This window comes from Xyrauchen texanus, chromosome 28, assembly GCF_025860055.1.
Source record: "Xyrauchen texanus isolate HMW12.3.18 chromosome 28, RBS_HiC_50CHRs, whole genome shotgun sequence".
In the NCBI taxonomy this organism is placed as follows: Eukaryota; Metazoa; Chordata; class Actinopteri; order Cypriniformes; family Catostomidae; genus Xyrauchen; species Xyrauchen texanus.
Genome location: NC_068303.1, coordinates 592487 through 736665, shown reverse-complemented (window position 1 = coordinate 736665; position 144179 = coordinate 592487). Strand labels below are relative to the sequence as shown.

The 144179-nt window shown below is 38.9% G+C and overlaps 6 protein-coding genes and 1 long non-coding RNA gene across 10 annotated transcripts; 4 read left to right on the top strand and 3 right to left on the bottom strand.

The window, feature by feature from the left end:
• Positions 1-42764: 42764 nt before the first annotated feature.
• Positions 42765-46427, bottom strand: LOC127621896 (FAU ubiquitin-like and ribosomal protein S30). Its single transcript, XM_052095688.1, has 5 exons — positions 46345-46427; positions 45538-45620; positions 45309-45453; positions 43146-43201; positions 42765-43044 (listed from the first exon to the last, which is right to left on the bottom strand). Exons 1-5 carry the CDS (start codon positions 46394-46396, stop codon positions 42919-42921), a joined length of 462 nt encoding a protein of 153 aa, XP_051951648.1. The 5' UTR covers positions 46397-46427; the 3' UTR covers positions 42765-42918.
• A 2051-nt stretch (positions 46428-48478) lies between these two features.
• LOC127621899 (uncharacterized) lies at positions 48479-58084 on the top strand. Its single transcript, XR_007967915.1, has 3 exons — positions 48479-48591; positions 48715-48898; positions 54891-58084. It is a non-coding gene; the product is annotated as an uncharacterized LOC127621899 (long non-coding RNA).
• On the bottom strand, positions 49511-67480 carry LOC127621865 (pre-mRNA-processing factor 39-like). The gene is made up of 14 exons (XM_052095640.1): positions 67349-67480; positions 63580-64112; positions 63363-63488; positions 62280-62398; positions 61989-62156; positions 61738-61900; positions 61267-61374; positions 59635-59799; positions 59089-59215; positions 53145-53413; positions 52821-53005; positions 51328-51402; positions 50150-50267; positions 49511-50067 (listed from the first exon to the last, which is right to left on the bottom strand). The coding sequence occupies exons 1-14, from the start codon at positions 67359-67361 to the stop codon at positions 49978-49980; spliced, it is 2259 nt and encodes a 752-aa protein (XP_051951600.1). The 5' UTR covers positions 67362-67480; the 3' UTR covers positions 49511-49977.
• Positions 67481-70770: 3290 nt separating this feature from the next.
• LOC127621895 (ADP-ribosylation factor 6) lies at positions 70771-75002 on the top strand. 2 transcript variants are annotated; one of them, XM_052095686.1, is made up of 2 exons: positions 70771-70891; positions 71046-75002. In XM_052095686.1, exon 2 carries the CDS (start codon positions 71531-71533, stop codon positions 72056-72058), a length of 528 nt encoding a protein of 175 aa, XP_051951646.1. In that variant the 5' UTR covers positions 70771-70891; positions 71046-71530; the 3' UTR covers positions 72059-75002. The 2 variants fall into 2 exon arrangements, with proteins under 2 accessions (XP_051951646.1, XP_051951647.1); XM_052095687.1 differs by having other exon boundaries at positions 70788-70862.
• An 8725-nt stretch (positions 75003-83727) lies between these two features.
• LOC127621879 (E3 ubiquitin-protein ligase pellino homolog 2-like) lies at positions 83728-108605 on the top strand. The gene is made up of 6 exons (XM_052095666.1): positions 83728-84033; positions 93632-93761; positions 93887-93988; positions 96601-96798; positions 98622-98807; positions 100239-108605. Exons 1-6 carry the CDS (start codon positions 83960-83962, stop codon positions 100836-100838), a joined length of 1290 nt encoding a protein of 429 aa, XP_051951626.1. The 5' UTR covers positions 83728-83959; the 3' UTR covers positions 100839-108605.
• Positions 108606-113006: 4401 nt separating this feature from the next.
• LOC127621871 (serine-rich adhesin for platelets-like) lies at positions 113007-128045 on the bottom strand. Of its 3 annotated transcripts, none has more exons than XM_052095651.1 (9): positions 127900-128045; positions 125769-125822; positions 124504-125666; positions 119272-119553; positions 116184-116288; positions 115952-116113; positions 114482-114513; positions 114257-114391; positions 113007-114105 (listed from the first exon to the last, which is right to left on the bottom strand). In XM_052095651.1, the coding sequence occupies exons 3-9, from the start codon at positions 125573-125575 to the stop codon at positions 114034-114036; spliced, it is 1860 nt and encodes a 619-aa protein (XP_051951611.1). In that variant the 5' UTR covers positions 125576-125666; positions 125769-125822; positions 127900-128045; the 3' UTR covers positions 113007-114033. The 3 variants fall into 3 exon arrangements, with proteins under 3 accessions (XP_051951611.1, XP_051951613.1, XP_051951612.1); XM_052095653.1 differs by having other exon boundaries at positions 116196-116288; XM_052095652.1 differs by having other exon boundaries at positions 124504-125641.
• A 482-nt stretch (positions 128046-128527) lies between these two features.
• Positions 128528-143446, top strand: actr10 (actin related protein 10). The gene is made up of 13 exons (XM_052095668.1): positions 128528-128716; positions 130227-130299; positions 130572-130654; positions 131578-131686; positions 132275-132382; positions 132588-132655; positions 132743-132822; positions 135536-135571; positions 135667-135746; positions 138680-138753; positions 138902-138983; positions 139202-139403; positions 142871-143446. Exons 1-13 carry the CDS (start codon positions 128640-128642, stop codon positions 143050-143052), a joined length of 1254 nt encoding a protein of 417 aa, XP_051951628.1. The 5' UTR covers positions 128528-128639; the 3' UTR covers positions 143053-143446.
• The last annotated feature ends 733 nt before the right edge of the window (positions 143447-144179 follow it).

The window sequence follows — 144179 nt, the reverse complement described above, 5'->3', positions numbered from 1 at the left end:
GGATATCAATGTTGAACCCTTTGACCTTTGACAAGATGTATCATCTGTTAACGTTAATTACATTTATTGACAGTAAATTATATATTAAATGTAAGCAGTGATGTCATTACCGCGTACGAGGGGAATGCGTATCAACAGGTTAATCTTCCACAACTTCAGTCCCGCTGGCCACATATGAGCACATTAATATTTTAGGAAAACCATTTGCTATTCGTATTGGCAAAATCCACTATCGGCCGATGTCTAATATAGACTCTATTAGGGTAATGGTTAGCCTAATTGTTTTATATGTCTACCATAATGTGCCTTAGTATCTGTGTTTAGTAGTGAAATTGTTTACCTACTAACTAATATAAATCGAAATAGTAAGGCAGAAAAATATTACATTTGAAATAATATTGATATAAGACACCTTGATATTGATATACTCAGTTAACTTCAAATCTGCAAAGACTAGGGATGTCCCAATACCATTTTTTTTGCCAACAATACGAGTACCAACACTTCCTTTTCAGGACTTGCCGATACCGCTACCGGTTTCTTTACATTGTTTCATTAAAATTGTGTCTAAATGTGGGGTCTGGGTATATCAGCGAGTATTGGCGCTGACTATCACACCTGGAATTGTGAGTTTGAATCCAGGGCGTGCTGAGTGACTCCAGTCAGGTCTCCTTAGCAACCAAATTGGCCCGGTTGCTAGGGAGGGTAGAGTCACATGGGGTAACCTCCTCGTGGTCGCTATAATGTGGTTCTTGCTCTTAGTGGGGCGTGTGGCGAGTTGTGCGTGGATGCTGCGGAGAATAGCGTGAAGCCTCCACATGTGCTACGTCTCCATGGCAACGCACTCAAGTCACATGATAACATGCGCGGATTGACGGTCTCAGACGCGGAGGCAACTGAGATTCGTCCTCCGTCACACGGATTGATTCACTACGCCACCATGAGGACTTGGAGCGCATTGGAAAGTTAAATGAATAAATAAGTTCACATTTAGCAGCGAAGTAAATAAACAAATTATGTTAAATCACAATTTCACTGTAAATGCTAGAATTGGGATTGTGTAACAAATATCCCATCTCGGCTGACACTATTGTTCTGGAGTGCATTTCCTGAACAAGGATGTAACTCACTGATTAACCACCATAGCACGAAGCATCATTAGAGAAATTAACTATGTAGTCAAGACCGTTTCCCGAAACCGTAGCAACTATTTCACACATCCATCGTTCGAACCATGTTGGTGCAACAACATAGAACTGTTGTTCTTGATAATAGGTAATTTGCATGTATACCAGAAAGCTGCTGAACACACGAAACCGGCGTGCACTGTGACTTTCTGGTGCCCTCCTAGGGAGTGGCGGTACTGACTAACAGGGTAACCTCCACCACCCCACCACCACCAGTTGAGTAACACCCTGCACGGGGGTAGGCTCCACACCCCTGCCTCCTATCTCCGGCAGGATATGACGGCCCGAGTACAACTTCTCCGGAACGCCAGACGGGGATAATGCCAAAGAGAGATATTACATATCTGTTTTATATTCATCAAATAAATGTCATCTTAAATTTCTCTCAAACCTGCGAGTCTTCCCGCTAGAACTTACGACCATAGTTTGCAAACGATATTTTTGGGAAACGCACCCCTGATTGGTTGCTCCGCTCAGTCGGACTGTCTGTCATGCCCGTGCCTTCAGTTCAGCGCTCCTGCCTCCCGCTGCACCATTCCCTTTCAAAGACGATCTCTGTACACTTTGTAAGAGGAAGTAAAAATTATGTTATAGATCAAATGCCGCCTTGTTGTTCTGGCGGCCTTTGAAATGCATCATTACTCATTTTAGGTGACAACACTACTGGGCCATGTGAAGCATAGTGTTAGCAACACCAAGGTCATGGGTTCGATTCCCATGATGTTTCTCACCCAGTTACAATAGTTGCAATAGTCCCCCTGTAAAAAATGTATGCATCTGCCAATTGCATAAATGTAAATGCATGGTAAAGAATAATTCAATCATTCTGCAGTATTGTACCATGGTACATCAACAGTATTTGTTTGCATGGTTGGTCTATAATGACTATTCACTAGTCCACAATAATCTACAACATTTGACCTGGATGAAACGTAATTGGAGACTCTTGACCGTTGACATGTTAACTCCCTCATCAAAGAGACAGGAGAACACTTGCACATTTAACATGTTCCTGCTAATTAGTTCTGCTGGTTTCCTAACTAGATGAGAATGAAGTGTTCTGGGCAAGGTTAAGACATTTGACTCTGTAGTGGCAAAAAACCCGATAGCGTTGACGAGTAGTCCTGCCACATGCCGGTTAATTAGCTGGAATCTGTGCCACTCTGCCCCCTTCTGCCAATGACTAATTCAATTCTGTTATCACTGCGGCTTTCTCCAAGATTAAATTGCTCTGATCTTATTTAGAAAGTGAAGGAGAAGTCTGAGGGGCGACAATTTAGCCTCAATGCAAAGCTCATCACAGTTCTCACCAGCTAACATTATCCGAGATGCTCACAGGTTTGTGCTATGGTTATCTCCTACACTTAAAAGTACACGCAAAGTCAGTGGCATGGCCGTGAAGTGGTTCAGGTGGTAGAGCGGGTCGGTTGCTAATCACAGGGTTGGCGGTTCGATTCCCGGCCCACACGACTCCACATGCCGAAGTGTCCTTGGGCGAGACACTGAACCTCAAGTTGCTCCCAATGGCAGACTAGTGCCTTACATGCAGCTCCGCCGCCATTGGTGTGTGAGATATGAAGACAGACCATTCATAAAAATGTATTCGTGTATACAATGCATCTCCTGCTCTGTCTGTCGCCTGCAATGCTCCGGACCGCAATCTGATATATGTTCACTTTCAGCCTCTCTGGGACTATTTGCTCTCGTCCTGCACACCTGCGTCTCAGCTGGTTGAAATATGCATTGCTTCTCTGCCTTGGTTCATTGATTTGTAATGTATATTTGTTATATATTTCTCTGTTTAATGTTGTTTGTTTAATTTCTGATCAGCGTGCTTGAGCTTTGGAAAGCCGCTATACAAAATAAACATTATTATTATTATTAATCATATTGATCTACTGACACACTGTAAGGGGTTAATGGGAAAGGAGGCAGCGAGAACCGGCTTGACAGTATAAATAATAGTTTAATGAAGAAATAAACTAAAAACACACAAACATAAACACACAGAGCAGCTGCCTGTCATGCTCTCTCTCTCGAACTGTCGTCACCAGCCGCCTTTATCCCTCGCGCGCCCCCCCATCAGGCTGATTGTGGTCCGGCGTACGTTCCACCCCGGCCCCGCCCTCCTCCGCTCTACATTCCTCCTGGTGTTGCCTCAGGTTGAGGAGCCCCATGTATGACATACACCAGGGTGGGGCGTACCTTGCATAAACAACAACAAAAAAAGTTTTCAAATATGCTAGGGAAAAGGCCAACACGGTGCGACAGAGAGAGAGAGAGAAAAAAACTCACTCACCGGTTCTCTGATGCGCCGTCGCGTGATCCTCGATCACTCCTCCACCCTCTCAGGCAGACTGCAGCCGCTCCTCCCCGGGCAGACCGGAGTCAGACTGACCCCCAGCGGACAGAACACCCCTCCGTGTTCTCGGCAACCAGTGGGGACACTCCTCCGCCCCTGGCAGCAGCCCTACCGCTCCAGGTGGTTGGAAAGTCGCTTCCCTCCTCCCCTTGGTGACGGTCTTCTCGACCCCTACGCGTTTCGGTGAGACGGCAGGGCACTTCTCCGCCCCTGGCAGCGGCTCTTTCACTCCAGGCGGTCGGGGAGTCCAGTCCCCACTCGACTCACGGACAGTAACCGTTCTCTGCGTCCGGGCGGTCGAGCTACTCAGTCCTTCGAGCGGATGGCAGCGGCACTCCCCTGGTTGGCGGCAGTGTTGAGGACTCCGACGCGCATCCCTCCTCCTCCTCCCGGGTTTCGGCACCAATGTAAAGGGGTATAAGGGAAAGGAGGCGGCGAGAACCGGCTTGACAGTATAAATAATAGTTTAATGAAGAAATAAACGAAAAACAATTGAACATAAACACACAGAGCTGCTGCCTGTCATGCTCTCTCTCTTGAACTGTCGTCACCGGCCACCTTTATCCCTCGTGCACCCCCATCAGGCTGATTGGGGTCCGGGTGTGCATTGTTCCAGCCCGGCCCGCCCTCCTCCACTCTACACACACTAAAAGTGCTCGATAGCTCTTTGATGTCATCTGCTGGTGCAATCCCCAAACTGGAACTAAGTTTAGACTTTGCTTCAAGATTAGACGTGCTTCTCAAACATCTTATCATGACCTATTTCTCAGGAAAATGGTATATTGCATTTTGCGCCACTTCATTAACATACAATACACCCACAGTTTGCGCTCATACACCCACAGATACCGCAAACACTCCCACCCACGCCCACTTGTGCTTTGTGCTGGCACACAAATTTCATAAAACGTAGCATGCTTTGAGCCATCACAAAAATAGAGCCCAAAGCCACCTACAATTTTTGTATATTGAAAATGGATCAAGGATTTCCCTTTTTTATTTTCTTATTAACAGGGACTAAAAACGGTTCAAGGAATGACATTTTTTTAATGAATGTAACAGAAAACAGGAACAAAGTTTATTAAAAAGACGTTATTCTGTTTGCTATGTTCATTGCTATGCTAATCAGTCCCACCAGTCCCCTTATTTTTGCTTATTTGGGCGAGATAAGTCTCTTATTTTAAGCTTGTTTTTAGTTTTTTTAGACCAGGTCTGACAACACTACAACAGGTATCTCGCCCACCCATTATAGCAACCCTTCTGGATGCTTTCTACATAGACTTCTATTGTAAGGGTATCACTGTAAATGCAAAACTTATAAAAGAGTCTACAGGCCCTGAAAACCCACAACAACACATATTTAAAATTGGCTTTAAGATTGCATGTTGTTATCTACGTAGAAATGGCTTGAAAAATGAAAAGAGGTCCCTGAAGTTCCACTGTGTTTATAGTTTTTTCGGTGAATAGTTGCTGTCCGTCTCCACTGAGGAAATGAACTTGAAATTGTGAGGAAAAGAAGGCCGTTTTTGACAGCCGACGTGCAAATATGAGGCACTGGAATCTCAATGAGGCTTAAAAACTGAATGCATAAATAGATTATAGTGACTGTGCCCCGGCCGCATGGAAAGCAAATCTAATTATGAAGCCGACGTGCCTCCTGATTTAGAGAGAGAGAGCGCTCATCTTCAACCAACACAAGCGGACAATTCCAGACTCATGAGCAATCACTGATGATAGATGGATATTTGAATGTTGAGGGAACCACCACGGCCAATCTCTGGCACGTATGACTTGTGATTGTGACGTGCGGATCATGGAGCTCATGCATGGAAGAATGCATCGCTCCGGAAGGAGAGACTCTAGAGTCTTTGATTTCCACGTAAATTTGACGACCTTCTGATGTGGAGGTTTAGAGGACGAACGATTAATTTATCCTTCAGCATGTAATGTTTGCTAAATGATGAAGATTAACAAAGATGCAGAATGTTTTTAATCAGTTTGTTGTTATATTGCATGATATTATTACTTCAGTGAAACAAGTTTTAATGAAAACCAAAGGTGATTTGACTTCAGACTTTAAGAATTTCTAAATTATCAAAATTTTTCACACTCAAATTTAAAAGCTCACCATTTACACTAATTGCCAAAAATGTGTAAAAAAAAAAAAAAAATCACATTTTTGTGACACACACACACAAAAACATTTGTATTTATTTTTCTTTTCAATTATTAATACAAATATTGTATACACTATTTAGTTGTTGTCCTAATTTGTAAGCATGTTATTCTGGTTCTGTTCTCTCCATTTCCCTCCAAAAAGTCTCATTATATTCCATTAGGTGGCATTCCACATTTTACCCCTCACAGATGTGAACTGTAGGGGGCGCTCTAACACATTATACCCCTCACAGATGTGAACTGTAGGGGGCGCTCTAACACATTTTACCCCTCACAGATGTGAACTGTAGGGGGCGCTCTAACACATTTTACCCCTCACAGATGTGAACTGTAGGGGGCGCTCTAATACATTTTACCCTTCACAGATGTGAACTGTAGGGGGCGCTCTAACACATTATACCCCTCACAGATGTGCTCGTCCATAGACATTCAATCTAATGTTCAGTTCAAGCAACACCCTCATTATTTCATTGAATATCTCGGCCTCTGAGTGGACTACAAGCTCAATCTAGGGGTCATTAGAAAGCTGAGATTCTCCCCTTCCTGATGCTATACAATTCTCATTTTACCATCAATATTGAAAACATATTGTCTGATTTTTAGAGAACTTCCTGAGGTAAAATCAGATGTAAAATTTATAGTTATTTGGGGCATACAGCAGCAGTTATTGGTGCATAAATAGACGTTTTTATTTGATGACCATATTTCACTTTGTGATTCTTTTGAAAATCTTTTAAACTGTGGTATTAGTGCAACAGAATAGAGTCACATTCCTGAGAGTGAGAGCTTTCATTTGATATATGACATGCCCATTTATGTGCTATAAGGACTTTTATTTTTATATAAATATTTCTACTCCATTACCTCTAGGGGGCGCTAATTTGCGACGTGAATGATTTCAGGCCTTTATTTTGTTATTTTAAGTAACATAAATACAGAAGGGATGTTATCTATGAAAAGTTCAGATTCTAAGCTTTTCAACGTAACCCCTTATGCCTGATTTATGTATGTTAGATATAAATATTTTAAGTGCAAATTTTTACGTAACAGAGCACCCCCTTTTGGACCGCCGACGGGTCCGCAGGGTTGAAGAGGTTGAAGCAATATTTTAGTTGTTCTGTTATTATTTACTCACCCTCATGTCATTGCAAACCTTTATGGTGTTATAGTTTTTCATGTAACGCATACAACAACAGTTCAAAGTGATCAAAGTCTTGTTATCAGTTTTACATTGCAGTGTGGATTTTTGACAGTATATGATATAATGGGGCTAACGGCACACCTTAAGGAAAATGTGCTAATTTGTTAAATCTTCTGAAAATCTCATATAGCCTATTTCACACTTGTGTGGTAGAAATATGATCTAATGAAGGCAGTGTAACAATTACAATTAATTTTACTGTAATTAAATGGTATTAGTTCCTCTCTGGCTTTATGAACGACTCTTCTGGTCATACATTTTTCAATCAGCGCAGAATATTAATAGGTCATGCAATTAACATTGTTCAACATGTGCTGTCACAATTACTTAAGCACATTACATATGACAAGGTGATTTATTAATACACATACTGACAGATATATCAGCGATATTTCATGTTACATTTATTCTTCACTTCTGTAAAAGCTGAAAAAGTTGTCCGCTTGTGAATGAGAAGTCCAGGAAGACTACAGAGATTAGAAGAGACTGTTATATCAGCACAAAGAGAACGATACATCAGACAACTTCTGCAGCTACAGTCAAGTCAAGCTGTCATAAAGCAGATTTACAGAAAGTACTGCCTTAAATGTAGTTAATAGCACAGTATAATCCCTGATTGTGGGTCACTACAGTAGTCAAACAGTACAAAGAGATAGAGATGGGTATATTAGACCTGCACGATTGTGAGGAAAATCATATTTTAATTGCATTTGTTCATTTCGATTAATACAATTTACATTAAAATACTTCTGTTGTGTGGGGCAATGCCTTATTCTTTATGTAGACTATGCATCAAAACAATTGACAGCCATTGCTTTAATCATTTCATTGCATGTAAACACAGTATCATTTAGATAGTGACCGTTACTGACTAATTTAAACATGTTAGATTTGCCTCGGCATTCATGCACACAACGACCCAGAAAATATGTTGTAAATGGAACATATTGGCACTATGAGAGTACATATATAATGAAATGATGTAATACTTTTAACATTTAGATAATGGCAACAGCTGTAAATGTAATCTAGATTATTTTTTAGATTGCATGTAATTGTGCATCTCTAATAGAAAGACAGACAGATAGATAGATAGACAGATAGACAGACAGACAGATAGATCATACAGATAGACAGATAGATCATACAGACAGACAGATAGATAGATAGATAGATAGATAGACAGACAGACAGACAGACAGATAGATAGATAGATAGACAGACAGACAGAGAGATAGACAGATAGACAGACAGACAGACAGATAGATAGACAGACAGATAGATAGATAGATAGATAGATAGATCATACAGAGAGATAGATAGATAGATCAAACAGACAGACAGACAGATAGATAGATAGATAGATAGATAGATAGATCAGATAGATAGATCAGATAGATAGATAGATCATACAGACAGACAGACAGACAGATAGATAGCTAGATAGATAGACAGACAGATAGATAGATAGACAGACAGAGAGATAGATAGATAGACAGACAGATATAGACAGATAGACAGACAGACAGATAGATAGACAGACAGACTGACAGACAGATAGATAGATAGATAGATAGATAGATAGATAGATAGATAGATAGACAGACAGAGAGATAGATAGACTGACAGACAGACAGACAGACAGATAGATAGATAGCTAGTTAGATAGATAGATCATACAGATAGACAGACAGACAGATAGATAGACAGACAGACAGACAGATAGATAGATCTTACAGATAGACAGCCAGACAGACAGACAGACAGACAGATAGATAGACAGATAGATAGATCATACAGACAGACAGATAGACAGATAGATAGATATATAGACAGACAGACAGGCAGACAGACAGAAAGACAGACAGATAGATAGACAGACAGATATAGACAGATAGACAGACAGACAGATAGATAGACAGACAGACTGACAGACAGATAGATAGATAGATAGATAGACAGACAGACAGAGAGATAGATAGACTGACAGACAGACAGACAGATAGATAGATAGACAGACAGATAGATAGATAGCTAGTTAGATAGATAGATAGATCATACAGAGAGACAGATAGATAGCTAGACAGACAGACAGACAGATAGATAGATAGATAGATAGATAGATAGATAGATAGATAGACAGATAGATAGATCATACAGATAGACAGACAGACAGATAGATCATACAGATAGACAGATAGATCATACAGACAGACAGATAGATAGACAGACAGACAGACAGACAGATAGATAGATCTTACAGATAGACAGACAGATAGATAGATCTTACAGACAGACAGACAGATAGATAGATAGATAGATCATACAGACAGATAGACAGACAGATAGATAGATAGATCATACAGACAGACAGATAGATAGATAGATAGATAGATAGATAGATAGATAGATAGATAGATAGATAGATCGTATAGATAGATAGATAGATAGACAGACAGACAGACAGATAGATAGATAGATAGATAGATAGATAGATAGATAGATAGATAGATAGATAGATAGATAGATAGATAGATAGATCAGATAGATAGATAGATCATACAGAGAGACAGACAGACAGGTAGATAGCTAGATAGATAGACAGACAGACAGATAGATAGATAGATAGATAGATAGATAGATAGATAGATAGATAGACAGACAGATATAGACAGACAGACAGATAGATAGACAGACAGACTGACAGACAGACAGATAGATAGATAGATAGACAGACAGACAGAGAGATAGATAGACTGACAGACAGACAGACAGACAGACAGACAGATAGATAGATAGACAGATAGACAGACAGATAGATAGATAGCTAGTTAGATAGATAGATAGATCATACAGAGAGACAGATAGATAGATAGACAGACAGACAGACAGACAGATAGATAGATAGATAGACAGATAGATAGATCATACAGATAGACAGACAGACAGATAGATCATACAGATAGACAGATAGATCATACAGACAGACAGATAGATAGACAGACAGACAGACAGATAGATAGATCTTACAGATAGACAGACAGATAGATAGATCTTACAGACAGACAGACAGATAGATCTTACAGATAGACAGACAGATAGATAGATCTTACAGATAGACAGACAGACAGACAGACAGACAGACAGATAGATAGATCATACAGACAGATAGATAGATAGATAGATAGACAGACAGACAGACAGACAGACAGATAGATAGATGCTAATGTGTTTGTTGCTAGCATCAAGCTGTAAGGATTAATAGAATTATCTGGACAGATCAAATTTAAGTTAGGTCAACTCTATTCATTTGGGTTTTGGCTACAAAATATTTGAGTAGATCCTCTTTTTCAAAGTAACTCATTTTCATTGTATGAAACCAATGTCCACAGTTAAATTAACATACAAATGGAGAAAATAAAATAGATATATTTATATATGAATATAATGTTTTATGCCTCTGGATCAACATAATTCAAATGCATAAGGTTGAATGTACATTCAGCTGGTTATTATAGCGAAATAATCCCTCATAGTATGAACCGCACCATAACGGCGTTTTTGACACTTTTGAGGTGTTTTTGACTGGACTCCTGGTTAACCTCTGACCCTGAGTGACAGTGTACTAGAAAAAGGAGTGGTGGTGGCATAGTGGGCTAAAGCACATAACTGGTAATCAGAAGGTTGCTGGTTCAAGCCCCACAGCCACCACCATTGTGTCCTTGAGTAAGGCACTTAACTGGTCATCAGAAGGTTGCTGGTTTGATCCCCACAGTCACCACCATTGTGTCCTTGAGTAAGGCACTTAACTGGTCATCAGAAGGTTGCTGGTTTGAGCCCCACAGCCACCACCATTGTGTCCTTGAGTAAGGCACTTAACTGGTCATCAGAAGGTTGCTGGTTTGAGCCCCACAGCCACCACCATTGTGTCCTTGAGTAAGGCACTTAACTGGTCATCAGAAGGTTGCTGGTTTGAGCCCCACAGTCACCACCATTGTGTCCTTGAGTAAGGCACTTAACTGGTCATCAGAAGGTTGCTGGTTTGATCCCCACAGTCACCACCATTGTGTCCTTGAGTAAGGCACTTAACTGGTCATCAGAAGGTTGCTGGTTTGATCCCCACAGTCACCACCATTGTGTCCTTGAGTAAGGCACATAACTGGTCATCAGAAGGTTGCTGGTTTGATCCCCACAGTCACCACCATTGTGTCCTTGAGTAAGGCACTTAACTGGTCATCAGAAGGTTGCTGGTTTGATCCCCACAGTCACCACCATTGTGTCCTTGAGTAAGGCACATAACTGGTCATCAGAAGGTTGCTGGTTTGAGCCCCACAGCCACCATCATTGTGTCCTTGAGTAAGGCACTTAACTGGTCATCAGAAGGTTGCTGGTTTGAGCCCCACAGCCACCACCATTGTGTCCTTGAGTAAGGCACTTAACTGGTCATCAGAAGGTTGCTGGTTTGAGCCCCACAGTCACCACCATTGTGTCCTTGAGTAAGGCACTTAACTGGTCATCAGAAGGTTGCTGGTTTGAGCCCCACAGCCACCACCATTGTGTCCTTGAGTAAGGCACTTAACTGGTCATCAGAAGGTTGCTGGTTTGATTCCCACAGTCACCACCATTGTGTCCTTGAGTAAGACACTTAACTCCAGGTTGCTCTGGGGGGATTGTCGCTGTAATAAGTGCACTGTAAGTCACTTTGGATAAAAGCATAAATGTAAATGTAAAAAGCACCAAAATAGTGAGAAAAATTGCTTTAATTCGTTTTTTATGTATTTTGGACTGTATATATAGTTTCTTTTAAAATATACAAAACAACACAAAAATGGCTCAAGAAAATAACAAAACATTATTCGAAAATGCATTCATATAAAATGTATTTTAAAACATATTACCCATAATAAATATCAATGTCGCACGTCTGTGCTGTGTGTGGAAGATAACACTAAATGAATGAAGATGTTTTGCATCAGGACAGTCGTCATTAGTTTAGTGTCGGATGATAACGGCGTATGGATTGAGGGTGTGTCCTCGTCGCATGACGACTTGAGTGATGTGCGTGCCGAGAGTGGGAACGTTACGGAATTTTAAGGAGGAAAATAATTATTCCTGTGTGATCTCGTTTGCAGAAAATGGGAGGTTGATATTTACTGTCGGTTATTGTTAATTTGCAATGATGGCTTCTAATGTTTATATTGTGATTTGTGATGCTGTGTAATACAAATGTTGATTATGTCATTATTTACTCTCCCTCATGTTGTTCCTCCACCTTCGCTATCGTCCAAATGTTCTGAAGTCATATGATAGTTTTGTGTTAGAAACAGTGACACTATTCTCCTCCACTGCTGTCAAATCTCATTCACGTTGCCATCATTAACACTAAACACTATTTGTTCTCTTGTGTCACGTGACCGATTGTGACATGGAAGTTTAAGAACTAGACAAAGTTTGTGGACATACTTTGAGGTCGGCTTAGTCTGAAAGTTTAATTGAGTTTAAGTTTCCAGATCTAGTCAAATCTAATACATTGTTACGTTTTAGTTGCCAGATGTTGCTAGCATGCTTTAGCACTTATTTAGGCTTTGTCAGCATGTTTTGACATGTTGTTAGCATTTTGCTAGCATGTTTTAGCACTTAGCTAGGCATTTTGAAAAAAAAATAAGCATGTTGTTAGCATATTGCGAGCATGTTTTAGCACTTAGCTGAGTGTTGTTAGCATGTGTTAGCATGTTGTTAGCATGTTTTATCACTTAGGCTTTGATAGCATGTTTTATCACTTAATTAGGTGTTGCTATCTTGTTTTAACACTTAGCTAGTTGTTGTTAGCTTGTTTGAACATGATGTTAACATGTTGTTTGCATGTATTAACACTTATCTACATGTTGATGTCATGTGTTAGTACATTTACATTACATTTACATTTATACATTTGGCAGACGCTTTTATCCAAAGCGACTTAAAGTGCAATTATTACAGGGACAATCCCCCCGGAGCAACCTGGAGTTAAGTGTCTTACTCAAGGACACAATGGTGGTGGCCGCCGTGGGGTTAGAACCTGTGACCTTCTGATTAACAGCCCTGTGCATTAGCCACTACGCCATCACCACTAATAGTATAATCCTAACATGTTTTAGCACTTAGCTAGGTGTTGTTAGCATGTTATATCATGTTGTTAGCATGTTGCTAGGATGTTTTAACATGCTATTAGTATGTTTCTTGCATGTTTTAGCACTTACCTAGATGATGATAGCATGTTTTATAATGTTGTTACCATGTTGTTAGAATGTATTAGCACTTTGCTAGTTGTTGTTAGCATGTTTGAACATGATGTTAACATGTTGATAGCATGTTTTATAATATTGTTAGCATGTTTCTAGGATGTTTTAAAATGTTGTTAGCATGTTGCTAGCATGTTGCTAGCATGTTTTAACACTTATCTAGTTGTTGCTAGGAAGTTGCTAGGTATTGCTAGCATGTAGCTAGGTGTTTTTTTGCAAAGGGTTGAGAGGGTTACTTTTACATGTAATCCATTACAGATACTGATTACATAAAATGTACTGGAAAATGTAATCAGTAACTTAATCCAGTTACCTCAATAAGAAATAATGTAATCAGATTACTAAATTACTTTTTGATATGCGGAGTGGTGGTGGTGTAGTGGTCTAAAGCACATAACTGGTAATCTGGTAATCAGAAGGTTGCTGGTTTGATCCCCACAGTCACCACCATTGTGTCCTTGAGTAAGACACTTAACTCCAGGTTGCTCCGGGGGGATTGTCCCTGTAATAAGTGCACTGTATAATACATTGGTAATCAGAAGGTTGCTGGTTCGATCCCCACAGTCACCACCATTGTGTCCTTGAGTAAGACACTTAACTCCAGGTTGCTCCGGGGGGATTGTCCCTGTAATAAGTGCACTGTATAATACATTGGTACTCAGAAGGTTGCTGGTTCGATCCCCACAGTCACCACCATTGTGTCCTTGAGTAAGACACTTAACTCCAGGTTGCTCCGGGGGGATTGTCCCTGTAATAAGTGCTCTGTAAGGATAAAAGGTATACTTTGGATAAAAGCATCTGCCAAATGCATAAATGTAAATGTAAATAAATCGCATCCTTATTTGGGAAACAGAAAATGTTCAATCACTGCATCTTCACAACTGCACAGTAAATTGCACTGAACTGTAATGTTGTTTCCCTTTTCTGTAATGGATTACAGTTACTCAATTTTTTATCCTGATTATGTAACACTGTTACAAGTATTCCATTACTCCCCAAGCCTGATTTTGCAAGTATGTCCATCACGGTTTTGGTACATAAAGCTTTAGCAGGAAGTATAATCAAAAAATCTTGAATGCGAGTCAATGGTAAATCAGGCCTGTTCGGAAGTCCGCTACGGGAATACTGTAAGTCCGATGAGTTGGTAAAACCATAAATATACCATAAAACTTCAGAGCAACCAAGAGTAATCTTGGTAATTTAGCACTAAGAAGAAGAAGAAGAAATAGTAGATCAGTAGGTTGTTTTTCAAGCCAAAATAATAATAATAATGATAAGAAGAAGATTTTCAGTAAATAACAACTTAAATCTGGGCCTTCTTGACTTGGAATATTTGCCCACAAGTCGTATGAACACATTTTATGACACTTTGATGGTGTTTTTATGGTTCATTTTTGGATCTCGACATTCACTTTTATTGTATGGAAAAGAGCAGCATGAACATTCTTCTTAACATCTCATTTTGTGTCCCACAGAAAAAAAGGCATATGTGTTTGGAACGACATGAGGAATGATGTAAATGATGACAGAATTGTAATTTTTTGGGTTATCTGTTTCTTTAAGGTCTTTGCAAAGGTAAAGTTTAGGATACTGATGTTGTTTTAGAGTTGCTAATGACTGCACGGGTTTGAGTTCTCTAAAGGTTGTAATAAAACAAAGTTTTCCAGAAAAGACTTTTTAGAGAGAAATGAGCTCAATCCCTTTGGGAAACACGGCGTGTACAGCAGCGGAGCGCTCGGCGAGGACTAATGTTGTGTTTTGCTTCTATTATTACACAGAAATGAAAGTGATATTTCACAGTCACAGTCGCTTTCCTTCTTTTCTGCCATGCAACTATTTCATCCTAAAAACACGCAGATGTGAAAGTGTATCACAAAAGTGTTCGTTGTTTTGCACAATTGGGTTGCGCCTCAACTCAACGGCAGATGTCATTCTTTTCTTTATTGTGATAATATTTATAGAATACAATTGAACACTTTAAAAATGCTCTGAATGTCGGTGATTTAGATAACAAGATATGAAAGAAAGTGTCATTTTATTGGAAGAAAGATATCACAAACACACTATTTTATTATTATTATTATTATTATTATATATTTTTCCCCCTTTTCTCCCAGTTTGGAATGCCCAATTCCCGCTACTTAGTAGGTCCTCGTGGTGGTGCGGTTACTCACCTCAATCCGGGTGGCGGAGGATGAATCTCAGTGTCCTCCGCTTCTGAGATCGTCAATCCGGCGCATCTGATCACGTGACTCGTTGTGCATGACACCGCGGAGACTCACAGCATGTGGAGGCTCATGCTACTCTCCACGATCCACACACAACTCACCACACGCCCCATTGAGAGAACCACCAATCACCACCACGAGGAGGTTACCCCATGTGACTCTACCCTACCTAGCAACCGGGACAATTTGGTTGCTTAGGAGACCTGACTGGAGTCACTCAGCACGCCCTGAATTCAAACTCACGACTCCAGGTGTGATAGTCAGCGTCAATACTCGCTGAGATACCCAGGCCCCAAAAATAGACATTTTTGATATCTCCTGACCAGAGGTGTAGTGGTAAAAAAGAGGTGGGTAAACTATAAATTCTGGTGGACCACGATGTAGTCACCCAGTAAGGTGTGCCACTGATGACATCGCTATAGGCTATCATTTGATGGTACTACCAAGGGTATCACTGGTTGTTCCCTCATCATAGGTCACACAATCACTATTCAATTCATACATTAATCTAAGTTCTTGTTAAAGAGACCCAAGAAGGAATAATATGGTTGAAATCTATAAAGTTTACTAAATGACAAAACAGGAGAACAAAAATATTTAAGAGAGATAGAGGGGAGGCTTATATCCAGGGCTTCCAATGCAATGCACTTGTACATAATGATTAGGGATTTGGGATTATTTTCATAGTCGATTAATCTGTTGAATATTTTCTCGATTAATCAATTAGTTGTTTGGTCTATAATATGTCAGAACAATGTGGATCAGTGTTTCCCAAAAGCCCAGGAGGATGACGTCCTCAAATGTCTCGTTTTGTCCACAACTCAAAGATATTCAGTTTACTGTCACAGAGGAGAGAAGACACTAGAACATATTCACATTTAACAAGCTGGAATCAAAGAAGTTTTGCCCGCCACAATATCAACGCTGACCGCCACACATTGATTTTCGATTTATTTTTTATTTTTTACTAAGCCTATTTAAAATCATATTTGATTGCAGAGAGCAGTAGCGCATTCAAGCAGCACTAGGCTACCTCTAGCTCGTCTCTCTCTCTCTCTCTCTCACCCGTACCTCTCAGCTCTCTCTCCGTCATGGAACACCGCTGCATAAATCTGTCCAACACAGCACTGTCAGTTATTACTTATTAGCCAGCATGCAAGGAGCCTAGCTAATAAGGAGAGCTAAGTTATTGTTAGAATACAGCTGGATTGTTGAGGTCAGCACGCTGTATATAGCTGGTAGGAGTCAATATCGGTGCACGCGCATGGGAAACACTGGCAGCAGCGCATTATGAAAGACTTTGTCTTAGGTTTAACAACCTGTGAAACTAATAATGAACAATATGAAACTAAAACGACATAAGCTTAATTTAAAATGGCTTAGGAACTATCTATTTAGAGGTGGATAAACGCAATTTAGAGGTGGATAAACCCACTTTGGAGGTGGGTAAACGCTATTTCCGAATTTTGGGAGGTGCGTAAACGGCGTTTACGTGCGTTTAGCCTCCACTACATCCCTGCTCCTGACCACTAGCTGGCGCTGTACCGAAACTATGAAAGTACCCTCAAGTCATGATGGCTATGACTCATACCAAGTTTCGTGTCAATATGCTAAAGCGTTGCAAAGATACAGCCTCACGTCCATTTTGGCGTGCACAAAGTCGAATTCTTTGGTCTATCAAAAAGATTTTTATAACTAAGTACGGTGGCAATAAAGTATGTGAACCCTTCAGAATTTCCTGAATTTATGTAGAAATGTGTCTTAAAATCTGGTTTGATGTTCATTTAAGTTACAATAATGAAAAAAACACAATCTGTTTTAACTAATAACGCACAAATTATTGTATTGTTATATTAAATACATCATTCAAACAAAGTGTAGGTTGGAAAAAGTAAGTGAGCCCTTAGGCTAATCACATCGACAAATGCTAATCAGAGTCAGGAGTTGGCAAACCTGGCATCCGATAAATTAACGAGATTGGAGGTGTGGGTTAGAGATACTAAACATTTTGAGTTCACAAGAAGCATCTGCTGACGTGGACCATAAGATCTCTGAAGAGCTACAATCAAGAATTGTTGTTTTGCATAAAGCTGGAAAGGGTTATAAAGTTATCTGGTGGAGTTTAGATATTCATCAGTCCACCGTTATACAAACTGTCTATAAATGGAGATGATTTAGTACTATAGGTACTCTCACTAAAAGTGGCCGTTAGATATTCATCTGTCCACAGTTAGACAAACTGTCTATAAATGGAGGTGATTTAGTACTATAGGTACTCTCACTAGAAGTGGCCGTTAGAGATTCATCTGTCCACAGTTAGACAAACTGTCTATAAATGGAGATGATTTAGTACTATAGGTACTCTCACTAGAAGTGGCCGTTAGATATTCATCAGTCCACCGTTATACAAACTGTCTATAAATGGAGATGATTTAGTACTATAGGTACTCTCTCTAGAAGTGGCCGTTAGATATTCATCAGTCCACCGTTATACAAACTGTCTATAAATGGAGTTGATTTAGTACTATAGGTACTCTCTCTAGAAGTGGCCGTTAGATATTCATCAGTCCACCGTTATACAAACTGTCTATAAATGGAGATGATTTAGTACTATAGGTACTCTCTCTAGAAGTGGCCGTTAGATATTCATCTGTCCACAGTTAGACAAACTGTCTATAAATGGAGATGGTTTAGTACTATAGGTACTCTCACTAGAAGTGGCCGTTAGATATTCATCTGTCCACAGTTAGACAAACTGTCTATAAATGGAGATGATTTAGTACTATAGGTACTCTCACTAGAAGTGGCCGTTAGATATTCATCCGTCCACAGTTAGACAAACTGTCTATAAATGGAGATGATTTAGTACTATAGGTACTCTCTCTAGAAGTGGCCGTTAGATATTCATCCGTCCACAGTTAGACAAACTGTCTATAAATGGAGATGATTTAGTACTATAGGTACTCTCACTAGAAGTGGCCGTTAGATATTCATCTGTCCACAGTTAGACAAACTGTCTATAAATGGAGATGATTTAGTACTATAGGTACTCTCTCTAGAAGTGGCCGTTAGATATTCATCCGTCCACAGTTAGACAAACTGTCTATAAATGGAGATGACTTAGTACTATAGGTACTCTCTCTAGAAGTGGCCGTTAGATATTCATCTGTCCACAGTTAGACAAACTGTCTATAAATGGAGATGGTTTAGTACTATAGGTACTCTCACTAGAAGTGGCCGTTAGATATTCATCTGTCCACAGTTAGACAAACTGTCTATAAATGGAGATGATTTAGTACTATAGGTACTCTCTCTAGAAGTGGCCGTTAGATATTCATCCGTCCACAGTTAGACAAACTGTCTATAAATGGAGATGACTTAGTACTATAGGTACTCTCACTAGAAGTGGCCGTTAGATATTCATCTGTCCACAGTTAGACAAACTGTCTATAAATGGAGATGGTTTAGTACTATAGGTACTCTCACTAGAAGTGGCCGTTAGATATTCATCCGTCCACAGTTAGACAAACTGTCTATAAATGGAGATGATTTAGTACTATAGGTACTCTCTCTAGAAGTGGCCGTTAGATATTCATCCGTCCACAGTTAGACAAACTGTCTATAAATGGAGATGACTTAGTACTATAGGTACACTCACTAGAAGTGGCCGTTAGATATTCATCCGTCCACAGTTAGACAAACTGTCTATAAATGGAGATGACTTAGTACTATAGGTACTCTCACTAGAAGTGGCCGTTAGATAGTCAACCGTCCACAGTTAGACAAACTGTCTATAAATGGAGGTGATTTAGTACTATAGGTACTCTCACTAGAAGTGGCCGTTAGATATTCATCCGTCCACAGTTAGACAAACTGTCTATAAATGGAGATGACTTAGTACTATAGGTACTCTCACTAGAAGTGGCCGTTAGATAGTCATCCGTCCACAGTTAGACAAACTGTCTATAAATGGAGGTGATTTAGTACTATAGGTACTCTCACTAGAAGTGGCCGTTAGATATTCATCCGTCCACAGTTAGACAAACTGTCTATAAATGGAGATGATTTAGTACTATAGGTACTCTCACTAGAAGTGGCCGTTAGATATTCATCCGTCCACAGTTAGACAAACTGTCTATAACTGGAGATGACTTAGTACTATAGGTACTCTCACTAGAAGTGGCCATTAGATATTCATCTGTCCACAGTTAGACAAACTGTCTATAAATGGAGATGATTTAGTACTATAGGTACTCTTACTAGAAGTGGCCGTTAGATATTCATCCGTCCACAGTTAGACAAACTGTCTATAAATGGAGATGATTTAGTACTATAGGTACTCTCACTAGAAGTGGCCGTTAGATATTCATCTGTCCACAGTTAGACAAACTGTCTATAAATGGAGATGATTTAGTACTATAGGTACTCTCACTAGAAGTGGCCGTTAGATATTCATCTGTCCACAGTTAGACAAACTGTCTATAAATGGAGATGACTTAGTACTATAGGTACTCTCTCTAGAAGTGGCCGTTAGATATTCATCTGTCCACAGTGAGACAAACTGTCTATAAATGGAGATGATTTAGTACTATAGGTACTCTCACTAGAAGTGGTCGTCCAGTCAAGATGACTCAATGGGAACACCGCAGAATGCTCAATGAGGTAATAAAGAACCCTAAAGTGACAGATAAAGACTTGAAGGAATCATTGGAAATGGTTAACATCTCTGTTCATGAGTCTACTGTACAGAAAACATTAAACAACCTAACAGGCTTTTGCTAATGCAATGACATATAGAAGTGTGACTTAAGTGTCCAAATACTTTGCATATTACAACATATTAAAAATAGATTTTAACTGTCAATTTTTCAGTATATTCAGAACAGTTTAAATAGGAGCAAGTAATCTAGAGTCATGTGTCACTCTTCACCCCCCCTGCACAGGCCTGATTATATATTGTATTCCTGCATGATCCTCATCAGCCCTTCTGCATGCTCATTAAATCTTCCAGTTGATTCCGTGATAACCTTGTGTGTGATCCAGAGGCTTCCAAGAGGATAATGATGATTCCCACTCAAGTGCTTTTCTGCCCTGTTCTGCACGTTTGACACAAGGTCACGCGGTCGACCAGATCCGTTCAGAATGGAGAAGGACAATTGGTCAGATGGTGAAACTTTAATAAGGGCCATGAATTAATCAATAAACGGCAGATAGTTAAATAGTGAGTGTTGGTAAAGGGACACAGTGTGTCGGATGTGCTGAATAAATCATTACCCATGATGCTGCTGTGTCAGACCGCTGCAACTACGCCAAGGGAATCCGATCATGTGTTCTTGAGTGATGATTTTGTGGAGTGGATTTTAACGGTAGGGGAGACCGGCTGATACTGCACAGTATATACTGTTTAATGCATAGTCATTTTATAAGATAGCATGTTAAATAGTATACATAGTAATTGTAAACCTACCATAGTATGGTTGTAGGACTGGGCGATATGACAATATCGTGGTGGCGATATAATGGGTCAGTCGATAGAGATTTTGCTATATCATGTATGTAAATATCCAGTGGCGTGTGCGTGTCTATAAGTGGGGAGGGTTTCACGTGAGACATGGACGGGGACGGGGTAAATTCAGTAACATTCATCTTGCGTTCGGCGCTTCATAAGCACTACATATGCTTCTCATGTCGCACGTGCTATCTCCAGAGTCCAGCAGACTTCCCAATATTTGTGCTCCAGAGATCATTCGCACAACTCGAAATCGTAGTGAAGACCTCTCAATGTGCCTCAAAACATACAGAAATGTGTTTTACACCGGACTGCTTTGTGAATGAGTGTCAATATAAAGCAGAATGTGATTCTCAAGTATGGATCAGAACTGTTTATGTTCCGGCTTTATATTCTGAAGATGTAAGTATCGCACTTTATATTGTGTGAATGTTTGCAAATCATCTTTCTGAATGTGCTAACGCTGATTCCACGGCTAATGCAGCTAAAGTTAGCATTGTCTCTGATTGTATTCAGGGAGACCAGATATACAGATATATATTAGATATACAGATATATATTCATACATATATGGCTGAACTCAGGGCTGGACTGGTAATCTGGCATACCAGGCATTTTCCCGGTGGGCTGACGCACTTTGAGGCCGATCAGGGGTGGACTAGCCATCGGGAGATCCGAGCGGGCCGGTGGTTCGGCTGTGAAATGGGCCAAATGAGCTGCGATAAGCTAAAACGAGCCGCCGCGTTATGTAGAACAGACCACAAAATGGCGCTACGATATAGAGAAAAGGACAGTGAACACCCCCCGCTCACTTTTGGGACAGTTGCTCTGTAAAATCCCGGACCGATTTCTCTTCCCAGTCCAGCCTGAACTCCGGTATTTCTGCTGTCAGTCATATCGGTTCTGATTTGTTGTTGCTGTAGTAACTGAAGCATGAGCTGTAAAGGCACAGCCCACTTCCTGAAAGGGGGCAGGGAGCAGCAGCTCATTTGCATTTAAAGAGACACTTTAATTCTACCCAAAAAGAGATATTTATAACATGATATAATAAATGATCCGTGGGGTATTTTGAGCTGAAACTTCACAGACACATTCTGGGGACACCTGAGACTTATATGACATCTTGTAAAAAGGGGCAAAATAGGTCTCCTTTAAAACGCAATGAAGGAGGTCAAACATCTCAAATGGCTAGACAGACCGACGTTCTAACAACACTGACGAGGAAAACAGCTAAAACAGTGTTATGTACTAAAATAATGGGTTTTTAAACTAATCATCATCACCCTTATATTAGTAAACAAACCTTCAGATATTTATATTTTCTCGATATATATGATTTAAATCATTAAAGGGGTCATAACATCAGGAATCAAATCTTCCTAAATCTTTTGACATATTGAGCTCATTGTATATAAAAACATACTGTAAGTTTCAGAACTCAAAACTTCCTCCTTGATAGAAAAAGAGCATTTATTTTAACCAAGCTGCAAAAACGTCTCTGTAAAGCGAATATAAGGGAAAGGAGGCGGCGAGAACCGGCTTGACAATATAAATAATATTTTAATGACAAACATAAACACACGACGGTCAGCTGCCCGTAAATGATCTCTCTCTGTTGCACCACCATCCACAGTCCGCCTTTATCCCTCTCGGAGGCTTAATTAGCCTGATAAGGGACCGGGTGTGTATAATCACGGATCCGCCCTCCGCCCTGTCACAGTCTCGTTTGGAATTTGTGGAACTTGTGACGTCACAAGGACCAGATACGTCTGCATACGACTGCCTCTTCAGCAAGACATCAATGCTTATTTTTCGTCATTGCACCTTTGGCCCCGCCCACTGGCGCTCAGTCAGTCACACAGGTGAAGAGGAGAGAGATGGGCCTGTCATGGGAGATTCATCCAAAGTGGACTTACACAGAACACCCTCATGTGCCTGTCTGGATTGAAATGTTTTGCTACATAAACGTGCACAGCTTTGACCGTTATCATATACTCTAAAAAGGAGAACCCCCATTCTTTTTCATCTTGCCAAAATATTCACTGCCTCTCAGCAGGGGGGTTGATGATGTAATCGGATATCAAGAAATTTTTTAGGCAATTATCTTTCAAATATTTTTGACATATCGGCCAGCCCAAAAGGGAAGCGAACTTTTTCATGAACAATTGTTGAATGAAGAACTTTTATGGAGACAAACACGTGTACTTAATTCCATATTGCATCATGTTACTTATTAGTTGTGGCATATTTGTTTGTTTTTGTGTTTTTGAGTAGTCTATGGGCATAATAAACATTTTATTTAAAAACTTTGTTATTGAAAATAGTAAATTATTTGTTTGTGCTATGGCTCTTTCGAAAAAATGCATCAACCAAAATTTTAAAAATTGGCTACTTAGTGAAAAAAGGTTCCCGACCCCTGACTAATGGTGCGTTCAATTACAATACGAAGAGAGCGTTAAGCGTGGCGTGATTTACATACAAAGTCAATGCAAAGATGCGAATAGATGCAATAGACCCGGGCGGCACAAAATAAACGAATGGCGCTTCATTCGCATATTCTCATGAGTTGAAATGTTTCAATTCGAGCAAAAAATTTGTATGACATGTTGTCGCGAACCCCTATCAGCATTGTGATTGTCTGGGTGTCACTGATATACTGACGTACTAGCAGAAGAAATCTGGAAAAATGGATGAAAAAATTATTGTAGTGGCGTACGGGCACTCGGAATGGTACGACACAACATAATACATGTACAGAGACCGTACGGAAAAAGACGTCGCTTGGAGGAAAGTGAGCGAGGAAGTTGGACTACCTCGTAAGTTCTGAAAATATGCGCGTCTACTTGATTCCAGCTATTGGTTGTACTTTACTATGAACCAAGTCGTAGAAGCCCCGCCTCCTGTCCTTTTCTGGAAGAGAATGGGAATACTTGCGAATTTGCGCCATTAAACACATTTATAATCCAACGGTCAAACTCGCACGAGCAATGCGAGACGAACATTTTCTTTGCGTTGTATGTGAACGCACCATTAAAGACTGTACGCTTTGGCCACTGGGGGCAGTATTTGGAATTTCAGTATGCACAGACCAATTTTAGCTAAAGAAATGTCAGCCTACTCTTTACGATTGCACTGATGACATCTCTTCCCAACTTTATAGGCCAAAATGCCATTGGGTCTCCAGTCTGCACAGTGTCAGAGGGACTGCAGATGTGACCTGAGATCGGTCTCGTGAGTCTGTCACTTTCAAAGTGAGTTAGATTGAGGAGGAAGGGGAAATAGAAGCAGCTCAGAGCGCTGCATAATCTCCATTTTCACCTTAACAGGGATCACGCTGCAGTTCTGTGTTAAAGGATTTCTGCAGTGAAACAACGTGCTGTGAGTATCAATGTACGGCAGCTTCCCTTATCAAACACAGTCAGCTAATCGCTCTGTGTGGAATATAATGCAGATAGATGTTCTCTCTGGCTCTGATCTAAAACATAGTGAGTCTACTACCTACATAGACAACTGCCTTCTAAGGGAGCATTCTAACAGGGATGGAGCCTTATAAGTAATTGATTTAGACACACCTGACATTATAATGATTTTATTATGCTGTTATTTGTCATTTATATAGTTTGACAATTCCGGATCACTGTATGTTTTGATTGTTTGGAAAACACCCACATGAAAGTTCTGCTTTTGTATTCCACAGAAGAAAAAAGTCATAGAGTTTGAAACAACATGAAGGTGAGTAAATGATGACAGAGTTCACACTTTTGTCTGAACTATTCCTTTAAACAGTTATAACTACAGTATAACTGATCCCTTAAATGGTTATAACTACAGTATAACTGATCCTTTAAACAGTTATAACTACAGTATAACTGATCCTTTAAACAGTTATAACTACAGTATAACTGATCCCTTAAACGGTTATAGCTACAGTATAACTGGTCCTTTAAACGGTTATAACTATAGTATAACTGATCCTTTAAACGGTTATAACTATAGTATAACTGATCCTTTAAACAGTTATAACTACAGTATAACTGATCCTTTAAACCGTTATAACTATAGTATAACTGATCCTTTAAACGGTTATAACTATAGTATAACTGATCCTTTAAACAGTTATAACTATTGTATAACTGATCCTTTAAACAGTTATAACTACAGTATAACTGATCCTTTAAACCGTTAAACTATAGTATAACTGATCCTTTAAACCATTATAACTATAGTATAACTGATCCTTTAAACAGTTATAACTATAGTATAACTGATCCTTTAAACAGTTATAACTACAGTATAACTGATCCTTTAAACAGTTAAACTATAGTATAACTGATCCTTTAAACCATTATAACTATAGTATAACTGATCCTTTAAACCATTATAACTATAGTATAACTGATCCTTTAAACATTTATAGCTATAGTATAACTGATCCTTTAAACTGTTATAACTATAGTATAACTGATCCTTTAAACAGTTATAGCTACAGTATAACTGATCCTTTAAACAGTTATAACTATAGTATAACTGATCCTTTAAACAGTTATAGGTACAGTATAATTGATCCTTTAAACAGTTATAACTACAGTATAACTGATCCTTTAAACAGTTATAACTATAGTATAACTGATCCTTTAAACAGTTATAACTATAGTATAACTGATCCTTTAAACGGTTATAACTATAGTATAACTGATCCTTTAAACGGTTATAACTATAGTATAATTGATCCTTTAAACGGTTATAACTATAGTATAACTGATACTTTAAACAGTTATAACTATAGTATAACTGATCCTTTAAACAGTTATAATTATAGTATAAGTGATCCTTTAAACGGTTATAACTATAGTATAGCTGATCCTGTAAACCGTTATAACTATAGTATAACTGATCCTTTAAACAGTTATAACTACAGTATAACTGATTCTTTAAACAGTTATAACTATAGTATAACTGATCCTTTAAACAGTTATAATTATAGTATAAGTGATCCTTTAAACGGTTATAACTATAGTATAGCTGATCCTGTAAACCGTTATAACTATAGTATAACTGATCCTTTAAACAGTTATAACTACAGTATAACTGATTCTTTAAACAGTTATAACTATAGTATAACTGATCCTTTAAACAGTTATAACTATAGTATAACTGACCCTTTAAACAGTGTGAGAGACAGAGAGAGATGGAGAGTATGTGTGTGTGTGTGTGTGTGTGTGTGTGTGTGTGTGTATGATCACCTGTTGTCACACTCCGAGATGCTGTCGGCTTTCTGAAGATCAGTTTTCTCAGTGGTAAAATAGCGTTGGGGTATTTCTCTCTATTTCGCTGTAGCCGGTGTGCAAGAGTCGATCACTATAGAAACCGCAATGTCCTCCACCATTTTAAACCCACTGTGTAATTAATCAGTCTGTTGTGTCTCTCAGCTGTGATGAGTCGTAATGCTGAAGTTGTTCATTTAAAGCAGTTTAAAGTTATTTCCCAGCTTTAGTTGTAAAACAAGCGATCATGGAGATCTGTTGTATGTAAACGGCTGAAGCGGATTCACTTCACGTCACCTCACTGGCTCATATTACACACAAAAATGATCTTGTGCCGCCACCTGCTGGCTAACATATGTAATGTAATAAAGACAAACAGTAGCTCTTAACACATCTGCACTGCTCTTACACTTTAGTTTAGAACGAACACAAGTGGAGTGACACACACACAGTGAAGTGTCCGAGTGATGATGCTGTCAGACCATCAGTGCTCATGGAACATCTCTCGGCCAATCACAATCGAGGACCGGAACTAACTGTTTTATGTGTGTGTGTGTATATATATATATATATATATATATATTCTCTATGAAATGTGGCCGTAATAAACATTCACTGTATTTTTCATGGGAATCGTTGTCAATCACAGTGTACAAAAGTGTCAGATTGTTGTTTTGACTGACATTTATGGTCCATATCAAACACAGAACAAACAAATCTTGGTTATTATATTTTATTTCAACTTTGCCTGACAAAACCTTCTAAACTGAGAGACAGTGCCGTGAGGCAGGTCAAAGGTCAAGGTTATGTTATCACTCTACAGAGTTTCAGTGATTCACAGGAAGTCAACACACAGACACTTCCTACAGTCCTGTTCACTTACTGACTTCTGTTTAATTCATCTCTCTCTTTCTGTCTCGTTTGATGGATTACAGTATCAGAGTGAAATAATTAACAGCGCTCCAGAGGCCTGTCTCACTGAATACTGCATCCGTGTGGGGTCAAAGGTCAATGCACTTAGCAACACTGTTCTTCTGCAGTTTTTCACATCTAATAGAACGAGTGAACACGTCCTGGACTCCATTCACACCTCAACAAAAGACAAGATCAAAAACGAATTTCAACAACTTGCATTTCAATTTAGAATCACATTGTAGAGAATAGCATGCAAGATGTGACTAGTTCTTGACTCTGAAGTGTGCTAGAACCAGGGGTCAGAGGTCATCGCTTCATACTAACTGCTTGAGAGTGAAGAGAATGTAAGGGTGACTGGTTGCTTTCAATGAAAGTTGTTTTGTGAAACTTTAAAAGCCGTCTGGTCAGCTCTTGTAACCGCTGTACTGTCTGAACAGAAGCCCATTTCAGGTGACACAAAGTTGTGTGAGATATTAATATAAAGCATAGCAGTACAAAATTCCTCCGTATCAGAAATGGTGTCTTATTATTTTTGACACATTGTGTCAGATTCAAGAGACAGATTCAATTTAGACTCAACAAGACGGATTCTGAAGATTCTGGAGAGATATGGAGTTATTCTTTACACTGATGGCTGCTTTTGTAGATGGTGTGACTAATTATAATACATTTATAGATTTTCCTGTGTGTCATGATCGATCGGACCCTTCCATGATGTATTTCTGCATATATCACGAAATCTGATCAGAGTCCCATTAAACTGGACGGCACCTGCTGTACCATTTGTGCTCTCATTTGGTTGAGCCTTCGGAAGCAGAAACTTCAGGAAAAACACATGCTCAAAGGTTAGTCACATTAATTAACACACAAAGCTAGCTAATACTGTGCGGTCACAAACATTGGGTTGTGTAAATACATTAGGATCGCCAGCGCCGACCAGAGGTTGCGTCAATTTAAACCTAGCGCTGTTTTCGTAGTATATATGCCGCCTCTCCCTCCCCCCTGTGTGTGGGTGTGAGTGTATGTGTGTGTATGTGTGTGTGTGTGTGTTTGAGAGACAGAGACACTCACACACACACACTCACATACAAACACACACACGCACACACATACTCACACAAACACACACACACTCACACACACACACTCACTCTCTCACACACTCACATACAAACACTCACACACGCACACATATACTCACACAAACACACACACACTCACACACACACACTCACTCTCACATACCCTCACACACAAACACACACACACACACACACACTCACATACACTCACACACAAACACACACACACACACACTCACATACACTCACACACAAACACTCACACACACACACACGCAATCTCACACTCACACACTCACACACACACTCACACACACACATACTCACTCACACACACACACTCACACACACACATACTCACTTACACACACACACTCACACACACACACACACACACAAATCAATCAAAAGTTCCAACATTACAAATATAATTGATCATAGTGTCCAAAAACATCTCCAAACAAATAAAAGATAATAATTGTACATAAGAACTAATTACACATGCAAACACAACAATGACTAAAGGTTTGCATAGCATGCACACATGATTTTAGTCATGAGATTTCACAGAATGAGTTTCATTCTGTGTCATTTGAGTCATCATTGAGTCTGTGTCGTGTATTTGGCGCCATCTCCTGGTGGTCATATGTAACATTGTGCTTCATGTGGATTATCTAATGATCTATACATCTGATTATCTTGTGTGTGGACTCCATTGAAAGATAATCACAGACTCTAAATAATCAGATGTTACATTTTGTATTATTAATATGATCAGTTACTTGTGTCATTTTAACATCTGCTAAATAAATAAATGTGAATATAATGTAAATATAAATGGATCAGATACACAGTAGAACATTTACTACAAACCTGCAATTTCATTTATAGGCTTTTACATGCGTTTTATTGAACATATGGGCCACATGAGAAGATCAGCCACTCTTAAAGCGGTCAGATGTCTTGCATGAGTCCCTCCTCACTGATAAACTGATTTAAAGATGGAGGAAACACACGGATGGATGTGCGTTGACAGAACACCGTCTGCTCTTCCTGAAATGTGTTTGTAGCATCTCAGATGATTTCTTTGTGAGATCCAGTTAAACTGAAAATCCCGACTCAACGTTCGGCTTCCAATTAGTTCCTGATGCAGATAAAAGATTGTTGTGCAGGTCTGATGGGCGTCTGTGAAACTCTTATCAGCACGTTTGAAAGCGGACGGCTTTGGATCAGCCTCGATGCCACAGACATGTTTTGACACACAGTCTCAGAAATGTCTCTAATAGTTAAAGGAAGGTTTCTATGGAGAAAATGAAGGTTTCTTCTTTGCCAAGAGTTGTGCAGAACAGCAGACCCTTCTAGTCAAAACCCAAATATAACTCGTATTATTCAGTGTAAATGAGGCCTAACGCATGTCAAGGACACAATTATGAAGGTTTTAAGGCCAAAGAATCCAGTGATCCAGAACTTATCTCGAATGTTTTATTCTTTCAGGGGCATAACGTTTATCGAGCACTTTTTTAAATGTTCCTCAATTTTAAAATGTCTAATTAGTCGTTGTTTGCGAATGTGTTACTGGTTGGTTTGGGGAAGTTGACAGAGTTAATATGCCGACAGTTTACACAAAGCAGAGTTTCCTGAGAGAATATAAAAGAGGAAAATGACATTGAACTTGTCTAATTACTGCACTTAATCTGCACACCAGAGGAAAAAGGGGGAAAAAACACTCTCACCGTTTAACAAGCGTTGAAACTTTGTTAAAAACAGCCTGGAATCAGGGGCGGATCTACCGGGGTGGCACGGGGTGGCAAATGCCACCCTAAGAAAAAGCATCATTGCATTTAATTTTTAAAGAGTAACACTGTAACGTAGTTCAGCGGCGAGAACCGGCTTGACAATCGAAATAATATTTTAATGATAAACAAAAGACACACACACATATGACGGACATGTCCGTAACCGATCTCTCTCTCTCTGTCGCACCACCGCCCGCAGTCGGCCTTTATCCCTCTTGGAGGTTTGATTAGCCTGATACGGGACCGGGTGTGTAGAATCACGACCCGCCTCCGCCCTGCCACATTCCTCCCTCGTTCTCTCAGGCAGGGGAGCCCCCAGCATGACGTACCCCCTTTCACTGGGGAGGGGCGTGCCTTTGTCCCGTCTGCCGGCAGGTCATCCCCGTCTACCTGGATGAGGGAGGGGACAAGGGGGTACTTATAATAATTAAATAGGGGGGGTACTTCTTGTAACAGTGTAGTTCCCCCAAAAAACACTGTTAAATTTAAAAGAGAGGGAAAAGGCCAAAGCAGAGCAGCAGAGAGAGAGATGAAAAAAAAAAACCTACTCGCCGGTTTTCTGATACACCGTCGCATGGTCCTCAATCACTTTCCACCCTCTCAGGCGGACGACAGCCACTCCTTCCCGGGCGGACCGGAGTCAGACCCTTGACCCCTGGTAGACAGAACGCCCCTCCGCGATCACGGCTCGTGGGGGCACTCCTCCGCCCCTGGCAGCGGCCCTACCGCTCTAGGCGGTCGTGGAGTCACTTCCCTCCCCTCGTGGATGGCGGTCTTCTGTCGACCCCTCCGCGCTTCTGGGGGACGGCAGGGCTCTCCTCCGCCCCTGGCAGCGGCTCCATCGCTCCAGGCAGTTGGGGAGTCCAGTCCCCACTCGCCTCGCGGACGGCGGCCGTTCACCGCGTCCGGACAGCCGGTCTACTCCATCCCCGGGTGGACGGCAGTGTCGAGGACTCCGCGACGGGCATCCCTCCTCCTCCCTGTGTTTCGGCACCAGTGTAACGCAGTTCAATGGAAAGGAGGAGGCGAGAACCAGCTTGACAAGATAAATAATATTTTAATTGTAAACTGAAACAAAAGATACAAACACACATGACGGACATGTCCGTAAACTATCTCTCTCTTGTCGCACCACCGTCCCACCACAGCATCCCGCCACTTTATCCCTCTCGGAGGCTTAATTTGCCTGATAAGGGGCCGGGTGTGTATAATCACGACCCGCCCTCCGCCCTGCCACACACACCCATCCACTGACGTACAATCTTGTTTTCTTCAAATAATACGTTTTATATCCCACTAGATCAATCAGTCTTTATCAAAGTGCTGATCTGTGTGTTCATCTACTGATTAACAACTTCTCAAGACTGATAAAATGATTTGTGTGTCGGTCATTAAGTATAAATGTTGATCAAAACAGGTCATTTAAAAGAATCTTTTACTGTGCAAAAACATAATTCATATTTGTTTAGAACATGTTGATGTGTTTATTAGAGAATGTCTTTGTGCTCTGGAGATTGAAATGTTGTTGTTATTTTTTTTAATAATTCCTGTGGAAATCGCAAATTCTTGGACATTTTAATTGTTAGTGAGTAACTGATGTGTTTCAAGATGCATTTATGAATATGTAAGTTATCATTATCTTTACTAGATTTTTATTGCCACGTTAAATAAAAAATAATAATAATTCATATTTCGATAATAAAGTCTTTTAAAATATTTAGCGAATAAAGTAAAAATGAAGAGAATAAAGTTGAAGCATTATGAGATTAATGTCGTTATAGTTTCAGAATAATGTCGTGATGATATCAAATTTCATATGAGACAAAAAATACAAATTATTAGAATAAAGATGTAGCATTTTGAGATTATAGTCAGAATATTTTAAGAATAAAATAAAAATTATTAAAATAGTCGTATAAAAATTATTAAAATAGTCGTATAAAAATTATTAAAATGGAGATTATTAGTATAAAAATTATTAAAATGGAATTAGTATAAAAATTATTAAAATGGAGTCATATAAAAATTATTAAAATGAGTCAGTATAAAAATTATTAAAATGGAGTCAGTATAAAAATTATTAAAATAGTCAGTATAAAAATTATTAAAATAGTCAGTATAAAAATTATTAAAATGGAGTCAGTATAAAAATTATTAAAATGGAGTCGTATAAAAATTATTAGAATAAAGATGTAGCATTTTGAGATTATAGTCAGAATATTTTAAGAATAAAATAAAAATTATTAAAATGGAGTCGTATAAAAATTATTAAAATGGAGTCGTATAAAAATTATTAAAATGGAGTCGTATAAAAATTATTAAAATAGTCGTATAAAAATTATGAAAATGGAGTCGTATAAAAATTATTAAAATAGTCGTATAAAAATTATTAAAATAGTCGTATAAAAATTATTAAAATGGAGTCGTATAAAAATTATTAAAATAGTCGTATAAAAATTATTAAAATGGAGTCGTATAAAAATTATTAAAATAATAGATATAAAATTATTAAAATGGAGTAGTATAAAAATTATTAAAATAGTCAGTATAAAAATTATTAAAATGGAGTCGTATAAAAATTATTAAAATAGTCAGTATAAAAATTATTAAAATAGTCAGTATAAAAATTATTAAAATGGAGTCGTATAAAAATTATTAAAATAGTCGTATAAAAATTATTAAAATAGTCGTATAAAAATTATTAAAATGGAGTCGAATAAAAATTATTAAAATGGAGTCGTATAAAAATTATTAGAATAAAGATGTAGCATTTTGAGATTATAGTCAGAATATTTTAAGAATAAAATAAAAATTATTAAAATGGAGTCGTATAAAAATTATTAAAATAGTCGTATAAAAATTATTAAAATGGAGTCGTATAAAAATTATTAGAATAAAGATGTAGCATTTTGAGATTATAGTCAGAATATTTTAAGAATAAAATAAAAATTATTAAAATGGAGTCGTATAAAAATTATTAAAATGGAGTCATATAAAAATTATTAAAATAGTCGTATAAAAATTATTAAAATGGAGTCGTATAAAAATTATTAAAATAGTTGTATAAAAATTATTAAAATAGTCGTATAAAAATTATTAAAATAGTCGTATAAAAATTATTAAAATGGAGTCGTATAAAAATTATTAAAATGGAGTCGTATAAAAATTATTAGAATAAAGATGTAGCATTTTGAGATTATAGTCAGAATATTTTAAGAATAAAATAAAAATTATTAAAATAGAGTCATATAAAAATTATTAAAATAGTCGTATAAAAATTATTAAAATAGTCGTATAAAAATTATTAAAATAGTCGTATAAAAATTATTAAAATGGAGTAGTATAAAATTATTAAAATAGTCGATAAAAATTATTAAAATGAAGTAGATAAAATTATTAAAATGGAGTCGTATAAAAATTATTAAAATAGTCGATAAAAATTATTAAAATAGTCGTATAAAAATTATTAAAATGGAGTCATATAAAAATTATTAGAATAAAGATGTAGCATTTTGAGATTATAGTCAGAATATTTTAAGAATAAAATAAAAATTATTAAAATGGAGTCGTATAAAAATTATTAAAATAGTCGTATAAAAATTATTAAAATGAGTCGTATAAAAATTATTAGAATAAAGATGTAGCATTTTGAGATTATAGTCAGAATATTTAAGAATAAAATAAAAATTATTAAAATGGAGTCAGTATAAAAATTATTAAAATGGAGTCAGTATAAAAATTATTAAAATGGAGTCGATATAAAAATTATTAAAATAGTTAGTATAAAAATTATTAAAATGGAGTCGTATAAAAATTATTAAAATGGAGTCAGTATAAAAATTATTAAAATAGTCGTATAAAAATTATTAAAATGGAGTCAGTATAAAAATTATTAAAATGGAGTCATATAAAAATTATTAGAATAAAGATGTAGCATTTTGAGATTATAGTCAGAATATTTTAAGAATAAAATAAAAATTATTAAAATAGAGTCATATAAAAATTATTAAAATAGTCGTATAAAAATTATTAAAATAGTCGTATAAAAATTATTAAAATAGTCGTATAAAAATTATTAAAATAGTCGTATAAAAATTATTAAAATAGTCGTATAAAAATTATTAAAATGGAGTCGTATAAAAATTATTAAAATGGAGTCGTATAAAAATTATTAGAATAAAGATGTAGCATTTTGAGATTATAGTCAGAATATTTTAAGAATAAAATAAAAATTATTAAAATAGAGTCATATAAAAATTATTAAAATAGTCGTATAAAAATTATTAAAATAGAGGCGTATAAAAATTATTAAAATGGAGTCGTATAAAAATTATTAAAATAGAGTCATATAAAAATTATTAAAATAGAGTCGTATAAAAATTATTAAAATAGAGTCGTATAAAAATTATTAAAATAGAGTCGTATAAAAATTATTAAAATAGAGGCGTATAAAAATTATTAAAATGGAGTCGTATAAAAATTATTAAAATGGAGTCGTATAAAAATTATTAAAATGGAGTCGTATAAAAATTATTAAAATAGTCGTATAAAAATTATTAAAATAGAGGCGTATAAAAATTATTAAAATGGAGTCAGTATAAAAATTATTAAAATGGAGTCAGTATAAAAATTATTAAAATGGAGTCGTATAAAAATTATTAAAATAGTCGTATAAAAATTATTAAAATAGAGGCGTATAAAAATTATTAAAATAGAGGCGTATAAAAATTATTAAAATAGAGGCGTATAAAAATTATTAAAATAGAGTCGTATAAAAATTATTAAAATGGAGTCGTATAAAAATTATTAAAATGGAGTCGTATAAAAATTATTAAAATGGAGTCGTATAAAAATTATTAAAATGGAGTCGTATAAAAATTATTAAAATAGAGTCAGTATAAAAATTATTAAAATAGAGTCGTATAAAAATTATTAAAATGGAGTCAGTATAAAAATTATTAAAATGGAGTCAGTATAAAAATTATTAAAATAGTCGTATAAAAATTATTAAAATGGAGTCGTATAAAAATTATTAAAATGGAGTCGTATAAAAATTATTAAAAGAGTCGTATAAAAATTATTAGAATAGAGTCGTATAAAAATGATTAAAATAGTCGTATAAAAATTATTAAAAGAGTCGTATAAAAATTATTAGAATAGAGTCGTATAAAAATTATTAGAATAGAGTCGTATAAAAATTATTAGAATAGTCGTATAAAAATTATTAAAATAGTCGTATAAAAATTATTAAAATAGTCGTATAAAAATTATTAAAAGAGTCGTATAAAAATTATTAAAAGAGTCGTATAAAAATTATTAGAATAAAGATGTAGCATTTTGAGATTATAGTCAGAATATTTTGAGAATAAAATAAAAATGATTAGAATAAAGTCATATAAAAATGCACACCTCATTCATGAACCGAGAGCTCGTGAAATCTTCTATCGCCGTTTTCCCCCCCATTAGTGATGTATGTCGTGACCCAGAGGCTCCACTTTCAATTTATTCTCACAGTATTACGACTTTAATCTCATAATGCTTCGACCTTCTTGTTATTTGAACTTTATTCTCAAAATATTCTGATAATTGCACATTGTAATTGTTACATTACTTTGTTGCAATAAGTTGTAATTCTCACTTTTTTTATTTAAATGTAATTTAAATTAAAACATGTTCGATTCGTTTATTGTGTGTCTGAAGTTTGCTCATATAAAGATCTGAACCGGTGGTTTTTTAAAAAAAAAATATTTGTAGAATTTTATTTACCCAGTGATTTATTATTTTTCACAGTGCGGTTCAGGGCTTCCATAAAATGAGGCACATTTTATTATTATTAGAGGTGATATTAGACTTAATAACTTTTACTAAAAGCCGTGTAAAATAAAGGTCAAAGGTGTTTTCTGGGCATCCATAATTATCATTTAGTTCTGAACTAAACCCAACAGAACAGGAACGTGTCCTCAGACTTTAATATAACATTTATACATTTGAGTGAGATGAAATGAAACTATTGTTGGTCAGATAAAGAGATAATAACAGTTATTTTCTCATCTCTGGACTGAAGCGTGAATAGATTTCAGTGTAATTGCAGGACACTTTCAGTCAGACTTCGACAACACGTGAAATACACCACAGGACTTCAAATAAACCTGTTATTGTAGACGTGCAGTTAAATGAGAAGTTCATGTGTTATTGACCTACAGAAGCCCAGAAACACTTTGAGAAAAAAACTATTTCTCTCCATTATTTTTGTCTCTTGTCAGCATCTGATGTTGTGCTTACTGATGGTGACACCTGCTGGCCGAGGTTGGTACCGCATGATAATTGTTAGCAATGGAAAATAAAATAAAACAAATTGCATGTTGCCTCTTGAGAAAAAATTTTTTGAGAGAGAGAGAGAGAAATAAAATTAAGAATAAAATTTTTAGAAAATATTTTTTGAGATTTTTTTTTTTTAATAGAATGAGAGAAAAAAATTAAAAGAGAGAAAAAGTTTTTTAGAGAAAAAAGCATTTAGATAGATTGTTTTTTTTAATTACAGAAATTTTATTATTATTTATTTTTATTTTTTGTAGGACATAGGCTCAGGAAGTCACTAAGACATCTAAATATATATATATATATATATATATATATATATATATATATATATATATATATATATATATATATATATATATATATATATCACAGGTTTGGGGCTTCTGCACTAAATGCTTTTTTCTCTAAAAAAACTTTTCTCTCTTTTAATTTTTTCTCTCATTCTATTAAAAAAAAATCTCAAAAAATATTTTCTAAAAATTGTATTCTTAATTTTATTTCTCTCTCTCTCTCTCAAAAAAATTTTTCTCAAGAGGCAACATGCAATTTGTTTTATTTTATTTTCCATTGCTAACAATTATCATGCGGTACCAACCTCGGCCAGCAGGTGTCACCATCAGTAAGCACAACATCAGATGCTGACAAGAGACAAAAATAATGGAGAGAAATAGTTTTTTTCTCAAAGTGTTTCTGGGCTTCTGTAGGTCAATAACACATGAACTTCTCATTTAACTGCACGTCTACAATAACAGGTTTATTTGAAGTCCTGTGGTGTATTTCACGTGTTGTCGAGTCTGACTGAAAGTGTCCTGGAAACTAACATGTTAAATAAAGTTTGACAAAACACATGAATGTTTAAATGTTTTTAAGATTATTGTAAAACATATGATAATAAGTACTTACACTTATGAATATTTTATTCTCAGGAAATCTAATATTTGGGATATATTGCAAGTTAAGACTTCAACAAATGCATGAAACACCAAATTAATTTAAGTCCCCCAAAAAATTATTAATTATTTCCCTCGTAGCTGTCAAATGTGGAGTTATGGGTTCCACCTGAGTGTGATTTATGAGATCACCACTGAGGCTGTAATTACATTTACTATTGGACTAAAAGAGGAATATTCAAGTTTACATTTTAAAGGCGTGTGTATGGTGTCAAATTGGCATCAAATGTATAAAAACAATAATTAAATCTCAAGCAAATATCAGATATTGTTTCACTTAACCATCTTCATCCCAGAATTCCACTAAAGCTGATCTTTGAAGTTGAACTGGTGTCTTATTGATTAATAGTTTCAGCATTTCGCCAGTTAATCTGATCAATCGAACTGCTAAATGACGACTGTTGATGGCAGTTTCGAGTGGTTATGATGAGCATGAACATCTTTTTCATTATAAATTCTCCCCCCGGTCAGTAGGTGGCGATATGCAGGAAGAATGTGAAGATTTATAGTTAAAAAAGGTCTTAAATATTGATCTGTTTCTCACCCACACCTATCATATCACTTCTGAAGACATGGATTAAACCACTGGAGTCATATGTGAAAGTGAAAGTGTAGATTTATAGTAGATGATGACTTAAATATTGATCTGTTTCTCACTCACACCTATCATATCACTTCTGAAGACATGGATTAAACCACTGGAGTCATATGTGAAAGTGAAAGTGTAGATTTATAGTAGAAAATGACTTAAATATTGATCTGTTTCTCACCCACACCTATCATATCACTTCTGAAGACATGGATTAAACCACTGGAGTCATATGTGAAAGTGAAAGTGTAGATTTATAGTAGAAAAGGTCTTAAATATTGATCTGTTTCTCACCCATCATATCACTTCTGAAGACATGGATTAAACCACTGGAGTCTTATGTGAAAGTGAAAGTGTAGATTTATAGTAGATGATGACTTAAATATTGATCTGTTTCTCACCCACATCTATCATATCACTTCTGAAGACACGGATTAAACCACTGGAGTCATATGTGAAAGTGAAAGTGTAGATTTATAGTAGAAAACGGCTTAAATATTGATCTGTTTCTCACTCACACCTATCATATCACTTCTGAAGACATGGATTAAACCACTGGAGTCATATGTGAAAGTGAAAGTGTAGATTTATAGTAGAAAACGGCTTAAATATTGATCTGTTTCTCACCCACACCTATCATATCACTTCTGAAGACATGGATTAAACCACTGGAGTCATATGTGAAAGTTAAAGTGTAGATTTATAGTAGAAAACGGCTTAAATATTGATCTGTTTCTCACCCACACCTATCATATCACTTCTGAAGACATGGATTAAACCACTGGAGTCATATGTGAAAGTGAAAGTGTAGATTTATAGTAGAAAACGGCTTAAATATTGATCTGTTTCTCACCCACACCTATCATATCACTTCTGAAGACATGGATTAAACCACTGGAGTCATATGTGAAAGTGAAAGTGTAGATTTATAGTAGAAAACGGCTTAAATATTGATCTGTTTCTCACTCACACCTATCATATCACTTCTGAAGACATGGATTAAACCACTGGAGTCATATGTGAAAGTGAAAGTGTAGATTTATAGTAGATGATGACTTAAATATTGATCTGTTTCTCACCCACACCTATCATATCACTTCTGAAGACATGGATTAAACCACTGGAGTCATATGTGAAAGTGAAAGTGTAGATTTATAGTAGAAAACGGCTTAAATATTGATCTGTTTCTCACCCACACCTATCATATCACTTCTGAAGACATGGATTAAACCACTGGAGTCATATGTGAAAGTGAAAGTGTAGATTTATAGTAGAAAACGGCTTAAATATTGATCTGTTTCTCACTCACACCTATCATATCACTTCTGAAGACATGGATTAAACCACTGGAGTCATATGTGAAAGTGAAAGTGTAGATTTATAGTAGAAAATGGCTTAAATATTGATCTGCTTCTCACCCACACCTATCATATCACTTCTGAAGACATGGATTAAACCACTGGAGTCTTATGTGAAAGTGAAAGTGTAGATTTATAGTAGATGATGACTTAAATATTGATCTGTTTCTCACCCACACCTATCATATCACTTCTGAAGACATGGATTAAACCACTGGAGTCATATGTGAAAGTGAAAGTGGAGATTTATAGTAGATGATGACTTAAATATTGATCTGTTTCTCACCCACACCAATCATATCACTTCTGAAGACATGGATTAAACCACTGGAGTCTTATGTGAAAGTGAAAGTGTAGATTTATAGTAGAAAATGACTTAAATATTGATCTGTTTCTCACCCACACCTATCATATCACTTCTGAAGACATGGATTAAACCACTGGAGTCATATGTGAAAGTGAAAGTGTAGATTTATAGTAGAAAATGACTTAAATATTGATCTGTTTCTCACCCACACCTATCATATCACTTCTGAAGACATGGATTAAACCACTGGAGTCTTATGTGAAAGTGAAAGTGTAGATTTATAGTAGAAAATGACTTAAATATTGATCTGTTTCTCACCCACACCTATCATATCACTTCTGAAGACATGGATTAAACCACTGGAGTCTTATGTGAAAGTGAAAGTGTAGATTTATAGTAGAAAATGGCTTAAATATTGATCTGTTTCTCACCCATCATATCACTTCTGAAGACATGGATTAAACCACTGGAGTCATATGTGAAAGTGAAAGTGTAGATTTATAGTAGATGATGACTTAAATATTGATCTGTTTGTCACCCACACCTATCATATCACTTCTGAAGACATGGATTAAACCACTGGAGTCATATGTGAAAGTGAAAGTGTAGATTTATAGTAGAAAATGGCTTAAATATTGATCTGTTTCTCACCCATCATATCACTTCTGAAGACATGGATTAAACCACTGGAGTCTTATGTGAAAGTGAAAGTGTAGATTTATAGTAGAAAATGACTTAAATATTGATCTGTTTCTCACCCATCATATCACTTCTGAAGACATGGATTAAACCACTGGAGTCATATGTGAAAGTGAAAGTGTAGATTTATAGTAGAAAATGGCTTAAATATTGATCTGTTTCTCACCCACACCTATCATATCACTTCTGAAGACATGGATTAAACCACTGGAGTCTTATGTGAAAGTGAAAGTGTAGATTTATAGTAGAAAATGGCTTAAATATTGATCTGTTTCTCACCCACACCTATCATATCACTTCTGAAGACATGGATTAAATCACTGGAGTCTTATGTGAAAGTGAAAGTGTAGATTTATAGTAGAAAATGGCTTAAATATTGATTGTTTCTCACCCACACCTATCATATCACTTCTGAAGACATGGATTAAACCACTGGAGTCATATGTGAAAGTGAAAGTGTAGATTTATAGTAGAAAATGACTTAAATATTGATCTGTTTCTCACCCACACCTATCATATCACTTCTGAAGACACGGATTAAACCACTGGAGTCTTATGTGAAAGTGAAAGTGTAGATTTATAGTAGAAAATGACTTAAACATTGATCTGTTTCTCACCCACACCTATCATATCACTTCTGAAGACATGGATTAAACCACTGGAGTCATATGTGAAAGTGAAAGTGTAGATTTATAGTAGAAAATGACTTAAATATTGATCTGTTTCTCACCCACACCTATCATATCACTTCTGAAGACACGGATTAAACCACTGGAGTCATATGTGAAAGTGAAAGTGTAGATTTATAGTAGAAAATGACTTAAATATTGATCTGTTTCTCACCCACACCTATCATATCACTTCTGAAGACACGGATTAAACCACTGGAGTCTTATGTGAAAGTGAAAGTGTAGATTTATAGTAGAAAATGGCTTAAATATTGATCTGTTTCTCACCCATCATATCACTTCTGAAGACATGGATTAAACCACTGGAGTCATATGTGAAAGTGAAAGTGTAGATTTATAGTAGAAAATGGCTTAAATATTGATCTGTTTCTCACCCATCATATCACTTCTGAAGACATGGATTAAACCACTGGAGTCATATGTGAAAGTGAAAGTGTAGATTTATAGTAGAAAATGGCTTAAATATTGATCTGTTTCTCACCCATCATATCACTTCTGAAGACATGGATTAAACCACTGGAGTCATATGTGAAAGTGAAAGTGTAGATTTATAGTAGATGATGACTTAAATATTGATCTGTTTCTCACCCACACCTATCATATCACTTCTGAAGACATGGATTAAACCACTGGAGTCTTATGTGAAAGTGAAAGTGTAGATTTATAGTAGAAAATGACTTAAATATTGATTGTTTCTCACCCACACCTATCATATCACTTCTGAAGACATGGATTAAACCACTGGAGTCATATGTGAAAGTGAAAGTGTAGATTTATAGTAGAAAATGACTTAAATATTGATCTGTTTCTCACCCACACCTATCATATCACTTCTGAAGACATGGATTAAACCACTGGAGTCTTATGTGAAAGTGAAAGTGTAGATTTATAGTAGAAAATGACTTAAATATTGATCTGTTTCTCACCCACACCTATCATATCACTTCTGAAGACATGGATTAAACCACTGGAGTCATATGTGAAAGTGAAAGTGTAGATTTATAGTAGAAAATGACTTAAATATTGATCTGTTTCTCACCCACACCTATCATATCACTTCTGAAGACACGGATTAAACCACTGGAGTCTTATGTGAAAGTGAAAGTGTAGATTTATAGTAGAAAATGACTTAAATATTGATCTGTTTCTCACCCATCATATCACTTCTGAAGACATGGATTAAACCACTGGAGTCTTATGTGAAAGTGAAAGTTCAGATTTATAGTAGAAAATTACTTAAATATTGATCTGTTTCTCACCCATCATATCACTTCTGAAGACATGGATTAAACCACTGGAGTCTTATGTGAAAGTGTAGATTTATAGTAGAAAATGACTTAAATATTGATCTGTTTCTCACCCACACCTATCATATCACTTCTGAAGACATGGATTAAACCACTGGAGTCTTATGTGAAAGTGAAAGTGTAGATTTATAGTAGATGATGACTTAAATATTGATCTGTTTCTCACCCACACCAATCATATCACTTCTGAAGACATGGATTAAACCACTGGAGACTTATGTGAAAGTGAAAGTGTAGATTTATAGTAGATGATGACTTAAATATTGATCTGTTTCTCACCCACACCAATCATATCACTTCTGAAGACATGGATTATCCACTGGAGTCATATGTGAAAGTGAAAGTGTAGATTTATAGTAGATGATGACTTAAATATTGATCTGTTTCTCACCCACACTTATATCACTTCTGAAGACATGAGGGTTTGTGCATTGGTAAAGAAAATTACACATTTAAGGGATGTGAAAGTTTTATAGTTAGTTTTCTCATTTTAATTGACACTGCATATATTTTAGATGGTATATTTCACTGGCGAATCATGTTTGAGGTTTAATCAGCTTTTATTTTCATAAATTGGTTCAGACAATCCATGAAATCCATAAAACATCACTGATTTGACATGAGAAATCAAAATAAGCATTAAACTCCGAACGTTTATTATGAATGTGATTTCTCCAGATAAATCAAAGAAACTTCTAAGAGTTGGCGTTGGGACCCTTCTTCTTGCCGAAGGTGGGCACCACATTGACGAAGCGTCTGTTGTACTGGATGCGACGCTTGGCACGGCCGGTCTTTTTCTTCTTTTTCTCCTGTTTATCAACCTACAGTCGGCAGACACGTGAAATAATGGTGGATTCGTTGGAAAAATTCACATTTTAATGAACCAAACAAAATCAGAATAATAGTTCAATAATTGACTCACTTTGGGCGTCTGTCCTCTCACTTTACCGGCACGAGCCAGAGACCCGTGGACTTTACCTGAAGAATACAGACAGAAGCTGTGACTTACATGTAAAACAACTCACACGTGACAGGAGTGTCTGTTACACACTTTATTAATCAAGATAAACATTACTGTAGTTTCAGGTGCGGTAACATGAGACGGGCGATACCAATTATTTTCATTTCAACCCGATAAGTTCCATCAAGGCTAATATTCCCGATATCAATACAGACACTAAAAGACATTTTTATAATTTAAAATATAACCATTTAAAATATAATGTATAAATAAGTATACTAATTAAATATTTTACAAAATATAATAAATTATAATTAAATATCACTAAAAATAGAAATAATTATTACATTTGTAAAAGTATAAATAAATATAATGATTAAATATTTGTAAAAGTATAAATAATGTATTAATAAATATAATTAAATATTTGTAAAAGTATAATGCATTAATAAATATAATTAAATATTTGTAAAAGTATAACGTATTAATAAATATAATAATTACATATTTGTAAAAGTATAAATAATGTATTAATAAATATATTAATTAAATATTTGTAAAAGTATAATGTATTAATAAATATATTAATTAAATATTTGTAAAAGTATAATGTATTAATAAATATATTAATTAAATATTTGTAAAAGTATAAATAATGTATTAATATAATAATTAAATATTTGTAAAAGTATAAATAATGTATTAATAAATATAATAATTAAATATTTGTAATAGTATAAATAATGCATTAATAAATATAATAATTAAATATTTGTAAAAGTATAAATAATGCATTAATAAATATAATAATTAAATATTTGTAAAAGTATAAATAATGCATTAATAAATATAATAATTAAATATTTGTAAAAGTATAAATAATGTATTAATAAATATAATAATTAAATATTTGTAAAAGTATAAATAATGCATTAAATATAATTAAATATTTGTAAAAGTATAAATAATGCATTAATAAATATAATTAAATATTTGTAAAAGTATAATGCATTAATAAATATAATTAAATATTTGTAAAAGTATAATGCATTAATAAATATAATTAAATATTTGTAAAAGTATAACGCATTAATAAATATAATAATTAAATATTTGTAAAAGTATAAATAATGTATTAATAAATATAATAATTAAATATTTGTAAAAGTATAAATAATGCATTAATAAATATAATAATTAAATATTTGTAAAAGTATAAATAATGTATTAATAAATATAATAATTAAATATTTGTAAAAGTATAAATAATGCATTAATAAATATAATAATTAAATATTTGTAAAAGTATAAATAATGTATTAATAAATATAATAATTAAATATTTGTAAAAAAGTATAAATAATGCATTAATAAATATAATAATTAAATATTTGTAAAAGTATAAATAATGTATTAATAAATATAATAATTAAATATTTGTAAAAGTATAAATGTATTAATAAGTATAAATAATTGAATGTATAATAGTAAATTGAAAACTACATTTAGAAAGTTTTGTTTATCATTAACAACAATTACAGAATATTATCAATGTTTAACTATCCATTTAAAATAAACAAATCAAACATCACACAAATCCATTAAAATAAATGTGACATTTAGACTTTAAAACGAGTTAAAATGTCAAGTTAATATGAATCACTAACATCAAACCCCTCCCCCCTCAATTTCGAAACTTATAATATTAATTTTTTTCATGGTAACTAAATAATAAAATCACTAAGTTTTAGAATGAAAATTGTTATGCGGGGATCGATATTCTCAATACAACAAAGATGCTAATTGGTTTTGTGGATAAGTTTTCATATTCCACGTAGTCTTAATTAATATTGTCATAAAACCTTCATGTATAAATTGTACAAGCAAAATGCTGTTTACAATAGTTAATAATAAATTGAATTTGTATAGCGCTTTTCTCGAACTCAAAGTCGCTTATAAATTGTTTTACATGTAGTATATGTATTTTACACCACAGGACACGTCAACTAGTATTAAATATCAATTTGATAAGTATTACTAAAACTATATTTCCCCAATTAAAATGTCTTGCATATGTTTGAATAAAATACTCATGTGATAATGATGTAAAATATTGAGTTTTACCTCCCAACAGTCTGCCGGCGACCTCCAGTGTGCAGTGTTCAGAGATGCCACAGTTCAACAGAGTGACATCATCCTCCAGCGGCGCTCCAGACAGCAGAAGAACCTGATCCTCCACCGACAGACCCTCCAGAGTCTGAACATGAGTCTACAACAGCCCGACATATATTAAAGTATCTGAAAATAACCACATTAAACGGGTGCGAGCAGCCGAATACTTATAAAGTCTCACCTTGATGTCCTGGACAGTCTCGTGTCCGGACACCTCAAGGGTGTGCAGATTCTGAGCGCGCACAAACAGCTGCATATTGATCACTGAAACACAAATAAAACATATTTATGACACTAAATCAACATCATTGTCAGTAGACTGATTTGGGCTTTCAATGGACGACATCAGCACTGATATCTATAGTTTAAGGTTGATAATACAAATAAATACAATGCAGATGTAGGCTACACAATTACTGATTATTACACTTATTTACATAAAACTTTAAAAAGTGACATTAGACAGAAATAAGCGCTTGTTAATGGACCAGAGAGAGTTATCGGCCCATAACAGCAAAACAGACGATAACTAATCCTTAATACTTGTTTAATCAGACATGTTGTTTATAAACTCTTTCAAATATGGCAAAACTACCAAACTGAACACAAATCAACATCATGCTTTAACATAATCATAATATAACCTCTACAATAACTGCTAATGTTCGTGTTAGACCGCATATATCCACTTATAGACATAAAACTTTACCAATGCATCCATATGCATATATAATATTAGCGATATAAACGGTCTTAAACGATATTTAAGGTTTCAAAATCGCATCCGTGTCGCGTGCGCGAAACCCATATGAGCCACACGAGCGCACGCGGAGCAAATAAACACTAGTAAAGTGATTATATTAAAAGTTCGGTGAGCTGGATATCAATCAACGACATGTTAAAAGCTTACAACAGATGTTCGACTGTTAGCTGTGTTTATTGAAAGCGTTTAAACATGATAAATTAGTGATTTGTTAACAGGCCTTACGTCTTTCGATGCTAGTCGATCCGCAACGGGACGAGAAAAGGACAGTGCGCATGTGCGAAGCGAAGAACTATGGGAGGACAGTGTCGTCAGAGGCCGAGCCACGCCCATATTGAATTTCTATCAGGTCAGTGGTCGTGTCTAGAAGATAACCCCACAGTTACCTAAAGTATCGCGAGAGCCGCATTGAATAACACACCGTTTTTTTTTGTGTGCTTATATCGATTCCTTCAGAAACCCTAATCCTATACCTAACTTTAAACTTTAACCCTAAACCTAACCTTAGTAACAGCGAATGATACTCTTGCGAGCCGGGGGTTATCTTCTAGACACAGCCCAACCAGAGGCTGTTTAGCAGAGAAGGGCCACTTCTATTAAAATGAATGGGAGAAATGAGAACGCTCAACGGCGGCCAACGGTCAACGGATGTCCCGCCTTACAGATTAAAGAGCCAATCACCTTTTAGATGCAGACATCGACTGTCAATCAACTGTAGAACGCGCATTAGCGCATATACTATACTATATTTTATAGTATATCTGAGGTAAAGTAGCACTATTTATGATATCAGTATTGTCAGATTTTATTGCAGATTTAAAATATGTTCTTGGATTGTAATCTTGACAAACCGTTTTTGAGATTTCTGTCTTTCCCCATTCAAGTAGACAGGGTCTGCACTTGCAGACTGGAAATAGTGGTTTTGAATAAAGCATTTGCCAAACGAATACATTTAAATGTAATGGAAATAGTCTCTTGAGAGCATTCAAAGCATGTCAGACAGTGGACTGACTTGCTAGAAAGACTTTGAGATTGCTCATTAAATATTTTTGATTAACAACCTTTTTATATTTGCAAAACACTTTATACATAAATGCAGATTTTCAAACCTCCTATTATATATTGTATTTAAGAATTAATTAAAATTATATTAAGAATCCCTGAATAAAAAAAAAAAAAAAGCAAAACAAACTAAACAAAACATATTAAAATCAGCAGTAAAATCAGACAACACTGGAGTCATGAATGGTGCTTCTTTACCTCAGATTACGCTGAAAAACGCATTTTTTCCAGTATAGCTAATGAGTTAAATAGCTTTTTGAGTTGATTGACACGCGATGTCTATATCTAAAAGGTGATTGGCTCTTTCACCAGTAAGGCGGGACTTCCTGTCTACATCCGTTGACCGTTGGGTGTTACAATTTCTTCCAATCATTTTTATAGAAGTGGCCCGTCTCTGCTAAACAATCTCTGGTTATGAGTCGTATTTAGAAATGACTGCTTCAAAACCAAAGTTTTGGCTTTTTTGTATAGATTTAAAACTATTTTATGACTTCTTGTTCTCTACTTCGAAGAATTAGAATCAGAATCCTTGTAAAGACAAGTTATCTGTAATTTCTTTACATTATTATTTTCTGTTTTTCATCACATAAAATTGATTTTTTTAGGCCCAAAAACAGAACAATAGGGTCTCTGTAACTTCAAAGAATTATTATAATTTTTTTTCAAGGTTTTCGATACTTTTGGGGTACTTAACATGCATGAAAACTCTTGAAATTGGGTGGGTGCAAGCCAGACAACTTTCATACTCACCGTCATTAGCTCCGCCCAACAGGAAGTCATCCATTTAGGATTTTCTGAAAATTACAAGCTCTGAACTTTTAAATACTCCTCCTTAGGGAGTTCATTAAACGGTTCAGCACATCTAGACAACATTATGCCATGACATCGAAGATGCTAAATTGTAAACAGATTTTTGATAGATCAAGCGGTGTTGTTATGACAAGGCATTAATGGTGAAAAATGGGAAACAGGAAGTGTCTCAAATCTTCTACGTGCAACGTGTGATTTAGATAAAAATGTTGATGTATGTTTAGTCTTCGAGGCTAATAACATGGATGGGACTATTTTGGGTCATGGTCAAATCGCCACCAACCGGCTGCAGAAAGTGTGGCTCTTACAACAGACCTCTTATAATGATTTTATATTGTCACTATTTAAATGCATAATTATTTTTCATTTAGTCACGAATCGTCTTTGCTGTAAATCCATTGTATGGTTTTTAATTTCAAAATAAAAGCAAAAAACAAACAAAAGAGTTAAGAGGATCTCTATTCAAATTGACATTTTATTTTCTTTTATAATGCTAATGGAGTGGTGGTGGTCTAAGCACATAACTGGTACTCAGAAGGTTGCTGGTTCGATCCCCACAGTCACCACCATTGTGTCCTTGAGTAAGACACTTAACTCCAGGTTGCTCCGGGGGGATTGTCCCTGTAATAAGTGCTCTGTATAATACACTGGTACTCAGAAGGTTGCTGGTTCGATCCCCACAGTCACCACCATTGTGTCCTTGAGTAAGGCACTTAACTCCAGGTTGCTCCGGGGGGATTGTCCCTGTAATAAGTGCACTGTATAATACATTGGTACTCAGAAGGTTGCTGGTTCGATCCCCACAGTCACCACCATTGTGTCCTTGAGTAAGACACTTAACTCCAGGTTGCTCCGGGGGGATTGTCCCTGTAATAAGTGCACTGTATAATACATTGGTACTCAGAAGGTTGCTGGTTCGATCCCCACAGTCACCACCATTGTGTCCTTGAGTAAGACATTTAACTCCAGGTTGCTCCGGGGGGATTGTCCCTGCAATAAGTGCACTGTAAGTCACTTTGGATAAAAGCATGTGCCAAATGCATACATGTAAATTTAATACAATTAAATGAGTGCATTAATTTATTATCTGCATATTAATGTAAAGTTTAATTTAAATATTAACTTGAATATGTTCCAAAGAGCATCTTGTGTACAAAGAGCTCAAATGCTTAATATCACTAAATTACTTTGACCAGAAATTGTCATCATAAACTTTAACATTTTAAAACAATGTTATTTCCAGGTTTAAATGTGAAAAAAAATAAAATAAAAAAAATAAAAATTTTAATGAGGCCTCAGACTTTGTCCAAATCAGGGGTTTTTTGGACAACGGCATTCGTGTAAATAACAATGGAGTCATTCCTCATTTTAGACAAACGTTCTATTGTTGCATATATGCATTATGAGCTCTAGTTGCTTTACAATGCGCTATATAATGTATTATAGGGAGCAAAGTTCACATAGCAACACGGAAATAAAACTTGTAATTTTATAAAAAAATTAAAATAATTATTACTTAAATTTTTGGGTGATTCCTGGTTAATCTTTCAAGCAAACCGGGTTATTTCTTCAGCTTGAAGGAAACCGAAGATAAAGTAACAATTAAGTAATTTGTTACAAAAGAGCTGCGGTTTCATTTTATACCGAACCGTCGCAAAAATTCTCAATTCAAAAGAAATACCTGAAATTGTGTAGTTGAGGATGTCAATCTCTTTATTATGAAACCAAATTAAAATAAAAAAATGTTTCTCTCTGAACACAAGATCACATTGAGAGCAGAGCTGAACTCCTTCCATACCAAATCTTTCAACTAACGAATTCAACTTCCAAAACACAAATTAAACTCACTTGCACTTTTACAGAAGGGGAAAATATGCTCAAGGTATCTTTCAACATGCCAGAAAACACACAACAAAGTCTGAGTCAGTGTGAGAATGATGAAGCTGAATGAACGGGTAAAAAGATCAAACGGGTCGCTGTAGTCCGTTATGTGGGGGGTGGTGGGTAGTACTGGTTATACTGGCCGTACTGGCTGTATGGACCCCACGAGTTCTGACTTCCCCATGAATTATATTGCTGGAAAAGAAAAACACATTAACAATGACACACGCATACTAAGATCATGTCTTGTGTGTAACTCACATGTGCAGCAGCTCACCTGATACCAGTTGTTATAGTTGTATCCTGCTTGGTTGGCCTGCATGTCCTGCATCATTTCACCGGAGGCTGCTGATTGGTCATCTGTCCGTTGTCTCTTTGCATCCGGCTCCTGTGAGCTGCGTGGGGAATAGACAAGATCATATTAAATGCTTGTGTATTTGCTAATAAAATGTATTAAGACTTGGAGAATCAATCAGCAAAAACAGATTAAAATTAATGTGCCAAGTCTTTGACAGGGCAAACACACCGGGGACTCTTATTTTGAAATGCTGTGCATCACTGCTTCCAACAGCTGATTTAAACCGATAAGAGAATTAAAATATGCACTTTTACGATAATCCACAATGTATCACAATATAGACACTTCTAACACACTGTCATAATCTACAGTGTACCATCAGCGATCGCTAGTCAGAATTGTCCAGTACTCGCTAACGGCGGACCGCTCTGCAACAGGAGCATTGCCGCATCTTTGAAGGATACAGCACACACATTTATTTCATTCCTATCGTTCTCAAGTTTAACGCTCACATTAGGACATGGCGCGATTCCCGTCTTTCGGCCCGCACACTTATGACATCTTTAAATAACAATTACATTTTTTCAAATATAATGCTGCATAAGAGCATCACAAGTGTGAGATATTGCTTAAATAACATCATAAAAATCACTATTTATTATCATTAATGGTAGTATTAAAGTGAATATCGCTTCACTATACAGTAGTGTTATATTTCTGTCGTACTATTTTCCATTTAAATTGAGCTTTTATTTTGGAGCCAGTTTCGTTTCTGTTTTTTAAACAGACGTTTTCGCCTCCTGAAAAGCTGTCCGCTACGTGACAGTGATTATTAAACTGCAAACAGCTGCTATTTAATTAAATAAAGATGTAGTCAGAAATTGGCCATCTGCTCTGCCCAGTGCGCACGTGTGAGCCAAAGGGGCTCGTCAATACTGATAGAAAGAAAAATGCACCAACCAGAATGGCATGACACCGCAAAACTCACCAGCCAAACAGGAAATGTGCCCGCTTTTGGCGCTTGGTGGGTGTTACTTTTAGACCCCGACTATAATAATGCATCCAAACATCCTTTGAGTTTTTATACTATTAAATGTTGGTCTTTAGATTCTCAAATGCAGGTCAGCAGCATAACTGCATGTGTGATTGTAGCTCACCCGTTCTCTGCTTTCCTCTTTGTTGAGTCTAGCTCCTTTACCAGCTTGTGATGTTGATCGTATGCGGCCACAAGCCTGTGAACATAAAACCAATTATCTCTCAATAGTTAAACAGAAGTACCCGACTCTGCATGTCACTATAAGTCAGGGGTGCACACACTTTGTGTGATGATCTACTTTTAAATGAGCAACTCAATCAGATCTACCAACTAAAAAAACACAGTTTCATTTAAAATAAGAAAATGCTTGTTGGGACTACTGCATGTATCCCTACATGGAATTCATGTTCTAATTAATAAACAAATATATAATAATGTTCAATGTTGATATCATTCAGTTTTAACACTAAACCCAAAACACCTACAGCACAATAGATTCAGTGTTGCCAACTATTTTCAATGGAAAGTAGCTAAAGCCTGCTCGAAAAGTAGCTAAATGTTGCCAGATGACGTCATGCGTCATTAGCATATTAATGACGTCATCGCGTCGTATTTGCATTCTGCCTAATTTGTCGGTACTGTAGCCTACTTCAGTTTATAATAACGGTTGTCTCCCCTAAACCGTGCTCATACTGTTTTTATGTAAGTATATAGCCGAATGTCCAGTAAAACGGTTCTCAATTACATATTTTCTGTTAGACAACGGAACGGAACTTAGCTAACGTTACATGTTTATGAGTTTGAAGAAGGTTTATTGTTGTGTTTGGATAAGTAAAATGTATAGAGTCTGTAAATATACGATCTGAAGTCGGAGAGTTCAGAAACCGAACCGAATGAACTAAAACTCTGATTAGTAGTGAATATAAGCGCATGCCAAGAAAAAGCGGTCAAATTAAATGTTTTGAATTAAAACAAAGGAGAAGGCAGCTGCTATGTGATCACTGATTGGTCCCTGCTAACACAGCCTGCACATGCGCAGCTCATTCATGTCTATGTCCGCTGGCGTGCAGTCAACGGAATGTGCTGCTCCTCTCAGCCGCTCACTGAACAGAGCAGACGCAGCGGGGAAGTAAGACCTCACGCTTGCAGTACTGGCGATATTTGGAATTTGGAAAGTTGCTAAGGTTTGTCCAAAAAGTCACTAGATTTGTCACTAGTCGCTTTTTTGAAAAAAATGTCGCTAAAGGGGTCTGAAAAGTCGCTAAAAATAGCGACAAAGTCGCTAAGTTGGCAACAATGAATAGATTACAATAGCAGGGCATTTACCAGTAAATATTGAGCAGGCCATGTTTTGTTTATTCAGTTGCCATGACAACTAGGGTTTAGGCTTGGTAAAAAACCCTAGTTGTCATGGCAACTGAATAAACAAAACCTCGCCTGGTCAATATTTACTCGTCAAGTTAAAGTCAGACAGAAACCAAAAGAAGGAAAGACATTTATTTTTAGTAAAATTTAACGAAAGTACATTTAAATTTTGTGCGATCGACTGGTAGATCGCGATCGATGTATTGGGCACCCCCGCTATAAAGCATGCGAAGGATGTGCTGCACTCACACATTAATGTCACTGCAGAAGTCCTCGAGAAACTCGACTTTGCGTTGTGAGAAAGTGACGCGTGACTCCAGTGCCATCAGGCTGCCGAGCGCTTGGTCAAAGCACGCAATGATGTCCGCTTCATTCTGCTGAACGTCTCCACTGTATTCCAGCTCCAGCAGGTTCAGGTACAGCTTTGGGTTCGTCTGCAGTGTGAAAACAAGAAGCGTTTCGAGGGGTGGGTGAGATGATGCACAGCCGGATGTTATAGCAATATTAACGTATCTTTAGAACAACACGCAGAATAAGACCAGGAGACATTTAAAGGGATTTCAATATCTGTACCTCATCTTTCTCGATGGCATCCATCAGAACTTTCTTGGCCTTTGCGATGCTCTTCTGCGCCTTCAGCAGCTGTCTGGCCAGTTTCACGGCGTAAAATGACGACTCGCTGCCGCTCTTCCCGTTCGTGATGGCATCGCGCAACAGGGCCTCCGCTTCATCCAGGTTGCCATGACGACGCTCGAGACTCACCCTGCGTAACCGCACCATGGCCAATCCAGAGACCGCCGCCTCTAACGCTTTCAAAATCCTGCGGGCCTCGTCAATGTTCCCTGTACATACAGAAGTTAAAAGGCTCATTACATAAACTGAACATTCATAAGTGCACCTCAAAGACTTTTGCTGCTGTAACTTTAATACATTCAATGGTTAATTATCCATCAATAACAGCCTCATCGTAGAGAGACGGCGGTTCTGACACCTGTCCCGGGCAACATCGCTCCTATGAGGAGAAGAACCAGGTGTGCTTGAGGTCAGTATTAGGCAAATGACTTCCTGTTTTTGGTCCGTTTAGACGTCTTTGGTCCATGCTGCATTCATATATCAGTCGAACCGCACCAGAGTTCGTTTGGAAGTGAACAGAGACCCACTATTCATCTCGGTCCGCTTGTTTGGTGCGCACCAAGGTTCGGATGGCAGCGTTCACACTTGTTCAAATGACCCGCACTAACAGAGCGATCGCACCAGAGTTCGTTTTTTTAATCGAACCAAACCAAGAGTGAACACCCCCCAAGTTTTAATCATTAAATTTTGACTTCTGAAACTTGCAGTTTCCATAGTACATTTTCCCGATATCACAAGATTGAGGAAATTTGGATTCGACATGATAGGAGCCCATTAGTGCAAGGCGATACGCAAAAAATATCTTCAATAATCGCCTTAAATATCCCGATGTCTGATTATATCGTCAACCCCTCTGCCGAGGGTCACTTAATCGTTTTGCTTTAAAAATAAATGCATTTATTGAAACACAAACTTAATTCAAATTGCATTATTAACTAAACGAAAAACAGCTATTAAAATAGTGATCAAAAAACATTTCCCAAATCCAAACATTTCCCATCTCCAACCGCCCCATTTACCATCACGCAAGCATTCGTCTATGACAGGGGTGGGCAACTATTTTAAGAGGCCACATCGGGCTGTAAGTAGTGCATGGGGGGGGGGCACATTGCATTACTTTTGAGAAACAATGTTCTACATTGATTTGGTTTTTGTATCTTTTAAGCCCAGAAATTATTTTCTGAAGTGTATCTGACTAGTGAGACTATTCTGCAATTGCCTGAAGTATTGTATAGCTCTACATATGTAGATACTTTTCTATCAGGCATTAAAAAAAAGTGAGAAAAAAAACCCCTGAGCATGTTAAATGCTTATGGAGACGCACGCATTAGGTCTCAATGCATGTTACCTGAAATATTCAACGAAAAATAAAAACACTTACAATTAATGAGCCGCGGGGCACATTAAACCACGTGGAGGGCCTGATCTGAGTTACCCATGTCTGGTCTATGACAACAGGTGACAGATTCCTAAAAAATAAGCCAAAATAGCCTAATAATGACTAAAGACAAGAGGTGGACTGTTAATATCGGTTTTACAGATCAATCGTGTCAAGGGTTACTTTTTGGAACTTTTGGTTATCTGAAAAAATCTATGTCAACAGTTGCCGATGGATTCTTCATTTTGTAATTTCAAAATAAGAGTCCCTGTTGTGGTGGGCGAAAGCACACAACTGGTACTCAGAAGGTTGCTGGTTCGATCCCCACAGTCACCACCATTGTGTCCTTGAGTAAGACACTTAACTCCAGGTTGCTCCGGGGGGATTGTCCCTGTAATAAGTGCTCTGTAAGTCGCTTTGGATAAAAGCATCTGCCAAATGCATCAATGTAAATGTGTTTCGGCCTTGTTTATACTTAAAAGTCCTGCGTTATGCACCAAAAAAAAAAATTCTAGTTATTATTGGGATTTTGGATGAATAAAAATTTGCATCTGGGATTTTATTCATTTTGGAATCCCTCTTTGCCCGCCATAGTAGAGAATAATTTTTTTTTATAGAAATCGATCGGAGATTAAGCAGTTATCAGCATGTCCCACCACCTCAGCAGCCCTCTTCATTGTGGGTAAATCACTCGCATATGCAACAATATTTCACGCCATGCGACTTAAATATATATTAGCCACTGGCGAGTAAATATCCCAACTTGACTCGCCAGAGATTGAGTTGTGTAGTGGTGAAGAACATGAAATTGAGCACCGCGATCCTTTTATTGAAAAAGAAACTGGATTCAGTCTCGTCTTTTACAGCGTGTTGTGCATCGCGAGTGACCTGAAGGAAATTGACCTTATTTGGATGGAGGGTCCGGATCTGTCGTGATCGCCCCATCACTGTAAGTTCAGCCGTGAAATACCCGATATTGCATTTAACGACGTCAACTCATTTTGAAAACAGGTTTTGAAAGGAATGGTTTAACTAAAATCAAAGCATGCTACAAACCAGTACCGCTGTCAGATAGAAGGTAAAAGTGTTGCAAAACTTGAGGTTGTAGATTTGAATGAGAATAAATATTTATCGATACACAACGCAAGTAAAAGTATCCTTTTGCTTTGTTACATGTATTTTGTATCCAAAGTTGAGACCCAGGCACCCCATTTTCATTTCATGTGTCTTTTAAAATCCTTTGTTATTTCAGTTGATCAAAAACATAAAAACATTATTTCTAATCATTAATTGCACAGAGTAAAAACCACCGTGCAACATCTCTCTCATTAATGTGTGCTGCGCTTATTCAACTGTAAACACTTCCTTGCAGGGTAGCCATTCTCTTAAAGAGACAGTACCAATTTAGTGCTTGCTATACTTATCAATGTAAGTATTTACTATGCAAAAGCCTGCTTGGTTACATAGAGGAAAGCTGACGACAACAAATATCATGTCTCTTATCATTCTCAAGATATAAGTTCATGATTAAATATGCACTATTTTTGAGCGGGAGTTTCTGTAAGAATCAGAAACTAAGGACCATAAAATCAACTGTCTAAAAAGACAGCCCAGTTGACCATGTGACTGAAAATCACTTCTGATTGGTGCAGGACACCTTTGGGGATGCGGCCAATTTCAGTTTCAGAAGAACACACTTCTCTGCCTCGTTGCTGCTTAGAACAGGACTCTCTGCTCTCTGACTCTCCTCTCTGGAACCGCACGTTGCCATGTAGGGTCCAAGGAAAACTCGGGATGCGAAGTCCCGATAAGGAAGCGTCGCTCTCTATGGTTCACAAACACCCTATGAGTCGCGGATACGATCTCTGTTTCATGACAGCTATCCTCCAGAAACAGTAATTGAGTTATTTGTGCAGGAGTACAAATGAAAACATGCAATATCAAAACGGGACTTTTATTATGAAAACATGCGATATCAAAACGGGACTTTTATTATGAAAACATGCGATATCAAAGCTGGACTTTTATTATGAAAATATGCGATATCAAAACGGGACTTTTATTATGAAAACATGATCGCCAGATGAATCTAGTTGAACACACTTGGGTCAATCGTCGTAGTTTTATTCATAATAGTCGAGCAGTGCCGTCAGATTTAGTGTCGTCTTGAGAGGCGGAGCTTAATTTTACTCTGAACACTTCCAGAGATTTTACAGAGATTAAAGCTGCAGGAACTCATTTATTATTATATCATCTTCAGATTAGAAACGAAACTTCTTTAGACTCGTGACTTTGAGCACATTGTGTTTCTGGGGTGTCTTGACACTTTTATTATTGTTTATAAACATGTTCAGCACAAAATATTCACATTACTATAAACTTCAGCTTCTCTAACTTTAATAAATAACAACAAATATTAATTCTGAAACATGTGAAATAAAGTCCAAAGTGTCTCTTTCAAAAGACACCACAACTGTGTCCAAACTCCAAACGGTCCCAAAAATACAACCATTTCAGTTCAGGTCATTGTCATGCTTTGTGCTCAGAAAGGGGGCGTTCAACAACAGGTTAAAGCTTTATCGAGTTTTAAATCAACAAAAAGGACCTTCCCAATCTAAACCTAACCGATAGAAAAAGCAAATGTGAGATGAAAAACACATCCACGTCATTTTGCGGTGCTTCTATGACACTTTGGGTTCACGTGATGGACTCGTGTGCTCTTCAGGACTCGTACCCGCTCCGTTACATCACAAACGCAACGCTACCCTCAGTCGAGCTACCTCGAAATATGATCATATGAAAATGAGTCATGCGCTATAAGTGTTTAAATGTCATAAGATAGCGTTGTGTGAGGAACAGGGAGAAAAGTAAGTGTTTATGCACTGATAATCTGTGTATGTAAGCAGCTGCCATAACAACACATCTAGAGTTCTGGCAAACAAATGTGCCACTCGTTATTTTCATGCAAATGTTTGCCAGAAGTTTTCAACTCTTCACCGGTAGTGATGAACCCAAAACACTCCATTGATGGACAATATGTTGCAAGTTGGCCTCAACGCTCATTTGCATTTGAAAATGATCAGTGGCGAATCTGCGGCGAGTTTGTACGGGTCACTAGGTTTCGGAACAGAACCGAATTCTCCTCTCAGAAGGACTTTTGGATAAAACTACAACAGCAGACGGTGTAAAGCGCTGTTCACGTACCTAAGAAAAGTACTCAGGTGAAATGAATAATGTGCTAAAGTCTACTTTTGCAAATCATGTTGACGGCGGTGACCTTTTGACTTTTTACCTATGGTGAGAATAGTAATTATGCTGCTGTGACCCTTATACACGACCCCTGAGATTCTGCTCCATCAGTCTGTTCCTCATTAGTGTCTCTGCGAGGAACTCTATTAGCTCGCTCTCTCTCTCTCTCTCTCTCTCTAAATTGCATCACAGTCAAATGGTTTCATATTATTATATATAGAAATGGCTGGCGAGATAAAATAACTTTCTCTTTAGCAATAATAAATATATTAATTTCTCCAGTACTGACAGCAGAACCGATAACGTCCGAGCTTACCAAAGCCAGTCCTTCACTAGCCTATAGTGCGCTGGCATCTTTTTTTTATTACTTATTTCTCTGCATTGAGTGACAACCCTCTCAAATATAAGACACACAAACAGAACAAATAAAAGTCTCAGACTCACTTGCTTACTTATTGTGACATGATAGCAACCCTTCTGCTGTGATAATGCAACTTCAACTACGCTATCAATATCCAAAGTAGCCGAACGTCAAGTCGCCCATCACGTTTTTTTCTCGAAGTTGGCAGTAACATATCAAAGGTTTTAATTAAATGTAAAGAAGTTATACAAATTTAATCCTTACCGTTTTCTCCAAGGAACTTAGCTCCTTCCTTAGGCACTGGATGAGGTCTGCTCACTCTGCTGGAAAATGACTCTAGGGGCAGCGTGCGTCGAACACATGTTCCACAACAACACTAGGCTGCCCACAGATGCGCCTGCCTAATAATCGGCTTGATATACTTGGATAGTGGCCGATGCCGATTATGTTAAAAAATGCTAAAAATCGGCCAATTAATCGGTCGACCTCTATCCACAACATTAAAAACACCTGCCTCATATTGTGTAGGTCACCCTCATGCCACCAAAATGGCACCAACCCACATCTCAGAACTGCACGCCTCTGAACAAACAGTGCACCAGGCACGGACATTGACAGATTTTTTTTTTGTCTGTTCTTAAAAATATAATAAATTGTGTTTCTTCAATCATATGTCTTTGTGTTCATCAGCATTTCTTGTCCTGTGTTACTCTGAGATGTCTTAAAGGTCGCCAACCTCGGTTGCGGGTAGATGAGCAAATATTTCCCGCTCATGAAATACCCATATATACAGGACCTGGACTCGGCCTGGTTGCATTTAATCATCTGTCATTGAGTGTCAAGTCATCATCGTCCTATCGGCTAGAGCACTTTAAAATCACAGTTAAAGTCTTCACCTTGCTGCTCCTCAAACGCCGCCCAGAGGAGGTGAACGGCAGGTTTCTTGGGCAGGTGGATGCTGCAGGCCTTCTTGTAGATGTGCCTCACTCCTTCAGTGCTGTAGCTCTCCAGATACTTGGCGTACTTCAGAGAAAAAGCAGGACAGGAAAGAGGAAGTGACAGAGAGGACATAACAGAAGAACAGGGAAAAGAAGACATAAACATTAAGCTTTCATTTCAAATCCCCGCACCGCTGAATTTCCATTGACAAGATCGTTTTGAGAATTTCTGTTTTAAACCCATCAGCACCTTCATGGAACCAATAAGATAAGTTTCTTTAAGGTAGAAGTAGACGGAGAGATGCAACGTAGTTGGCAAATGCTGCGGGTCAAATCTTGTGTGGCAAGCAGGGCCATCCCCTAATATAACAGATACAGTCAAATATCAACGTTACACGCAAAGAGTGCAGGAAGTGTTACTGTGGAAGTGAAGATATCGTTGATGGGGAAGCAAAGGGGTGCACAGAGGAAATGATGCGGACTACGAAAGGGCAGTCTAACTACCTTGATCCAGAACTCCTCGTAGAGGGCGCAGGCGATCAGGCAGCGCTCAAACAGAATCACGACGCGCTCCGGTGTGCCGTTCTCCAGCTCAAAGTCAAGGTACTCTCTCCAGTTGCTCAGTTGGGTCTTCTCCAGCGCTTTCACGTGGAAGTATGGACGCTTGATCTAGAGGAGCACAATGAGAGTTTAGAATATCTGAAATATAAACGGTCACCCATGACACCATTCTCCAACATCTGTCAATAAATGAATGCAAATTAAAGAGTTCTGGGTGTTGGCCAGGGTGTACTATGCAGTTGCTAGGGTGTTCAGGGTGTTGGACAGGGCATATGCCATGCAGTTGTTAGGGTGTTGGCCAGGACATATGCTATGCAGTTGTTGTACTGTTCAGGGTGGTTGCTAAGGTGTTCTGGGTATTTGCAAGGGTGATACTATGTGGTTGCTAGGTTGTTTTGGGTGATTCCTAAGGCATTCTGTGTGCTTGACGGGGTGTTGCTATGCAGTTGCTAAGATGTTCTGTTAGGTTGCTAGGGCATTGCTATGCAGTTGCCAGTGTGTTCTGGGTGTTTGCCAGGGCGTTGCTATGTGGTTGCTAATGTGTTCTAAAAGTTTGCCATGGTGTTGCTATAAAGTTGCTAAGGTGTACTGCATGGTTACTAAGGTGTGCTGGATATTTTCAAGGTTATTACTATGCAGAGGCTAAGGTGTTTTGGGTGGTTGCTAAGGTGTTCTGGGTGTTTGCCAGGGCAAATGCTAGGGTGCTCTGGGTGGTTAACCGGGTGAGGCTATGCAGTTGCTACAATGTTCTTTTAGGTTACCAGGGTGTTTCTATGTGGTTGCTAAGGTGTTCTGGGTTCTTGCCAGGTCATTGCTATGCAGTTGCTTGGGTGTTTACCAGGGTATATGATATGTAGTTGCTAGAATGTTCTATTAGGTTGCCAGGGCATTGTAATTGCCAGGGTGTTCTGGGTGTTTGCAAGGGCATTGCTATGCAGTTGTTAGGGTATTTAGGGTGGTTGCTAGGGCATTTTAAGTGGTTACCTGAGCATTGCTATGCAGCTGCTAGAATGTTCTGTAAGGTTACCAGGGTGTAACTATGTGGTTGCTAAGGTGTTCTGGGTGGTTGCCAGGGCATTGCTATGCAGTTGCTAGAATGTTCTGGGTGGTTGCCAGGGCATTGCTATGCAGTTGCTAGAATGTTCTGGGTGGTTGCCAGGGCATTGCTCTGCAGTTGCTAGGGTGTTCTGTGTTTGCCAGGGCTCTTGCCAAGATGTTCTGGGTGGTTGCCAAAGCAGTCTAAAGCATATTCAAAATGTGTAGTGTTGGGGGGCCCTCCAGGACAGGTTCGGGAAGCACTGTGCTAGAATGTTCTGAGTGGTTGCCAGGACGTTGCTAGGATCTTATGGGTGAATGTTATATTGTTTCTAGGGTGTTCTGGGTGGTTGACAGGGCCTTGTTATGCAGATGTTAAGGTGTTATTGTTGGTTGCAAGGGTGTCATGCAGTAAATATGGCGTTGCTATGTGGTTGGTTAGGCGTTTTGATATTTGATTAGTAGATACAAATCGGTTGCTAGGTTGTTTTGGGTGGTTGTAACTATAAGTGGTTGAAAACTCCTTTTTGAAGTACTCACCCCCTCTTCAAAGGCCCAGCGCTTGCTGACTTCATGCTCATTTTGGTTGAACATCTCCTGCCGTGTCTCGATCACTTTATGTCTCATGTTCTCGATCTCCGTCACTCTCTAAAGAGCAAAACAAACCATCTTGAGTCATGACATCATGAAGGCACATACAACTTATCTCGTCTGATGTCCAGCTACACAAAGTGTTTACATCACCCTGAGTTTGACAGAAACAGTACGCAGTATGCACACCCAGTGAATCAGCTGTGGCCCAAGCCCTGGTGCTGGGAGGGGTTGGGGGACGGTGTCATTTCGTCCCAAGTCCCTGATTGGATGTCAACCTGGACCCTCAGGTTTTCACTGGCTGCTAACGGAAAGACACCTCTTCAAACCTGTACAAGTTTTACTTGTCTCCAGGATCAGGTAGGGCCCTCCCGACCTCTGGCATGTTTAGAAACCCCACAGACAACAGGTGGCACTCACCTTAGCAGGATCGGGCAGGTCCTCTGTGCCCGGTGGCAGTTCTTCACCAGGAGCCTCGTCTCCATTGGGTTTATTAGCATTGGCCAGTTCCACTCTGAGCTGCACAAACTCTTCTTCAGACAGGAAGTGCTTGGGGTTGTTGTTCTGAACGTGCTCTTTGAACCTAGAAAGTGACCGCAGTTAAACCATAACGTAAGCAGATCTGCCGTGCAATCACTGTAATAACAATAAAGCGTGTAGGGAGTACGTACTTCTGGAAGTGTTGCGAGTACAGCTGTGTAGGAATGCAGAGGACACGGTCATAGATAGCGGTGACATTGGCCAGCTTCTCCAGCTCCAGCTCCCAGCCGACATACGCTTCCCACAAACGGTCAGAACGGAAATCTGTACCACAGGCGAGGACTGCATGCTCATAGGACCTGAAAGAAAGCATCCAGGTCATTTGAGTGCTACAATATTTCCACTGCATATATTAAAAATAATACCTTTTATTAATTCAGGGTGTTAATTTTCTACAAAGCAAGACAGAGGGGTGTACATACGCTCTGATGCGATTTTCCGCCTCTCCATCGCTGGTGTCTTGGTTCTCTCTCAGGAACGTGATGTAATGAAGCCAAAGGTCAACACTGAGCGGAATGGCCTGAAGACCTCGTCGATACACCTGAGGAAAATGACATTCAAATTCAATACATTTGTGCAATGCTTTTTACAACATGACATTCTCCAACAGCTTTAAAAAGAATAGAGATGAAATCACAATTAAATATTTATTTTAACCCTTTACTGTCTGAAGGTGTTTTTAAAGATTCTGTTTCAGTTGCATACCCAAAATTAGAGGCTTATCGCTCGACAAGAAGAAAAAAAACAGCGAGGGTATTATTGGTATCATTGTAAAGAAAATGTTTCACATTTTTTAACGACATAGATTGAGCCATTCTGAGACACTCAGCTTAAGAATCTGTTTAAAAAAAAAAAAAGAAACCAAAAATGTACTTTTTATATATATATTATATATCTCTGGGTGTAAATAAGGTTTTGTTTTTTTTTTTTTCTGGTCACGTCAACTGTATCTGAGAAAAATGGTGCGTTTATACAACAAAGCAAAAGTTATCATTACAAAAATAATTGATCATAGTGTCCAAAAACATCTCCAAACAAATAAAAGATAATAATTGTACATAAGAACTAATTACACATGCAAACACAACAATGACTAAAGGTTTGCATAGCATGCACACATGATTTTAGTCATGAGATTTCACAGAATGAGTTTCATTCTGTGTCATTTGAGTCATCATTGAGTCTGTGTCGTGTATTTGGCGCCATCTCCTGGTGGTCATATGTAACATTGTGCTTCATGTGGATTATCTAATGATCTATACATCTGATTATCTTGTGTGTGGACTCCATTGAAAGATAATCACAGACTCTAAATAATCATATGTGACATTTTATGTTTCGTTTATGTTTCGTGAAGTTAGAAGCAAAAAAGCAGCATATAAATCAACACCAACATAACTGTCAAACACATATACTTCGCTATTACTCGCTAATAGTAATATGTTGACGCAAGTAAAAAAAAAACAATTGAATAAACAGACATTTTTAAGTGAAACCTTACGTACCTCATCTGCAACCTGAATGAAGCCATTTTTCTTCTCGATATCTGCGTATTTCTTCCAATATCCATAACAGTATGGATAGTGTAGGAAAAACGCGTCAAACGCCTTCCTTGAAGCCACCAAGTGATTCTGAAAGTTAAAAACATCTCATTATAAACCAACATATACCAATACCATTTTTTATTTAATAGCATTTTCACAACAAGGCATCTACTGGTACCTCTTGTTCAACATATTGCAGAAGGTAAACCCAGCCGTTGAAGTCTTCAGGATCATCTTCCACAACCTTATAGAGCCTCTCATACTCTAAGGGATGTTCAGGCTCTTGTGCCTCAGTCGAATCTGTGGCTGGTTCTGCTCCCTCTTTGGGCACGTCCTCAAGCTCCATGTTCGAAGGGCTCTCTGAGTCGCCGGCCGCCTGCTCTGCTGATTGGTCCGTATGCTCTCCATTTGATTCTGACAGTTGTGCGACTGCCTGCACAGAGTTATCTAGACTGGGGTCTGACTCACTGGACTTCTGGTTGACGTCATCTGCTGCAGTTTTAATATGGTCTATCGAGTTGAGCTGGTGCTGTTCAGTGGCGATCGCCTGTGGCACCTGATCGCATTCTTGACCTTCTGGGTTTGCGACAGGAACCTGCACTGTAGTCCAGTCAGGAGCGGTGAGATCTGTGCCATAATCGGCCCCCGTAGCTTCCATAGTGTCGCCACTGTAAGGAGGATTTGTGTCTAAAATTCCCATCATGGGATCACCTGAAACAGACAGATCGAAATAATTAATCCTTTAGTTCATATTTGTTTGTATGCATAATAAAGAAAAATGGGAAAATGCTAATTTCAAATGGCATTTACTTTAAAATCCTGAGATCCCAGAAATGGACCTGGCTTTGGTTTAGTTTCAGATATTGAAACGGCCTAAAGTTGATTGTTTTCTAAGGTCCATGGAACAACTGATGACAAGCATACACAAATGGTTGGCAAACGGGTCAATGCTGTGGCGCTAACATTTTTGTCCAGATCTAACAAATTACCAAAAAATACATAAATGCAATTCTCTTCAAAAAAATTACTAATGATTAACTTGTTCTGGATTACTGAGTTCAAAGTCATTTAGAGATTTATTCTGGGGCTTAGTCAAAAACATAATGTGGTGTAACCAGTCCAGCATGAAGGCAGCCGTTTTGTCGTCATGGGACCAAAAAAACAAAACAAATCAAAAACCGTTAGGCCCTGAAGACTGTGTAAAGTAAAAAATAAAAACAAATATATATTTATGAAAAGGCACATTTTGTGAATTTTATCAAAAAATTAACACTTTGAAAAAATATGTCTGAAAACTTGTTTTGTTTTTTAAATAATGATCAAGTACGCTCGCATATTTTCAAGATCCAAGGAACGTATTTAAAGGAATATTCCGGGTTCAATACAAGTTAAGCTCAATCGACAGCATTTGTGGAATAACGTTGATAACCACAAAAAGTAATTTCGACTCGTCCCTTATTTTCTTTAAAAAAAAAAAAGCACAAATCTGTAAATCTGTGTTCCAGTGAGATACTTACAATGGAAGTCAATGGGAACAATTATATCAGGGTTTATATATGATACATTCCTGATATTCAATAGGCTATTTTGAACAATCATCTAATCTAAAGCATCACCATCACAACTGCATTATGTCCTGCTTAATTGTCCAGCAACTTTTAATGACAAAGAGAACTTGAATGTCATCTAAAATTAATTTTAGTATCAAAATGCAATTTACATTTTATGAAGAAGCTCAGCAAATGCAATCTATGGTAGATGGTTAGATTTAAAATATTTAAATGTTTTTAAAATATCCAAAAGCTTGTTTTCTGAAAGTGAACTCCGCATTGGACAAATTGTTCTGATAGTTTATAGTCTTGAGAAAAGTCTGGAACATTCTGAGAACGTCATTCATCCGACTTCATTAATCTACAGGACAGGGTAAAGCTCATTTAAGTTTGTGTCAAGAAAAGGCAATTATATTGGCCAAAAAAAAAAAATCGTTTGGCAATTTATTTTTTTAATTTAATGCTTTAATCATTTGGTAATTTAATACAGGGAATTCTGCATGGCATGTTTTCAAAAGTAAGCTAAACAATAATTTAATAGAATTGGGCTATATGTAAAAGTACACTGAAGTTTTTCTCCTATTATTGTGTATTTATTTTACATTTAAAACATTATTATGCACAAAAATTATTTATTTTATATTGTGGGCTAATTCCATGACTGCTGTATATTATTTGGAATAGTGTGGAAAAGAAACTTTAATAAATAAACTGATGCATGATCAAATCAAAAACAGTGGCCATTCATTTGTTCTCCTTGCACTTATCGATGACCGGTGGATGATACGAGTGTCATGATGCAGATGTGTTTGCACATCTTAAGACAAATCCATAACAGTGTAATGTAATGAACTTCATGTACAATTAATTGACTTTCAAGGATGTATACCTTGTCATCATCATTAACACAGGCTAACAATTGGGGTAATTTATGATGTGACACTATATTTTTGCATGATTGCTTCTTTTCTAGACTAAATGTTTTTTGTAGCATTTGAAGTGTCGACAGAGTTTGTGCGATATTTCATTAGCGATAAATTGTGATTCCATCAGGTATTTCGGAAACGTTTTGTTGCAAAAATACTTGGATGGAAATGTAGTTAGGGGGTATTTTATAGATTGTCCCCATTCACTTCCATTGTAATAACTTTCAGTTGGTTGTTTACAGCCAGTGTTGGTTAATTTACGCCAAAAAAGTAATTACTAACTACTAATTACATCTTCTACAGTGTAATTAGATTACTGTACTAATTACTCTGTCTGAAATGTAAATGCATTACTAATTTGTAATTACTTTCTAAAAACCTGATCTCTATAATACAGTAAACAGAGAATAGGGGAAAAGCTTGTATTTGCTCCATAGGCTAAACATGAGAATATTGGCGCCATCTGGTGGAAAAAATTAAAATGAAAAATTTGAAGCCAGGGCTCTGGAATGAAAGCATAATATCACAGAATTCATGATTTTATGCTTTAATGGCTCTGGGATCAAATAAAGCAGTTTTAATGAGTTTCAATGGGGTCATTATTATTACACTCCTGAGTGTAACTATTTTGTCTGTTACAGATGTATTATAGGAACTGAGGTTGAAATATGAAAATTCCTCCCAAAATACACACCTTTGGCAACATGTATGCCACTGGCAAAAAAAAACACCAAAGATGAAAAAGATAAAAATGTCCTGAAGGTCGAACAAGGGTTAAAATCACTATTGTTTTATATAGAATTGTTCTATACCCTATACCTTATTTAACACAATTAAATCAACAGTATACAGTAACTAGTTAAATTACTGAAATTAAGAAAAAAATAAAAGTAAAAACTTTTCAAGTGTTTATGAAACTAATATGTACTCAAAGCTTAAATTCCTAATAACTTGTTACTGGAGTTATCGCTTATATTAATGACCCGTACAGTATTTTACAGATTATATTATTATTAAGAGCATCTGCATCCAGATTAATAATTGTGTTTCGATTAATAAGTGTATACAATCAAATCAGACCTGTATAGACTTGTACTCAAACTCACAAACATGCATTAACACTAAACACGTAAACATGTCGTTCGTGTGTATTAATGGCTTCCGGGTCAAACGACACGATGACGCGTCGAACTTAGTTTAAAAACATTGCGGGCCGATATCTTCGTTTATTTTCCTCAAAGCTGGGTTCAAACGCGACGGAACCCATTCAAATATGTTTAAGAGCGTAAATTGGAAGCAAAATCAACAAAAAATTATTTAAAATAGCCTGTAAACCCGCCTTCGAGTCCAACTGTCTGTTTTCGGCCTGCTAGCTGATGTCGACTCGACGCCGTTCATTTAGTTTCTTCAGGACAAAACCACAGGGAGCGAACATGCAGTGCTGGAAATCCGTGATGGGGTGGATACTCACCAGAGTCTTCCATGAAACTGGGTTGAAATAGCAGGTAATTTGGTAACTTCTTCGAAGTTGTATGTGTTTGATAAACATGTGGTCTTCAACAACCGCTGCGTCGCGCGATCAGAGAAGGACAAGAATATTTTGCGCCTGCGCACTGCGGTATTAAAGATAATTCATGGCTGTGTCTAGAAGGTAACCACGTCTCGCGAGAGTCTCATTTGCTGCTACTAATGTTAGGTTTAGGGTTATATTTAATGGTAATGGTGAGGTTAGAGTTAGGTTTAGTGGTAGGTTTAGGGCTTTAAATAAACATAAAAAACAATGTGTGTGTGTGTGTGTGTGTGTGTGTGATGTGTGTGAGAGAGAGAGAGAGAGAGAGAGAGAGAGAGAGAGAGAGAGAGAGAGAGAGAGAGAGAGAAACGTTCAATGTGGCTCTCGCGAGACTTTTGGCAACTGGGAGGTTACCTTCTAGACACGACCAAAATACATAGAAAAGACGAGTTTCGTTAAATAATAAGTATTTCGTAAACAGTTTTGGGTAAGTTACTCTAAAAAACTACTACTATTACTACTAATTACATCTTATACAGTGTAATTAGATTACTGTGTTAATTCATGTCTGAAAATGATTGCTAATTACTTTCTAAAAACCTGATCAAACTCAACCAGATGAAAACTGTTCTTTTAATTCTTTCAAGTAAATCATATAAAATCAAATAAATTATTCATGAACTGGCCAAAGAATTTAAGGGGGCAGCGTTAAATTAGAAAACAAATATTGAACATTAGACTTTGCATTTCGATTTTAAATTCACCATTGTTTCATATATAATTGTTCTGTGGTCTATACAGTATTTAAAACGATTACATTAGAAGTAACTGTAATTAAATTACTGAGTAATCCCTTACTTTACTTTTTTCTTTTTTTACTTTTTTTCAATGAAAAAGTAATTTAATTACAGTAATTGATTACTTGGTAATGCGTTACACCCAACACTGTTCGTAAAGTATCCGATAGATGGTATTTCATGGCCCAGGCTATAAAATTTACATTTAATACATTATAATATTTATTTCAACCTACTGATGTACAACGTATGACTTGTTTACCTTGAAAACATTATACATGTATCAGCAGCATATGTTATATAAATGTAAACTCTAAAATGCCTAAATCTTTTAAATCTGTTAAATCTTTAAAATGTCCATCATTGACTTATAAGTGGTCAATTTCAAAACACAGAAATGAATAATACAAATAAAAGCTTTCTTCATTTCTAGAGTTTTCTTTTATTTCTACAGGAGTGATTGTGTTGGCGCTTTTGATTGGTTGCTGGACAGCTGCGCGAGTGAAGATGTTCAGAATTGCTTTTGTGTTAAATATTATCTAAAACGTATGATTTTCTTTCTTTAATTATTAAAAAAATACTTCCTAATTTGGATGGAATATAATTAACACATCAAGCATGTACAGAGAATGCCATGTTTTATGTAAACAATTTATAAATTGATATTTACAAAATATTTAAATTGATATCTAAAATTAATAATTAACTTGATGCTTGATATAAAATAGTTTTATATTATTTGAAGTAGTCTATTTATATTAATAAAATTAAATGTACATTTTCTATGTAAAATTATCATTTTTGGATTGTTGTGATAAAGGACCAAGATTAAGATTAATTGTAATGCCACCAGTGTTGGGTAATTTACTCAAAAAAGTAATTAAATTCAAATTACTAATTACTAATCTAAAATTGTAATCAGATTACTGACTTTACTGAATTTCTTATGTCCAAAAACTAATCACATTACTTTTACATTATTTTCCACAACACTTTAAAAAAAAAAAAGCTTTGGGGTTTCAACTTAACGAATTTGAAATACTGTCTATTTTCCTCTGTTTATTGACTCATTAGGCGGCACACACCCTTCAGTTGTCACAGAAATGCAAACAGACTTACATATTAATGTAATTCATGTTTTAAATGTATTCTATATATATTACGTTATTTTAGAAATATGTGCCACTGGGGTCTGTGTGTCTCAGCGAGTATTGACGTTGACTATCACACCTGTGCTGAGTGATTCCAGTCAGGTCTCCTTAGCAACCAAATTGTCCCAGTTGCTAGGGAGGGTAGAGTCACATGGGGTAACCAAATTGTCCCGGTTACTAGGGAGGGTAGAGTCACATGGGGTAACCAAATTGTCCCGGTTGCTAGGGAGGGTAGAGTCACATGGGGTAACCTCCTCGTGGTGGTGATTAGTGGTTCTCTCAATGGGGTGTGTGGTGAGTTGTGTGTGGATCGTGGAGAGTAGCATGAGCCTCCACATGCTGTGAGTCTCCACGGTGTCATGCATTTGACGCGGATTGACGGTCTCAGAAGCGGACACAACTGAGACTCGTCCTCCGCCACCCGGATTGAGCGTGTAACCGTGCCACCATGAGGACCTGCTAAGTAGCGGGAATTGGACATTCCAAAATTGGGGGAGAAATTGGGGATAAAATAAAAAATATATATAAAACATATGTGTGTCACCATAGTATAGAACAGTAAGTACCTTAATTGAAAGACAGTAACTGTAATCTGATTACAGTAATCTGAAATGTAATGCACTACAGTAATTTTAATACTAAAAATAAATTATATAACAGTAATTAATTACTTTGTAATGATGTAAACATGTATATTCTTTCAAAAATAAATAAAACCTAGAGGCCTGCTTATTTGATACGTAGAAAAAATATATCTGGAAAAACAAAAACAAAAATCAATTTTACATGTTTATTTAAAAAAAAAAAAGGAGGCATTTTTTGAACTCAATGGCACGTCATGAGTTCCGCCCCTTCGACGTGAAAATGATGCCACGGGCAGGGTGTCTGGATCGGAAGGAAACGCGTGGTAAAAACCCTCAAATGATCCTCTCTCACATTAGACACGTTTCATTAAACTGAAAAAGCCATTTATTTTAACAGTCAAGCCGCAAAAAGCACATTTATATTCTTCCGATTCCGGTTAGCGTCCATTTCATTCAGTTCGCGCTTGATTCGCCTTTCGAATTCTACTACAGCGAAGGTTCATCTCATGAATAATAATTACGTCATGCGGAAGTTGCTTACATACAAAATGATTAAACTGTACTTGTGTTATTCCTCATTTATCCAATCGGTTTTGGATAAAAGTATCTGCTAAATTACTAAATGTGAATGTAAAATATATGTGTATGCCTGAGAGCGGTTATACTGCTAATTCTTTGCTCATGCATATTAACGAGCACAGTGCTGACGCAGATGCCGCTCTTCCAATGGCAGAGGCAAACGTCATGAATACGTCATGAATATTAATAGCCTCGCCTTTACCGTAGTAGGATTGGATTACACGAGTGCGTGTGAGCGAGAGAGAGCGGAAGTGGCGGCGGTTGCAGATCCACACCTTTTCCGGTAATACCGACAGCAGCAGCAGCATTCAACCGGGACTGAAAGAGCAGCCGGAGAGGAAAGAGGGGCGAGAACCGACCCGGGGTGAGAGAGAGGGGGGATGTTATTTGAAGGTAAACTAGCGTTCGTTGTCGCTCTCATACAGTCACGTTTAGAGTTTTTTAGTGCGAGTAGGACTCCTAGGTAAAGTAGACGAATAAGAGTGGCCGATTAAAGTTGTCTTCGACACCCCTCCCTTTTCTTCATCCGCTTTTTCTTGTGTTTCAGGGACAGAAGAGGGAAACTCGTGATGAATCAGTGACCTTTGGACTTTTTTACTGGCCCAATTCCCATTTGGACTCATTGAAGACCAAAACTGCTGATCAGAAGTCTTAAAAAAGGAATTAAACCGAATGAACACAAGGAAGTCTGAATTGAGCAGAAAGGCCTGTTCTAGATCTATACAGCTTCAGTTTTAAAGATCTTATCAAAGCGTATTTTGCTGGATTTTCACAGTTGCTTTTGATTGTGCACCCTCAGTAGTACGCAGCTCAACTTGCCTACATAGTGGTTTCTGTTTCCCCTTATGCATACTGAACTAGATTCATCCCATGTGAGTCACTGTTGCATTTTTAAACCAATGGCTCTTAAGTTCCATATCGAAGTCTGAAACGCAACAAAGCAATATTTTGTGACTTCTCACATGCTGCAAGACCAAATATCCTTCGAATTGTTCTCCTGGCGACAAATATAATATATGCACAGCCAACAAGATGGGGAAGATGCTTTCAAAGATCTTCGGCAACAAAGAGATGAGAATATTGATGCTTGGACTTGACGCGGCGGGAAAGACCACGATCCTTTACAAACTGAAACTGGGACAGTCTGTCACGACCATCCCGACCGTGGGATTCAACGTGGAGACTGTCACCTATAAGAACGTCAAGTTCAATGTCTGGGACGTCGGCGGTCAGGACAAGATCCGACCGCTGTGGCGGCATTACTACACCGGCACCCAGGGACTGATCTTCGTAGTGGACTGTGCGGATCGGGACCGGATCGACGAGGCCAGACAGGAGCTGCATCGCATCATCAACGATCGCGAAATGAGGGACGCCATCATCCTGATCTTCGCCAACAAGCAAGACCTTCCCGACGCCATGAAACCACACGAGATCCAAGAGAAGCTCGGGCTGACCCGGATCCGAGATAGGAATTGGTACGTCCAGCCGTCCTGCGCCACGACGGGCGATGGACTCTACGAAGGGCTCACCTGGCTTACATCTAATTACAAATCGTAACTCATCGATACGGAAAAGAGTGGCAACTAGAAGCAATTAAAGAATAACTTTGGTTTCTCAGATCTGTCTGTAAAGTTAGATTTTTTTCTATTCTTTGATTTCATCGAAATTTAACGCGACTTTTCTTTCTGACGGCCATTCTTTTTTCGGCTCGCTCGTAATTCACTTCGAATGTTTAAGCGTCTTCGAATATTCCTTATACTGCTAAATTCATGTTCTTCTTCTTCAGTATTTTTGTCTGTTTCTCAGTAAAATTGTTTGAAACATACGATAGTAAGACTTGAATTCAAGCTATTTTATTACACCATTGGCAAACTGACTAAACATAATTATATTTATGTTTATAAAGAAAAATAAACCATATATGACCATATATATTCTCTGAAATCAAGCCTTGTTATCTATTCAATGCGCCTGCATCTTATTTTAAAGGAATATTTTGCGGTTCAATATAAATTGAGCTCAATCGACAGCATTTGTGGCATAATGTAGATTACCAAAAACATTAATAATTTCGACTCGTCTCTTGTTTTCTCAGTAATAGCGAAAAATCTCAGTAATAGCGAGACACTTGCAATGGAAGTCAACGTTAAAATACTCACGTTTCAAAAGTATAGATGCAAGATGTAAACAATATGTATGTTAACATGATTTTAGCGTGATTAAATCTCTTACTATCCGCAGCCGTGTGACGTTACAGACAATTTTACTACTTCATTGCGACGTAACGCCTTGAACTTTTAAACCCTAAAACGGCGATTTAAGCAACTTAACAGTTCAAATAATCTGCACGAATAACAATTATAAGATTCACATTTCTGTCTTTTAAAACCTACAATGATTGACTTCCATTGTAAGTGTCTCACGGTAACCTCAGTTGTTTAAAGAAAGTTACGGTTACATTTACAAATTAAAAATGTGTAATATTGTGTCGCATATGCTGTCGATTGAGCTGAACTTGTATTGAACTTTTTAGACATTGTTACTGGAAAACAATACATTAATACTGAAAGATAATGATTATATGCGGTTTAATTGTTATTTCAGTTAGGTGAAGATTTGACCCTTGATTGACATGGAAACGGTTTTTGTTTATTATGATTATTTGTCTGAAGATCCAGTTATTAGTCCATTAAATGGCAGCTTATTTGTGTACCTCCGTGCCATCACGTATAATGAATGTAAAGAGAATATCCACAGTACAGAGCGTTCAGATGAACACAAACATGCAGAATTTCATCAACAACAACAGAAATATTTTTCCATGAAGATAATTCACGTTTTGTTTTTGTCAGTAAGATTCCATTTCAACTTCGCATTCACACTGTTTTGGGCTTTGTTTGATGAGACAAACCAGAGGTGCTGCACAAAAACGACATTATGTACCCCTAAACAAGGAGATTGACTCAAAACGGTCCTTTGAATTAGTATGCACTTGAGTGCATCCGACCACATTAACCCGTCTCCATTATGGTTCTGGTACCAGCTCTCCAACTGTATCCATACACCGCACAAATCACAGCGAGCCTCCTGTTCTCGGACTAAATTAAGGCTAAATGCTTTTGTTTTATTTTGACTTGTTATGCTGAGAAATAATAAAATCTATATATATATCCAGTGCAATGTGATTGAATCTTCTTGACGAGGTATAGTGAACCAGAACGGCACATGTACGTTGTATATTTTGAATGTGACGGTGTGTCTGGGTTTAGGAGCCGGAGGTCAGGACAGAGCTGGTCAGTTTGTGATTATATATCTGACCCTTTGAAGTGAATAAGTGATGACGTCTTTGGTTTCAGGGTCAAATGATCACGTGCTTCCATTTTCACTCGCTCTGCGCACACACGCTGAGCACGTGTGAGAAATAGTTTTATATAAATGTGAGTTCGGCACTTCCTGTGTCAGTATTGTTTGATGTTTTACTGTAACTTCAGGTTTTCCAGTACAACAGGAGAACACGAGTAAAGATGCACAAGTGTTTTCCAATCGCCAATGATTTTGTAGCTTTTACTTGAATGTTTAATGCATACTTTGCTGAATCTCACAAAAACATCCAGATCATTTTTCACCCAAAAATCAAAAGAAAGCAGCTTGAAAATAGATTTTGGATAGCAGAAATATATTTTTGATTTGTGACTAGAGGTCGACCGATAGTGGATTTTGCCGATACCGATTAATCGGTCGGTAGTTTTTAAAATCAATTTATAAAACGTCAACAAAAAAAGTTTTTTTTCTCTACTATGGTGGCTAAAGACAAAGAGTCCAAAATGCATGAAATTCCAGATGCGTTTTTTTTTTTATTCAAGCAAAATCTCATTAATAAACAAAATAAATGAAGATTTGGTGCAGAACTTTTAAGGATGAACGAGCCCGAAACACAACAGAGACTTTTATTTTGAAATTTCGCCGTTTTTGCCAATAACCGATAGTTACAAATAGCAATTATCGGCCCAATTAATTGATAAATCGAGCAAAAATCTCAGTAATAGCGAGACACTTGCAATGGAAGTCGTTAAAATACTCACGTTTCAAAAGTATAGACGCAAGCAATATTTGTTAACATGATTTTAGCATGATTAAATCTCTTACTAACCGCAGCCGTGTGACGTTACAGACAATTTTACAACTTCATTGTCATAGCTACGTAACGCCTTTAAATTTTAAACCCTAAAACGGCGATTTAAGCAACTTTACAGCTCAAATAATCTGCACGAATAACAAGTGCTTTTATACAATTATAAGATTTGCATTTCTGTCTTTTACAATGGAAGTCAATCTTTGGAGGTTTTAAGTGTGTCACGGTAATCTCAATTGTTTAAAGAAAGTCCGAAACACACCAGAGATTTTTATTTTGAAATTTCGAAAAATCGTATGGCAACTTTCACCATTTTTGCCAATAACCGATTCTAAAAAGCAACTATCGGCACTGATTAATTGATATACCAATATATCGATCTACCTCTAATTGTGACATTATTTTCATGACTATTAAATAATTGATTAATAATGTTGTACTTTTGAGTTTTATCATTCTCATTATTCTCAATAATTGTACTAGTTACATATTTCTTAATATATTTTCTTAAAAATGTATTATTGAAAATAGTTTTATATATACTTTATTTAAACTAGAGGTAGACTGTTATATCAGTTTAACCGATTAATCGGTGCCGATAGTTGCTTTTTAGAACTATCGGTTATCGGCAAAAATCTGTCGATAGTTGCCGATATATTTTTTTTTTATCATTTTGTCATTTCAAAATGAGAGTCCTTGGTTTGTTTTGGGCTTGTTTATACATAAAAGTCCCGCGTTATGCACCAAATCTCTTTGTCTTTGCCCGCCATAGTAAAGAAAGAATTTATTTATATTTTGTTAACATTTTATAAATCGATTTTAAACTACCGACCGAATAAACGGTTATCGGCCTTTCCCACCACCTTAGTTATCGGTATCTCAAAATCCCCTATAGGTTGACCTTTAAACTATTATTTAAAATATTACTTTTATTAAATATTTAATGAGGGCAATACAACCGATACCACCATGATGTGTATATAATTGTCTATTTTATAATTATATATATATATATATATATATATATATATATATATATATATATATATATATATATAATTATTTTTTTCACAATACAGTAATAATACAATTCAATAATGTAAATTGTTCCAAAAAAATAGGCTTAATTTTCATTATGCAAAATAAAATGTATTGATTTTGATTTGTGATAAATATGACAGGTTTATGATTCACGCTCGTGGCATGAGCAGCTTTCATTGACATTGTCATGGAATTAAATGTATATATAATGAGAAATCTTCTGATGAATGTGTCATTGTTGCTGTTAAAGGTGCGGTCAAAACTGACACAATTTACACCCACAAACAACAGCAACATGATGCAGTTTACAGGATTATTTTTAGCTCAATCTCATGATTTTACACAAACCGTCTCTTCCGTGTTTTCCAGTGGAACATGATGTTGTTTGGGTAGTGAGTTTCAGTGGAGTTTGACCTGCCGTTGAGAAGATTGTGCTCAGAATGAATGACACATGAAAACTTTTGAGTTAAAAATATATTCAGTAGCTCTTACTACAAACATTTACTTGGTATTTGAAATGTGGCATTACAGTGTGTGTTTTAAAGAGGAAACAAGCTGCTGTACACTTTGTAGAGCTTTTCAGGTTGTAGTCCAAAAACCTGGAAGAGAATGAGCATTTTGGGGATTTTTCTATGGGTTTTTATAATGACAGTTTTGGATTTAAAAGTAAAATGAAGTCTGTGTTAAACATTATTTTCTGAGCACGAATAACTTTGCGGTCTGTAGGACAAACTCTATAGCGCCACCATCAGTTCAAAAACATTACTTTTCTTTTGTGCGCATCTTTTGAACCATTAGTCCTCTACATTCTTGCATGTAATTACTCTCCTCCTGATGATACTCATGGACCGCTTCAATTTAAACTCCGCCCATTACAGTGGCCGCCATCTTGGATTATGGCGTTTATCGTTTATTTGCTACTATTCCTGCAAACATTTGCCGATGCACTGGCAAATGCCTGCCGCCCCAAAAGTTGGGCCAGTTGCCATGTAAAAGACTGATTTCTCTTCCCAGTCCACCCCTGGGCACAGTGTGTACATTTCTGTAAATGTATATATTATTGGCTAATCTAGGACATTAGGGATTAAGATTGCAGTATCATAAGGAGGATCTTAAAACAAAAGATAAAAAATTCATAAATGCTTCTTTTGTTGAGCTTCTAGATTTATGACCAAATGTATTTGAATAAATTCTTGCTTTTACATGTTTGGTGGTGATCACTTAAATTCATTCCAGAGCTTTGAAGTAATTTACACTATGATCATATTTGTTTGGCTACTTTGGCTTTATTGGGCCTGAATGCTAACAGACATTAGCATTAGCAGGTATTCTCTATATAACTCAATTTCAATCCACATGCCATTCTTTTATATATAAACATACTCAATGTGTTTATCTCTTGATATACCACATAGTAATATATGAAGGATGATGTCATTTGGAGTTGTTATGGTAACAGGTAAGAGTTTCCAGGTGTTGCTGGGGGGTTCAGACTCCTGCGATCGTGTTTCATGCAGATTTTTAGACTGTCACATTTACAGTTAATGACTCACGAGGTCTCAGATTACACTGACACAATGATGTTTATTTTCTAAAGGTGCGTCACTCAATGTGTTCTCACTCAAATCAGACAAAATCTGAGAAACTATGAACAAACACTGACCAAATTTAGTTTTTTATATGACAAAAGTAAAATTAAGTTTATTCAACAAGGTTTGATCAAATGTATTATTTTTGGTTGAAATAATGTTAATTGCATGGTAATATTTTACTCAATTTTATTAGAGAACGTTACTTCAACATTTATTGTAGTATTTTTCGCATTTTTGGGTGGCCGCCAGAAATTTTGCACCCTTGAATTTAAAAGCTCTCTATTTACACATACTGTGGACTAAATGCCTAAAATTGCTCTAATTTCTTTCAGAACTCATGCACCATCCTTGTTGTTTAATTGAATATATCGGCATCTGAGTGGACTAGAAGCTCAATCTAGGTGTCAAACTTTAACAAACACAGACACACACATACATGCGACCGTGTTTCTCCGGCTCCCCTTTATCTCGCTGTGTCTGTGTTTGTTTATGTTTGTTTTTATGTTGAGTTTCTTATTAAACTTTATGTTTACTGTTCAGCTGTTTCCTGCCTCCTCCTTGCCCGTCCTTTAACTGTTTCAAAGACATTAAAACATCTGCAACGCAAATAAGCGCCACCTAGTGGTTATGTGGTAGAAATATTAACATGAATATAAAAGTATATAAAATAGCACTTAAATAGATATCAAATCATATATCAAATGAAAGCTCTCATTCTCAGGAATGTGACTGTACAGTTTATTTTGTTGTGCTAATACCACAGTTTAAAAGATTTTCAAAAGAATTACAAAGCACCAGCCATGTATCGTCACAACCCGGGCAGGCCCTCCTCCTCCTCACAGCCTTATTTTGTATTTTTAAGCAACATAAATGCAAAGGTGATGTTATATCTGAAAAGTTCAGATTGTAAGCTTTCAAACGACATATCATATGCCTAACTTTTGTATACGGGGAACTGAGCATTTTAAGCACACGTTGTTTTTCGCAATATAGCGCCCCCTTTTGGACCCGCCGGCACAGAGTTGAAAAGGTGGAGTTGCTCTTTCAGTGTAAGTCAATGGGGTTTTCGAGGTGAAAATAGTAAGTGTGATCTGTAAAAATAGTGACTCTTGTTTTAGCAAACACCAATAAGAAGCACTAACAGTATGATGAACTCAGTATCTGTTGCAGCATCTCTGTGTAATTCCAGCTGGAACCTCAACATGAAACTGCATTGTTAGTGGTTTCTAAGGGATCACTCAGAAGTGAACAAGCAGGCCTGATGACTTTACAGCACTGGAAAATGTCTTTTGTTTCCGTGGTGACTGACTTGTATTCTGTTCTATAAGCAGCTCGCATGAAGTCACCTTTTTACAACAAACAAATCCAGGAAAAACAGGAAATCTTGAACTGCATTTCCTTCCTTTCTATTGAAAGAAAGACACAGTTATGTTGCAAACATACTGCAAAAGCAACCGTAATTCTTAAATGAAGACATTTACTGGGTACTCATTTAATATCACCATTTATCATATTTAGTGGTGTTTGTTTAGTCCAGCATCTCTATTAATATTGAGCAGTTATTGATCTGATCAAAGCTCAAACAGCGAGTATTAGACGTTCAGTGTGTTTGTGCTCAAATCATGTGTGTTGTTGATAAGATGTGTGCTGTTACATTACTAACAGATCACCTGAATTAAACCCCATAGACTTACACTGATCTAGAGCGCAGAATGTCACATATTCTGAAAGTTGATCTAGTTGACATACATTTGCTCCATCTTGCACATAAAGATTAGAAAGGATTTCATGTTTTATTTTTTATTTTTACAAAATATTAGGACTATTGAATGTAATAAAAAAATATATACAAAATAAACTATTTGAAAAAAATTTTGAAGTATAGTTTGTTGCAAGTATAAACCGCAATATCCAATTAAATATTTAAATTATTTATTTATTTATATAAGCTCGGATGAGCTCGCCCTATGAAATAATAATTGTAAATATATTAATAACTGCAGTCTTGAGCAACACAAAATAAGTGTCGTTTGAAAGTTTAGAAGCTCTACTTTATAATGCATGTAGATATTATGACCAAAACTGAACATGTGCTTTAAAACATGCAGATAAATCAAAAATGTTCCGTTTTGAATATTTATTAATAATTTTGCAGTGTACATATAAAATAAAAACATCAAACTGATCAAATATTCATGTGTCATATGTTGTTGGAAAGATCTTAAAGAGTAAAATACAACCAGCTGATTTGTTTTACTCACAGACAAACATATAGTGAGTAACAGCTAATTATATGTTTTTAACAATTGTGTTGCTTATATGCTGCGTTTTCACTTATAACTTCACATAAAATATCACACATCATTATTTAGAGTCTGTGATTATCTTTCAATCGAGTCCACACACAAGATAATCAGATGTATAGATCATTAGATAATCCACATGAAGCACAATGTTACATATGACCACCAGGAGATGGCGCCAAATACACGACACAGACTCAATGATGACTCAAATGACACAGAATGAAACTCATTCTGTGAAATCTCATGACTAAAATCATGTGTGCATGCTATGCAAACCTTTAGTCATTGTTGTGTTTGCATGTGTAATTAGTTCTTATGTACAATTATTATCTTTTATTTGTTTGGAGATGTTTTTGGACACTATGATCAATTATTTTTTTAATGTTGTAACTTCTGATTACTTTGTCGTATCAACTCAAAAATGTTGGGATGGGAACAAAGCAGTTTTTCGGTGCCATCTTTTTTACACCCAGAGATATATAATGACAAATCAGAAAAATCTGAAAAAAGTCCATTTATTTGTGAGTTTTCATCAGTTTCTTAGGCTGAGAGTCTCAGAATTGATCATAATCATAATCAATGAACCCTTGAACATCTTTGTTTTGTTTTGTTTTGTTGTTGAGTTATGAGTCTTTGGGTATCCCGTTAAATGAAATCTTTAAAAACATCTTCAGAGCTTAAAGGGTTAATGTTCCAAACATCATAATCTGGAAAGCAGAATGCATCGGCAGGGGTAGAAGATACATCCCAGCTAACAATTTTTGGTTACTGTTTTGGTTAATCTGAGAAACAAAAAACTAAATAAATTAATGAAATAATAAATAAAATGCGTTTTAGAAAGAAAAGCAAGTTTGCTATAAACCTGCTAAAAACCACTCAAAACACTTTAGCAACCACATAACAACACTCTGGCAACCATTGGCAAGCATTACTAACATTTTCTTCAGAAAAGTGTCCCACAAGTTACTTAAAATTGTCACAAAACAATAAAATTACCACAAAATTGTACATTTTATGTATAAATGACCACGGTGACCCAGCTAGTAAATGAATGTTCTTCAAACGTTATTCAAACGTCACATTGTGGTTGTGGGAACGTTATTAAAGGTATTCCATTAATGTTTTATTTGCAACATTTGTTCCAAACCTTCAAATAATGTTAGCCAAAGTTGTTGGAACGTTCCCGTGGCGACAACACATAAACAAGATTTCAGATTCAAAGCAACTGATCCTTGTTAGCATGTTTGTTTACATAGCGGAATGTGTGCATGTGTTAGCAAAGAAACCAAATGTAATATTATTTTCACGTGTTTATGTGGAAAGACATTCTTTTGACTCTTTTACACGTGTGTTAAATCTGAATATAATGCACGCCACATGCTCATAATGTGAGCTGCATCTCTGGCCAACCAAACGAGGACATCAGATTTGTGCAGTTCATGCAACGTCACGCTTAGAATTTCCAAATGAGTTCATCTGGTTTTCAGGACTGACCCAGTTAACCCAGTTCTGTGAGGTGTATTTTTGAGCAAAACAGGAAACTGGTTTGATGCTGTAAAATGTCTCTATATGTAAAATAAGAGGGCTTGATGATGTCATCTGAAAAGCAAGTTATTACAAACATCTTTTGACCAAAATCATGTAAATAAATCAAGTCGTGATGTCATGTTGACTGTAGTGGATCGAGTTCCTTCAGTTTTACTCTGTGAGAACTTTAAAAGGATCTTCGGGCATCTAATTCTACAGGAGGTCAAAGGTCACGCTAGAAACATCCAAGAATACAGCAGACAGTCTCAGACGAGGTGCTGACCTCTTGAAGGTTAGATGGTCCAATCATCTCTGAAACACGGCGAGAAGTAGACGTGCCCGGACAACAGATGGCTCTGAACGGTGAATAAACACCTTTAATTATAGTATTTAATTATGAGAGTCTCAGAGCTGGATTAGAAACTCTCTTCTGTTCAGTCTCAAATAATTACACAGTTGCCTTAATGCGAAATATTTTCTGTGTAAATGTTTACCGTTTATCATTATAACTATAAGGCAGGATACAATAACAATAACAATATGGGAACCATCTGACATTTTTGTTTAAACTGCACAGAAAAGTTGTGAGGTTGTAAAACAAACAAACAAACAAACAAACAAACAAAAAGAATGTGAATGATTTCATACTTCATTACAATTATCAAATGTACTGTTTACAAATGGCCACAAAACAACCTTGTAAAATCAATTCATCTATTTTTGGGACTCATAAACAGTCAGTGTGATGAGATGAATGTGCTGTAAATGAGAGCGACACCCAGCGAACAAACCTCAGAACAACATGCAACTCGTTTCAAAGGCGCCTCTGGTGGTTCCTTGCAGGATTCTCGTCATCACAGGCTGCATATGGTTTGCGTCAGGGTGGGGGCGGGGTCAGGGCATCTGCTGCCTCCCAGGAACAAACTGAGGCCCCTTTGTATCATGGGCGTCAAAAGTCATTATCACATTAAAACTAGATTTACAAATGTACATTTGTCATGGAAAAGCTTGATAAAATATGAATGCCAATTAAAATGTACATATGTTGCTGATTAGTCCTGATTATGATTATTTTATCATTATTATTTTATTATTTCTATTTTATGGAAAATGCTCATTTGCATATAATATAATATATTGAATACTTGAATACACCTCTTCTATGATGAACATGTTTTCAATTACTGATATCTTTTAGGGGGCTTAAAGTAAAAAATGTCATGTGGTGCAACTGTCTGGAAGCAGTAAAAGTAAATTAAAAGTCTCATTAAAAGCTGAAATTCTTAAAAAAATAAATATTGGCATGAATTGTGCTGAATAATCTTTTATTATTAGTTCTTTTTTTTTTTAATGCAGTGAAACAATTATTTTTAAAATATGATTAATATTTTATATATAATATAATACAAAACTCTCTTTATACCTGCAACATTGTGTAAATAAATAATTATATTGACATTTTCATGGAAATTACATTTGTTTTAGGTCATTTGGGGCAACCATGTGAAAACCTCTTGATATTCCTGACTTAAAAATTCATGATATTTATAAAAAAACATTTTTCACCGTGAAACATATGTTTGATTTTTTTTTTTTTAGAAATTAATAGTAAAGTTGTGTTCACTCTCATGTATTCAAGATTCAAGGAAACTATTGTAATACCTTTTACTTGATGCTTTCACACATTACATTTTAAAGTCATTAAATATTATATATATATATTTTTTTTTTACAAAATGCTTTAAATGTTTTTGAACTCAAACATTTCATGTCTACAAACTTGACAAATTTTTTGTAAATTTGAAAAATATTTATTAAAAAAATATATATATATATATATGGACTCCAATAAATACATTTCCATCAAATTGAATTGTGTAGTCTTTAAGAATATTAAATTCAAAACTTAAAATATTACTTTTTATGTAGTTAAAAATTCATATACAAATGTGTTACATTTTTTTTAAAATGTAAATATAAAAACCAACACGAATAGAAATATTCTGTTTTATTCAATGAACAACATGTTACCAAGTTCACGTGGTTTAAAATTAGGCTATGCAATTAATAAAATAAGTCAGAGTATAATCAAAACAAACAAACAAAAAGAGAAAAAATGCCACTTATATTTCGATATAATACTTAATGAAATTATATATTCTTTCAAGCAATATTACTTACAATCATTTATTTAATATTGAACAAACGGTCTAAAACCATTTCTCCGTTAATATTAAGAATAGTTTTCCATCCCGTGGCCATTGAAACATATAACTGTATCAATTCCACCCAGTTCAACAACTATTTTTAGTTTCTTTATGAAATTTTCTCCATCAGATTATGAGGCACTATTGAACAGTGACGTAATGCTGAAAGGCAATCCAGGACACGTCACTGAGCACGAATCAGAGGGGTGCGCGAATCCCAGAAATTTATGAATGAAAACACGCACAATCTGAATCTCTCACGGCTGCCAGTTATGATACTTGTATCCGAATAAACCTGACAAAAATAAACAAATCTATAAGCTGCTTCGTGCGAGAAAACGCTTTTAAAGATAGTCCCGTTCGTTTAATTCCGCAACACCCCGCCGCGCAGATGGTTCATTCCACTCCGCCGAGAGCTGTTTGTTCATCCGCCGCTCGTTTCTGGACTTCATGAACGAATTCGGTTCGAATTTCAAGCGTAACGACCTACGGGAGAGCCATACGATCAATGCTACGCGTCTGCGGAGGTTCACGCGTGTTTTCCGTGTAGATCAGTCGCTTTCCATCTGTTTGAGTTACTTGCTCGGTTCTGAAAGGCTTGATCCGAGTGTGTAAGACCGAAAGCGGACCAGAGTGACGGTGCGTCCGGTCCCATGTTGCAGCCGAACCAGGACGAACATGCCCGCTCAAAAGATCCGGTGAAATACGGCGAACTGGTGATTCTCGGGTGAGTGCTGCATATGTACCATTCTTGTATCATGTTAAGTGTGTAAATGACAAATTAAACTCTTGCTGTTTAATGATCTGTTATCAATTTTATCTACTTGCTTATTAACACCACTTGCATCTTTACATCGCATTTATTGTTATTATAAACACATTTCTGAATTAACATTGTTGGAATCTCAGCTTCTCATAGTGGTTAATCAGCGCATGATTATATATTTAAAGGGACAGTCCACCCCAAAATGAAAATTCTGTCACTATTTTCTCACTCTCGTGTCGTTCTAAAACCCACACGAATTTCTTGTGACTGGAAATATGGTTGCCACTTTTGACGTTTTAAAATAAGGGACACTTAAATGTGTTGGGGATCACGGCCCCTAACCACATCCTCCAGTTTTAGCAATAAATGTGTTGAGTGGGATTATATCATTATTATAATTATTACTAATGATTAATAATATGCATTATAAATAATAAAATGTATATCCTCTCTTATAGCTTATTTCTTATAACTTTCCTGACCCGTTACTTATTGAAAAAAATACGTAATTTAAATGTTACTAATATTTTAATTTCTTTGTTTATTTGTCTTCTTTGTCTTCTGTATACATTTTGGAAGGTTTATACATATTATAATTTTATTTTAATTTTAAAATTTTAAATTTTTTTTATTTATTTTATTTGCTTATTTGCTCCTTCACCTGTACTTGTCTTTATGATTGTGTTCATACATTGATCTTCTTGAACATTTATATAGAAAAAAACTCTTCAGACGGTCCCTTACCCACCATAGGCACATTTCCCAACTTATATCATGTTATATTGGAGATCTGGAACAATTTCACCATGACGCCATATGACCAGCTTAAATACGGGACAAATCATGTGGCAACCCTATGTGTACCACAAATGGAGACTTTAGGCAGAATGTTAGACTCAGTCACCATTCACTTTCATTGCATGGAAAAAAAAAAACATTAAAGTGAATGGTGACAGGTTTGTAAAGGTCCATTTATAGACCGTAAACTGTTCCACAACATAAAGTCATATGGGTTTGGAACGACATGAGGGTGAGTAAATGATTACGATATTTAATGTTTTGGATGAACAGTGTGTGTGTGTGTGTGTGTATATATATATATATATATATATATATATTTAATAAAAGCTCCACAGGGGCAAATATCAGATGATATATCAGTCCGTCACTATTAACGAAGCTGCATAGATCAGTACTGTGAGTGATATAATCCCACTCAGGAAATCAAAGCATTAAATGTTTCCACCCACATGAGCCACATCAGGAAATGCTTCTGGAAAGTGCAGAATCCGCTTCATGTCCACACATTACAGCGGATGTGAGGAAGCTCACAGGAAGTGGAACACACTGGGTTTGGTGTTTGTTAAAGTGCTTGTATTCAGGTCATTTTATATTCATGAGTAAAGCATAACTGATTGGACAATTCAGGAAAGTGCTACCTGATTGGTTAGAGAAATTATAAACCAACCCCTAAACTGAACCAATCAGGAAATGAATGAGTCTTCCCATGCCAGCCTATGTTTTGGAAATCTGGCACTTCCTACAGACGTATTTGGTAAACCACATGGAAAGCAACTTGTCGACTTCAGGTTGACGGTGTCGGCTAGTTCTAGTCGACTAGTCGATGCCTCCCCCTCGTGAAAGGTCTTGGTGAGATACGGGAAACGGTGTTGAGCTCTTCTATCCACAAAGGTCTGGGACGATACTCGACTCTCAACTCAATTTAATTAGTCTTAAAATCTGGTTTGATCTTCATTTTAGTTACAGTAATGAACAAACACAATCTGTTTTAACTAATAACACACAAATTATTGTATTGTTGTTTTATTAAATACATCATTCAAGCAGTCACAGTGTAGGCTGGAAAAAGTAAGTGAACCCCTAAGCTAATGACGTCATCAAAAGCTAATCAGAGTCAGGAGTTGGCGAACCTGGCATCCGATTATTGAACGAGATTGTAGGTGTGGGTTAGAGATACTTTGACTTATAAAAAGCACTCAAACATTTTGAGTTTGCTGTTCACAAGAAGCATCTGCTGACGTGGACCAAGAGATCTCAGAAGACCCACAATCAAGAATTGTTGCTTTAATAAATAATTTCTCTAATCTGTCCACAGTTAGACAAACTGTCTATAAATGGAGATGATTTAGTACTATAGGTACTCTCTCTAGAAGTGGCCGTTAGATATTCATCTGTCCACAGTTAGACAAACTGTCTATAAATGGAGGTGATTTAGTACTATAGGTACTCTCTCTAGAAGTGGCCGTTAGATATTCATCCGTCCACAGTGAGACAAACTGTCTATAAATGGAGGTGATTTAGTACTATAGGTACTCTCACTAGAAGTGTCCATTAGACATTCATCTGTCTACAGTTAGACAAACTGTCTATAAATGGAGATGATTTAGTACTATAGGTACTCTCACTAGAAGTGACCGTTAGATATTCATCTGTCCACAGTTAGACAAACTGTCTATAAATGGAGATGATTTAGTACTATAGGTACTCTCACTAGAAGTGGCCGTTAGATATTCATCAGTCCACAATGAGACAAACTGTCTATAAATGGAGATGATTTAGTACTATAGGTACTCTCACTAGAAGTGGCCGTCCAGCCAAGATAACTCAAAGGGAACAGGGAAATAAAGAACCCTAAAGTGACAGATAAAGACTTGAAGGAATCATTGGAACTGGTTAACATCTCTGTTCATGAGTCTACTGTACAGAAAACATTAAACAGGTATGTGTTCATGGCAGGACATCACGAAGGAAGCCGCTGCTTTCCAACAAAAACATTTATGTGCACCTGTAGTTTCCCCAAAGACAACAATGACACTCCACTACGCTACTGGGAATGTTTTGTGTACTTACGAAATGAAGGTTGAATTGTTTGGGAAGAACACACAGCACTACATATAGTGTAAAATGGGCACTGCATACCAACATGAAAACTTCATGCTAACGCTGAAGTACGGTGGAGGGAGCGTTATGATGTTGGGCTGATTTGCTGCTTCGGGGGCCTGGACCGCTTGCCATCATCGAGGGAAGAAAGAATTCCCAAGTTTATCAAGATATCCTCCGTAAAAGTTGAGTGATGCATCAGGACAATGACCCTAAACATCAAAGTAAATCCACTACAGAATGACATAAAAAAAGAAAGTCCCAGTCAGAGACCAGACCTTACCCCAATAGAGATGCTGTGGGATGACCTAAAGAGAGCCGTTCACATCAGACATCCTAAAAATATGTAATAAGAAAAAATGGTCCAGAATTCTTTCTGAACGCTGTGCAGGTCTGATCCGCAGCTTCCAGAAACACTTGCTTGAGGTTATTACTGTCAAAGGAGGATCAATCCAAGGGTTCACTTACTTTTTCCACTGCACTGTGAATGTTTAATAGGGTGTGTTCAATAAAGACATGTAAGATTATAATTGTGTGTGTGTTGTTAGCTTAAGCACATTGTGTTTGTCTATACTTGTGACATTTTATGACCAATTAATGCAGAAAACCAGCTAATTCCAAAGGGTTCACATACTTTGTCTTGCCACTGTATATATGTATTTTAATTTTCATGCCAAGTGTTTAACTCTGCTTAACTAATAGTTCATTCTTTCTGCATTCTGGGCCTTTAACAGGTGTTTTTCTCGTGATGGGTTGTTAGCGGAGCGCTCTTGGAGAAAACAAAGATGCTCCAGCTTTCAAAAAACCCGCTCTTCGCCCCAGGCACAATCTTGCTGCTCCGCTCACATACTCTGTCGTGCTAATTACACCATAATCTGCATTTCCCTCCTCCAGGACTAGATCTGTGGGCGAAGCAAAACTTTGTAATGTCGTGTTGGCCTACTTCCTGTTGTCTGAATGATGGAACTTTATAATGTTATTCTTTGCTCTTGTTTGCATAATACCCCTTGAGAACAGTTTGAAGCGAATCGAGCCCACAGAGTCTACAGACACATCATTTATTACAAGATCTATTTGGTTGTGCCATCCCTGTGCAATATCATTAGTGTTGTTTTCTAAGGCAAGCAGCACTATTACTCTACTATCAGTACTGTAACTAAAGGTGCAAACCACTAAACCCAAGTATTAAACTTTGGCTCCTGATCTGCACCATTTATTTGCTACAGAATGATCCCTCAAATCATGTGTGTTGTTGAGGAGAGGTGTGCTGTTGCTAACCCCTCACTTAGCATTTTCACCTGAAAACCCCCATAGACTTGCATTGAAGGAGCGACTCCAGTCAAATCTAAAGAGCAGAATATCACAGAGACTCTTTGGACTTGAGACTGTAAAGGAGAGGGTATACTTTGGTCGGTTTTCTCGCGATCTGAAAGAGTACACTTTGAAAAGCTGAGCGGGGGCAGCACACGAAAAAAACGAATTATACCCCAGTCTTACGTATACTTAAAGGAATATTCCGGGTTCAATACAAGCTCATTTTAATTAACAGCATTTGAAGCATAACGTTGCTTGCTACAGAAAATATTTTTTGACATGTTCCTTGTTTATTTGAAAATTTGAGGCACTTGCAATGGAAGTGAATGGGGCAGTTTATAAATGCTAAAATACCCCGGGGCAGATTTAACAAGAACGAATTGCGTGAGGTCTGGGTATCTCAGCGAGTATTGACGCTGACTATCACACCTGGAGTCGTGAGTTTGAATCCAGGGCGTGCTGAGTGACTCCAGCCAGGTCTCCTTAGCAACCAAATTGTCCCGGTTGCTAGGGAGGGTAGAGTCACATGGGGTAACCTCCTCGTGGTCGCTATAATATGGTTCTCGCTCTCGGTGGGGCGTGTGGCGAGTTGTGCGTGGATGCCGCGGAGAATAGCGAATAGCGTGAAGCCTCCACATGCACCATGTCTCCATGGTAATGCACTCAACAAGTCATGTGATAAGATGCGTGGATTGACGGTCTCAGGCGCGGAGATTCGTCCTCCGCCACCCGGATTGGGTCGAGTCACTACGCCACCACGAGGACTTCGAGCGCATTGGGAATCGAACCAAGTTAGCGCCTGCTAAAAGCCCAATTTGTTTGCATGCGCTAACTGTTCGTTTAGCGCCTGATTCACTAAAGGAATTGTGCAGGTCAGGCAATGGCGCAAATGCGCCCACAAAATCGTTGCTGAATGAATTTGCGCGTCCAATTCTGATCTTGTGAACTGATTTTGAGCGCAATATAGCGGAGGATGCCGCAGACCACCGTATTTGACCCACTTTGCCAGGACTGAAGAGCATCACTTTGATCCAGACACCTAAATCATCTCCTGAACGTGCACTTGACGACACCGCGCATCTGGATATGCCAGGTTATAAGGCTCTTCAACATCATTTGATTAATTACTGCATCTCTTTTAAATTAAATTCATTTTAGCGCCTACTTTAATTTGCTGGTAATTGCACGATGTAAATTGTGCAGGACAAATTACATGGAGTTTTGTGAATGAAGCGCAATCTTTAAAGAGCCTAACTTACATAGAAAGTAGGCGCGCGTGTGTGTGTGTGTGTGTGTGTGTGTGTGTGTGTGTGTGTGTGTGTGTGTGTGTGTGTGTGTGTGTGTGTGTGTGTGTGTGTGTGTGGAAAGGAATGACAATGACTTCATTTAAATAATGAAGACGGAGCCACAATTTCGTGATTGCGCTTGGTTAGCTGAAATGTCACGTGCAAAAGTGGCGCAACTGTTTAGGGAATCTGCCAATCACTGTTTCAAAAGTGTAGCAACTAGGTGTGAACAAAGTGTGTTAATGTGATTTTATTTTTAAAATTTACTCCCCAATTTGTAACGCCCAGTTCCCAATGCGCTCCAACTCCTCGTGGTGGTGTAGTGACTCGCCTCAATCCGGGTGATGGAGGACGAATCTCAGTTGCCTCCACGTCTGTGACGTCAATCCGCACGTCTTATCACGTGATTTGTTGAGCGCGTTACCATGGAGACGTAGCGTGTGTGGAGGCGTCACGCTATTCTCCGCTGCATCCACGCACAACTCACCACACGCCCCACCGAGAGCGAGAACCACATTATAGCGACCACGAGGAGGTTACCCCATGTGACTCTACCCTCCCTAGCAACCAGGCCAATTTGGTTGCTAAGGAGACCTGACTGGAGTCACTCAGCACGCCCTGGATACAAACTCACGACTCCAGATGTGATAGTCAGTGGCAATACTCGCTGAGATACACAGACCCCCCTGAATGTGATTTTAGTGTGATAAAATCACTTGTAGGGTTGACGGCGTGAAGTCATCACGGTAACAAAGTAGTAACATTTTTAGAACTTCACACAGATGTGTTCAGTCAGTGATTTAATGACAGTAAAATCATGTTAACACACATATTGTTTATGTCTTGTGTCTATACTTTTGAAACAGTATTTTAATGTTTACAGATTAAACCCCATTGACTTGCATTGGAAGTGTCTCACTGGAACTACAGTAGCATTTCATTGTACTGTGTATTCGTTTTGTAGCCAGACAAAAACACAAATATTTCAGTTTTAGCAGGACATCACCTCAGTGGAAGGTCAGCATACGAATATATGGAGCAAAAGCGATTTGAATATTTAATACTCTGTGTGTGTGTGTGTGTGTGTGTGTGTGTGTGTGTGTGTGTGTGTGTGTGTGTGTGTGTGTGTGTGCGCGCGCACATGCATGCACCGAAGCGAACAGGCTCTGCTGCGACTTGTCTACATGTGCAATGCTGAAGTGGCACTTTGACCGCTGTAGACACAGTCAGTGACTTGCAGCACTTACGCTCTAATGTGCAGAGAGAATTTCACAGGCTGTGAGCGTTCAGGCCGCATTTATTGCATTGTGCTTAACTGCAAAATCTCCCCAGCAAACATGTAAATGCTCAAAGATCTCCACCTGTTCATATGCACAAAGTCCGCAATGAATGCGTGTCTAGGTTGTGTTGATGCTGATATCTGCAGTGTGAACAAAAGAGTCTTTCTCCGGCCGCTGCAGACGTCTGGCAACACGTGCAGGTCGCCGCATACTGAAGTACTGTGAAACACGCTTGCAGTTGGGCGTGCACACAACATCGCCATCTCCGGGACTTTGTATGGGTGTCACACACTTGTGATTTCCTCTAAATATCCTGGCATCTGTCTAGTAAACCTGTTACACACTCTCTTGGGTTTTCAGAACTGTTTTAGAACCTGCGTAGAGATGGATGTCACCTGTTCTGTCCGGCCAAATCTACAACTGAAAAACGTAAAGGAATGGTTCACCCAAAAATACAAATTGTCATTATTTGTCATGCCATTTCAAACCTGTGTGACTTTCTTATGTAGAGTACAAAAGATGATGTTTAGCAGAATGTTCATGCTGCTCTTTTCCACAATGAGAGCAGACAGTCAAGCTCCAAACATGACACTATGAAAGTAGTTAATGACTCGTGCTATATACCAAGTCTTCTGAAGTCACACGATAGCTTTTTCGGAGGAACACAATACAAATTTCAGGCATTTTTCTGTTTTTTACACGCAAAGCTTTGTATGACAAGTCATATGGGGTCATTGATAAATAATGCTTATTAAAAATGAGAAATGCGATATCTTGTGATTAATATATGCAATATGAGAGATTTATTAATAATCTTAGTGGGTCGGCCATTTTTGACCGGAACACAAAATGTGTTAGCCCAAACAAACACAACACAAAAGTTAATATTGAATTGATCTGGCCAAAAATGTTACTTATATGGTGATTTTTCTTACTTAAATGTTTGATTTTGTTCTTTTTTCAGTTTGACCGCATCCGTCACCATTCATTTTTATTGTATGAACAAGAGCAGCGTGAACATTCTGTTAAACATCTCCATTTGTGATCCCCCAACGAGTCATGTGGGTTTGGAACAACACGAGGATGAGTAAATGATAACAATTGTTGGGTGAACTAACCCATTACATTGTAATATGTTCTGGAAAGCAGAGCAGTTATATTTGTACCATCTGTGTGATGTAATAAGACCGTTATTGACAAAAAGCCGTTCTGGAGAAAATATGAATGTGTGTCAAACTCGAAGTGCTTCCGCCGTCACGTCACCATTCATCTTTTAAACGGAAACAGATGCTGGGGAATAATGTTGATTTGTGCTTGAGTGGCAGATATTTGTTTGTCACAGCATCAGAAATTGTTACAGAATGTAGCTGGGAAGGACAATACATTAGAAATCTGTTTGTTTGTTAGATTTGCTATAGAACTGCTTGACAGCACCACATACATATTTAGAGCAATGTCCCGAATGCAGCTGCCTCATTGTGAGAAGTGGTGATGAACATAAAGCACACAAGAACTGAACTTTACTAAACAGCTGATTTGATCATCGTGATCAGAGACGAATACAGCGCTGTTATTTGGCATGTGCACGAGGAAGAACTGATGTTCAGTGTTTGAGAAGCTGTGAGATAAGCGTCTTGTTTAGAAGCCTTATTAAATTCAGACTTGTTATTAAGGGTTGTTTGTTGCTGTGCAATCTCATCATACACCTGTATACCTGTATAAATGCGGTATGCATATCAGCTATTTTACAACTGCTTCAAAATATCCATTTTACTCCTAAGATTCATGTGCGTACACTTTTGGACACATACAATGATGTATATCCCACTCCGGGGGGTGCCTTGTGGCCCGTCTACCGGCTGGTCGTCACCAACTTCCTCGACCTGGGAGGAGACAGGAGGGGAAATAAACACAAAATAAAAACTAAATAGGCGAGGGAAAGGCCAACACAGAGAGAAGCAGCTCACTCACCAGTTCTCTGTTGTGCCGTCGCGTGGTCCCTGATCACTTCTCCACACTCTCAGGCAGACGACAGCCACTCCTCCTCAGGCGGACCGGAGTCAAACCTCCGACCCCCAGCGGACAGAACACCCCTCCGCTTTTCTGGCGTCACGTGGGGATACTTCTCCATCCCTGGCAGCGGCTCCATCGCTCCAGGCGTTCGAGGAGTCCAATCCCTCCTCGAGTCTGGGCGGTCGGGCTACTTCGTCCCCTGGTGGAGGGCAGCGGCGCTCCCATGGGTGGACGGCAGTGTCGAGGACTCTACAACGGGCATCCCTCATCCCTCCCGGGTTTCGGCACCAGTGTAAGGGGGTTCAAGGGAATCAGGAGGCGAGAACTGGCTTAACAATATATTTAATATTTAATTAAATACATAAGACACACAAACACATACAGGGCAGCTGCCCGTAATTCTCTCGCTCACGTACTGTCATCACCGGCCGCCTTTATCCCTCACGCGCCCCACCAGGCTGATTGGGGAAAGGGCGTGCGTCGTTCCAGCCTGGCCACGCCCTCCTCCACATTGATCTCATCTTCATCACAAGTATAGACAAACAAAACTCTTTGAGATAACTATGTAACCCTTACTCTAATTAGCATTTGACATCGTTAGCCTAGGGGTTCACATACTTTTTCTTGCCACTATCATTGCTGTGATTATAAGAGTATGGTTATACCGCTCACCCCTTGTTTAGATATGCTCATAGGCATGACTTTTTCCAAGTGCTACTTTGGCATTTGGGCTCAGTGGAAATTCTCTCTCTTGCTCTTTTCCAGGTATAATGGCTCCCTGCCAGGTGGAGACCGCGGTCGGAAGAGGAGTCGCTTTGCTCTTTACAAGAGGGCAAAAGCGAATGGCGTCAAGCCAAGTGCTGTGCATATTCTCAGCAACCCACACGACAGCAAGGTGTGTTTTATCAAGGACGGAAACTAAAGAAAATGTTTCGATGATAATCGTTTAAGTTCTTGTGGGCTTTAGGCCTTATATGACGTTGTGGTATAGTAACTTACCCACAGGGCCTTTTGTTTCAGGCGGTGAACAGCAGGGGTCAACACAGCATCTCCTTCACTCTCTCCAGGAATCAGACGGTGGTTGTGGAATACTGCCATGACAACCACACCGACATGTTCCAAGTGAGTCTGTAGAGGATATATTGCTTTTAAATTGAGAAGTCAACATGAAATCAAAATTGACCCTATTTACAATCGGAATGTACTTTTCTGGTTTTATTGTGCACGATCCGAGTACATTATTTGAACATTTAACACTGCTTGGGAATGCTAAAAGGCTGGGGGAAGTATAACGGACCCCCAAAATAACACAGTTTGGGAATGCTTAAAAGCCGGGGGAAGTATAACGGACCCCCAAAATAACACCGTTTGGGAATGCTTAAAAGCCGGGGGAAGTGTAACAGACCCCCAAAATAACACCGTTTGGGAATGCTTAAAAGCCGGGGGAAGTGTAACGGACCCCCAAAATAACACGGTTCGGGAATGCTAAAAAGCCGGGGGAAGTATAACGGACCCCCAAAATAACACGGTTCGGGAATGCTAAAAAGCCGGGGGAAGTATAACGGACCCCCAAAATAACACGGTTCGGGAATGCTAAAAAGCCGGGGGAAGTATAACGGACCCCCAAAATAACACGGTTTGGGAATGCTAAAAAGCCGGGGGAAGTATAACGGACCCCCAAAATAACACCGTTTGGGAATGCTTAAAAGCCGGGGGAAGTGTAACGGACCCCCAAAATAACACGGTTCGGGAATGCTAAAAAGCCGGGTGAAGTGTAACGGACCCCCAAAATAACACCGTTTGGGAATGCTAAAAAGCCGGGGGGAGTATAACGGACCCCCAAAATAACACCATTTGGGAATGCTAAAAAGCCGGGGGAAGTGTAACGGACCCCCAAAATAATACGGTTCGGGAATGCTAAAAAGCCGGGTAAGTATAACGGACCCCCAAAATAACACCGTTTGGGAATGCTGAAAAGCCGGGTAAGTATAACGGACCCCCAAAATAACACCGTTTGGGAATGCTAAAAAGCCCGGGGGAGTATAACGGACCCCCAAAATAACACTGTTCGGGAATGCTAAAAAGCCGGGGGAAGTGTAACGGACCCCCAAAATAACACGGTTCGGGAATGCTAAAAAGCCGGGGGAAGTATAACGGACCCCCAAAATAACACCGTTTGGGAATGCTAAAAAGCCGGGTAAGTATAACGGACCCCCAAAATAACACCGTTTGGGAATGCTGAAAAGCCGGGTAAGTATAACGGACCCCCAAAATAACACTGTTTGGGAATGCTTAAAAGCCGGGGGGAGTATAACGGACCCCAAAATAACACCGTTTGGGAATGCTTAAAAGCCGGGGGAAGTGTAACGGACCCCCAAAATAACACGGTTCGGGAATGCTAAAAAGCCGGGGGAAGTGTAACGGACCCCCAAAATAACACCGTTTGGGAATGCTAAAAAGCCGGGGGGAGTATAACGGACCCCCAAAATAACACCGTTTGGGAATGCTGAAAAGCCGGGTAAGTATAACGGACCCTCAAAATAACACCGTTTGGGAATTCTAAAAAGCAGGGTAAGTATAACGGACCCCCAAAATAACACCGTTTGGGAATGCTTAAAAGCAGGGGGGAGTATAACGGACACCCAAAATAACACGGTTTGGGAATGCTTAAAAGCCGGGGGGAGTGTAACGGACCCCCAAAATAACACCGTTTGGGAATGCTTAAAAGCCGGGGGGAGTGTAACGGACCCCCAAAATAACACCGTTTGGGAATGCTTAAAAGCCGGGGGAAGTGTAACGGACCCCCAAAATAACACCGTTTGGGAATGCTAAAAAGCCGGGGGAAGTGTAACGGACCCCCAAAATAACACCGTTTGGGAATGCTTAAAAGCCGGGGGGAGTATAACGGACCCCCAAAATAACACCGTTTGGGAATGCTAAAAAGCCGGGGGAAGTGTAACGGACCCCCAAAATAACACCGTTTGGGAATGCTGAAAAGCCGGGTAAGTATAACGGACCCCCAAAATAACACTGTTTGGGAATGCTTAAAAGCCGGGGGGAGTATAACGGACCCCAAAATAACACCGTTTGGGAATGCTTAAAAGCCGGGGGAAGTGTAACGGACCCCCAAAATAACATGGTTCGGGAATGCTAAAAAGCCGGGGGAAGTGTAACGGACCCCCAAAATAACACCGTTTGGGAATGCTAAAAAGCCGGGGGGAGTATAACGGACCCCCAAAATAACACCGTTTGGGAATGCTGAAAAGCCGGGGGAAGTGTAACGGACCCCCAAAATAACACCGTTTGGGAATGCTAAAAAGCCGGGGGAAGTGTAACGGACCCCCAAAATAACACCGTTTGGGAATGCTTAAAAGCCGGGGGGAGTATAACGGACCCCCAAAATAACACCGTTCGGGAATGCTTAAAAGCCGGGGGGAGTATAACGGACCCCCAAAATAACACTGTTCGGGAATGCAAACTCGCATTCATTCTGTTGTGACACACCCATATTTCCCACCATCCAATAAGTTCCCGATGTTCCTATCATCCCTACCTAAATCTACACCTATGGGAAAAATCCATTCCCATCCTGCATTTCTTCCCACTTGGAAATGTGTCACATAATGCAAGTAAAATGGGTAGAAAGCAATTTTATGTTGTCTTAAACTAATTTTACATCAATATGTTGACATTAATGTAATAATAAATCTGGTATAATCCCGTGTATTCTGCAGATCGGTCGCTCCACAGAGAGTCCCATTGACTTTGTGGTGACTGACACACCCGGATGTTCAACGGAGGGTGAAGACACCTCATCCGCCCCGAGCACCATCTCTCGCTTCGCATGCAGGGTGGTGTGTGACCGGAACCCTCCTTACACTGCCCGGATCTATGCTGCTGGATTTGACTCCTCCAAAAACATCTTCCTTGGGGTTGGTATTTATTCTGGAATATTGCAATTCCAATATGCATCTGTATGCTACATTACGAATCGTTTCTCGTTCACCTCCGTACACTGACTCGTACAGTATTTATTGTTCACTGAACAACGAGGATCAGGATCTGTTGACCGACTGAAGGAGAGGAGGAGGAATGTTTTTCGTTTATTTCGGTAATCTCGTTCAACAAGGAGAGGAAGTAGCTGGATATATCATGAATAAAAGTGACTGATGACATTACAGTGACATCAGGATGTAATTGAATCACTAATTAGGATAATATTGTTGTCTTTGAATGGTAATGCACAGCAGTTCACAATTTGTTGTCATTTGTGGGGAAAATGCACATGTATAAAACTGCATAGAGAGCTATTGGATGCTCCCTTGCTCCCTATTTAGTGAATGACTTAACCTCCAGTGTGCTGTCTGTCTGCACTGGTCTCAGAACAGTTATAGAGAGCTATAGGATGCTCCCTTGCTCCCTATTTAGTGCATGACTTAACCTCCAGTGTGCTGTCTGTCTGCACTGGTCTCAGAACAGTTATAGAGAGCTATTGGATGCTCCCTTGCTCCCTATTTAGTGAATGACTTAACCAAGTGTGCTGTCTGTCTGCACTGGTCTCAGAACAGTTATAGGAGAGCTATAGGATGCTCCCTTGCTCCCTATTTAGTGCATGACTTAACCCCAGTGTGCTGTATGTCTGCACTGGTCTCAGAACAGTTATAGGAGAGTTATAGGATGCTCCCTTGCTCACTATTTAGTGCATGACTTAACCTCCAGTGTGCTGTCTGTCTGCACTGTCTCAGAACAGGTATAGGAGAGATATAGGATGCTCCCTTGCTCCCTATTTAGTGCATTACTCCAGTATGCTGTCTGTCTGCACTGGTCTCAGAACAGTTTGAAATGCTCCTTATTTTCATCATAACTCCATATAAAGCCTCTGAAAGACACATTTATCAGTTTTCTCAATGTTATAATATACAGACAGTGAATATTGGATATTTTAACTGAAAATGAGCCTATAGTCCACATACGTGGTCATTATGTTTAACAGTGTGCCCTTTTGTGAAAAATCGATGAAATGTTTAAAATGTCATATCAGATGAAACTAGAGACTCTAATCTTTTGACTCAAACAGGTTTCAGTGTAAAAACTTAATTAGGTTTCTTACCAGATGTAGTTTTGTTGCTGTTTCTCTCAAAGACAAACTCCGCTGTGATCAGCACCATGTTGTTTGGTCACATGACTCTGTATGTTGAAAGTTTAACCCTTTGCTAACAGCCTAGAGTCTCCTGAACTGAGATCAGTCAGTTTAAATTAAATTAATTTATGCATACCCTATAGTAAAGCCAAAACATAATGTCCACACATGTGTACGTGTGGTCTCAGGAGGTTAAACTATAGAAGTTGTGAAATTGTTGATTGATTTATCTGTGATTTTTGCTAATAACTATAGAACAAAAGGAATAGGACGGTTATTTTTATAACTTCATAAATGTATTATAAAAAATGACATTAATCTGAATGAATATTAGCTAGCTTAAATCATGTAAAAACTCAAAAATAACATTATCTATGCAACTGAGCAGAATACAATAAATGCACGTGTCTTATAGTGTCATTGGGGACTGAGCCCCTGAGCACCGTGCACCCGTTCATTCTGTCCCATTGGTTTGTGCTCCGTCCAGCTGTTTATGAGTGCAAATGCATCTGATCGTCTCTGATTAACATGAACTTAAATCAGGCTCATTACAGGTTTCCTTAACACAGGTTAGTCAAGTTAAAAAATGTCTAATTTCACAAATCTCTCATATAGGAAAAAGCAACTAAATGGAAGAACCCCGACGGTCACATGGATGGACTCACGACCAATGGGGTGCTGGTGATGCATCCACAAGGTTTTCCAGAAAATCCGAAGCAGGGACTGTGGAGAGAGATCTCTGTGTGTGGGGATGTCTACGCTCTCAGAGAAACCAGATCCGGTCCTATCAGAGGACAACTGGTAAATACTTTCTTAGTCTAAAGATGTGAGTAGACCTAATAACAACTCAAATGTACAGAATATTGTGAAGCATAATTGCATGTAATTACTTTGTAAACCTCAAAGCGTTTACGGAGTATACACGACCATACACGTTGTCGGCTAAAGCATACAGTAATGTGTAAGATTGAACTGTAGGTTACTCCAGAGGGACTGTCCTTGCACTTAAGATGGCACAGTGTAGCGTTTGCTGTAAGTTCAATATTCCATTCAATTCCCCATCTGCAGAACTGTGCAAAAGTTTTAGGCACATAAGATGTTTCATTTGTCTTAAGATGGTTATTTATATCTTCAGCTTTAGTGTGTCAATAGGAAAAATAAACTTTAGACTACCAAATATTACTTTTGCAAAAAGAATAGAATAGAAGAACGGGGAGCCCTGCAACAGATGTCATGACCCCCACAGAGCCCCCACTGAACATTGTGTCCACCGATGAGTGGTTGCTAGGGTGTTCTGGGTGGTTGCTAGGTGGTTGCTAAGTAGTTGCTAGTGTGCTCTGGGTGGTCGCTAGGGCATTGCTAGGTGGTTGCTAGGGTGTTCTGGGTGGTCACTAAGATGTTGCTAGGTGGTTGCTGGGGTGTTCTGGGTGGTTGCTAGAGCGCTCTGGGTGGTCACTAAGATGTTGCTAGGTGGTTGCTAGGGCATTGCTCAGTAGTTGCTAGTGTGCTCTGGGTGGCCGCTAGGGCATTGCTAAGTAGTTGCTAGTGTGCTCTGGTTGGTCGCTAGGGCATTGCTAGGTGGTTGCTAGGGCGCTCTGGGTGGTCACTAAGATGTTGCTAGGTGGTTGCTAGGGCATTGCTAAGTAGTTGCTAGTGTGCTCTGGGTGGCCGCTAGGGCATTGATAAGTAGTTGCTAGTGTGCTCTGGTTGGTCGCTAGGGCATTGCTAGGTGGTTGCAAGGGTGTTCTGGGTGGTTGCTACGGCATTTCTAGATTGAATAGAAAGAGTGATGAAGTGATAGAAAATAGATAGTGATAGAATAGAAAGAGGGATGAAGTGATAGATGGAAAAGAAAGGGGGGGTGAAGTGATTGATGGAAAAGACAGTAAGAGTGATAGAAATGATTGATGGACTGATAGAAAGATAACAAAGAAAGAGTGAGAGATGGAATAGAAAATGTGATTTGTGATGAAAGAGTGATGGACTGGTAGATCATGTTATGGAGTGATGGATAAAATGGAAAGAATGACGGAGTGATTGGAAGATAAAATAGAAGGAATGATGGAGTGACAGATAATGAGAAGATGGAAAGAGTAATGGAAGATAGAAAAGAGTGGTGGAGTGATGGATAGCGCGCGCACACACACACGCACAGGATAGATGGAAAGAAAGAAAGAAATGATCTATCCCTTACAGGCAAATAGTATGTTAACGGTGCTTCTGTCCTTACAGGCCCAGGGCGAGAGCAGCGCGCTGCAGGACGGCTCTCTCGTGGACCTCTGTGGTGCCACTCTCCTGTGGCGCACCGCTGAAGGTTTGCTCAAAGCACCAACTCTGCGACACCTGGACGCCTTGCGACTTGAGCTGAACGCCGCTCGGCCACAGTGTCCCGTGGGTCTGAGCACGCTGGCCTTCCCCAGCCTCCCCCGAAGTCACAGTCTGGAGGAACGTCAACCGTGGGCGTACCTCGCCTGCGGCCACGTCCACGGCCGGCACGACTGGGGCCAACGGCCGGAGCGTCACCGCGAGCGAGAGGAAGGGGCCTGCGGAGGTACCGGTGGCCGTCGGGAGTGCCCTCTCTGTCGGACAGTCGGGCCTTACGTTCCGCTATGGCTGGGCTGTGAGCCGGCCATCTACGTGGACGCGGGCGCCCCCACTCACGCCTTTGTGCCCTGCGGCCATGTGTGCTCAGAGAAGACGGACAGGTATTGGGCGGAGACTCCGCTGCCTCACGGGACCCACGCCTTCCGACCCACATGCCCTTTCTGCTCTGCCCCGCTGTCAGGCAGTCCTGGGTACACGCGGCTCATCTTCCAGGGTCCTATCGATTGATGAAGTGGCCAAAGGAGGGGGTTGAAGGGGGCTGGAGTTTCTCTAGGGGCTATGTTGCTAACTGTAACACCTTACACTGACGGTTCATGCACACTTTTTATTATTTCCATTGCTAGAATACACGTGCACAAGTAGCTCACATTGGGGAATTATGCTGCCTTCAAGTCAAGTTGAACTGGTCGCATTTACAAGACATGTGCACATGTATGGCATCCAAATGTCCTCATTCCTAGTAGTCGTGGGTTCAGGTTGTAGTCCAAAAAACCTTTTTCCAAAAAGGTTTTTGAACTTGAGTAAAATATGGTCTGAGGTAAACATTACTTGACACGTAGTTACAGCCATACCTCAAACATGAATTTTGAAGCCGCCTAGTAATTCAGTACGACTTCAGAATTCACATAGGAAAATAAAACCTATAGGAAATTCCAGAGGGAACCCTTGGCGAATTAGACTTCTGGGTTCGCCTACAAACTGACCTCATGGCTGAACATCTCTATTGACCTGTATAGTTTCAGCCCAGTTGTTATCAAAGTATGTAATTTCTGCATCAATGATCAGAATTGCAGAAATTAACTTCTGAATACGCCCCCCATCAGCCGTTGGTCAAACAAAGAGATAGTCCCGCCCCCAACTCACGCCATTGGTTGAGTAGTGTTGTTGTGGCGGGGTCATAAGCGGGGCGCTCAAAACAAACTGAGCAATTTTCAAAGCACAACAGAGACACCGTGTTTACGTTTTTTTGAGAAAATGAACCTATGAATTGTTCAGCATTTGCTGAGATTTTTACAATGTAAAAAAATGGACAATATATCAGAAATGTTCCGAAATTAATCAGAATCTAATCGAAATCAGACTGTATTGATAATGAGCCCTAATATTGATTTTTAAAGGTTAACGAGGCGACGGGCATGCACGGGCGAACTAAGTTTCCCATCATTCTCAATGGCAGCATGAAAATGCCAAAAAGACACAAAGCAAATTAAACCACTCATGCTTCATTTTGTTGCACTAAAGCGAAAAAGAAGCAAAAAAGAGAGAAGAATATGAAATTGTCCACACTTTTGTTTTATTATGACCAAAATCTCTTTTTGTGCGCATCACGCCATAATTATGACATCAGAACAACGAAGGACTTGAAGGCAGCATTCGTTTTGAATACAGCTCAAGGGCCCAAGAGTGGCATCTTGGCGGTGCTGGGGCTTGAACCCCCGACCTTCTGGTCAGTCTGGAGCCTTAACCGCTGAGCCTCCACTGCCCCAGATTCCCGGCCCCTTTCCGCCCCCTCTACGGCCACTTCAAATGCTTTCTCAGTACATGACCTGAGACCGTACCAATCTCACAGCACACACGCTAGAAAGTACAGAATCCTTACGAACACTTCAGCAATAAACACGGTAGAATCAACTGGAGAGATGCAAACGGTTCGAGCCATGTACTTCCCTTAACCTTCGCTCAAACATGGCTGAACCTGGTCAGGGGCTTTGCCAGGTCATGAGTCATTTAGCCCTTGTGATTTATTGATTTGTATTGGGGGTTTTTACCTTTTATTTTTGGGATTCTTCTGATTTATTTTAGCTTATAAATGACAGTCCAAGTTGTAGCTGCAATATATATACCGTAGTCGTTTTGAAATCGTCAAGATGTCATATTTTTCTACATGACTGTGTTACTAAACTTTGACCCAAGGTCAGACTGTTTTCTATACGAGTGTTTCACATATAGCAGTATATATAGATTATATATATTATTTTAAGTATACGATATGATTTGAGTCCAGGAGAGTTTACCGAAGACAGAATGCCCACTGTGCCAACTACCAAGACAACATCTGACCACAGGCACTCGATCTAATGACCAACATGATGAATGTACAATTCCAGTGCATAGTTGCCGTTTTAAACCTCCCTGGTGCTATTGTTGATTTGCAACAATTCTCTTATTTTTAGCTGAATTTACTGCACTCCTGTAAATCTTTGATTGTTTCACTTAAAAAGGCGAACTCTTAATACTAACTTTCATCAGTAACATAATAAATATGATGCAGTGCTCAACAGATCAGGAGTTCTTGTACATTTGAAATATGAAAATATAAGATACGAACTAACTGAATATACACTGACGAGTTAAAACATTATGACCACTTGCCTAATGTGCTGTTGCTCCCCTGTGTGCCGCCAAAACAGCGCCATGAGTCATGGACACTACAAGACACCTGAAGGTGTCCTGTGGTATCGGACACCAAGATGTTAGAAGCAGATCCTTCAAGTCCTGTAAGATGCGAGGTGGAGCCACCGTGGATGGTAAATGGTCTGCACTTGTATAGTGCCTTTTTTAACATTAGAGGTTACCAAAGCGCTTTATACTGTGTCCCATTCACCCATTCATACACTAATAGTGGCAGAGTTGCCATGCAAGGTGCTAGTCTGCCATTGGGAGCAACTTGGGGTTCAGTGTCTTGCCCAAGGACACTTCAGCACATGGGAGTCATGTGGGCCGGGAATCGAACCTGCGATTAGCAGGCGACCCGCTCTTCTACCTGAGCCACAGCCGCCACGTCGGACTTGATGGTCCAGCACATCCCACAGATGCTCAATCGGATTGAGATCTGGGGAATTTGGAGGCCAGGGCAACACCTTGAACTCAAGTTCCCGAACAATGTGTGCCATGTGGCAAGGTGCATTATCCTGCTGAAAGAGGCCACTGCCATCAGGGAATACCATTGCCATGAAGGGGTGTACCTGGTCTGCCACTATGTTTAGGTAGGTGGCACGTATCAACTTGACTTCCAAGTGAATGGCCGGACCCAGGGTATCCCTGCCACAAGATGTAAAAGAAAACGGGACTCGTCGGACCAGGCATCCTCCTTCCACTGCTCCAAGGTCCAGTTCCGACACTCGCGTACCCATTGTAGGCACTTCCGACGGTGGACAGGGGTCATCGTGGGTGTTGTTGTGACACATTCCTCCCGTAACCATCATTCAAATCTTTGTGACTTGTGCCACAGGAGACCTTAATAATAATAATTCCTTACATTTATATAGCGCTTTTCTAGGCACTCAAAGCGCTTCACATAGCATATGGATGATGCGACGGCAGCCATAGTGTGCCAGAACGCACACCACACACCAGCTATTGGTGGGGAGGAGAGAGTAGAGTGATGTAGCCAATTCAGGGATGGAGATTAATACGAGGCCATGATAGATAGGGGCCAATGGGGAGAATTTGGGCCAGGACACTGGGGTTACACCCCTACTCTTTACAAGAAGTGTCCTGGGATTTTTAATGACCATATAGAGTCAGGACATCTCATCTGAAGGACGGTGACTTTTTACAGTATAGTGTCCCTATCTCTATACTGGGGCATTAGGACCCACACGGACCGTAGGGTGAGCACCCCCTGCTGGCCTCCCTAATACCACTTCCAGCAGCAACCTTGGTTTTCCCCAGGAGGTCTCCCATCCAGGTACTGGCCAGGCTCAACCCTGCTTCGCTTTAGTAGGCAACCAGGCAAGAGCTGCAGGGTGATATGGCTGCGACCTTCTGTCGGTTTAGACCAGACGGGATAGTCTTTGTTGCCCTCGCACATCCATGAACCTTGGGCGCCCAAACCCTGTTGCCGGTTTCTGCTTTGTCCCTCCTCGGACCAATCTCGGTAGGTACTCGCCACCGCTGACCGGGAACACCCCACGCGCCTTACCGTTTCAGAGATGCTCTGACCCGGTCATCTGATCATAACAATCTGGCCCTTGTCAAAGTCGCTCAGGTCTTTACTCCTGCCCATTTCTCCTGCATTCAACACATTAACTACGAGAACTGATTGTTCGCATACCATCTACCCAGACCTTGACACCTGGCCTTCATAGGAGATGATCAACGTTATTCGCTTCACCTGTGAGTGCTCATAATGTTTTGGCTCATCAGTGTACACGATCCGATAAGCATTATATAATTAGTGGAGCTTGTTAAGGCAAGTTATTGTTATTGAGAAAAGTGATATCAAAAATGACACCAACTCAAATATTGCCTGCACCCCTTGCACTGTGCATCTCTGAGCATTATAAGCTAAGCACTTGACAAAGCTTTCAATTGCAGGGTTTAGACATAAAACTCGACTTTACCTCACAAGCTATAGAAGAGACCTCAGTTTAAGACCGTATTTTTTTTTTGACTTCCCTTTGACTTCATCAGATGCAATGCTTGGTTTAGCCTGAGCTCGATTGTGCCATTTAAGCATGTTGACTCCCTACGTGCAAATGTGAAAACATGACTCGAGTAGTTCTCTGAGATTGAAAAACAGGTCATTGAAAGTCTGTGTGTGTTAATGTAGAAACAGACATTAGAATCTATGCTTCAAATTGACTTTTTGTGGCGTCTCGTAGCAGCAACTCTCGCGTTTAGAGACAGTTTTTACGTCTTCCGAACAACCTCCAATGCTGTTCCACTTCCACTCTTGACCCACCAAGGGTGTTTGACATTTCTCGGCCCATGCACACTGGCATCGGGTCACCTCAGGTTTACACTAGTCAAAGTTTACAAGTGTTCCAGGGTCTGTTTCCACTGTTAGCCGGGTTAGAACCGTAGTGTGCGTGTGCCTGTATCTGTTCACTAATGGTCGACCGATATGGCATTGCTAGGGGGCGTTACCGAAAAACACTGAACTTACTTTACCCAATATTTAATCTAAAATGTTGCCAGTAGATTTTGTAACTAAGTGGAATGACTGACTACTGTTAGTCGTCAACTCTTTATTGGCTGACACGATGATGATCTCAAAATGGACTAATATCGTCTGAATAATCGCCCTGGCCAATATATCGGTCCATCGCTAGTCTCCGTCGACAGGGTTTTTCTCTCTCAGAGGTCAACGGGAATGGGCATGTCCAGTGCAAATCCAAGAGGCACAACCTTTCGCTAGTGGTTCAGTATTGTGTCTGCTTTGAAATGAGTTTTTTTGTGATCTTGACTAGACCTTGGAAACTACAGACCATTGTATTCATGCTGAGGGACTGTAATTGCTTTATAGGACTTTTGTTTAATGTTCTGGATAAAAAGTCCCACACTGGATGGTATGAATCTCTGAAAACTCTTGACAGTACCGCCGCTCCCTAGAAGCAGAATATGCAGTCTGCGTAGGGCACCGACTCCCTAGAGGGGCACCAGAAAGTCCACCAGCTGCCCTTCCTTGCACGTTATACGTTATTCGAGGACCCGAAAGCAGCTGCGGAACACAGATGACCGTCCACCTGGAACTCTGCGTAGGGCATCAATTTGGCCAGCGGCGGGCGGGCGGGCATGCTTGTTGATAATGGATATGTGATTGATCAGTTGTCAATTGTTTGCGTTGCGTTTGAATGAGATGTGAAGCACCTTGTGTTTGACCCATTTAATAAAACATCTATCTCAGACAAGAATCATGACCTTTGAACTTACCACTGCTACATTTCACTCAAACCCAGGGTGCACAGACAATCACAAATCATGATATAAATAAAATGTATCTTTTCAATATACATGCATAGTGATTTCATTTGAATTATGCAACACAAATATAAAGTGCTACATTTGAATTCACTGAAACTGGTGGGTGATTGTAATGGTTAACCAATAGAGGGCACTGTTGTCATGACGACCGTTACATCACTTTACCATTCTGTCAACTGTTGGATGCTAAAACATGAATGTGGTTTATACCCTTAAAAGCTCTTGGAGGCTGTAAAATTTGGGTATTTCAAAAGTCTATGAATGACGTTTTGGCTCCCTGTTGTCATGGACAACCTGGAAATATCAGTTTTAAAATGGGAATTTCCAGGCCTGGAAAAAAATTATAATGGCAAATAGTGAAATCTTAAAGTCATGGAAACTAATACATTTTTCAAGATGCATTATTTAAAATATTGAATTGTTTAGAAATCACTCCTCATGAGTACGGACTTAAAATGACCTATTCTGGAAAAAACTATTCTACAAATAAACCAGTAGAGCTATCTTGGATTTCTGATGGGAATGAAAACGAGGTTTAGTTACTTGATAGACTTATTACCATCTCTTTAATGACATGCGCTGAATAAAGCTATCAAAAGCTCCTAGGTCACATCTCATCTTCCAGAACTCATGTTGTCTGGAGTTTTTCCCTGATCGTGTAACGGGAGCCAGTTGGTAGGTAGTTGTGCAGTGTGACCTCTGACTGATGCTAGAAGCTGTAGCCTTACGCCGCCTCCTCGTTAACTCCCATGCCGGAGACTCCGGTTCGAATCCCGCTTGAAGCGGGTTCAAGCAGGACCAGTTACAATAGCACATATAGCACATCTACCAGACATCTTTTTGATGCGTGCGTTACCATCTGGAGGAAGTATTTTTAAGGTTGTTTGCTCATCTGCAATACGTCTAGAAGACGTTTGCTTTCGGTTGTCAAGAAGACATTCAGCAGATGTCTTTGAGACGTTTATGATTGAGAATGTCAAAAAATCTCCCAATTCCCAATGTGGGGACTCGCCTCAATCCGGGTGGTGGAGGACGAATCTCATTTGCCTCCGCATCTGAGACCGTCAATCCGCGCATCTTATCACGTTGTTTGTTGTGTGCGTTACCATGGAGACGTAGCGTCTGTGGAGGCTTCATGCTATTCTCCGCAGCATCCACACACAACTCACCACATGCCCCACCGAGAGCGAGAACCACATTATAGTGACCACGAGGAGGTTACCCCATGTGACTCTACCCTCCCTAGCAACCGGGCCAATTTGGTTGCTAAGGAGACCTGACTGGAGTCACTCACCACACGCCCCACCGAGAGCGAGAACCACATAATGACCACGAGGAGGTTACCGCATGTGACTCTACCCTCCCTAGCAACCGGGCCAATTTGGTTGCTAAGGAGACCTGACTGGAGTCACTCACCACACGCCCCACCGGGAGCGAGAACCACATTATAGCGATCACGAGGAGGTTACCCCATGTGACTCTACCCTCCCTTAGCAACCGGGCCAATTTGGTTGCTAAGGAGACCTGACTGGTGTCACTCAGCACACCCTGGATTCAAACTCACGACTCCAGGTGTGATAGTCAGCGTCAATACTTGCTGAGATACCCAGACCCCCTTCCAGTTCGCTGTCCTTTTCTGCATATCGTGGTGCCGTTTTGTGGTCCGTTCTGCATAAAGTGACGGCACATTGCAGCCCATTCGGCACGTTTCGCGGCCGCTCAGTTCTCCCAAAGGACATTCCGCCCCTGATCAGCCTAAAAGTGTGTCGGCCCACCGGGAAAATGCCTGGTATGCCCGATTACCAGTCCAGCCCTGCAGACGCGGTGCATGTCTGAAGGGCGATAAGGGGGAAGGTATTCTTACTGTTGCAGTGTAACAACTTTGACATACTCCACAGAATTCGTTGATACAGAACATTTAAAATGTTGTAAAAATGTTCACAATGTTTGGATAATAGTAACGCACAAACTTACTATATGATGTCTATTTGAATATCTATTATGTTCACATTAAACATTATTAAAGACACATTAATATCGATCCAATATAGCAAAGAAACAGTTCAGCGTCTCTTTTGTCTTGCTTTTTTACCAGGGTCAGAAATGAACAAGGGCTCGGGCTGGGGTGCACTGGGAAGAGAAATCGGCCCTGGATTTTAAATAAAAACCGGCCCAAATGTTGTAGAGTGGGTTTATGCCGTTCGGCCCTGTTTCGCGGCCGACCCTCCCGGAAAAGTCCCGGTTCTCCATACGGCCAGTCCACCCCTGGCTCAGGGCAAAACATCTGGGGGCAAATATGATTTCTATTTCTAATTTGTAACATCAGATATATTTATTTTATTTATGATGTTTATTTACATTTATAGGGAACCGCTTATGTGTGTGTGTGTGTGTGTGTGTGTGTGTGTGTGTGTGTGTGTGTGTGTGTGTGTGTGTGTGTGTGTGTGTGCATGCATGAGAGAGAGAGAGAGAGTGTGAGAGAGAGAGAGAGACTGTGTGGGAGAGAGTGTGTGTGTGCGTGTGAGAGAGCGAGACTGTGTGTGTGAGTGTTTGTGCATGTGTGTGAGTGTTTGTGCATGTGTGTGAGAGAGTGCGTGTGTGTGTTTGTTTGTATGTGTGTGTGCGTGTGAGAGAGAGAGAGAGAGACTGTGTGTGTGAGAGAGTGTGTGTGCGTGAGAGAGAGAGAGAGACTGTGTGCGAGAGAGTGTGTGCGTGTGAGAGAGAGAGACTGTGTGTGTGTGTGTTTGTGCGTGTGTGTGAGAGAGTGCGTGTGTGTGTTTGTTTGTATGTATGTGTGCGTGTGTGAGAGAGAGAGAGAGAGAGAGACTGTGTGTGTGAGAGAGTGTGTGTGTGCGTGAGAGAGAGAGAGAGAGAGACTGACTGTGTGCGAGAGAGTGTGTGTGCGTGTGAGAGAGAGAGACTGTGTGTGTGCGTGTGTGTGAGAGAGTGCGTGTGTGTGTGAGAGAGAGTGTGAGTGTGTATGAGTGCGTGTTTGTGTGAGTGACTGCATGCGTGTGTGTGTGCGCGTGCGTGTGTCTGTGAGAGAGAGGAGTGTGTGTGTGCGCGTGCGTGTGTCTGTGTGTGAGAGAGTGCGTGAGTGTGTGTGTGAGAGAGAGAGAGAGAGAGAGAGAGAGTGTGTGTGTGTCTGTCTGTGTGTGTGTGTGTGTGTGTGTGTGTGTCTGTCTGTGTGTGTGTGTGTCTGTCTGTCTGTCTGTTTGTGTGTGTCTCTGTGTGTGTGTGCGCGTGAGAGAGCGTGTGCGTGCGTGCGTGTGTTTGTATGAGAGTATGTGCATGCGTGATTGTGTCTGCGTGTGTGAGTGCGATCGTTTGTGTGAGTCTGTGTGTGTGTGTGTGTGTCTGTCTGTCTGTCTTTGTGTGAGAGTGTGTGTGTGTGTGTGTGTGTGTGTGTGTGTGTGTGAGAGAGAGTGAGTGTGTGTGTTTGTATGAGTGCAAGTGCGCGTGTGTGTGAGAGTGTGTTTTGAACAAGCATCATCTTCATTTATTGCTCAAAAAGCATCTTGATGTCTCAAATTAATTTGCATAAATGTACAAATTTTGCAGTAAATCTTTTCATCAGAAAATGTCATCAAAATGTTGGGGGGGACAATAAACATAACAATTCTCAAGAGCAATTTTTGAAGGGGACACCAAGGGGTTTTTTGTTGTTGCCCCGTTTGCATTTGTATTATTTTATTTCTTAAACAATTATTTTAAGAATATATCATTATATTATTTACAATACACATATTTGAATGATATTTTAGGGGGGGGACAACCCTCACTATAACTCTGTCCTGCTGGGGGCATTTTACCACAAGTGTGCGGCCCCCTTGCCACCTTAAAAATATATCCTAATCAAAACAAACATTTTCACACAAATTTGTTGCTCTATTAATATTCAATAAAATTATTATATTTGTAAAATCTTGATACACTTTGTAACCAGAAAACAGGCACATTTTCCTTTAGGGTTGTTCCTAACCCCATTGTACCCTACTCACAACACAAACACACACGATTGGTTAATTAAGAAAAATACAGACACTAGCCAAAAGCACAAGCCCGTCCGGTGCCCGTCAGTACCCGTCTCATTCTGCAATGAGTCCTGAACCCAATTTAAGGCCTGTAATGTGTGCAACATGACCAAGCAGTTGCTCTCTCTGTGAAGGCTGAAATCCTGTTGACTACTGAGAGGATGAAGTGTCCCAACAGTAATGCCATCAGACCAGTGCTGCACGGATGTCCTCCAAGAGTTGAGCATTCTTTGGCCTGACGGGGAAACGTTTGCTTGAGGGAGGATTGAGACGGCAATGATTCACATTGAAGAGAGATGGTGGACCCCTACAGAGGAGACAGATTTACTCCAGATACTCAAAGTGGCCGTGGAGATTAAATACATTGCCAGACAATAAACACTGAGCTGCTTCCATTCATTTCTTCCTGATTGTATTTCTTTAACAATGTAAATACAGGCAGCCATGTCTATTCAGGAAGACAGAATTAGTAACTTTCCCTTTAAGTGCCCATGCACAGTTCTTACCGAAGATACCGAAGCTTCACCGGAAAGTACTAGTTCATTTATTTAAGTCAATATTTCCACAGACAGACCACACAAAGTAATCATTGTGCTACTGTTTTGCTAACATTAATATATGTTTATTGAAGTCTTGGCTAAATCCAGTTTCCGATAAAAAAAAATATGTGAGTTATGTATTGACGCTGACTATCACACCTGGAGTCGTAAGTTTGACTCCAGTCAGGTCTCCTTAGCAACCAAATTGGGCTGGTTGCTAGGGAGGGTAGAGTCACATGGGGTAACCAAATCGGCCCGGTTGCTAGGGAGGGTAGAGTCACATGGGGTAACCAAATTTTCCCGGTTGCTAGGGAGGGTAGAGTCACATGGGGTAACCAAATTTTCCGTTGCTAGGAGGGTAGAGTCGCATGGGGTAACCAAATTTTCCGGTTGCTAGGGAGGGTAGAGTCACATGGGGTAACCAAATTTTCCGGTTGCTAGGGAGGGTAGAGTCGCATGGGGTAACCAAATTTTCCGGTTGCTAGGGAGGGTAGAGTCACATGGGGTAACCAAATTTTCCGGTTGCTAGGGAGGGTAGAGTCACATGGGGTAACCAAATTGGCCCGGTTGCTAGGGAGGGTAGAGTCACATGGGGTAACCAAATTGGCCCGGTTGCTAGGGAGGGTAGAGTCACATGGGGTAACCAAATTTTCCCGGTTGCTAGGGAGGGTAGAGTCACATGGGGTAACCAAATTTTCCCGGTTGCTAGGGAGGGTAGAGTCACATGGGGTAACCAAATTTTCCCGGTTGCTAGGGAGGGTAGAGTCACATGGGGTAACCAAATTGGCCCAGTTGCTAGGGAGGGTAGAGTCACATGGGGTAACCAAATTGGCCCGGTTGCTAGGGAGGGTAGAGTCACATGGGGTAACCAAATTTTCCCGGTTGCTAGGGAGGGTAGAGTCACTTTTAAGGGGATGAGATCGGCTGGAGCGCCCTCATTTCTGGAGTGGTGCTCATAGATGGGGAGGGTGACGGCATTTTGAAGAAGGGTAATTCAAAGCACTTCATGATAATGGGGGTTAAAGCAATTGGCCTGTAGTCATTCAGACATTAAGTGGCACTGGTGGTGTAGAATGAGTGCTTGCTCATTCTGTGGTGGCACAGTAAAGGTGCTAGCAGCAGGCTATTGTTTTCGCCATCAAAACATGCAAAGAACTGGTTGAGGACATCAGGGAAAGCAGTGTCAATGTTGGACATGGGGCTGTTGTCACACTTGTAGTCAGTAATAGTCTTAATCCCTTTCCACATGCTTTGGGATTCATTGTTGTTAAAATGCTCCTCAATGAGCGGCTGTAGCCTTTAGCCTCCTTGTTAGCACATCCGCCTCCCACGCTGTTGACGTCGGCATCACAGTGGTGCTGTGACCCGGATGGGATTGAGGTTTAGGGGGGTGAGTGTAACGGGGCCAGCTGATCGATAGCTGTGCAATGTGTATAAACCTCACTGTCCTGACATCAAGAGGTGCACTAACGACTGACACTAGGGGCTGTAGCCTTTAGCCTCCTTTGTTAGCGCATCCACCTCCCATGCCGGAGATGCCGGGTCGTGTCCCGTACGGAGCGGGTAGAACAGGAGTGTCACAGTGGTGCCGTGACCCGGATAGGAGTGAGGTTTAGGGGGGTGAGTGTAATGGGAACAGCTGATAGATAGCTGTGCAATGTGTATAAACCTCACTGGCCTGACCTCAAGAGGTGCACTAGCGACTGACACTAGAAGCTGTAGCCTTTAGCCTCCTTGTTAGCGCAAGACACACATACCGGAGACACCGGTTTGAGTCCCATATGGAGCGGGACACAGGAGCATCACACCAGCCTGTAAACAAGACAAGTTTTCTAAAAACTCTTTAAATATGGATAGACGGGGTTAAATATGGATCTCTGTTTCCAAACCTGTTTTCATAACAGTATAGACAAAATGCACCCAGTCAGACTTACTCGACATCATGATAACTGTGATTGATTTAATATAAATAATGCATAAGAAATAGTGTCCATTTGAGACTTTGCATGTGCAGTTTTTCATTATATTTCTCGTTGTTTGCATCAACAATTCGTTTGACCATAAAATGTCCCAAAACGCATGAAAGAAAAACTCTAAAATACATGATTTGCTATTTTGTTTTTGTTTTTATTTACAGTGATGTACTGTAAATGATTTCATATTTTCACGTGTTTCTGTACAGGATCCTGAACACCCTTTACAGTACGGATCTATTTCACAACTTTGACAAAAATATTTTTTAAATGCAATGAATTAAAAATACCATCACAAGCCTGCAGTGAATTTATGATTCATTATTATCAACATTATGATTCATTATTATCTATTAACGTTTTTTTAAGAAATGAAATAAAAGGATTGCCATTACAGAGGCACACGTAATGAGTTCATATTGAACTGCACATTATCGGATTGTCATTACAAAATGAAAACATTGTACCAATCATATATTTACAGTGAAAACAAACTATATACTGTATATACATAAACATTTCATGATGTGTTTATCAGGACACCATTTAAAAGAATGTCAGTGGTGCATTTGACATTAAGTTTGAAATGTCCCGTAGCTCAAAGTGCTTTAACTAATTATTTGCACGTTTTATAATGTTGCAAATGCATATGCATTTTTCTTTTCAGCTTTGCAACATTATAAAACGTGCAAATAATTAGTTAAAGCACTTTGAGCTACGGAACATTTCATAATAAATGTCCAATTTATTTGCAAATGGTTTTTTTTGTCTGCGTACATAGTTGGAGAACCACTGCGCTAAATGAAATAACACACCTGGTGTTTAATAGTTTCACATATATGACACCAAAGCAGGCGGAGTATCTTGCAGAAAATGTCATAAAATGCTGCACGATTAATGAATGTACTATTAAAACATGAATTACACGACAGTCAAGTATGTATATTTGTGAACATTTTAAACTATTAATTATTAACAGCAGTTTTGCAGTTGAAATGTTCAATGTATGTAACGTTTCTCAAAAGAGGTGATTCTTAAAGAAAAATCCATTTATAAATGTGTTTACTGTGTTTCAGCACTATTTGAGTGGCAAGCGGTGAAACGACAATCATTCCTGTTTGTATCCGGACTGAAGCACAAACGGTTTCTAGATGTTTGATTGTCTTCATCAGAATTCGTCCTCTGAGCTGTCGGCCAGCAGCATTGTGTTGTCGGGTCCGCTCCGAACTTCTCTGGGCGGCTGAAATATGAACATCAAATGATCACACGATTAATTTCAGTGACCTGCACAAGCACTCAAAGTTACGGACAACTAGTATGAAAACATATTGTAACTTACGTTCTTGAAACTAAACAGCAAATTAAATTAAATTAAAATCAGAATGTCTTACCTTCCTCCTCTGATGTTTAAAATTGTCCCTCCGTTTGCGATGAATCACTCTGATACTGTACAGAGCGCCAACCAGCAGAAGAGCACCAGCTATTCCGATGCCAACCGGTGCCAACATACCAGACACATAACCGGCCTGGAGGAGAGAGTGACACCACATGACATTTAAAGGTGACTTGCAAGATATTGATGAGTTGAAAGTAACGAATGTTTTAAAGAATCTTACCTTTTCTCTTATAAGTTCAACCCAGCTCCGCACTATCAACCAATTAAAAGAGAAGTAAAGCGTTATTTGTGCCGGAAACACTCCACGGTAGCTTTCAAATATCATGTTTGTGTACATTCAAATATCTGTTCACTGTATGGCAAAGAGCAGCTGAACATTCTGCTAAACATCTTCATTTGTGTTCCACAGAAAAAGAAAGTCATGCAGGTTTAGAACAACCTTTGAACTATCCCTTATTATGCTTATGTGACCCGCCGTCCACATGCGTGGACGTTGTATTTTAGCTTCGCTATACGCAACACATCATTTAAATGACTAAAAACGGACTGAATACTGTTCATAAGACTCTAGACTGTCATTTAAGGGTTAAACTTCTGCCACACCGGGTCACATGATGCAACAACATGACGTCGATTTCCAGGAAGCACTCCTACAGGTGCAGCTCCAATAAAAGTGTCTCTGGTAAGAAATCTCTTTACATTTTTTCATTGAAACCTGTTTGGTTGTAAAGAGGAGAGTCTCTAGTTTCGTTTGATATGCTGCTTTAATAAATCTGTTCATATTACACATGTCAGTGCCCTGATAAACATGATGTCCACATGCGTGTACACCGGCACCATATTTCCTCAAAAGATGAAAAACATGTTATTTTAAACTTACAACTTTCAGCTGTAACACATCTGTGGATCATATAGCTTCATTTTAATATAAATTCTGTTATATTTTATTTTATTATCACTGTACAATATGATTCTAGTGCAGTGCAGACAGACAGCACACTGGAGGTTAAGTAATGCACTAAATAGGGAGCAAGGGAGCATCCAATAGCTCTCTATAACTGTTCTGAGACCAGTGCAGACAGACAGCACACTGGAGGTTAAGTCATGCACTAAATAGGGAGCAAGGGAGCATCCTATAGCTCTCTATAACTGTTCTGAGACCAGTGCAGACAGACAGCACACTGGAGGTTAAGTCATGCACTAAATAGGGAGCAAGGGAGCATCCTATAGCTCTCTATAACTGTTCTGAGACCAGTGCAGACAGACAGCACACTGGAGGTTAAGTCATGCACTAAATAGGGAGCAAGGGAGCATCCTATAGCTCTCTTATAACTGTTCTGAGACCAGTGCAGACAGACAGCACACTGGAGGTTAAGTCATGCACTAAATAGGGAGCAAGGGAGCATCCTATAGCTCTCTATAACTGTTCTGAGACCAGTGCAGACAGACAGCACATTGGAGGTTAAGTCACAAATTAATCCCACTGTCCACATATGAGGACATATATTTTTAGGAAAACTATTAGCTCTAGAATTATTATTATAATGTTTTTGCATGTTTATTAGGTGCTACTGGCTACAAATCAAAAAGGGAAATGGACAATGCACTCAGCCGTCACGCTCTGTTCTCAGGAGGTTAAACTTTATACAAAAATTAAATAAATATATATATTATATATAATAGTTTTCACCCAATCCCTGGTTCCGCTGCACCCAGACTGGAGGAGGGGGTATCAGACTGTAGGGGGCGCGTGTGGGGGGTGAGATGGTGGTTTCTGTCAGGTCCTCTTCGCTCTCCTCCTCGTCTTCATCAGAATTAGTCTCCTCATCTACCTCATCTTCATCAGGCTCCTCTATAAGACAGAATGGTTTATTCTGTATAGTGTTATAGTGATGAGTGCAGTTTAACACACATAAACAAACCTCTAGATTCACCATCTTCCGTGTCTGTCTTTGGTTTTAATGCTGGTAACTGAACAGCGCCCGTCAGAGGTTGCTGGGTAACCGAAGTCTGTGTGATGTCATCACCTGCAGGACCAATCAGAACACATTTTGAAAAATCAGTTTACCTCGTTTTAAATAGTTTCGTTCTCTGTTGGATTGAACATGTCGACATACAGTTATTCTACAGGTTCCGTTAAAGGGGTCATGTCACGAGGAATCAAAGTTCGCTCGCTATTTTGACATTTAAGAGGTCTTTCTACTATAAAAATATACAGTTTCAGAACTCAAAACTGAATCCCCAATGCAATAAAAGCATTTATTGAAACCAAACTGCAAAAACGCCTCATTCTCAACTTCCACGACTTCTCTACACCACTATGGGTGCATTAATTCATGATCGCCTCTACAGCTCAAAAACATCAACACCTACTTTACATCATCACCCCGCCCAGCTTGGCCCCGCCCACTGGTGCTACGGTTTGTAAACATAGAGAGAGAGTAGGACATACAGGCCAAGTGTGACATGCACTAGATGGACATCTTTGACCATTTTGGTGCATTTCTGGCAATGTGATTCTGTGCAGTATGTGTGTGCGTCTCTATTCACCGTGCTTTGGACTATGTATGTGCGGCTCGGCTCACATCAGCGTGGATTGTTTGTGAACCGGACCTAAAACCATTCAAGCTCTTCAACTGAACTCTCATTGAAGGATGGGGCAGTTAAAAACCCTTGGATCCGATCGCAGAAGTGAGTAAACCGTTTAATTCATGAATAATTCAAATGTAAGTTAACAGTTGTGCTTGAGATGATCAGTTTAATGTATGCTAATGCTAATATGTTGGATGTGCATTAAGTGTAAACCCTGAAATGTAGTTTTATAATATTGTGGCACTTGTTCACTCTCTCATTTTTCATTGAAATTGCTGAATTCGAGGGGCTGCATGATGTTAGCCAATCGTAACAGTGGGCGTTTACACTGAAGATTTAAGGAGGCACTTGGGTCAAAAACGAGCGTTTCAGACAGAGGGCCAAAGACAGGGTAAAAAAGTATCATACATTACTAAAATATGATTGTTTTAGTGCAAAATAAAACAATAAGAGCATTTCATGAACCCTTTAACATCCCTAAACTGAGACCTGATCTGTCTGTCTATACGTTCATCCGTGCATCCATCTGTCTGTCTGTCTATCATCTATCCCCGTCCGTATTTTCTATCTATCTTTCTGTCAAACTATCTGTCTGTCTGTTCGTCTTTCTGTTTGTATGTCTGTCTATCTGTCTGTCTTTCTATTTGTCTGTCTATCTATCTGTCTGTCTATCTGTGTCTGCCTGTCCGTCCATCCGTTCTTCTTTCTGTTTGTCTGTCTGTCTATCCGTCTGTCTGTCTATCTATCTGTCCGTCCGTCCGTCTTTCTATCTGTCTGTCTGTCTGTCCATCTATCTATCTGTCTGTCTGTCTATCCGTCTGTCTTTCTGTCTATCTATCTGTCTGTCTGTCCATCTATCTATCTGTCTATCTGTCTGTCTTTCTGTCTATCTATCTGTCTGTCTATCCGTCTGTCTGTCTATCTATCCGTCAGTCCATCTATCTATCCGTCTGTCTGTCCATCTATCTATCTGTCTGTCTGTCTATCCGTCTGTCTTTCTGTCTATCTATCTGTCTGTCTGTCCATCTATCTATCTGTCTGTCTTTCTGTCTATCTATCTGTCTGTCTATCCGTCTGTCTGTCTGTCCATCTATCCGTCAGTCCATCTATCTATCTGTCTGTCTGTCTATCTGTCTATCTATCTATCTGTCTGTCTTTCTGTCTGTCTGTCTATCCGTCAGTCCATCTATCTATCTGTCTGTCTGTCTATCTGTCTATCTATCTATCTGTCTGTCTTTCTGTCTGTCCATCTATCCGTCAGTCCATCTATCTATCTATCTGACTGTCTGTCTATCTATCTGTCTTTCTGTCTGTCTATCTATCTGTCTGTTATATATCTGTCTGTCTACCTCTGTCTGTCTATCTGTCCGTCCGTCCGTCTTTCTATCTGTCTGTCTTTCTGTCTGTCTGTATATATATCTATCCGTCTGTCTGTCTGTCTGTCCATCTGTCCGTCTTTCTGTCCGTCTTTCTGTCTGTCTTTCTGTCTGTCTGTATATTTATCTATCTATCTGTCTGTCTACCTCTGTGTGTCTGTCTGATCTATCTGTCTGTCTACCTGTATCTGTCTGTCTGTCTGTCTGTCTGTCTGTCTCTATCAAACATAGAGATGTTTAAATTATCAGTTAATTGATAATTGTAGATAATTGAAATACTGAAAACTATTTAAAACTTTTCAGACAAGGTTTAGTCGAACATCAGACCATACAAGTGTTCCTCTTCTAGTTAAACTTATTTTCATAATATTAACCAGCAATAAAACTAATATAAGAAATAATGCAGCAGTTCTCGGTTTAGTTTAGTTTTTTTCATGCCATTTGAAACTGGAAAAACTTTTGTAAAACTTTTTAAAATATGAACTGTATTTCCTTTCAGCTTCATGTCACGGAAAAAGTTATTTTTATGAATGAAAATCTTAAATTTGTAACTGTTTTGCTGAAAAGCTGCTGTGTGAAATGAAAAGTTATACTTATTAAACATCCACAAATAGAATAAAAAGAGATAATGTTTACAGGAGCAATGCGAACATATAATAGCTCATGCAAAAATAACATTTCTGTCATCATTTACTCAACCTTCCCTCCAAACCAGTATGACGTTTTTCAGTCATGAAACACCGTAACCGTAAAGTTTCAAAAGCACATAAATCCAAGAGAAAAGTCGCCCGTATAATTTGTGTGCTATATTTTAAGTCTTCTAAAGCCAAACTATAGCATTGTGTGAAAAACAGACCATTAATTAAGACTGCACGCACTGTAAATCTTGTTCTTCACCCATTCGAATCTGGGACGCACACCAGCACAACCTTGTTTATATATAAGCGCAGTGACATTACATAAGGAGAAAAAGGTGTAGGGAAAGAAATAGCACACATTGGATACTGCATGACCGGAGTGTTAATCTGCATTTTTGACTCACTGACGACATCAGACTTCTGAACTCCAGACATCTGCCATGATGATGGCCAATCCTGAGCTTCAGAGAGAGTGACATCAGAGGGGGTGTGGGCCGTATCCATGGACACCATTTGCTCAAGTTCTGCATCTCCCATAGATACAGCTGTTGGTACCATGGCGACAGACGGTTCAGACACCGGCACGGTGACATCCTCAAACGGCTCAAATATCAACGGCAGGTCTTCAGAGGACATGGTCGCATCTGTGCCTACCTCCAGAGCTGTGGAAAGAGCACTAACGTCCTCTGAAAAAGGAAGTAAAACAGGAAATGTTGCATTTACAGTAGTGTACTTACAATGGAAGTCTATGGGACTAAACATTGCACTAAAATAAATGTTAAAACACGTGCTGTTTCCATAGTATAGAATAGTATAGTATATATATAGTGTAGTATAGTATATATGTATATACAGTATAGTATATATAATATAGTATATATATATGTGGTATATATAGTATAGTATATATAGTATGTATAGTATATATATAGTGTATATATAGTATGTATAGTGTATATATATAGTGTATATATATATATAGTATAGTATATATGTATATACAGTATAGTATATATAATATAGTATATATAGTATGGTATAGTGTGGTATATATAGTGTATATATATATAGTATAGTGTAGTATAGTATATATGTATTTACAGTATATATATATGTATATACAGTATAGTATATATATTGTATAGTGTATATATATATTATAGTATATATGTATATACAGTATAGTGTAGTATATATAATAGCATAGTGTGTAAATATATAGTATAGTATGTATAGTATATATAGTGTATATATAGTATGTATAGTGTATATATATATAGTATAGTGTAGTATAGTATATATGTATATACAGTATATATATGTATATCCAGTATAGTATAGTATATATATTGTATAGTGTATATATATTATAGTATATATGTATATACAGTATATATATAGTATGGTATATATAGTATAGTATATATTTAGTGTATATATATAGTATAGTATAGTGTATATATATATTGTATAGTATATATATAGTATATACAGTAGTGTAGTATACAGTATATAATAGTATAGTGTATATATATATATAGTATAGTATGTATAGTATATAAATAGTATAGTGTATTGTATAGTATATACACTCACCTAAAGGATTATTAGGAACACCTGTTCAATTTCTTATTAATGCAATTATCTAATCAACCAATCACATGGCAGTTGCTTCAATGCATTTAGGGGTGTGGTCCTGGTCAAGACAATCTCCTGAACTCCAAACTGAATGTCAGAATGGGAAAGAAAGGTGATTTAAGCAATTTTGAGCGTGGCATGGTTGTTGGTGCCAGACGGGCCGGTCTGAGTATTTCACAATCTGCTCAGTTACTGGGATTTTCACGCACAACCATTTCTAGGGTTTACAAAGAATGGTGTGAAAAGGGAAAAACATCCAGTATGCGGCAGTCCTGTGGGCTGAAAATGCCTTGTTGATGCTAGAGGTCAGAGGAGAATGGGCCGACTGATTCAAGCTGATAGAAGAGCAACTTTGCCTGAAATAACCACTCGCTACAACCGAGGTATGCAGCAAAGCATTTGTGAAGCCACAACACGCACAACCTTGAGGCGGATGGGCTACAACAGCAGAAGACCCCACCGGGTACCACTCATCTCCACTACAAATAGGAAAAAGAGGCTACAATTTGCAAGAGCTCACCAAAATTGGACAGTTGAAGACTGGAAAAACGTTGCCTGGTCTGATGAGTCTCGATTTCTGTCGAGACATTCAGATGGTAGAGTCAGAATTTGGCGTAAACAGAATGAGAACATGGATCCATCATGCCTTGTTACCACTGTGCAGGCTGGTGGTGGTGGTGTAATGGTGTGGGGGATGTTTTCTTGGCACACTTTAGGCCCCTTAGTGCCAATTGGGCATCGTTTAAATGCCACGGCCTACCTGAGCATTGTTTCTGACCATGTCCATCCCTTTATGGCCACCATGTACCCATCCTCTGATGGCTACTTCCAGCAGGATAATGCACCATGTCACAAAGCTCGAATCATTTCAAATTGGTTTCTTGAACATGACAATGAGTTCACTGTACTAAAATGGCCCCCACAGTCACCAGATCTCAACCCAATAGAGCATCTTTGGGATGTGGTGGAACGGGAGCTCGTGCCCTGGATGTGCATCCCACAAATCTCCATCAACTGCAAGATGCTATCCTATCAATATGGGCCAACATTTCTAAAGAATGCTTTCAGCACCTTGTTGAATCAATGCCACGTAGAATTAAGGCAGTTCTGAAGGTGAAAGGGGGTCAAACACAGTATTAGTATGTGTTCCTAATAATCTTTAGGTGAGTGTATAGTTTATATTGTACAGTATGGTATATATAGTATAGTAGAGTATATATTGTATAGTATAGTGTGGTACATATAGTATAGTATATATGTATATACAGTATAGTATAGTATATATATATATGTATAGTGTATATATATATAGTGTATATATATATATATATATATATATATATATATAGTATATATATATATATATATATATATATATATATATAGTATGTATAGTGTATATATATTGTATGTATAGTATATACGTATATACAGTATAGTATAGTATATATAATAGTATGGTGTATATATATATAGTGTATATATATATATATATATATAGTATGTATAGTGTATATATATTGTATGTATAGTATATATGTATATACAGTATAGTATAGTATATATAATAGTATAGGTGTAATATATAGTATAGTATGTATAGTATATATAGTATATATAGTATGTATAGTGTATATATATTGTATGTATAGTATATACGTATATACAGTATAGTATAGTATATATAATAGTATGGTGTATATATATATATATAGTGTATAGTGTATATATATTGTATGTATAGTATATATGTATATACAGTATATATAGTATAGTATATATATAGTATGGTATAGTGTGGTGTATGTATAGTATCGTATATATGTATATACAGTATATATATAGTATAGTATATATGTATATACAGTATAGTATAGTGTATATATAGTAAAGTATATATAGTATGTATAGTATATATATATAGTATAGTATAATATACTATATATGTATATATAGTATAGTGTATATATAGTATAGTATATATAGTATGGTATAGTGTGGTATATATTGTATAGTATAGTATATATGTATATACAGTATAGTATAGTATAGTGTATATATATAGTATAGTATATATATTATAGTATATATGTATATATGTATATACATTATAGTATATATAGTATAGTAGAGTATAGTAAAGACTTAAAAATTATACAGTACTTGTTAACTTAAGATGAGTGTGATAAAACTGTTCACTAATCTTGTCTGTGTAAACTTCTGGTGATTTTTGTTCATAAGGAGTTTGAATTGGATATACATTTTCAAAAACAAGTTCAGATAGCAATGTCTTGCGGCTATACATTTGAAAGAGTGTGTGTTTAACCCTCCTATGGTATTCAGTCATTTTGACCGAAATACATTTTCCTCATATAATAATTTTTTTTAAATTTATCTGAGCAGCACAACACTTGGTGACTTTTCCTCCATTTGCCATCTGAACACACAACATGAGAATAAAACATTAGGCTTGATTCTTGAAGTCTAAGTGGTCGTAAAAACAATCAAAATTGGCCGACTATTGAAACTGAATGGGAAAAAACTAAAAACAGAGCAATTGTTTGATCTGTCAAATACAATCATTAAATCACACTCACGCACACACAAACTCATACACACTCACTCATACACACACACACACACACACACACACTCACTCACGCTCATACACACACACATATATTCTCACACACGCACTCACACACACATTCAGGGCATCTACAAGTGGAGCTCTACATCCATCTTTTGGTCATTGTTGGCATTACAAATCATCTGTCATTTTCCATCTGATGAAAGCAATCTAATGATTTTATTGTTATTGAATCTATTATCAACTATGGCATCACAACATGGGTTATGGCTCTTGGGGAGGGGGGGGTTCTTGTTCATGTTCTTGACATGCATTTCTTTTGAGTTATTAAATGTTTATGTTAGAAATAAATGATTGGTAAATAAATGTTTATTCTGTGTGTTTGTAACATTTGACTGCAAATATAACGACATTAACTGCAAAAACTGACACTTCAAATTCATTTTAAAATATTAAACTTTGACAAATAATAGTTTGATCATGTTTAAATCTATCTATCAAATGCATATGTTGTGATAAAATATAAAATGAGTTTATAATATCATTATCATTATTAACACATATGACCCTTCCGGTTAAAAATGACCGTGAATACCAAACGAAGGCGCCGTTTTTCCAAACCACAAGAGGGTTCATGTTTATCTCAATGCCCCATAGACTTCCACTGTAAGTGTATTACTGTAAACACCATCTTTTGTTTGTTTTATAAACTGAACTGTCTTTTACATCACTTTGTAAGACATCACGAGACAAGAACATTACAGTAAGTAACAACACAGAGCTGTGAAGACCTCTTAAGAGTAAATCATTAATAAAAGCGTCTGTATCAAACAGCAGAACACGTGACGGTCTCTTTTAGCAGCCAGTTGAATTTCTCAAGTGCGACTCGAAATAGAAAGTAATTAGGCTGCTGTCAGAGCCCGCTGGGGTTCAAAGTGGAGCGGGTAAAATCGAGTCTGTCTCCGCCACTCTCTGCTGCTCTCATGTTCAACAGATGCAAACCAATTATAAAATAAGATAGGACAGGTTTTAGTATAGCCACCTGTTTTCCAACTGAAGCCCTCAAAGTTAAATGTAAGTAGGCTATTCATTCCCGGAGGAAGGTCAAATCATCAATCGTTTGGACCGTGAAATTAAACGAAGAGCGCATGAACGATCAACCTCTAAGCAATAACATCTTTGTACTTTGTACAGGAGTGGTGGTGGTGTAGTGGTCTAAGCACATAACTGGTAATCTGGTAATCAGACCAGGTTGCTGGTTCAATCCCCACAGTCACCACCATTGTGTCCTGGAGTAAGACACTTAACTCCAGGTTGCTCCGGGGATTGTCCCTGTAATAAGTGCACTGTAAGTCGCTTTGGATAAAAGCATCTGCCAAATGCATAAATGTAAATGTACTTCACTCACCTCCCAGCAGGTGAACTGGTTCTGTCCAGGTATCAGAAGGATCCACCAATCTGGAGTTAAAGGTCAGATCCAGCTGACGGAGTCCGGACACAGGTGTGTTATCCAGGAGATCTAACCCACCCAGCGAGTCTCCACTGGTAATGGTTAAAGATGTTTTGGGTGTGTTTGGGTTAGTGGTCAATGGAGAGAACCTGGATGGACCATCGGTTGAGTCTGACGGAGTTCCGGTGATCGTATCTGCTTCCAGTCTTCTGTCGTCCTTCTGTAGGGGAGTTCTTGTTAGTGGTGTCACCGTCTCTTTATCACCTAACCCTCCTGGCTGGATGTTCCCAATCTTTCCTTCTGTAAATCCAGACGACCCGTTAGATGCTTCAACATCCTCTGAGATAAATCTAAGTGGCTCATCTCTCTCTAGGCCGACCGTAGAAGAGGTTGTCGAAGCCTGTAGGAGAGACACGCCATCTGTAGTCCCCAGGAAATGTTCCACAACCGATTGTCTGGAGGCCGGAATGGTTGAGCTCTGCTGCTCGCCTACTGAGTGCTTCTGATATCGAGCGTTAGACCAGACTGCTCGCTCACCCGCCCCGGACTGTCTGTCCTCGTTTCCAACTGCTGTCGCTCTGCCCAACCCTTCTCGAGCACTGCTGTTTACAACTGCTTCCTCCTCAACGCTTCCAAGGCCATCTGGAGCAGATGACTGAGGTAGATTGGAGGAGATGACATCTGTATGCATGCCAGTGAATGTGTCCTCACTGGTAATGGTTAGAGATATGTTGGCAGCGGTTGGGGAAAGGCTGAATGAACCATCGCTTGAGCCTGACACCAATGATGGGAGATGAGATGATGAAGATGAGGAAGTAACTGACTCCCATTTTCTGTTGTCCTTCTGTAGAGGAGCTCCCGTTAGAGGCCATGCTGTCCCCTTATCTTCTCTTTGGTTCTCAAACGTTCTTTGCTGTCGTCCTTCACAGCACGTGCCATCCAATGAGACGATGCTCTCTAGTGGTGCTGCCCAGCTTGAAAGAGAGACCGCAGTAAACAAGAGACCTTGGAGAGTTGCACCGTTTGACATGGCGTATCCGTCACTCAGGCATAAAGTTTGAAGAAGACTGGAAGTAAAGCCGCCAAAGCTCACTTCCTGTAGAAGCAGGGAGAGGCGTGTGCTGCAGCATAATTTATAGATAAAAAAAACACATTTCATATTTGGAGTCTGGAAGCACACAGGCATAAATTGGTTAGAAATAGATGTCGTTTTTGTTACCTACATTCACACTATTCTTTTTTATCAGGTCGCCCGATGAATGGCAGCATTTGGTGACCTGTAAATTGACATAAAATAAAGTCCAACGATGGCATTATAGCACTGTGCTTTTAAAAGGAAACTGCAGTTTTCACATTTAAATTAACTTAACGGTGGCACACGAGGAAAAAAAAAAATCAAAATATGAATGTCTGCAGTTTTGTCCAAAAAAATAGGCATCATTGAAAGTTTAGAAACTCTACTTTCCAATGCATGTGCATGAAATCTGGATAATTTATAACGGAACATAAAACATCACATATGATTATTTAGAGTCTGTGATTATCTTTCAATGGAGTCCACACACAAGATAATCAGATGTATATATCATTAGATAATCCACATGAAGCACAATGTTACATATGACCACCAGGAGATGGCGCCAAATACACGACACAGACTCAATGATGACTCAAATGACACAGAATGAAACTCATTCTGTGAAATCTCATGACTAAAATCATGTGTGCATGCTATGCAAACCTTTAGTCATTGTTGTGTTTGCATGTGTAATTAGTTCTTATGTACAATTATTATCTTTTATTTGTTTGGAGATGTTTTTGGACACTATGATCAATTATTTTTGTAATGTTGGAACTTTTGATTGTTTTGTCGTATCAACACAAATGTTTCTCAATTACAGCTGACATGATTGGGAACAAAACTAAAGCAGTTTTTCTGACCACTTTATTTACACCCAGAGATAAATAATATGACAAATAAGAAAAAAAGTATTTTTGGCTTAATTTGTTGTGTGATTTTGTTTCAGCAGTTTCTTAGTCTGAGAGTCTCGGAATGTATCATAATCCATCCTATATCATTAAAAATGTTTAAAAGTTTTCTTTACAACGATAACGCTTGACCCTCTTTGTTTTTTATTATTTTATTTGTTTTAAATTAGAGCTTAAAGGGTTAAAGGAATATGCCAGGTTCAATACTAGTTAAGCTGCGTTTGTTATAAAAGTACAGCCACAAGATATAAACATGATTTTAGTGTGAAAAAATTGCTTATAGGGTTTACCGGTGTTGCGTCGTCATGGCAACGAAGTTGTACATTTGTCTCTATCTTTCCTCAGATGCTGTTAGTGCGTGATTTAATGACAGTAAAATCATGTTAACACACATATTGTTTATGTCTTGTGTCTTGTGAAACAGTATTTTAATGTTGACAGATTAAACCCCATTGACTTGCATTGGATGTGTCTCACTGGAACACACATTTGTGCTTTTTTTATTTTAATAAAGGAGAGATGAGCTGAAAATATTTTTGAGTGTAAATCAATATTATGCAACAAATGCTGTTTATTGAGCTTTAAGTTCCATTTAACCCCGGACATTAATTACATTATTTTTTTCATATAAATGCCAATTATGCTTAGATGAGTTGCTAAATTATTATTAATATTTATAACTTTTATTGCTGTATTGTACTATTTTTATTAAGCTTAATTAAGAATTAAGAAATTAAAAATTGGGTTCACAAATTGCTTATCGGACACATAAGAATAAACTCTAACACACAATATCAATCAATCTCTAGAATTAGTGCATTTATATTTATTAGGCTTATCCTATGCACATCTTATATTTTTGTTATGTTATTTTGTAAACTAGTCTCTCTCTCTTTCAAATACAGTCACACAAATCTGCAGTGGTAACCTGACACAACAAACCACTGCAATTCTCTTCCAATGCCTAAAAATAGCACAGCTCCAAGACAATGCGCCCTACTATATTTTACATTAATAGGTTTTCTACAACAATGTGTATGCATTAACACTGTCCTAAGACTATAGAACATGCTATATAAACATATATAATTGCGTGCATCTACGCCTGTCCTTCTCAATTTCATGGACTGTCTATCAATCTGAATCATATGACACAATTGCAATTTGCTGCGTAATAAAATCTTTTATTTGACAGCGCAATGCATTCATCCGCAGCATGTCAAGATTGTGGAGTCATGTGCAAAACAACATGCAACATCCCGATACATCATATGGACAACTTTAATATTTAGCTACTTGACCAGCATAATGCACATTCACACTAATAACACGCATGCATATTGTATATGAATGTATCACCTGTACCTGCGGTGCATGAATGTTGTGCTGATCTCATATCTAATGCGATGTCACAATAAACAATAATCCTCAGCCGCTCTTCTTAAGATGCATTTTAATATTTCAGTGTCTTTCTCTGTCTGCTTGTGTCAGCTGAAGTTTCCTCCGGCGCTCATCTGCAGACACGCAGACGCGCAGTCTCTGATGTATGCGCAGTCGACTGCGCGTCTGTCTGCAGATGCATAACATCAGTCGCCACATACGCCCAATATCATGATTATTTTTTATATTGACATACATCTAAAAGTCTTTAAAGGTTTTAGTGATATTTTTATCTTATTATCTTTGTACAGGCGCATTCAGCTCTAAGTGCTGATCTGGATTCAGCTTCACGCACTCAAATCCCTTGTGTTTAAACGGGAGTACCGTGTAAGAAACTGATCTCAGATCAGCACAAACTACACATTACCGCAGAAGGCCCACGCCCATTCCATTGCACATACTATATCATACAATACATGCAAATAAAAATCTACACATAAAATCTACAACATTAGGCGTATTTTTATTTATCATATATAAGTTTTGGTCATATTTGAAAATGATTAAAGGGACTTTGATATTATTTACCGTCGCTGAAGTTATTTTTATTCAGGCAAATGCAGGACAGTCATTTTGAAGGAAGGACCCCGCCCTGCTCGCCTGGGATGTTGTTGTCATTGTACAATCTCTATTTCTGATATTTGTATTCATTTATAGTCATAAAAATGCCCTTGTTTGAAGGCTTGGGCAGTGGAGGAGAGAAGACAGCAGTGGTCATTGATTTAGGAGCGGCGTACACAAAGTAAGTGACTGTTAATAATATACATAAAAGACGCTTATATATAAAAGTGTTATATTGTCATGACGTAACAATATTTGACGCAACACTTGCATAAGTGTTGAATAAACAATTGCAATTATGTTTTACTAAGCAAAATGTGCCATGGTCCGTGTTGGGTGTAATCTGATTTCAAAGTAATTAGTTACTGTAATCTCACACTACAATTCTAAATTCTTGCAATCAGATTACAGTTACTGACTTACAATTAAATACTTGTAAGCACATAACTTGGGTTACACATAGTTTATAAATAATGGTATTTGTTTAGAATACATTTCAGATATGCATCTGTTTGTGTTTCTGTGCTGCAGGGACAATGCAATAAACACGGAGAAATTATTGACATTATCAAATCAAATCACTTTATTGTCACACTACCATGTACACAAGTGCAACAGTAGGTGAAATTCTTGTGTACAGTTCCGAGCAACATAGCAGTCATGACAGTGACGAGACATATACCAATTACAATAAACAACATACTTACACAGCACAATAATTGCGAATTTATTGAGTTAAAAAACCCAAAACTTTATCTGAAAACTGTATTAGAAAGAAACGTAATAGTAATTAGTAATGTAATTACTTTTACAATGAAGCAGTCATTAAAGTAATCAGATTTACAATTTTAGTCATTTGTAGTTGATCATTATTTTTAATTAATTTTTTTCCCAATTTGTATCGCACAATTCCCAATGCGCTCCAAGTCCTCGTGGTGGCGTAGTGACTTGCCTCAATCCGGGTGGCGGAGGACGAATCTCAGTTGCGTCTGAGACCGTCAATCCACGCATCTTATCACGTGACTTGTTGATAGTGTTACCGTGGAGACGTAGCGCGTGTGGAAACTTCACGCTATTCTCCGCAGCATCCACACGCAACTCACCACATGCCCCAACAAGAGCGAGAACCACATTATGGCGACCAGGAGGAGGTTACCCCATGTGACTCTACCCTCCCTAGCAACCGGGCCAATTTGGTTGCTAAGTAGACCTGGCTGGAGTCACTCAGCACACCCTGGTTTCAAACTCACGACTCCAGGTGTGATAGTCAGCATCAATACTCGCTGAGATACCCAGACCCCACGTTGATAACTATTTTTGAGTAATTTACCCAATACTGACCATGGTACAAAAGTAATATATTACTTTTTATTTGTTATTCTCAGACTTGACGTTAATTTTATTTTGTTCTTCCACTTTTGAATTTTGAGTAATAAAACAACCGAAAATCGAATTATTGACTTTGCATCCTAAGTACCCCTAGGTGGGTCGTAACATTACAAATCTATGTGCTTAAATATATATATTATATATGCATTGTCATTTCGTGAATGTACAGTATATGCATTTAAAGGAATCCTGTAAGCATGTGATATATATTAAGAGCGTAATGTGATGTGTTGATTCTTTGGTACAGAAGGTTGATGGCGTGCATGTGAAAGGTTTTGTTTTCCTGTGTTTGTGATGTGTAGATGTGGTTTTGCTGGAGAGACGGGACCGAGGTTCGTCATTCCCAGTGAGATTAAACACCCTGGATCTCAGGAGGTGAGTCTGGAGCAAAATTGTATGCGAACATGATTGTGAATATGTTGTGGTTCTATCTAATCCGAATGAACAACTAAAGATGATCATGCTTAGCAAAGAAGTTTTACATTGCCATATCTTTATTGAAGATTTGGTTTAAACAGGAATGCGTGAAAAAGTGTGAAAATCGTTAAAATAATCATGTAATTGAAGTGATTCAGTTTTGGCTTTTTTCCTCAAGTGTTTCTTTCAGGGAAGTGCTGCTGAGTTAAATAAATGTGTGTCTTTTGCAGGCTGTTCGAGTCGTCCAGTACAACATCAACACAGAGGAGTTGTACAATATTCTGAAGGAGTTCATTCATCTGCTGTACTTCAGGTAGGAGACATACTACATGTTTTAACCCTTATTTAAAGATTTCCTGTTTCAGTGGCATACCTAAAATTAAAGGCTTACAGCATTACAAATATAATTGATCATAGTGTCCAAAAACATCTCCAAACAAATAAAAGATAATAATTGTACATAAGAACTAATTACACATGCAAACACAACAATGACTAAAGGTTTGCATAGCATGCAGACATGATTTTAGTCATGAGATTTCACAGAATGAGTTTCATTCTGTGTCATTTGAGTCATCATTGAGTCTGTGTCGTGTATTTGGCGCCATCTCCTGGTGGTCATATGTAACATTGTGCTTCATGTGGATTATCTAATGATCTATACATCTGATTATCTTGTGTGTGGACTCCATTGAAAGATAATCACAGACTCTAAATAATCATATGTGAGATTTTATGTTCAGTTTATGTTTCGTAAAGTTATAAGCAAAAACATGGCATACAAGCAACATAATTGTCAAAGACATATATTTATCTGTTACTCGCTATATTTTCCTCTGTGAGTAAAATGAATCAGCTGGTTGTATTTTACTCTTTAAGATCTTTCCAACAACATATGACACATGAATATTTGATCAGTTTGATGTTTTTATTGATTGCAATAATATTTACAGTGCAAATGTTTAATAAATAATCAAAAATGAACACTTCTGATTTATCTGCAGATTTTAAAGCACATGTTCAGTTTTGGTCATAAGGTCACATGCATTGTAAAGTAGAGCTTCTAAACTTTCAAACGATTCCTATTTTGTGTTGCACAAGACTGCAGTTATTAATATATTTTAATAATAAATTATCCGAGCTTAAAGGGTTAATGATATTTGTTTTAGTGGTCAGACCTGCATCTAAATGGCACGTGATTGCGTCTGAACTCATGATGCTGTTTTCTCCTTTCAGGCATTTGCTTGTGAATCCTCGTGATCGTCGTGTGGTGATCATTGAATCCATCCTGTGTCCATCGCACTTTAGAGAAACGCTCTCCAAAGTCTTCTTTAAACATTTCGAGGTAAAACTTCAAGCCTTCTGTGATTATGTTTAAACTCAGACAAACTTGCTCAGACAAGCTCTTACAAACTTGTTCGTTTATACACTGATCAGCCAAAACATTAAAACCACCTGCCTAATATTGTGTAGGTCCCCTAGGTATCACGTGGTAAATGGTCTGCACTTATATAGCGCACCAAAGCGCTTTACACTGTCCCAATCACCCATTCACACACACACACTCATACACCAACGGCGGCACAGCTGCCATCCAAGGCGCTAGCCGGTTCAGTGTCTTGCCCAAGGACACTTCGGCATGGAGTCGTGTGCGCCGGGAATCGAACCGCCAACCCTGCGATTAGCAGCTGACCCGCTCTACCACCTGAGCCACAGCCGCCCCTAATGTCTGAATGCTATCCTGAGATGCGGGTTGGCGCTGTTTTGGCAGTACGAGGGGGACCTACACAATATTAGGCAGGTGGTTTTAATGTTGTGGCTGATCTGTGTGTGTGTGTGTGTGTGTGTGTGTGTGTGTGTGTGTGTGTGTGTGTGTGTGTGTGTGTGTGTGTGTGTGTGTGTGTGTGTGTGTGTGTGTGTGTATCTGTTGTAGGTTCCATCAGTGCTGTTTGCTCCGAGTCACCTGATGTCTGTTATGACTCTAGGCGTTCAATCTGCTCTTGTGATGGATTGTGGCTACACAGAGACTCTTGTGTTACCAGTATCCCTTTCTGACTTTTGGCACAAGTCGACATGAAGTCAAAATTTTTTGGGGGGGGTGGGCTTATCATTGGGATACATGCAGGTGCTGTGTAGGGTGAACTCAACCTTCAGACAGTAATTATGTTAAATAGTCTACAGTAACCATGAGCACTGTGTCATGTGATGCGGTTTGATGTGGAAAGATGACCTTAACGCTTTACTAGATCTATGAAGGGATCCCAATCCTGTCAGCCTGGGAAGCGCTGCCAATGGGAGGAAAAGTCATTCATAAGTAAGTCCATATAAAAGAGAATCATCTCTGCTTGAAAAGGGCTTGTAAACTAATGCTGTGTCCGACACTATTGTTTGTGTCCTGCAGGGAGTTGCACAGTCTGTTGTCCGAGCAGTGTACGGTGGACACAGACGCTGGCAAAGGACTCAATCTGCCCTCCGTTATTAGTAAGAATATCTATTTATTCAAAATTCAGTGCATTCAGAAAGTATTCACACCCCTTCATTTTCTTCACAGATTTTTTATTAACTTTGCAACTGTATTAATGACACTTGAGCTTGTGACTTGGTGCATCCCATTTATCTGGAGCATCCTTGAGATGTTTCTACACTTTGATTAGAGTCACCTGTGGCAACTTCAATTGGTTTGACATGATTTGGAAAGGCGCACGCCTGTCTATATAAGGTATTACAGCTGAAAATGCATATCAGAGCAAAATCTCAAAAAGTCATGAGTTCAAAGGAACGCCTGCAGAGATCAGAGACAGGATTGTGTCGAGGATCTGGGGAAGAATACAAAAACATTTCGGCTGCATTGAAGGTTCCCAAGAGCACAGCTGCCTCCATAATCCTTAAATGGAAGAAGTTTGGAGCAACCAGGACTCTTCCTGGAGCTGCCCGGCCAAACTGAGCGATCGGGGGAGAAGGCTCTTGGTAAGAGAGGTGACTTGAGATGGTCACTCTGATTGAGCTCCAGAGATCATATGTGGATATTGGAGAAACTTGCAGAAGGACGACCATCACTGCAACACTCCACCGATCTGGACTTTATGGCAGAGTGGCCAGACGGACGCCTCTCCTCAGTGCAAGACACATAATAAAGCACCTAAAGGACTCTCAGACTGTGAGAAACAAGATTCTCTGGTCTGATGAAACACAGATTGAAGTTTGACCTCAGTTCCAAGCGTCATGTCTGTAGGAAACAGGCACCCCTCATCACCTGTGCAATACCATCCCAACGGTGAAGCGTGGTGGTGGTGGACGCATCATGCTGTGGGGGTGTTTTTCAGCGGCAGTGATTCTTAATGAAAACCTGCTCCAGAGCGCTCTGGACCTCAGACTGGGGTGAAGGTTCATCTTCCAACAGGACAACGACCCTAAACACACAGCCAAGACAACACAAGAGGGGTTTAGGGACAACTCTTTGAATGTCCTTGACTGGCCCGGCCAGAGCCCAGACTTGAACCCAATCGAACATCTCTGGAGAGACCTGAAAATGGCTGTCCACCAACAGTCCCCATCCAACCTGACAGAGCTAGAGAGGATCTGCAGAGAAGAATGGCAGAAAATTCCCAAATCCAGGTGTGCAAAGCTTGCTGCATTATACCCAAAAACACTCGAGGCTGTAATCGCTGCCAAAGGTGCTTCAACTAAGTACTGAGTTAAGGGTCTGAATACTTATGCCAATGTGATATTTCAGTTTTATCTTTGCTTTGTTATTTTGGGATATGGAGTGTAGACTGATGTGGAAAAAATTATATAATTTAAATAATTTTAGCATCAGGCTGCAAAACAACATGTGAAAAAATGAAGGGGTCTGAATACTTTCTGAATGCACTGAATCTATTGGAGGATTCTTTTCAAAGTTTCTTGCATTGATTTCTTTTATCTAACCCAATAATGTCTACATTTTAATGTGTGACTTAAGGGCGTTTTCACACCTGGCTCGTTTGAAGCATTTGTTTTGGAACCTGGTGCGTTTTCCCCCTTTGTTCGGTTCGTTTAGGCATATATATATTTTTTATATTTATATATTTGCACTCGGATCCACACCAAAACAATCAGTCAGACCGAACCCTGGAACTGTTCGCTTGTATTGAGAATGCTATCCGATCCAATGGACCAACGAACCAAACAATGTCCTTATAAAAACCATGAACATACCTGATAGATCTTTGGAGAAGACCAAAGGGGCGGCTGTGGTTCAGGTGGTAGAGCGGGTAGGCTATGAATCGCAGGGTTGGTGGTTTGATTCCCGGCCCACATGACTCCACATGCCGAAGTGTCCTTGGGCAAGACACTGAACCCCAAGTTACTCCCAATGGCAGGCTAGTACCTTACATGCAGCTCTGCCGCCATTGGTGTGTGGATGGGTGATTGGGACACAGTGTAAAGCGCTTTGGTAACCTCTAAGGTTAATAAAAAAGCGCTATATAAGTGCAGACCATTTACCATCAGTAGGTCAGCATGTCACTGTAATTCATCATCAAAACGCACGTATAGCATTTTGGCGACTACATTAGAGTTACATGTTTAAAATAGGAGCTGTTTTTTTATTCGGAGGTAATTATAGTACGATTTAGGGCTGGGCGATAGGACGATGTTATCGAGGATGTCTTACAAATCTCCCAATGTCGATTTCAACACTCATTGACAGACGATGATATCAATATCGGTAAATGGCAAAACCATGGATCTGGGAATTCACCAGATATAAAACCGTACCCATGAAATTTGCACCCGCCATCCGCTAAATGTGACATAAACAACACTTAAAAATGTGTTACAGGTATATCATTTTAACCGGTATATCAACGGATGCCTTAAATCCCGGAACGGCGCACAAACATTCTGACCAATAAGGGCACCGTTTGCCGACATGTGACCTTTATTGAACTGTTGCCTTGTGAAAGCAAACATACCAACATTACAATGCAACATTGTAACAATTTCAGAACAAATCACTCAAGCCTCAGGTCTGAAATCGCCCTAAGTGTTCAGGTATATTATATAAATATGACCAGTTGCCTTTTGTAAAATTGTGCAGATTGTTGTGGATCCTCTAATAAGAATTCCCTAATACAATTTAGTTGAATGTGAATGTTTAATATGTGTGTATAAGAGTTTGCAGTTTGACAGAATTGTCTATATGATGTCACAGGTGCTATCTCGGAGGACGTTGTGGAGGATATTAAAGGTCAGATGCACACTGAACTCCTCATTCACATCATTTGTCTCATGTTTGATGTTTTATGTATGAACTTACTGTATTTTTCATGTGTGTGTATGTAGTGCGGACGTGTTTTGTTAGTGACTTGCAGAGAGGCTTGAAGATTCAGGAGGCCAGATTTAACATGGATGGATCAGCGGAGGTGAGAGAACATGCTTTGAAACTTTGAGACATGCTTTCACACTCTTAAGCTGTGTTCACACTGCCAGTGACACGCAGTGACAAAACGACCTCATCTCATTCTTTTTCAACGAGAGCTGGCGACTTCCAGCAACACGAGCGACGGCAACCGTTGCCGACCGGGTGTGGTCCAGCGACGGGACAAGGTTGAGAAATGTTTAACTTCATGCAAATGAAGAGCGACTTTCAGGACTGACAGTCAAAGAGAGTAGAGGGTAGAGCTCATGTGATTCTATTATTTTAATAATAATATTAATTGTAAAGGAACACTGCTGTTTAGACTCTCCGTACACACCACTAGCGACCTAACCGCCCGCCACTGGTGACATGCAGCGACAAAGTAGCTGTCAGTGTGAACGCAACTTAACACTTTGGTGGATTTTGGACAATTTTTCACACTCAAATTTAAAAGCTCACCATTCACACATACTGGGGAATAATTGCAAAAAACATTTCAGAGAACCCCCTAAATAAAAGAAAATAAAAAAAAACTCGAACTTTGGTTGTCCTAATTTTGTAAACATGTAATTCTGTTTCTGTTCACTCTACGTCACTTGTAGTATCATTTTATTCCTCTAGGTGGCAGAAAGTGCTAGAATTTTGTTTTTCCTCTATCACCTTCCATTACAATATACAGATGTGAACTGTAGGGGGCGCTCTAACACATTATACCCCTCACAGATGTGAACTGTAGGGGGCGCTCTAACACATTTTACCCCTCACAGATGTGAACTGTAGGGGGCGCTCTAACACATTTTACCCCTCACAGATGTGAACTGTAGGGGCGCTCTAACACATTATACCCCTCACAGATGTGAACTGTAGGGGGCTCTAACACATTTTACCCCTCACAGATGTGAACTGTAGGGGGCTCTAACACATTATACCCCTCACAGATGTGAACTGTAGGGGCGCTCTAACACATTATACCCCTCACAGATGTGAACTGTAGGGGGCTCTAACACATTATACCCCTCACAGATGTGAACTGTAGGGGGCTCTAACACATTATACCCCTCACAGATGTGAACTGTAGGGGGCTCTAACACATTATACCCCTCACAGATGTGAACTGTAGGGGCTCTAACACATTGTACCCCTCACAGATGTGAACTGTAGGGGGCTCTAACACATTATACCCCTCACAGATGTGAACTGTAGGGGCGCTCTAACACATTATACCCCTCACAGATGTGAACTGTAGGGGGCTCTAACACATTTTACCCCTCACAGATGTGAACTGTAGGGGGCTCTAACACATTATACCCCTCACAGATGTGAACTGTAGGGGGCTCTAACACATTATACCCCTCACAGATGTGAACTGTAGGGGGCTCTAACACATTATACCCCTCACAGATGTGAACTGTAGGGGGCTCTAACACATTATACCCCTCACAGATGTGAACTGTAGGGGCTCTAACACATTATACCCCTCACAGATGTGAACTGTAGGGAGCTCTAACACATTATACCCCTCACAGATGTGAACTGTAGGGGGCTCTAACACATTATACCCCTCACAGATGTGAACTGTAGGGAGCGTCTAACACATTATACCCCTCACAGATGTGAACTGTAGGGGCGCTCTAACACATTATACCCCTCACAGATGTGAACTGTAGGGGCTCTAACACATTATACCCCTCACAGATGTGAACTGTAGGGGGCTCTAACACATTATACCCCTCACAGATGTGAACTGTAGGGGGCTCTAACACATTTTACCCCTCACAGATGTGAACTGTAGGGAGCTCTAACACATTTTACCCCTCACAGATGTGAACTGTAGGGGGCTCTAACACATTTTACCCCTCACAGATGTGAACTGTAGGGGGCGCTCTAACACATTTTACCCCTCACAGATGTGAACCGTAGGGGGCGCTCTAACACATTATACCCCTCACAGATGTGCTCGTCCATAGACATTCAGTCTAATGTTCAGTTCAAGCAACACTCTCATTATTTCATTGAATATCTCGGCCTCTGAGTGGACTACAAGCTCCAAGAGTCAAACTTAAGACTCATTGGAAAGCTGAGATTTTATCACAAATAGTCGAAAACATATTTTTCTGATGATTTGTTCAGCATGCTTTTCCTTCTGGATGGCATATTTTGTTCTGGATATCTAAGATATAACATTGGATTATTCACACACAAGCTCACAGACAAGTAAATAATGGCACATATTTTCGTGAACTCCCTAAGGTAAAAGCAGATGTAAATTTTGAGCTATTTGGAGCTTACAGCAGCAGTTATTGGAGCCTAAAAGAGACGTCTGTATTTCATGACTTACAGAAATCATATTTCACTTTGTGATTCTTTTGAAAATCTTTCTAACTGTGGTATTAGTGCAACAGAATAAACCTTACAGTCATAATCCTGAGAATAAGAGCTTTCATTTGATTTATGACTTGTACATTTTTATATAAATATTTCTACCACCTCTAGGGGGCGTTAATTTTCAATGCGATTGTTTTGAGGCCTTATTTTGTTATTTTAAGTAACATAAATACAAAAGTGATGGTTTTATTTGAAAAGTTTATATTTTAAACTTTTTTTTTCACTGACTTATGTATACGGAGACTTTAACGTTTTAAGCGCAAACAGCTTTGAAAAAAAAACACAGAAGACTTTATGTGACATAATTTTTTATATTGTTACAGATAACTTATAAATGAATATACAATTTAAATTCTCAATTTAGCATTTACATGATAAGTGCCATTAAAAAATATCAAAGATTTGATGCTGCTAACCCAAAAAAACGTGTGCACCCTGAATCTCCCGTAATTGCGTTAAGCCAGCCAATCAGATTTGAGCTTGCCAGTTTTGTGTGCAATCAGAAATTTCTAAATGTCAGAATGTTTAATTCAGATCTTGTTGCTCCATCAGAGACCTGCTCCTCCTCCAGATGTAGAATATCCATTAGATGGCCAGAAGATTCTTCATGTTAAAGGCTCCATCAGGTAAACGCCTGCAAACCAGACGTAATTTATCTTCATAGTTTCACTCAAACTCACATTTTGAACAGAAATCAATGAGCCATAAGTGAGATGTTCAGTGTCTCTTACAGACGAAGTTTTGTTTATTAATCTGAGTTTGACTGTTTTCCAGAGATTCAATTGCTGAGATGTTGTTTGAACAGGATAACGAGGAGAAATCCATCGCCACTCTGCTGCTCGACACATTGGTTAAGGTACTGAACATCTTCAGATCAGCTTATTGTATGTTACAGCTATACGTAAATACGTCTACACATAAATAACTGTCTGGAAAAGAAAGACTATCACAGAGGCTCTTTTCACTTGAGACAGTAAACAACTACTCCGACCACCTTAGCAACAAACCACAGCATCCTATCATCACGAGCATGTTGTCACTGTTCACCATGTTTATGTATTTATTTATCCTCAGTGTCCCATTGACACACGTAAGGTTCTGTCAGAGAACCTGGTGATAATCGGTGGAACAGCCATGCTTCCCGGGTTCCTGCACCGTCTGCTGGCTGAGATTCGCATGCTGGTGGAGAAACCGAAGTACCGAGATGCTCTAGCTACAAAAAGCTTCCGTATCCACAGCCCACCGGCTAAACCCAACTGCACTGCCTGGTTAGGAGGTGAGCGAGGAAGGCATAAAAGAGAACAACTCGTACCCGCAGGGCATAAAAGAGAACAACTCGTACCCGCAGGGCTTGAAGCCAAGAGAACAACTCGTACCCGCAGGGCTTGAAGCCAAGAGAACAACTTCAGTACCACGAGGGCTTAAAGCCATGAGAACAACTCGTACCACGAGGGCATAAAAGAGAACAACTCAGTACCACGAGGGCTTAAAGCCAAGAGAACAACTCAGTACCACGAGGGCTTAAAGCCATGAGAACAACTTCAGTACCAGCAGGGCTTAAAGCCATGAGAACAACTTCAGTACCACGAGGGCTTAAAGCCATGAGAACAACTCAGTACCGCGAGGGCTTTAAGCCAAGAGAACAACTCAGTACCACGAGGGCTTGAAGCCATGAGAACAACTTCAGTACCACGAGGGCTTAAAGCCATGAGAACAACTTCAGTACCGCGAGGGCTTAAAGCCAAGAGAACAACTTCAGTACCACGAGGGCTTAAAGCCAAGAGAACAACCTCAGTACCGCAGAGGGCATAAAAGAGAACAACTCAGTATCCAGAGGGCATAAAGAGAACAACTTCGTACCACGAGGGCTTGAAGCCAAGAGAACAACTCAGTACCCGCAGGGCTTGAAGCCAAGAGAACAACTCAGTACCGCGAGGGCTGAAGCCAAGAGAACAACTCTCGTACCACGAGGGCTTAAAACCAAGAGAACAACTCAGTACCGCGAGGGCTTAAAACCAAGAGAACAACTCAGTACCACGAGGGCTTAAAGCCATGAGAACAACTCAGTACCGCGAGGGCTTAAAGCCATGAGAACAACTTCAGTACCACGAGGGCTTAAAGCCATGAGAACAACTCAGTACCACGAGGGCTTTAAGCCAAGAGAACAACTCAGTACCGCAGAGGGCTTAAAGCCAAGAGAACAACTCAGTACCACGAGGGCTTAAAGCCAAGAGAACAACTTCAGTACCCGCAGGGCTTAAAGCCATGAGAACAACTCAGTACCACGAGGGCTTTAAGCCAAGAGAACAACTTCAGTACCACGAGGGCTTGAAGCCATGAGAACAACTCAGTACCAAGCAGGGCTTAAAGCCATGAGAACAACTCAGTACCACAGCAGGGCTTAAAGCCATGAGAACAACTTCAGTACCAGCAGGGCTTGAAGCCAAGAGAACAACTCAGTACCACGAGGGCTTAAAGCCAAGAGAACAACTCGTACCACGAGGGCTTAAAGCCATGAGAACAACTCAGTACCACGAGGGCTTAAAGCCAAGAGAACAACTTCAGTACCACGAGGGCTTAAAGCCATGAGAACAACTCAGTACCGCGAGGGCTTTAAGCCAAGAGAACAACTCAGTACCACGAGGGCTTTAAGCCAAGAGAACAACTTCAGTACCACGAGGGCTTAAAGCCAAGAGAACAACTTCAGTACCACGAGGGCTTAAAGCCATGAGAACAACTCAGTACCATGAGGGCTTAAAGCCAAGAGAACAACTTCGTACCACGAGGGCTTAAAGCCAAGAGAACAACTTCAGTACCACGAGGGCATAAAAGAGAACAACTCAGTATCCGCGAGGGCATAAAAGAGAACAACTTCAGTACCACGAGGGCTTGAAGCCAAGAGAACAACTCAGTACCCGCAGGGCTTAAAGCCAAGAGAACAACTCAGTACCGCAGGGCTTGAAGCCAAGAGAACAACTTCAGTACCAGCAGGGCTTAAAACCAAGAGAACAACTCGTACCCGCAGGGCTTAAAACCAAGAGAACAACTCGTACCCGCAGGGCTTAAAGCCATGAGAACAACTCGTACCCGCAGGGCATAAAAGAGAACAACTCGTACCCGCAGGGCTTGAAGCCATGAGAACAACTCGTATCCGTAGGGCTTGAAGCCATGAGAACAACTCGTATCCGTAGGGCTTGAAGCCATGAGAACAACTCGTATCCGTAGGGCTTGAAGCCATGAGAACAACTTCAGTATCCGTGAGGGCTTAAAGCCAAGAGAACAACTTCAGTATCCAGTAGGGCTTGAAGCCATGAGAACAACTCAGTATCCGTGAGGGCTTAAAGCCAAGAGAACAACTTCGTACCAGCAGGGCTTGAAGGCTAGAGAACAACTTCAGTACCGCAGGGCTTAAAGCCAAGAGAACAACTCAGTACCACGCAGGGCTTAAAGCCAAGAGAACAACTTCAGTACCACGAGGGCTTGAAACCAAGAGAGCAACTCCTACCATGGGGCTTGAAACCAAGAGAACAACTCAGTACCAGCAGGGCTTAAAGCCAAGAGAACAACTCAGTACCACGAGGGCTTGAAACCAAGAGAGCAACTCCTACCACGGGGCTTAAAGCCAAGAGAACATCTCAGTACCACGAGGGCATAAAAGAGAACAACTCAGTACCGCAGGGCTTAAAGCCAAGAGAACAACTCGTACCCGCAAGGCTTGAAGCCAAGAGAACAACTCGTACTCGCAGGGCTTGAAGCCAAGAGAACAACTCGTACCCGCAGGGCTTGAAACCAAGAGAGCAACTCCTACCCGCGGGGCTTGAAACCAAGAGAACAACTCGTACCCGCAGGGCTTGAAGCCAAGAGAACAACTCGTACCCGCAGGGCTTGAAACCAAGAGAGCAACTCCTACCCGCGGGGCTTGAAACCAAGAGAGCAACTCGTACCCGCAGGGCTTGAAGCCAAGAGAACAACTCGTACCCGCAGGGCTTGAAACCAAGAGAGCAACTCCTACCCGCAGGGCTTGAAGCCAAGAGAACAACTCGTACCCGCAGGGCTTAAAACCAAGAGAACAACTCGTACCCGCAGGGCTTAAAGCCATGAGAACAACTCGTACCCGCAGGGCATAAAAGAGAACAACTCGTACCCGCAGGGCTTGAAGCCATGAGAACAACTCGTATCCGTAGGGCTTGAAACCATGAGAACAACTCGTATCCGTAGGGCTTAAAGCCAAGAGAACAACTCGTATCCGTAGGGCTTGAAGCCATGAGAACAACTCGTATCCGTAGGGCTTAAAGCCAAGAGAACAACTCGTATCCGTAGGGCTTAAAGCCAAGAGAACAACTCGTATCCGTAGGGCTTGAAGCCATGAGAACAACTCGTATCCGTAGGGCTTAAAGCCAAGAGAACAACTCGTACTCGCAGGGCTTGAAGCCAAGAGAACAACTCGTACTCGCAGGGCTTGAAGCCAAGAGAACAACTCGTACCCGCAGGGCTTGAAGCCAAGAGAACAACTCGTACCCGCAGGGCTTGAAGCCAAGAGAACAACTCCTACCCGCAGGGCTTAAAGCCAAGAGAACAACTCGTACTTGCACTCGTACTCGTTAACTTTCACAAGTTAAAACGGATTGCCAAAACGGCTTTAACAGTTTTATAGCAGTTCATGATGTGTTTTATGCAGTAATAAGATTAAATGCCAATCGTATGAACTGAAATCAGTCGATGTTGTTTTGTTTTCTCATGTAGGTGCTGTTTTTGGAGCATTGCAAGACATCTTGGGCAGTCGGTCTGTATCCAGAGACTACTACAACCAGACAGGCCGCATCCCAGACTGGTGCTGTCTCAGTACCCCCCCACCCGAATCGGTTTATGAGGCAGGAAAGACCCCCCCACCTCTGATGAAGAGGGCCTTTTCCACCGAGAAATGAACTTTGTACCCCTCAACTATAACATCCTCTGTCTAATCATTTCTTAATATGAAGACTAGGTGTAGACAAGACCGCCAGGGGCCAATCACCACCACAACAGTTTGTTTGCAGGCCTTTGCAATACTAATGAATGGTTGTGAATTTAACAATAGTACCATTTTAAATAGAGGCATTAAAGTAAAGACAGAGATAAATCTTTCAAATGCACCAATTCAGCTTCTTTTTATTTTAATGAAGGTCCGGGAGGAAAGGACATGGAAGGCCACTTGATTATAGATGTCAAGAGAAAATAAATCCAGTATATAATATCAATTATATTTACATACAATGTGTTTGACACTCAATGTGATAAAAGGGTTTGTGTATTTATTTGGATTCTAAAAGAATAAACATTCCAAAATTAGTCTTGGGTTCTCCCATTATGTTCAGTAGCTTATAAGGTCCAGTCAAGTGAACTGTACACTACACTCGACTCTGCTCGTTTTTTGGGGGGTTTTCACTGTGGATAGTAACTGGTACTTGGTACTTTTTTTAGAACCACCTTGGTCGAGATTCCAAGTGAGCCGAGCCGATACTAAATGTGACGTCAAAACCCTGCAGATCACTGATTGGTCCGAGAGAATTGTCACTACCAACGTCATTGGATTTTCGACACGGCACATCAACTCGCTAGTTTTAAAGTTAGCAACAGCGATACCAGTATCATTTGTTCACGCGACATTCGAATTATAAAAATAAATGTCTGTGTGCAAAACCACGCCGTGGTCAATAAACGAGGTGCAGACGTTCATCTCATTAGCAACGAACGAAACGACACAAAACTAAAAAGTCTTTCAGGAAGTGTTTTAGCTGTTAGCCGCACACGGCTACCACCGGACCTACCAACAGTATAGGGAAAAGTTAAACAAAACTTAAAAGTGACTACAGAACCATCAAGGACCACAACAGCCGGAGTGGTTTGACCAAATGGACGCTATCTATGGCAATAGACTGGCGAGCAATGGGAGGTAGAGTGTCACGGTGTTGTTGGAGTCCATGATGGAGGATGGTATGTTTTGTTACGTTAACTCTATACTCTGCTTGAAAGCTTCACTGTATTTTATTTAGTTGAGCAGCTACTGGAAAGC

Coding starts and splice junctions, on each gene's coding strand:
- LOC127621896 (XM_052095688.1), bottom strand. CDS start 46,396: ATGCGCACTGTCCTTTTCTCGTCCCGTTGCGGATCGACTAGCATCGAA. Junction 45,454..45,537: donor AGACTGTCCAGGACATCAAG/GTGAGACTTTAT, acceptor GGGCTGTTGTAG/ACTCATGTTCAGACTCTGGA. Junction 43,045..43,145: donor TGAGAGGACAGACGCCCAAA/GTGAGTCAATTA, acceptor TGCCGACTGTAG/GTTGATAAACAGGAGAAAAA.
- LOC127621865 (XM_052095640.1), bottom strand. Junction 62,157..62,279: donor GCGGAAAATCGCATCAGAGC/GTATGTACACCC, acceptor GCTTTCTTTCAG/GTCCTATGAGCATGCAGTCC. Junction 51,403..52,820: donor TTCTGCAGTGACATTAATGT/GTGAGTGCAGCA, acceptor TTATGTTCACAG/GCTTGTGGCCGCATACGATC.
- LOC127621895 (XM_052095686.1), top strand. CDS start 71,531: ATGGGGAAGATGCTTTCAAAGATCTTCGGCAACAAAGAGATGAGAATA.
- LOC127621879 (XM_052095666.1), top strand. CDS start 83,960: ATGTTGCAGCCGAACCAGGACGAACATGCCCGCTCAAAAGATCCGGTG. Junction 84,034..93,631: donor GGCGAACTGGTGATTCTCGG/GTGAGTGCTGCA, acceptor GCTCTTTTCCAG/GTATAATGGCTCCCTGCCAG. Junction 98,808..100,238: donor GTCCTATCAGAGGACAACTG/GTAAATACTTTC, acceptor CTGTCCTTACAG/GCCCAGGGCGAGAGCAGCGC.
- LOC127621871 (XM_052095651.1), bottom strand. CDS start 125,575: ATGTCAAACGGTGCAACTCTCCAAGGTCTCTTGTTTACTGCGGTCTCT. Junction 114,514..115,951: donor GCAGCGGAACCAGGGATTGG/GTGAAAACTATT, acceptor ATTGGTTGATAG/TGCGGAGCTGGGTTGAACTT. Junction 114,106..114,256: donor TTAAACATCAGAGGAGGAAG/GTAAGACATTCT, acceptor TTCATATTTCAG/CCGCCCAGAGAAGTTCGGAG.
- actr10 (XM_052095668.1), top strand. CDS start 128,640: ATGCCCTTGTTTGAAGGCTTGGGCAGTGGAGGAGAGAAGACAGCAGTG. Junction 135,572..135,666: donor CGTTGTGGAGGATATTAAAG/GTCAGATGCACA, acceptor GTGTGTATGTAG/TGCGGACGTGTTTTGTTAGT. Junction 138,984..139,201: donor TGCTCGACACATTGGTTAAG/GTACTGAACATC, acceptor ATTTATCCTCAG/TGTCCCATTGACACACGTAA.